The 144,179-nt window shown below is 34.7% G+C and overlaps 3 protein-coding genes across 3 annotated transcripts; all 3 read left to right on the top strand.

Annotated features, from left to right (window-relative positions):
- Positions 1-29,802: 29,802 nt before the first annotated feature.
- Positions 29,803-61,474, top strand: LOC148951612 (uncharacterized). The gene is made up of 4 exons (XM_089091163.1): positions 29,803-29,959; positions 56,590-58,063; positions 60,314-60,468; positions 61,278-61,474. Exons 1-4 carry the CDS (start codon positions 29,803-29,805, stop codon positions 61,472-61,474), a joined length of 1,983 nt encoding a protein of 660 aa, XP_088947289.1.
- A 993-nt stretch (positions 61,475-62,467) lies between these two features.
- LOC148951611 (uncharacterized) lies at positions 62,468-115,870 on the top strand. Its single transcript, XM_089090372.1, has 2 exons — positions 62,468-62,721; positions 115,140-115,870. Exons 1-2 carry the CDS (start codon positions 62,704-62,706, stop codon positions 115,839-115,841), a joined length of 720 nt encoding a protein of 239 aa, XP_088946498.1. The 5' UTR covers positions 62,468-62,703; the 3' UTR covers positions 115,842-115,870.
- A 10,868-nt stretch (positions 115,871-126,738) lies between these two features.
- Positions 126,739-135,075, top strand: LOC148951610 (uncharacterized). The gene is made up of 2 exons (XM_089090371.1): positions 126,739-126,814; positions 134,405-135,075. Exon 2 carries the CDS (start codon positions 134,405-134,407, stop codon positions 134,945-134,947), a length of 543 nt encoding a protein of 180 aa, XP_088946497.1. The 5' UTR covers positions 126,739-126,814; the 3' UTR covers positions 134,948-135,075.
- The last annotated feature ends 9,104 nt before the right edge of the window (positions 135,076-144,179 follow it).

The following is a 144,179-nucleotide window of genomic DNA, read 5'->3' as shown; positions in this document are numbered from 1 at the left end:
TACAGCTTTTTTGGATACCTCAACACCAAGAAATACCTTTCAAAAGGCATTTCAGAGCAAGTTCTTATCTTAATGTCCATTCTAAACCCATTTTCCAACTTGAAGCATCCTTACTTTTCACCCACAACTTTACTTTACAGCTTTTGGATACCTCAACACCAAGAAATACCTTTCAAAGGGCATTTCAGAGCAAGTTCTTTTCTTAATGTCCCTTCTAAACCCATTTTACAACTTAAAGCATCCATTCTTTTCACCCACAACTTTACTTTACAGCTTTTTGGATACCACAACACCAAGAAATACCTTTCAAAAAGCATTTCAGGGCAAGTTCCTTTTGATCTTAGAAATGAAGAGATTAACGGGGGAAAGGGTTTCCTAGTAATTTCAAATGTGACAGCGCAGGAATGCCAAAACAAAGGGAACACGCTGAAATTACGTTTAGGGGTTATTTAGGCAAAACCGTTTTAGAGATTTTAGGGAATTATTTCGGCGAAACAGTTAGAGACATTTTAAAAGATGATTTTAGAAGATGTTTTAGAAGAGGATTTGAGGGTGAAACTCTATGGTCGTTATAATACACAAGATGTATTTGAACAGTGTTGTGAGATCCTCTAACCCGTCCCCAAAGGGTTCCGATCCCCATACCCCAACCCCAAAGGAGGCCCCCGGTGCTCAAAGGTCCCCCGGGCTCCAAAAGGACCCCCGGCGCCCCAAAGGCCCCAGAGCCCCCATTTTTTAATATATTTTATGGCTTTATTATATCTTTTCAGAACAAGTTATTTTCTTAATGTCCATCCTAAACCCATTTTACAAGTTGAAGTACCCATCCTTTTCACCCACAACTTTACTATACTGCCTTTTGAATGCTCCAACACCAAGCAAAAATTTTCAAAGGCATTTCAGAGCCAACTCTTTTCATAATACCCACCCTAAACCCATTTTTCACATAAAACTACCCATCCTTTTTAAACAAAAATTTACATTACAGATTTTTGAATGCTCCAAAACCACGGGGTATTGTTCAAAGGGCATTTCAGAACCAGTTCTTGTCATAATGTCAACCCTAAACCCATTTCACAAGTTGAAGTTCCCATCCTTTTCCCCCCTAACACTAATTTACAGATTTTTGAAGTCACAACAAAAGTCACTACTTTTTAAATGGAATTTTAGACCAATTTCCTTTCTTAATATACATCGTAAACACGTTTTAAAATTTAAACTACCCCACCTTTAAACCCAAGTCTTTACTTTACAGCTTTTTGAATGCTCCAACACCAAGCAATACTTTTCAAGGGCATTTCAGAACCAGTTATTTTCTTAATGTTATTCCTAAACCCATTTTACAAGTTGAAGTACCTATCCTTTTCACCCACAACTTTACTTTACAGTTTTTTTGAATGCTCCAACACCAAGCAATACTTTTCAAAAGGCATTTCAGAACAATTTCTTTTCTTAATGTCATTCCTAAACCCATTTTACAAGTTGAAGTACCCATCCTTTTCACCCACAACTTTACTATACTGCCTTTTTGAATGCTCCAACACCAAGCAATACTTTTCAAAGGGCATTTCAGAACAAGTTATTTTCTTAATGTCATTCCTAAACCCATTTTACTAGTTGAAGTACCCATCCTTTTCACCCACAACTTTACTATACTGCTTTTTGAGTTCCCCAACACCAAGCAATACTTTTCAAATGGCATTTCACAATAAGTTCTTTTTTTTAATGTACCTCCTAAACCTATTTTACAAATTGAAGAACCCATCCATTTCACCACAACTTTACTTTACAGCTTTTTAGATACCTCAACACCAAGCAATACTTTTCAAAAGGCATTTCAGTGCAAGTTATTTTCTTAATGTCCATCCTAAACCCATTTTACAAGTTGAAGTACCCATCCTTTTTACCCACAACTTTACTATACTGCTTCTTGAGTGCACCAACACCCAGCAATACTTTTCAATGCATTTCACAATAAGTTCCTTTCTTAATGTCCCTCCTAAACTTATTTTACAAATTCAAGTACCCAACCATTTTAAACACAACTTTACTTTAAAGCTTCTTGAATGCTCCAACACCAAGCAATACTTTTCAAAAGGCATTTCAGAACAATTTCTTTTCTTAATGTTCTTCCTAAACCCATTTTACAAGATGAAGTACCCATCCTTTTCACCCACAACTTTACTATACTGCCTTTTTGAATGCTCCAACACCAAGCAATACTTTTCAAAGGACATTTCAGAACAAGTTATTTTCTTAATGTCCTTCCTAAACCAATTTTACAAGTTGAAGTATCCATCCTTTTCAACTACAACTTTACTTTACAGCTTTTTGAATGCCCCAACACCAAGCAATACTTTTCAAATGGCATTTCAGAACAAGTTCTTCTCCTAATGTCATTCCTAACCCCATTTTACAAGTTGAAGTATCCATCCGTTTCACCCTCAACTTTACTTTACAGCTTTTTGAATGCTCCAACACCAAGCAGTATTTTTCAAAGACTTTATTATATCTTTTCAGAACAAGCTCTTTACGTAATGTCCTTCCTAAACCAATTTTAAAGTTGTTCCTAAACCCATTTTACAAGTTGAAGTACTTATATTTTTCCCCACAACTTTACTTTATGACTTTTTTGCACACCCCAAGATCAAGCAATACTTTTCAAAAGGTATTATTATACCTTTTCAGAACAAGTTCTTTTCTTAATATGCTTCTTAAACTAATTTTACGAATTCTAAATTTTTCCATAGTAGATAGAAAAAGCTATATCATAGCTGTGAATATTTTCTCGAAAGATAAGCAGTTCTATTTCAGTTTTAAATTTTCTCAATGAAGTGAAGAAAAGTTCAAGTTCTCTTCTGAATTTTCTCAATGAAAAATAAATTAGTTTTTAATCAATTTTATTTTTCCAAATAATATAGAAATTTTCCACTTCGGTGCAGATTTTTCTCTAAGGTATGAAAAAATTTAAAATACTGTTCCACAGTTTTCATAGAAGATAGAAAATCTCAAGTTCTCATCTGAATTTTTATCAAAGAACACAATTCAATTCTAATTTCTCCAGAGAAAATAAAAATCTTCCACTTCAGTTCTTTATTTCACAAAGACATAAAGAAATTTAAAGTCCAATTCTAAATTTTTCGGTGGAAGATAGAAAAAGTAATACCATACTTGTGAATATTTTCCCGGAAGATAAAAAGTTCTAGTTCAATTATAATTTTCTCAACGAAGTGAAGAAAAGTTCAAGTTCTCTACTGAATTTTACCAAAGAACACAATTCAATTCTAATTTATCCAGAGAAAATAAAAATCTTCCACTTAAGTTCTTTATTTCACAAAGAAATAAAGAAATTTAAAGTTCAATTCTAAATTTTTCGATGGAAGATATAAAAATTAATACAATAATTGTGAATATTTTCCCTTAATATAAAAAGTTATAGTTAAATTTAAAATTTTATCAACGAAGTTAATAAAAGTTCAAGTTCTCTTCTGAATTGTACCATTGAACACAATTCAATTCTAATTTCACCAGAGAAAATAAAAATCTTCCACTTCAGTTCTATATTTCACAAAGACAAGAAGAAATTTAAAGTTCAATTCTAAATTTTTCAGTGGAAGATAGAAAAAGTAATACCATACTTGTGAATATTTTCCCAGGAGATAAAAAGTTCTAGTTCAATTTAAAATTTTCTCAACGAAGTGAAGAAATTCAAGTTCTCTTCTGAATTTTACCAAAGAGGAAAATTCAATTATAATTTCACCAGAGAAAATAAAATTCTTCCAATTCAGTTCTCTATTTCACAAAGACATAATGAAATTTAAAGTTCAATTCTAAATTTTTCTGTGTAAGATAGTAAAAGTAATACCATACTTGTGAATATTTTCCCAGGAGATGAAAAGTTCTAGTTCAATTTAAAATTTTCTCAACGAAGTGAAGAAAAATTCAAGTTCTCTTCTGAATTTTACCAAAGAACACAATTCAATTCTAATTTCACCAGAGAAAATAAAAATCTCCCACTTCAGTTCTTTATTTCACAAAGACATAAAGAAATTTAAAGTTCAATTCTAAATTTTTCTGTGGAAGATATAAAAATTAATAACATACTTGTGAATATTTTCCCGGAAGATAAAAAGTTCTAGTTCAATTTAAAATTTTCTCAACGAAGTGAAGAAAAGTTCAAGTTCTCTTCTGAACTTTACCAAAGAACACACTTCAATTCTAATTTCTCCAACGAAAACAAAAATCTTCCACTTCAGTTCTTTATTTCACAAAGACATAAAGAAATTTAAAGTTCAATTCTAAATTTTTCGGTGGGAGATAGAAAAAGTAATACCATACTTGTGAATATTTTCACGGAAGATAAAAATTTCTAGTTCAATTTAAAATTTTCTCAACGAAGTGAAGAAAAGTTCTTGTTCTCTACTGAATTTTACCAAAGAACACAATTCAATTCTAATTTCTCCAGAGAAAATAAAAATCTTCCACTTAAGTTCTTTATTTCAAAAAGACATAAAGAAATTTAAAGTTCAATTATAAATTTTTCGGTGGAATATAGAAAAAGTAATACCATACTAGTGAATATTTTCCCGGAAGATAAAAAGTTCTAGTTCAATTTAAAATTTTCTCAACGAAGTGAAGAAAAGTTCAATTTCTCTTCTTAATTTTACCAAAGAACACAATTCAATTCTAATTTCACCATAGAAAATAAAAATCTTCCACTTCAGTTCTTTATTTCACAAAGACATAAAGAAATTTAAAGTTCAATTCTAAATTTTTCGGTGGAAGATAGAAAAAGTAATATCATACTTGTGACTATTTTCATGGAAGATAAAAAGTTCTAGTTCAATTTCAAATTTTCTCAACGAAGTGAAGAAAAGTTCAAGTTCTCTTCTGAACTTTACCAAAGAACACACTTCAATTCTAATTTCTCCAGAGAAAATAAAAATCTTCCACTTCATTTTTAAGTTCCCCAAAGAAATAAAGAAATTTAAAGTTCTATTCTAAATTTTTAGATGGAAGATAGAGAAAGTAATACTATGATTGTGATTATTTTCCATGAAGATCAAAAGTTTCACTTTATTTATAATTTTTCTTAAATTCAGTTTTTCTTAAATGAGTGACTCGTTCTATTATTAAAGACAATCGTTCAGACTCGTTCATCTAACCTCCAAAACAATAGGTTAGGTTAGGTATAAATAAATATTAATAAATAAATAGAAACATTGCATTCCTGCGCTGTCACATTTGAAATTACTAGGAAACCCTTTCCCGCGTAAATCTCTTCATCTCTAAGATCAAAAGGAACTTGCTCTGAAATGCTTTTTGAAAGGTATTTCTTGGTTTTGGGTTATCAAAAAAGCTGTAAAGAAAAGTTGTGGGTGAAAAGTATGGATGCTTCAAGTTGGAAAATGGGCTAAGAAGGGACATTACGTAAGGAATTTGCTCTGAAATGTATTTTGAAAGGTATTTCTTGATGTTGGGATATCCGAAAAAGCTGTAAAGTTAAGTTGTGGGTGATAAAGATGGGAACTTCAAGTTGTAAAATGGGTTTAGAAGAGACTTTGCGTAAAGAAGTTTCTCGGAAATGCATCTTGAAAAGTATTTCTTGGTGTTTTAATATCCAAAAGTGTGAGAAATATAGTTGTGGGTTAAAACGAAGGATGCTTCAATTTGTAAAATGGGGTTAGAATGGGAATTAAGAATAGAAGTTGCTCTGAAATGTCATTGAAAAGTATTGCTTGATGTTGGAGCATTCAAAAAGCTGTAAAGTAAAGTTTTGGGTGAAAAGGATGGGTACTTCAACTTGTAAAATGGGTTTAGAAGGGACATTAAGAAAGGAACTTGCTCTGAAATGTCTTTTGAAAGGTATGTCTTGGTATTTAGGTATCCAAAAAGCTATAAAGTATAGTTGTGGATGAAAAGGATGGATGCTTCAAGTTAGAAAATGGGTTTAGAAGGGACATTGAGAAAAGAAGTTGCTCTGAAATGACCTTTGAAAGGTATTTCTTGGTGTTGAGGTATCCAAAAACCTGTAAAGTAAAGTTGTGGGTGAAAAGGATTGTTACTTCAAGTTGGAAAATGGGTTTAGAAGGGACATAAATAAAAGAACTTGCTCTGAAATGTCTTTTGAAATGTATTTCTTGGTGTTGATGTATACAAAAAAGCTGTAACGTAAAGTTGTGTGTGAAAAGGATGGGTACTTTAAGTTGGAAAATGGGTTTAGAATAAACATTAAGAAAAGAAGTTGCTCTGAAATGACTTTTGAAAACTATTGTCTGATGTTGGAGTATCGAAAAAGCTATAAAGTAAAATTTTGGTGAAAGGATTGGTACTTCATCTTGTTAAAAAGGGTTAAGGAATGACATTATGAAAGAAACTTGTTCTGAAAAGATATAATAAAGTGCACAAAAAAGTATTAAAAAAATGGGGAGGGGACTCTTTGGGGACCGGGGGAGGGCCTTGGGGGTCTGGGGGGCCCTTGAGGGCCGGGTGGTCCTTTGGGAGCCTGGGGGACCTTTGAGGACCGGGGGCTTCCTTCGGGGTTGGGGTGGGGTATGAGGACCCTTTGGGGTTGGGGTAGAGGACCTCACAACACTGTTCAAATGGAACTTGTGTAGTATAACGACCACAGAGTTTCACCCTCAAATACTTTTCTAAAATCAACTTTTAAAATCCTCTTTTAAAATGTCTCTAACTGTTCTCGCCGAAATAATTCCCTAAAATGTCTAAAACGGTTTCGCCCAAATAACCCCTAATCGTAATTTCAGCGTGTTCCTTTTGTTTTTTGGCATCTCTAGGCTGTCACATTTGAAATTACTAACAAACCTGATTCCCGTGTTAATCTATTCATCGCTAAGATGTTTCTTGGAGAATTGTTTCCATGGCAATGTTTATTAATATCTTTTGGAGTTCGACCAGTAGAATTGTCTCCGAGGCAAAGACATTAATGACTTGGATCTATTCCTGGAGAATTGTTTCTAGGCGAAAATTATAATGTCTGACAGATGATGTCATTGGTTGATTGATCTGTCATTGACCCACTTTGATTAGCCACGTGTTCTCCCTAAGGACTCTATGCCCATATTTGGACTCCCCCTTGTTTCAATAGGGGCCTTTCTACTACCATGCAGCTCGTCTCTGGGCTTACTCCGCTTTCAAAATTGTTCTTTCTTAAAAGCAAAAGTTTCTTTGAGAGACTGAAGAATAAACAATTCACCGATATACTTTAAAGTCTAAGCGTTGATAATTCATTTTGCAGAATTTCCATCTAATCGCGATTATTCTTTCAGCTGATGGCCATGGTCATGGACATCATCATCATCATGGAGCATCAAGCTCAAATGCATATTCTTCTGTAGGAAGCTTACACTTAACTAGTAGCTATGGTGGTGCTTCCCAAGGGTAAGTATCTCTTTTTTTGTTATGGTTTTGGATTTCCTGAAAAAGGCAAAAAAGTGAAAAAGAACATTAAATTAACAATAAAATAAATAAAGTTTTTCGACCTGGCCTAATGCTATTCAATTTATTTTCAAGTTTTGGTTCTTCATCTTGCTCTGTCTACTTCTTATTATCAGAACTGACTTAAATTATTTAACGAAAGGTTTTTGATTTTTAATATTATCATCAACTTTAACATACTAAAAAAGTAATTATTTTCTAATATTTCATTCGTCTTGTAGCCTAGTTTCTCTAGTGAGAAAAGTTAAACAAACAGTTTGGAGGGCATGATTTTCATTCTAAAATGTGTTACCAAAATTCTCGAAATTTAACTGATTAAAAAACAAGTCGACTATTTAGAAACAAAACGTGTTCTGAACACAATTTATATTATGAGTCTTACACAAAATAATTCGTACTTACACCTTCACCCCAATCTTGGCCGTATCTTGGAGCTTTCAAGTCACGGCAATGTACTTTCTGAAAATCATTTTGAATGAAACCATCAACATATCAGAACTGGTTTTGTAAGAAAGGAGAGAGTAAAGCAACATTAAAACTTAAAACGAACAGAAATTATTACGTATATGACAGGGATCAATCAAAAAAAAAATCTTAGAAAATCGTGTTTTCAGGTATGAATAGCCCTAAAATGGGCTCGTGATCCGTATTTATATTCCTGGTCTGAGTGATATTTATGTTGTTTTACCTTTTTATAAGGGAGTGAGACAGGGATCTACTGTTTCACCTGATTTTTCCAACAATGCAATAATAGAGCCACAATCGCAAATTGAATGTTCATGCATAGTTCGTGGTTTCAATCTAAGTCTAGTTTGTTGAGCCGATGATGTCTTTACGCCAAGTTGAACTCGTTTGGGCTGTCAAGACATATCAAGTATAATTTATGAATAAGACTAAAAACCCTACTTTAGTTTCAACTCAGCTAAGTCTGAGAATGTTCTTTGTAATTGGAATGATTTTACTGACGTAGCTATTAGACTTCGTGATATTACCGTTAAGCCAGTAACTTCGCTAACTTATTTGGACCTCCTTGTCGGAACTTCCGTGCAAACTACCCGCTCGCTCATAGTTAGCCACCTGAAAAAGTGAATTTCGGCGTCATATGGCAACATTGTGGCAAATAAACTCCGTTTTAGTCGTATAAATTTAACTAGGTTGTACAACGCAACTGCGCTGCCATATATTCTATATATTGCACCTTTCTGGAGAATGCTCCAGAAATCTGACATTCAGCAAATTCGGTCTTACTACTTTCGTTATGCGAAGTATCTGTTGAGATGACCTATATGGACGCGTAGCTCATATATTAGCATTCATTATAAAGTTACAGAACCATGTCAGGCAGTTAGAAAGCAGATTAAAAATTTTAACGCAAGGCTATCGCACGAGTGGTCGTCCCTCCTGCGGCAGTAGTGTCGATGTAGTGCTTTTAAATACTTGTTCTGTATTGTTTGTTTTTTTTTCTCTTTGTATTATGTTGTACTCCGTCTTTTTGCTTTTTTGTAGTGACGGGTTAAAAAATGAATACATAAATATGTCTTTTGTACTTTAAAGTTTTTTTTATATATTAGGCAAAAAAAATATTTTAGCAAAATTCATAATGAAAGACCCTCATTCAGAGAAGACAAGCCTATTCCTAATACTAATTAAAGAAATGTCCCAGTGAAACTGGTCCTGAAATGCACTTGTCTTTTACCTCACCTCGTTAGAAGGATTGTAATTTCAATTTATGAGCTGATTGAGTTTGAGTACTGTGTTTAGTATGGGGAGTTTTCGGCAAATATGGGATTGTAATCTTATTTTATTGTAAATCTTAATTATAAATTGTAAATCTTATTTTAAAATATGAAACGAAAAAAAACAATACAACTATTTCAGCCTTATAAGCTCGCTTAGTAGTTGACTGGAAAACTGGAGAGCACAAAAAGTGTAAACAGAAATTATTAAATGCTTTTAGCCAAAAAATCTGTTTTCTTAATTTGTATTTTAGCTGATTCATCTAATGACAAAACTCTTAGGGTCTGTGGTCTAAATGCAATGAGGGATCTCTACGATATCAAAGTTAAAAACAGCTGTCAAGCAGTTAAAATACAGGACAAGAGGAAATTGGGGCTTAACCTCCTAAAATATTAAGAAAATTTGAAGTATTTTAGCTTGAACACTCAAAAATCAAGAAACTGTAAATATTAATAAAATTGTTTTAGGTAGAAGGATACTGTCGGCAAGATAATTTAATTTCAAAAATCATTTTTGCTTAATCGACACATATCTAGGGCACTGGAGGTTCAATGTTCAAATCTTTTTGATAAATATTTTTTATTTGAAATTTGAATTTTTGTATGCGTTACTTTTACTTCTTTATTTAAGGGCTGAATACCCTCTGTGTAAACATACTAACACACTATTTTAGAGTACCTTAGTGGCTAATGGATGTTGATATCTTTTAATTCTGCCGTTAAAGACACTAACTTGATCCTCATTTTGGGGACAAATCTTTCAATGAAATTGATTGTCTCAGAAAATAATTATTTCAGCCAAAATATTAGATAAACAATTTTCTTTTCTAAGTAATTACCATCTTTTGCATTAAAACTTATGACTAGGCCTATTGCCTAAGGAGTAGTATGCTAATAGGCACCACTGAATACACATGCACTTTCACAAGCCTGAGGCATGAATATACAGTGTAGTTTAACCGGTACATTGGCTTGCCAGGGTCAAACACCTATTACTACGAACGATACTTGTCCTACCAGACGGGTTTTCTAATGTGGTACTGATTTTTTTGAGGTCAGTCGGTTAGAGAGAGTTGGCGGCTATAAGGCCATAGGGAATCCCGGTCCTACATTCAATCCTACATTCACGCCTACATGAATATACAGTGTAGTCTAACCGGTACATTGGCTTGCCAGGGTCAAACACCTATTACTACGAACGATACTGGTCCTAGCAGACGGGTTTCTGCAAAGTGTTATGGGCTTCCTTGAAAAAATACCAGTTTAAAAAAAAAAAATAAACATGTATCCATGATCTTTCTTCTGGCAAAGAAAAAAAAAACAAATTCCAATCAAAACTGGTCAAACGTGTTAATAAGCTGTAAGTTATAGCTATCTGATAACTCGTTCAGTATCACATATATTATTAGCGGTATCAATGGTATTTCATTTGTGTAAAGCTATCTCGATTTGCCAAAACTTTTATCGTTCGCGTAAAACTAACTCAATTTGCAAAAATGGTATTCCATTTGCGTAACTCTGCTCTGAATGTCCTTAATGAGGATGTAAATAATATAGAATGGCATTGTGACTTGACCTAGCTTTAGCTCTCCGATGTGGTCTGTATAATACACAAGTAACGTTTGAAAAGTATTGTCAATTTAAAATAGGATCTAACGTTCCCTTCGTTCCCCCATTTCTGAGGGCAGGGAGGGGAGGGGTCAATTTTGGAGGCCCGAAGGAGTTGTTAACTCAGGTAATTTGTTACTACTCTCAAGATCATAAAACAAGTCCTTCGGGGTTGACAGTTTTAGGGTTGTAAGTTTTACTCCAGGGGCATATGAGGTTTTTATGGAAGGGTGGTTCTACAAACTTCAGAGAAGGCTCCTTTAATTCGAAATTGAAAGTTCTAGTTCCTCTTTAAGAGTCAAAATTGATTGAGAGCAATTTTCGCCTCCCCCAATACCCTCTTTCTCCAAACGAATTTGATAAAAAAAATAGGAGTTCACGCTTAAAAAGTTCTATTAAGAGCTATTTTTATGGAAATGGTAAAAATTAGTTTACGAGTAGAAAAATGCTTCACTACAGATAAGGCTGTTGTGTTTTTCTGAACTTTCTGAGGGGGGGAGGGGGTAAGTATTTAGTTTAAGAAATTACTTTACGAGTAGAAAAATGCTTCACTACAGATAAGGCTATTGTGTTTTTTTTTCTGAACTTTCTGAGGGATGTGGGGGTAACTATTTAGTTTAAGAAATTAGTTTACGAGTAGAAAAATGCTTCACTACAGATAAGACTATTGTGTTTTTCTGAACATGTTTGTTTTTTTTCTGAATTTTCTGAGTGAGGTGGGGGTAAATTTTTAGTTTAATAATTAGTTTACGAGTAGAAAAATGCTTCACTACAGATAGGGCTATTGTGTTGTTTTTTTTTCTGAACTTTCTGAGGGAGGTGGGTGGGGGTAACTATTTAGTTTAAGAAATTAGTTTACGAGTAGAAAAATGCTTCACTACAGATAAGGCTATTGTGTTTTTCTGAACTTTCTGAGAGAGGTGAGGGCTAACTTTTTAGTTTAAAAATTAGTTTACGAGTAGAAGAATGCTTCACTACAGATAAGGCTATTGTGTTTTTCTGAACTTTCTGAGGGAGGAGGGGTAACTATTTAGTTTAAAAATTAGTATACGAATATAAAAATGCTTCACTACAGATAAGGCTATTGTGGTTAAGAAATTAGTTTACGAGTAGAAAAATGCTTCACGTATTTTTACGTGAAAGCAACTTCAACCGTGCCCAGCCCCCCCCCCCGCGATCAGAAATTAAATTATAAAAAAGTTTCTTCAACTGAAAGTAAGGACTACTACTACTACTAACAACTCATCGCAGCACCAAGCCGCCTGAGGCCAACACAGCTACGCACGCTCCTCCTCCACCCCAATCTATTCAAAGCCTCCCTTTTTACACCCGCCCACGAAGTTCCCATTTCCTTTAAATCTTTCTTTATGATGTCCTCCCAACCCAGACGGGGACGACCTGCTTTCCGTTTAGCCCTAGATGGTTGGCCGAAAAGAACAATCTTCGGCAATCTGTCATCCTTCATCCGAACAACATGCCCTAACCACCTCAACCTTTCTTTCATTATAGACCTAGAAAGCGGTATTGAACCACATTTTTCGTATAGCCTATTGTTTGAAATACGGTCAGTCAGCCGGGTACCCAGAACAATCCTTAAGCAATTTCTCTGGAAAACATCTAGCAAATCTTCATCCGCTTTTCGGAGCGTCCATGCTTCAGAGCCATATTTGACCACTGTCATCACTGTAGCTTCTAAGATTCTAATCTTGGTTTGCAGATTTATCTTCCTATTCTTCCAGACTTTTTATAACCGTGAAAAAATACCCTGAGCCTTGGCTATTCTATTTTTAACATCTTCACTACTCCCACCATCTTTACTAATAATACTACCAAGGTAAGTGAAACTGCCCACCTGATCAATCTTTTCATTACCCAACGTCACCTTTTCATCTTCACTTATTCCTAGCCTTAGTGACTTGGTCTTCCTAACATTAATTTTCAAACCAATACTAGCACCCTGAACTCGCAAAACCTCTAAAACTTCATTCATTTTGCTCACACTTTCATCTAGGATGCTTAAATCATCAGCATAATCCAAGTCCAGGAGACTTTTTCCTCCCCATTTGATTCCGTGGTCTCCCATTGCCTTTCCTGTGCTCCTTAAAACAAAGTCCATCAAAATAATCCATATAAAGGGGGATAGAACACAATCCTGCTTAACTCCTGATTTAATAAAAAACCAGCTGCTAACCTCATTTCCTACCTTAACCGCAGCAGTGTTATTCTCGTACATAGCACTAATCACTTTAATGTATTTGTCTGGTATACCATACAAGGATAAAACCTTTACTAAAGCTCCTCTATCAACAGAATCGAACGCTTGCTCATTATCTATAAAACTGAGGACCAAAGGTGTTTAAAAACTTAGGCACTTCTCAATTATTAACCTAAGAGTGAAAATTTGGTCAACACATCCTCTACCTTTTCTAAAACCGCACTGCTCTTCTCTTAAAACTTTGTCTACGGCATCTCTCAGTCTAAAAAGTATCATATTACTAAGCAATTTGCTACCTACAGAGACCAGACTAATGCCTCGATAATTACCACACTCACTTTTATCACCTTTCTTATAAAGTGGCTTAATTAAGGTTTTCCTAAAATCATTAGGTACTTCCCCTTTTTCAAAAATCATATTCATAATCTCCAATAACTTATTTCTAACCTCAGAGCCACCATATTTAAGAAACTCATTTACTACCCTATCAGCACCTGGTGCCTTATTATTCTTTAATCCTTTTAAAACTGTTTCTAATTCCTCCTCACAAAACAAATCTTCCTTCACATCCAAGGTATCACAAACTTTTTCATTTTCCTCTATATTTTTTCCTGCAACTCTATCTCGGTTAAGCAAATTCTCAAAATGTTCGGCCCATCTCGCTTTAGCTTTTGTCTTATCGCTAATTGCCACCCCATTCCTATCTTTAACTGGGACAATTCCGGAGTGACTATTACCTCTCAATTTGTTAACGTGCCAGTACAATATTTTACTATTATGCCGCCTAGCTGCATCTTCTAAATCCTCGGCAATTTTATCCATAGCCTCCACTTCACACCTCCTTAGTTCATATTTCAATGTTTTCTCCACTTTCTTTACATTTCTTTTGTTTTCATGCGATCTATCACTCAGATAATTCTTCTACAAGTCCTTTCTCCTTTCTATTAAACATAAAAGCTTTTTCACTAATATTCTTAGCAGCAGTTCTAGCTTTCTTCCCTAAGACACCTTCAGCAACTTCAGAAATTATTTTTCTAAATTTATTCCAACCATCTTCCACATTATCAAATTTTAAACTCTAAAGTTTAGTATTCAACTGTTCCTGGAGAGTTTCTCTCAAATTCTCATCCTGGAGTCTACCAACATCATAACTTCCCGGGAGGTAATTACCCTTCCGATTTTTCAGCTTTAAATTAACCCTTGACACTACTAAATTGTGATCTTTACTTTTAACATCAATAACAGCACTCCTAGATACCCTAGTATCTTGTATTGATCCTGCCAGTCTTCTATTTACTATAATATAATAAATAAGGTTTGCTGTCTTACCATCACGCGAATACAATGTTAGCTTATGAGCAATTTTATGACCAAAAACTGTATTGGTTATAACTAGATTGTTATACCTACAAAATTGCAAAAGTCTGTATCCATTACTGTTTTCTTTTCCTACACCAAATTTACCTAAGCTGGGATACCATCTATCCATATTTCTACCAACCTGGGCGTTAAAATCTCCCAGCAATAACATCATATTTCTACGTGGGACCTTGTCTATTTGATCCTGTAACTGTAAGTAGAATTCATCTGAGTCACTAGTATCTCCATCAGTCGGTTCTACAGGGGCGTATACTACTATAACTGATACCTTGAACTTTCTAGTCATAAAATGAGAAATTAGTGTTCTATTATTAATACCTTCCCAGCCTAAACAAGACTTAGCAGCTTCCTTATTCATCATGAGCCCTACTCCCTGTCTATGTAACCCATCCTTCCTGCCTGAGTAAACAAATTCTATATCACCTAATTTCATGCTTCCTACCCCTGGGATATGAGTTTCTGAAACTCCTAATAGATCTAGTTCGAATCGTCTGAATTCGTCAGTCAAAATGTCGATACGATAGTCATTTTTTAATGTCGTAACATTCCAAGTTCCAATTTGCATGTTCTTTAAATCATTGAAATTCTTTTGGCCCCAGGAAAAGCAATGATCCCGGATATGATTGCAGGACGGGGATCACATATCTTCTCAAGTCTACACCGAAGTGCTAAAGCCGGCTTAGAACCGGACAGAAAGAAGTCCCTGGGACCTTCATGAATGGAGGCTTTGTGCAATCCTGGACCCATCTTGGTCACAACATGGTTTTCAGCGCTTGGCGATGCTCTTCTATCAACAAGAGTCGAAATCCTGCACAGACAATCTCAACCCTATTACCTCCGACTCATTATATATTCATGCCTACAAATATTATGCTACTACGGGGAGGCAACCCGTAATAGATAAATTAGCTAGGAAGAGGTTTTTCAGCCCAAAGACGCCCATCAAAACATACCAATCCCAGAAGAATTGTCCATTAGTCAGAATCCCGTACGAATGCTGTGTTGTTTAAAACAAGTAAGGAGCAACATCAAAACTTAAAAACGGACAGAAAATAGATTTTTACATGAAAACAACTTCAACAGTGCCCAACCCCCCGCGATCAGAAATTAAATTATAAAAAAGTTTCTTCAACTGAAAGTAAGGAGCAACATCAAAACTTAAATACTGACAGAAAATAGATTTTGACGTGAAAAAAACTTCAACAGTGCCCAACCCCCCCGCGATCAGAAATTAAATTATAAAAAAAAAGTATCTTCAAGTGTTGGTAAGGAGCAACTTTAAAATTAAAAACGGACAGAAAATAGAGGCTGTTTCCAAAAGATTTAGGATTCATTTACAAGAAATGACTGAATAGTGTTTGACTGGCAGAAGGATGTATTCGCGAACTTAAAGAGGAGGGCGAGTTGCTAACGAAAAACCCGTTTGGATGACTTGAAATAATTTTTTTTTAGCAAGAAATAACTGAAAAGTGTTTTGGGGGAGATGGATTGATTGCCAGAAGGATGTATTAGCGAAGTTATAGTGGAGGGCGAGTTGCTAGCGAAAACCCAGTGAGGATGAGTTGAAATAAAAAATTTTAACAAGAAATGGCTGAAAAGTGTTTGGGGGGAGATTGGTTGATTGGCAGAAGTATGTATGGGCGAAGCTATAGTGGAAAGCTAGTTGCTAGCGAATAATCTAAGCTAATAATGGTTTTTGACCGTAAACTAGTTTTTTGTAAGAAAATTATGGAAAATACAATTCGTTGGTTCATAGGTGAAACTTAAGTCCAGGTATGGATCGAAAAATAAACTATTTCTGTAGAATCTGAGCTAATAAGGGTTTTTTGACCATAAACTCTAGTTTCCTGTAAGAAAATTATGCAAAATACAATTCTCTCGTTCAAATGTGAAACTTAGGTCCATTCTCTGGTTCAAATGTGGAAAAACCCGTGTGAATGAGTTGAAATAGAAATTTTTTAACAAGAAAAGGATGTATTAGCGAAGTTATAGTGGAGGGCGAGTTGCTAGCAAAAAACCCGTGTGGATGAGTTGAAATAAATTTTTTTTTTTAGCATGAAATGTCTGAAAAGTGTTTTGGGGGAGATGGGTCGATTGCCAGAAAGATATAATAGCATAGTTATAGTGGAGGGCGAGTTGCTAGCGAAAACCCCGTGCGGATGAAATGAAATAAAAAATTTTAACAAGAAATGGCTGAAAAGTGTTTTGGGGGGAGATGGGTTGATTGGCAGAAGGATGTATTAGCGAAGTTAAAGTGGAGGGCGAGTTGTGAGCGAAAGATCTAAGCTAATAAGGGTTTTTGACCGTAAACTCTAGTTTTTTGTAAGAAAATTATGGAAAATACAATTCGTTGGTTCATAGGTGAAACTTAAGTCCAGGTATGAATCGAAAAATAAACTATTTCTGTAATATCTGAGCTAATAAGGGTTTTTTGACCATAAACTCTAGTTTCCTGTAAGAAAATTATGCAAAATACAATTCTCTCGTTCAAATGTGAAACTTCGGTCCATTCTCTGGTTCAAATGTGGAAAAACCCGTGTGAATGAGTTGAAATAGAAATTTTTTAACAAGTAGTAACTGAAAAGGGTTTTGGGGGAGATGAGTTGATTGACAGAAGGATGTATTATCATAGTTATAGTTGAGATCAAGTTGATAGCGAAAAACCCGTGTGGATGAGTTGAAATAAAAAATTTTAACAAGAAATTGCTGAAAAGTGTTTTGGGGGAGATGGGTTGATTGGCAGAAGGATGTATTAGCGAAATTATAGTGGAGGGCAAATTGCTAGTGAAAAATCTAAGCTAATAAGGGTTTTTGACCGTAACCTCTAGTTTTTTGTAAGAAAATTATGGAAAATACAATTTGTTAATTCATAGGTGAAACTTAAGTCCAGGTAGGGATCGTAAAATAAACTATTTCTGTAGAATCTGAGCTAATAGGGGTTTTTGATCATAAACTCTAGTTTCCTGTAAGAAAATTATGGAAAATACAATTCTCTCGTTCAAATGTGAAACTTAGGTCAATTCTCTGGTTCAAATGTGAAACTTAAGTATACTCATAATAATGAGGACTGATGGTTCTAATTCAATATTTTTTTTTCATAAAAACAATCTATTTTTTTTAAACTTCGAAATTATTCAACTTTATTTTTTTTGTACGTATCTTAAAATGACAAAATATGCTTACGGCTCTAACAATTGTACTCTGTTATTGGTCAGAGACACAATGTGGCTTTCCCACTGGTATTCTTTTTTCTACTTAACAGCTACATTAATAACTTCCAAGATGATTGGACTGTATGACACAGCATTTATCAGTTTGAAAAAATCATCTTGTGGTGTTATATTTGAATGTGCATTTTTATTATTGTCTATGGAACTCGAAGAAATTGACTGTTATCATTGGATAATGAACTATAATATGTTTGAGTACGATAAAAGCTTGTTGAGTACTACATTACGTCGTATAAAGAGACTGGGATTCTACGATAGAGTGATTACACCACCTAATAATGCTGGTCAGGAACTGAGAAATGTTCAGGAGGAAGTCAGTGAAATTTGCAGCTTTTTCGGGGTTGAAGTGCTCTACGTAAAGGGCAATGTACCTACAGATAAAGTTTTAATTCAGAAGTGTGACCCTAGGATTCCACTTTTCAATCTAGAAGAGTTTAAGTGTCCTAAATTTGAAGGGGGTTATCACCGTCCTGAAGACGAGGTTAGGTTCTTCGCACAGTGGATAACTAAGAACATACCTGATCGTGATAAATCCATAAGACATGGTAAAAACTATTCTGTATCATGGGACCATCGTTTGTGGATGTTTAAGAGTGAACTCTAAGTACTATTTTTATGTAAACATTTGTTGTTGTTTTTTTTTCTAAAAAAAAATCTGTTAATACGTTTAAGCAATAAATATATTTAAGCTTAACCCGTCTTTATTCTTTAGAATAGTTCTATTGTAAGCAGGTAACAAACTCTTTCCTGAAGTCACCTCTTGGATACACAATGCAGAAAATTCATTTAAGAAACTATGAAAAAATTGTAATTAAGTAAGTAACAAATTCTTTCTTCAAGTCACCTCTTGCATACACAATACAGAAATTTCATTAAAGAAATTATGAAAAAATTGTAAGTAAGTAGCAAATTCTTTCTTGAACTCACCTGCTGGATAAACAAAGACATTTCGTTCAAGAAATTATGACAAAATTCTAAGTAAGTAACAAACTTTTTATTGTTTACACGATTTAAATACACGATGTAGAAATTTAATTAAAGAAATTATGAAAAAATTCTCAGTATGTAACAATTTCTTTCTTGAAATCAACTCTTGGATACACAATACGGAAATTTCATTCAAGAAATGATGAAAATATTTGTAAGTAAGTAACAAACTCTTTATTGATTTCACCTCTTGGATATACAGTACAGATACTTCATTCAAGAAATTATGAAAAAAATCGCAAGTAAGTAACAAACTCTTTATTGTTTTCACCTCTTGGATATACAATACGGAAATTTCATTCAATAAATTATGAAAAAATTGTAAGCAAGTAACAAACTCTTTCCTGAAGTCACCTCTTGGATACACAGTACAGAAAATTCATTAAAGAAATTATGAAAATATTTGTAAGTAAGTAACAAAATCTTTATTTATTTCAACTCTTGGATGAAAAAATTGTAAGCAAGTAACAAACTCTTTCCTGAAGTCACCTCTTGGATATGCAATACACAATATGGAATTATCATTTAAGAAATTATGAAAAAATTGTAAGCAAGTAACAAACTCTTTCCTGAAGTCACCTCTTGGATACACAATGCAGAAACTTCATTTAAGAAACTATGAAAAAATTGTAAGTAAGTAACAAATTCTTTCTTGAAGTCACCTTCTTGGATACACAATACAGAAATTTCATTAAAGAAATTATGAAAAAATTGTAACTAAGTAGCAAATTCTTTCTTGAATTCACCTGTTGGATAAACAAAAAGATATTTCGTTCAAGAAATTATGACAAAATTCTAAGTAAGTAACAAACTCTTTTTTGTTTTCACGAGTTAGATATACGATATAGAAATTTAATTCAAGAAATTATGAAAAAAATTCTTAGTAAGTAACAATTTCTTTCTTGAAGTCAACTCTTGGATATACAATACGGAAATTTCATTCAAGAAATTATGAAAATATTTGTAAGTAAGTAACAAACTCTTTTTGATTTCACCTCTTGGATATACAGTACAGATACTTCATTCAAGAAATTATGAAAAAACGCAAGTAAGTAACTTTTTTTTCTCTTTAGCACAAACAATTTTTACTTAGCTACACGATGTAGAAATTTAAATTCTAGAAATTATGAAAAAATTCTCAGTAAGTAACAATTTCATTCTTGAAGTCAACTCTTGGATACACAATACAGAAATTTCATTCAAGAAATTATGAAAATATTTGTAAGTAAGTAACAAGCTCTTTATTGATTTCACCTCTTGAATATACAGTACAGATACTTCATTCAAGAAAAGTGATTAAACACGTTTTGAAACTACATGCTATTTGCATGCCTTTCCGTGGCACCTTTCCAAACGAGCGGGGATTCCCCACTGGTTCCTACACACTGCAAAAAATTGAGCAGTACGAGAACTCAATGTTTCCAACGAAACTGGTTTTTTAGACAACACACCCACGGAGATGAAACACAAATAGAGAGGAGACATGCAGAGACACGACACACAAACAGAGTCATAGTGAGAGACATATCCAAAAGTTGGGTTGATCTAGGTTCACTTAGAGTGGCGCGCCACTCTAAGTGAACCTAGATCAACCCTACTTTTTGGATATCTCTCTCACTATGACTCTGTTTGTGTGTCGTGTCTGTGCGTGTCTCGTCTCTATGTGTGTGTCATCTCTGTGGGTGTGTTGTCTAAAAAACCAGTCTGGTTGAAAACGTGGATTTTTCGTACTGCTCACTTTTTGCACTGTGTAGGAAGCAGTGGGGAATCCCCGCTCGTTTGGAAAGGTACCAAGGAAAGGCATGCAAATAGCATGTAGTTTCAAAACGTGACTCTGTTTGTGTGTCGTGTCTGTGCGTGTCTCGTCTCTATGTGTGTGTCATCTCTGTGAGTGTGTTGTCTAAAAAAACAGTCTGGTTGAAAACGTGGAGTTTTCGTACTGCTCACTTTTTTGCAATGTGTAGGAACCAGTGGGGAATCCCCGCTTGTTTGGAAAGGTGCCAAGGAAAGGCATGCAAATAGCATGTAGTTTCAAAACGTGTTTAATCACGTTTCTTGAATGAAGTATCTCTACTGTATATTCAAGAGGTGAAATCAATAAAGAGCTTGTTAATTACTTACAAATATTTTCATAATTTCTTGAATGAAATTTCCGTATTGTGTATCCAAGAATTGACTTTAAGAAAGAAATTGTTACTTACTGAGAATTTTTTCATAATTTCTTGAATTAAATTTCTACATCGTGTAGCTAAGTGAAAATTGTTTGTGATAAAGAGAAAAAAAGTTACCTACTTGCGTTTTTTTCATAATTTCTTGAATGAAGTATCTGTACTGTATATCCAAGAGGTGAAATCAATAAAGAGTTTGTTACTTACTACAAATATTTTCATAATTTCTTGAATGAAATTTCCGTATTGTGTATCAAAGAGTTGACTTCAAGAAAGAAATTGTTACTTACTGAGAATTTTTTTCATAATTTCTTGAATTAAATTTCTAAATCGTATATCTAACTCGTGAAAACAATAAAGAGTTTGTTACTTACTTAGAATTTTGTCATAATTTCTTGAACGAAATATCTTTTTGTTTATCCAACAGGTGAATTCAAGAAAGAATTTGCTACTTAGTTACAATTTTTTCATAATTTCTTTAATGAAATTTCTGTATTGTGTATCCAAGAAGGTGACTTCAAGAAAGAATTTGTTACTTACTTACAATTTTTTCATAGTTTCTTAAATGAAGTTTCTGCATTGTGTATCCAAGAGGTGACTTCAGGAAAGAGTTTGTTACTTGCTTACAATTTTTTCATAATTTCTTAAATGATATTTCCATATTGTGTATTGCGTATCCAAGAGGTGACTTCAGGAAAGAGTTTGTTACTTGCTTAAAATTTTTTCATCCAAGAGTTGAAATCAATAAAGATTTTGTTACTTACTTACAAATATTTTCATAATTTCTTGAATGAATTTTCCGTATTGTGTATCCAAGAGGTGACTTCAAGAAAGAGTTTGTTTCTTACTTAAAATTTTTTCGTAGTTTTTGGAATGAAATTTCCGTATTTTTTATTCCAAGAGGTGGAAGCAATGAAGAATTTGTTACTTATTGCGATTTCTTCATAATTTCTTGATTGAAGTATCTGTACTGTATATCCTAGAGGTGAAATCAATAAAGAGTTTGTTACTTACTTACAAATATTTTCATAATTTATTGAATGAAATTTCCGTATTGTGTATCCAAGAGTTGACTTCAAGAAAGAAATTGTTACTTACTGACAATTTTTTCATAATTTCTTGAATTAAATTTCTAAATCGTGTATCTAAGTCGTGTAATCAATAAAGAGTTTGTTACTTACTTAGAATTTTGTCATAATTTCTTGAAGGAAATGTCTTTGTTTATACAGGAGGTGAGTTTAATAAAGAATTTGCTACTTACTTACAATTTTTTCATAATTTCTTTAATGAAATTACTGTATTGTGTATCCAAGAGGTGACTTCAAGAAAGAATTTGTTACTTACTTACTTACATTTTTTTCATAGTTTCTTAAATAAAGTTTCTGCATTGTGTATCCAATAGGTGACTTCAGGAAAGAGTTTGTTACCTGCTTACAATAGAACTATTCTAAAGAATAAAGACGGGTTAAGCTTAAATATATTTATTGCTTAAAATTATTAACAGATTTTTTTTGAGAAAAAAACACAACAACAAATGTTTACATAAAAATAGTACTAAGATTTCACTCTTAAACATCCACAAACGATGGTCCCATGATATAGAATAGTTTTTACCATGTCTTATGGATTTATCACGATCAGGTATGTTCTTAGGTATCCACTGTGCGAAGAACCTAACCTCGTCTTCAGGACGGTGATAACCTTCTTCAAATTTAGGACACTTAAACTCTTCAAGATTGAAAAGTGGAATCCTAGGGTCACACTTTTGAATTAAAACTTTATCTGTAGGTACATTGCCCTTTACGTAGAGCACTTCAACCCCGAAAAAGCTGCAAATTTCACTGACTTCCTCCTGAACATTTCTCAGTTCCTGACCAGCATTATTAGGTGGTGTAATCACTCTATCGTAGAATCCCAGTCTGTTTATATGACGGAATGTAGTACCCTACAAGCTTTTATCATACTCAAACATGTTATAGTTCACTATCCAATGATAACAGTCAATTTCTTCGAGTTCCATAGACAATAAAAAAAATGCACATTCAAATATAACACCACAAGATGATTTTTTCAAACTGATAAATTCTGTGTCATACAGTCCAATCATCTTGGAAGTTATTAATGTAGCTGTTAAGTAGAAAAAAGAATACCAGTGGGAAAGCCACATTGTGTCTCTGACCAATAACAGAGTACAATTGTTAGAGCCGTAAGCATATTTTGTCATTTTAAGATACGTACAAAAATAAAATAAAGTTGAATAATTTCGAAGTTTAAAAAAAAATAGATTGTTTTTATGAAAAAAAATATATTGAATTAGAACCATCAGTCCTCATTATTATGAGTATCCAAAACAGGACTTAAGTTTCAAATTTGAACCAGAGAATTGACTAAGTTTCACATTTGAACGAGAGAATTGTATTTTCCATAATTTTCTTACAGGAAACTAGAGTTTATGATCAAAAACCCCTATTAGCTCAGATTCTATAGAAATAGTTTATTTTACGATCCCTACCTGGACTTAAGTTTCACCTATGAATCAACAAATTGTATTTTTCATAATTTTCTTACAAAAAACTAGAGGTTACGGTCAAAAACCCTTATTAGCTTTGATTTTTCGCTAGCAATTTGCCCTCCACTATAACTTCGCCAATACATCCTTCTGCCAATCAACCCATCTCCCCCAAAACACTTTTCAGCCATTTCTTGTTAAAAATTTTTATTTCAACTCATCCACACGGGTTTTTCGCTAGCAACTTGGCCTCCACTACAACTATGCTAATACATCCTTCTGCGAATCAACCCATCTCCCCCAAAACACTTTTCAGTCATTTGTTGTTAACAAATTTTTATTTCAACTCATCCACTCGGGTTTCTCCACATTTGAACCAGAGAATGGACCTAACTTTTACATTTGAACGAGAGAACTATATTTTCTATAATTTTCTTGCAAGAAACAAGAGTTTATGGTAAAAAAACCCTTATTAGCTCAGATTCTACAGGAACAGTTTATTTTTCGATCCATGCATGGACTTAAGTTTCACCTATGAACCAACGAATTGTATTTTCCATAATTTTCTTACAAAAAACTAGAGTTTACGGTCAAAAAACCTTTTTAGCTTAGATTTTTCGCTAGTAACTCGCCCTCCACTTTAACTTCGCTAATACATACTTTTCCCAATCAACCCATCTCCCCCAAAACACTTTTCAGCCATTTCTTGTTAAAATTTTTTATTTCAACTCATCCACACGGGGTTTTCGCTAGCAACTCGCCCTCCACTATAACTTCGCTAATACATCCTTTTCTTGTTAAAAAATTTCTATTTCAACTCATTCACACGGGTTTTTCCACATTTGAACCAGAGAATGGACCTAAGTTTCACATTTGAACGAGAGAATTGTATTTTGCATAATTTTCTTACAGGAAACTAGAGTTTATGGTCAAAAAACCCTAATTAGCTCAGATTCTACAGAAATACTTTATTTTTCGATCCATACCTGGACTTAAGTTTCACCTTTGAACCAACGAATAGTATTTTCCATAATTTTCTTACAAAAAACTAGAGTTTACGGTCAAAAACCCTTATTAGCTTAGATTTTTCGCTAGCAACTCGCCCTCCACTTTAACTTCGCTAATACATCCTTCTGCCAATCAACCCATCTCCCCCAAAACACTTTTCAGCCATTTCTTGTTAGAAATTTTTATTTCAACTCATCCACATGGGGTTTTCGCTAGCAACTCGCCCTCCACTATAACTACGCTAATACATCCTTCTGGCAATCAACCCATCTCCCCCAAAACACTTTTCAGTCATTTCTTGTTAAAAAAAATTTATTTCAACTCATCCACATGGGTTTTTTGCTAGCAACTCGCCCTCCACTTTAACTTCGCTAATACATCCTTCTGCCAATCAACCCATCTCCCCCAAAACACTTTTCAGCCATTTCTTGTTAGAAATTTTTATTTCAACTCATCCACACGGGGTTTTCGCTAGCAACTCGCCCTCCACTATAACTTCGCTAATACATCCTTCTGCCAATCAAACACTTTTCAGTCATTTCTTGTTAATGAATCCTAAATCTTTTGGAAACAGCCTCTATTTTCTGTCCGTTTTTAAGTTTTGATGTTGCTCCTTACTTTCAGTTGAAGAAACTTTTTTTTATAATATAATTTCTGATCGCGGGGGGCTGGGCACTGTTGAAGTTGTTTTCACTAAAAAATCTATTTTCTGTCCGTTTTTAAGTTTTGATGTTGCTCCTTACTTTCAGTTGAAGAAACTTTTTTATAATTTAATTTCTGATCGCGGGGGGTTGGGCACTGTTGAAGCTGTTTTCACGTAAAAATCTATTTTCTGTCCGTTTTTAAGTTTTGATGTTGCTCCTTACTTTCAGTTGAAGAAACTTTTTTATAATTTTTTATAATTTAATTTCCGATCGTGGGGGGGGGCTGGGCACGGTTGAAGTTGTTTTCACGTAAAAATACGTGAAGCATTTTTCTACTCGTAAACTAATTTTTTAACCACAATAGTCTTATCTGTAGTGAAGCATTTTTATAATCGTAAACTAATTTTTAAACTAAATAGTTACCCCCTCCTCCCTCAGAAAGTTCAGAAAAACACAATAGCCTTATCTGTAGTGAAGCATTCTTCTACTCGTAAACTAATTTTTAAAATAAAAAGTTAGCCCCCACCTCTCTCAGAAAGTTCATAAAAACACAATAGGCTTATCTGTAGTGAAGCATTTTTCTACTCGTAAACTAATTTCTTAAACTAAATAGTTACCCCCACCCACCTCCCTCAGAAAGTTCAGAAAAAAAAACAACACAATAGCCCTATCTGTAGTGAAGCATTTTTCTGCTCGTAAACTAATTTTTAAACTAAATAGTTAACCCCAACTCCCTCAGAAATTTCAGAAAAAAAACAAACATATTCAGAAAAACACAATAGCCTTATCTGTAGTGAAGCATTTTTCTACTCGTAAACTAATTTCTTAAACTAAATAGTTACCCCCACCTCCCTCAGAAAGTTCAGAAAAAAAACACAATAGCCTTATCTGTAGTGAAGCATGTTTATACTCGTAAACTAATTTATTAAACTAAATAGTTACCCCCTCCCCCCCTCAGACAGTTCAGAAAAACACAAAAGCCTTATCTGTTGTGAAGCATTTTTCTACTCGTAAACTAATTTTTACCATTTCCATAAAAATAGCTCTTAATAGAACTTTTTAAGCGCGAACTCCTATTTTTTTATCAAATTCTTTTGGAGAAAGAGGGTATTGGGGGAGGCGACAATTGCTCTCAATCAATTTTGACTCTTAAAGAGGAACTAGAACTTTCAATTTCCAATTAAAAGAGCCTCCTCTAAAGTTTATACAGCCACCCTTCCATAAAAACCTCATATGCCCCTGGAGTAAAACTTACAACCCTAAAACTGTCAACCCCGAAGGCCTTGTTGTATGATCTTGAGAGTAGTAACAAATTACCTGAGTTAAAAACTCCTTCGGGCCTCCAAAAATAACCCCTCCCCTCCCTGCCCTGAGAAATGGGGGAACGAAGGGAACGTTAGATCCTATTTTAAATTGACAATACTTTTCAAACGTTACTTGTGTATTATACAGACCACATCGGAGAGCTAAAGCTAGGTCAAGTCACAATGCCATTCTATATTATTTACATCCTCATTAAGGACATTCAGAGCAGAGTTACGCAAATGGAATACCATTTTTGCAAATTGAGTTAGTTTTACGCGAACGATAAAAGTTTTGGCAAATCGAGATAGCTTTACACAAATGAAATACCATTGATACCGCTAATAATATATGTGATACTGAACGAGTTATCAGATAGCTATAACTTACAGCTCATTAACACGTTTGACCAGTTTTGATTGGAATTTGTTTTTTTTCTTTGCCAGAAGAAAGATCATGGATACATGTTTATTTATTTTTTTTTATTTTAAACTGGTATTTTTTCAAGGAAGCCCATAACACTTTGCAGAAACCCGTCTGCTAGGACCAGTATCGTTCGTAGTAATAGGTGTTTGACCCTGGCAAGCCAATGTACCGGTTAGACTACACTGTATATTCATGTAGGCGTGAATGTAGGATTGAATGTAGGACCGGGATTCCCTATGGCCTTATAGCCGCCAACTCTCTCTAACCGACTGACCTCAAAAAAAATGAGTACCACATTAGAAAACCCGTCTGGTAGGACAAGTATCGTTCGTAGTAATAGGTGATTGACCCTGGCAAGCCAATGTACCGGTTAAACTACACTGTATATTCATGCCTCAGGCTTGTGAAAGTGCATGTGTATTCAGTGGTGCCTATTTTCATACTACTCTAAGGTTAAGTTAATTTTAAAATGTCGATTGTTTTATCCGTTATTACTGGCATTTTTTGATGAAAGAATCAAATTATGCAATGTTAAGATTTAAAAAGGGAAGCTTTAAAAAGATTGGGATAGAGGAGGAGCGTGTGTAGAAGTGTTGGCTTAGGGTGGCTTGGTACTACAGTGAGTTGTTAGTAGTAGTAATATTTATAATGGAACTGCAAATTGCACTTAGTTTCTACATAATACAGTCCAACGTTCTGTGATACGGCTCCTGAAATATTACTTATACCCTCATGCCTAAAAGAAAAAATAAACTTAAAAAAGTCATTTAAGAATTCACCAGTATCTTTGAACTTGGCAAAGAAGAGGTTTTGCTTGGTCTGAAGCTTGCTAAGGGTAAAAATACAGCCCTTCCAAATATATAGGTCCCCTTTACTAAAAAAATCTTTGGCGCTTAAATATCAACCTCTCCGCCAACTTAAACCCCGATCAATAATCTTTTTTATCTTTTTTATAAAATTCTTTAAAACACGCTACGTTTTCATTTAAAAACCATTACTAAAAAAAAAACAAAAATAAAAAAATAAATAAACAGGTATAATTTGCACTCATTTTGTATTTTCATACGGTTGCAAATGTCTTTTAATTCATCTGCACCACGCTAGTGTTTTGTGTTTATCGACAACTTAAACTTTTTATGGTATTCTTAATTATTACCTAGAGGCTATTATTGCTGATTTCATGTGTAATTTCGTGCGTATTAATTCACTGGAACAAATTCTTAGACACATTGCATAAATATCTATACATAAGTCTTAAAATGTTTGTTAAAACAATAAGCTTTAACTCTTTGTTTGTTTATGGATCTAATTATTTTAGAGTTGTTAGTTGTAATGAATCTCAGTTCATTGAATGCTTTCATCCAAAAACACATTTGGTGTTTCAACTTAAATGAATATAATTGATATATTGATAATGGATCAACAACTAATTGACAATGGACTTAACAACATAAATATATTTGAATTATACATCTGTTGTGACGTAATAAATGAATTGCTATTAATGTAATTGTCTCCTCGGCTGGTGTTTGCTAATTTGTTCTAACAATTTAAATGGGGAGAACTAAGAAAAGACATATGGATCTAGAATCAACTCGTGAATCCACTGATAATGCGCCGATACATGAATCAATTCAAAGCCTCGCAACAAATATTCAACAAATATTATCAACTGTGACAAGCATTCAAGCAGAAATACAAGGACTGAGAAGGGAAATGTCAGAAATCAGAAGTGAGATATCATCCAAGACCCAAAATTTGGAAAGTTTCGAAAAATTTCATGAAGCTACACTAAGCTACAGAATGAAGTTATGGACCTCCAGCTCTCAGCGAACCAGTCCTATGATAACCCCAGCCTTGGACCCTTAAGAAATAAAGTACTGATATTAGAAAATGCTGACCGACGAAGTAACATGATAGCCTGGAACGTAAAGTGATTGACGAAAGAAGAGGGCGTGGAAAAATTGATGAACTAGTGCGGAAATTATATATTCAATGTGAATTCCTGGTCATTGAATTAAATGAAAAACTCACTAAAATCCAACTCCACAACTTTAAGGATAAGTTTCCGATTTTGTAACCAAACAAACTACTTCGCAATCGAGCTTTTAGGGGAAAAGCCTGCATGGATAATCGTTCGATGTTCTCTAAGGTGTATTTATCCGACGATGTGAGCAAGCCTGATAGAGAAATTCACTCATCCCTCCTGAAAAAGAAAAGTGAACTTAAATAGAAGGAATTTCAGGCTTGGATTCCTCCAGTAGCCCCACCAATCCTATGCTAAATCGACGAAGTTGGAGAGAAGAAAAAGATGAGCAAAACCAAATTGACTTTTTTTTTCTCAGGTCATTTAACATCACTTAGCTGATAAGTAAATATTTTATTCGTGATATATTGATTTTTTTTTCTTTTTTCTTTTTTTTTCCAATATAGTGTGATTTAACATTACAGGGGCTCGTAGCTGAATGACATGATATCTTCTGCGAGAATAAACCCATTTAGTGTGAGTTTTAGTGCTTTTCGTTTTTTGTGGGAGAGGCATAGGGGGAGGGGGGTCCTCCTTGGCGTACGGTCCATGCACGATAATGGTTAGTCAAGTTCATATGATCCCTGCATCTAGGCTGGAAGAATTTTAAAGAAATTCAGCCCTTTTTAGTAATTTATTCCAAAAGCCCCTAGTCCATGATAATAATGAAATTTTGAACTCTTTTTTATTCCCCCCCCCCAAATAAATATTTTTTTTCTCATGAAACAGTTCATAAGAACCCAAATATGAGGGGAATATCTTTTTGGAACTGTCGTGGATGGAGGAGCGGGCAAGGTCCAATTTAATTTTTTTCTTTATTTGAATTGGGTAAGGATATTCTTGGAGTTTGTGAAATATTTTTAGATGAAAATTCGGCAAATAAAATTAATATTAAGGATTTCCAATTTTTTCATTTAAGCAGAACTTGAAAAAAGCAAGGTGGCTTAGCAATACCAGTTAAAAATTATATTCCGGCATGGATGAAGGAAGAATTTCTATATCTGAATACTGAGATGATTTTTGAAAGCTGTGTTGTTGATTTTTTTTTTTACCAAATAATGAACAATTTTTAATTGCTGTAATTTATCGCCCTCCCTCATTTAGCATGGCAGACTTTATTGACAAATTTGAAAATATGTTAATTGTGATATCAAATCTTCGAATGTCATTTTTAATCCTTCGGGACTTCAATATGGACTTAATGGGATGTCTCCCATCAAGCCAGCAAGGAATTAACCGACACGTCCTTCAGTTTTTAGAATGTAACTTTTCTCACTGTATGAACCCAGTATGTTTTATTCCGACACGAATAACAAATTCTTCTTTTTTCTGATTGATAACATTTTTGCACCATATCCATGTGAGGCTACATTGGTGGCTATGGAAGATACATCTGATCATTGTATTTTAATATCTGATTTCAAAGCACACAAGATAGTCAATGAAGAAAATCCTATGAAGAGGAGAAATTTCTCACAAGTAAATATGAATGAACTGAAATCTAATCTTAGCGATGCAGATTGCAGTATACTTTATCAAATTTTGAATAAAAACTGGACCTTCACTGCCCATTTAAAACTACATATCGGAAAAGAACCTCAACCAAACAACCTTGGATAAGTATCACTTTTAAAATCTATCAAGGAAAAAAATCGACTGTATAAGATAAAAATGAAATACCCCTCAGCTCATAATATCTAATTCAAAAATTATTAGAATTTGCTGGTTAAAATTCTTAGAACAAGTGAACAAATTTATTATGAAAATTCATTTAAAAAATCTGGTTCACCTCAGACTACATGGAATTTAATCAAGAAAAACTTGTAAATAATACTAACACACCACACCCTGAAGTGATCAGAAATGAAAAGGGTTGCAGATTATTTTTGTAATTATTTTTCTCATAATAGTACTACTGTTGAACTGAATTCCCCTGAATTTCCGTTTTATTCATATAAAGACTATCTCTCGCCATCTGAAAATTCTAGCATGTTCCTAGCCCCTGTTACTTTCGTTGAGTTTCAGAAAGTAATTACGAATTTAAAAAGTGGCAATTCCCTAGGTCTAGATGGGCTCTCCACAAATATTCTGAAAGAACTTGCTTGTTTAATCCATGTTCCGTTGCTACACATTTTAGATGTATCTATATCATCAGGGATCTTTCCAGAAGTATGGAAATCTGCCTGAGTTATTCCAATTCATAAGAAAGGTGATAAGACAGATACAGACAACTATCGCCCAATAGCTATTCTTTCCCCAATATCAAAGGTTCTAGAAAAAATTATTCAAACAAGATTTGTTTCGTATTTTGATAAAAAGAATTTATTTACTAAGAATCAGTTTAGATTCAGATCGGGTCATTCTACTGAACAAGCTATTGCCGTGCTAATTTTAGAGATTAATGATTCACCAAATGATGATAATAATGTGTCTACTCTTTTCTATTATATAAAAAAGGCATTTGATACACTAAACCATGAAATTTTGCTGAGAAAATTAATAGCACAGGTATTAGAGGTAAAGCCCTAGATCTAATAAAATCTTACTTGCATGGTCGAAAAATTCAGTTAGAAATAAATGGGCACCTGTCAAGCCATATTGTTATTGATGATATTGGAGTCCCCCAGGAAATCAGTATTAGGACCATTACTGTTTTTGATTTATATAAATGACCTTCCAAGATGATACGGCGGTGGCAGTAAAAGCTAAAACCACATCTTTGTTGGTTGAGAAAATGGTGATAGCAATGAAATCAGTAGGAATGACAGTGCCAGCGCGGGACGAGATGGCTGCGGCCATCTACAATTGAGTCTAACGCTGACAGGTTATAATTTATTCAAGAATTATCAATCGAGTCTAATGAGGTCAAGGTCGATTTATTTGTTGTTGTTCGTCTAGGTGTAATGACTCTGGAGGAAGTTTGCACATGCGCACTAAGGGGAAGAGATGTATTGATCCACAAAGGGGGACAGATTTCTGAGAAATTGATTTGAATAATCGAGGGGAATGTATTGATCGACTCGAGGAGAATTTATTTGCTGTTTCTAAGGGGAATTATTGATCCATGAAAGGGGAATTTATTTGTTGTTTCTAAGGGGAATTATTGATTCACTAACGGAATTAGAAATGACATCACTTGTTTCCTAGGAATTATACGGGACTCTAAAGGGATATAAATTATATTTTTAAATATGGCTTCTCTGGTCATTAGGCTTATTGATAAATTCTGTAATGTTCTATCGAAACCATCGTAATTGGAAATGACATCACTTGTTTCCTAGGAATTATATGGGACTCTTAAAGATATAGAAATTCTATTTTTAAATATGGCTTCTCTGATATTTAGTGACAGAGATAAATTGATATTCTATTTTTTAAATATGACTTCTCTGATGTTTAGTGACAGAGATAAATTGATATTCTATCGAAAACATAATAGTTTAGCTAGGAACACCTATGAGATGAAGAGATCAACGAGGGAAATGGTTTCATGGGAATTTAAATGCGGCAGCGCAGGGATGCCAAAACAAAAGGAACACACAGAAATTACGTTTAGGGATTATTTGGGAAAAACCGTTTGAGACATTTTAGAAGATGATTTAGGCGAAACCGTTTGAGACATTTTAGAAGATTATTTAGGCGAAACCGTTTGAGACATTTTAGAAGATGATTTAGGTGAAACAGTTTGAGACATTTTAGAAGATGATTTTAGAAGATGATTTAGAAGATGATTTGAGGAAAAAAACTCTGTGGTTGTTATAATACACAAGTTCCATTTGAACAATGTTGTGAGGTCCCCTACTCCAACCCCAAAGGGCCCCCCTACCCCAACCCTAAAAGGTCCTATCCCCCCGGGCCCCCAAAGGCCCCCGGCACCCCCAAATGCCCCCAGGCTACAGAGCCCCCAAATGCCCCCCGGGTCCCCAAAGGCCTACCCGGCCCCCCAAAGGCCCCCGAGCCCCCTCCCTTCCTTCCTCCCTTTTTTGAATGTTTTTTAAGTTTTTTGGGACTTAATTTTTTACACTTAGAAATTGTCCAACATTTTTCCGGTTTTTTCTTGAACCCATTGGCATAGAGTTTTAGCCTAGAGTCTTAGCTTAGTTTCATTTAGAGTTGAAGTTTAGTTTAGTTATAGTTAAGAGTTTAAAGTTTTACCTTAGTGTCTTAGCTTAGAGTTTTAGTTAGAGTTCTAGTTTAGTTTTAGTTAAGAGTTTAGAGTTTTACCTTAGAGTCTTAGCTTAGAGTTTTAGTTAGAGTTGAAGCTTAGTTTAGTTATAGTTAAGAATTTAGAGTTTTAGCTTAGAGTCATGGCTTAGAGTTTTAGTTAAAGTTGTAGTCTCGTTAAGTTTTAGTTAAGAGTTTAGAGTTTTAGCCTAGAGTCATAGCTTAGAGATTTAGTTAGAGTTGAAGTTTAGTTTAGTTATAGTTAAGTGTTTAGAGTTTTATCCTAGAGTCTTAGCTTAGAGTTTTAGTTAGAGGTCTAGTTTAGTTTAGTTATAGTTAAGAGTTTAAAGTTTTACCTTAGAGTCTTAGTTTAGAGTTTTAGTTAGAGTTCTAGTTTAGTTATAGTTAAGATTTTAGAGTTTTAGCTTAGACTCATAGCTTAGAGTTTTAGTTAGAGTTGAAGTTTAGTTTAGTTATAGTTAAGAATTTAGAGTTTTAGCTTATAGTCATAGCTTAGAGTTTTTGTTAGAGTTCTAGTTTAGTTTAGTTTTAGTTAAGAGTTTAGAGTTAGTTTAGTTATAGTTAAGAGTTTAAAATTTTAGCTTAGACTCATAGCTTAGAGTATGAGTTAGAGTTGAAGTTTAGTTTAGTTTAGTTTTACTTTATAGTTTTAGCTTAGAGTCTTAGCTTAGAGTTTTAATTAGAGATCTTCTTTAGTTTAGTTTTAGTCAACAGTTTACAGTTTTAGCTTAGAGTCTTAGCTTAGAGTTTTAGGTAGATTTGAAGTTTAGTTTAGTTATAGTTAAGAGTTTTGGCTTAGAGTCTTAGCTTAGAGTTTTAGTTAGAGTTGAAGTTTAGTTTAGTTATAGTTAAGAGTTTAGAGTTTTAGCTTAGAGTTTTAGATTAGAGTTTAGTTAGAGCTGAAGTTTAGTTTAGCTATAGTTAAGATTTGTAGTTTTAGCTTAGAATCTTAGCTTAGAGTTTTAGTTAGAGTTGAAGCTTAGTTTAGTTACAGTTAAGGGTTTTACCTTAGAATCTTAGCTTAGAGTTTTAGTTAGAGTTCTAGTTTAGTTTAGTTTTAGTTAAGAGTTTTAACCTAGAGTCTTAGCTTAGATATTAGTTAGAGTTGAAGTTTAGTTTAGTTATAGTTAAGAGTTTGAAGTTTTAGCTTAGAGCCTTAGCTTAGAGTTGTTGTTGAAGTTGAAGTGTAGTTTAGTTATAGTTAAGAGTTTAGAGTTGTTAGCTTAGAGTCATAGCTTAGAGTTTTTGATAGAGTTGAAGTTTAATTTAGTTTTAGTTAATAGTTTAGATTTTGAGCTTGGAGTTTTAGCCTAAAGTTTTTGTTGAAGTTCTAGTTTAGTTTAGTTATAGTTTAGAGTTTTAGTTTAGAGTCTTAGCTTTGAGTTTTATTTAGAGTTGAAGTTTAGTTTAGTTATAGTTAAGAGTATAGAGTTTTTAGCTTAGAATCATAGCTTAGAGTTTTAGATAGAGTTGAAGTTTAGTTTAGTTTTAATTAAGAGTTAAGAGTTTTACATTAGAGTTTTAGCATAAAGTTTTAGTTAGAGTTTAAGTTTAGTTTATTTATAGTTAAGAGTTTGTAGTTTTAGCTTAGAGTCTTAGCTAAGAGTTTTAGTTAGAGTTGAAGCTTACTTTAATTACAGTTGAGGGTTTTACCTTAGAGTCTTAGCTTAGAGTTTTAGTTAGAGTTTAAGTTTAGTTTAGTTATAGTTAAGAGTTTAGCGTTTTAGCCTAGAGTCTTAGCTTAGAGTTTTAGTTAGAGTTCTAGTTTAGTTTAGTTTTAATTAAGAGTCTTAGCCTAGAGTCTTAGAGTTTAGTTAGAGTTGAAGTTCAGCTGAGTTATAGTTAAGAGTTTGGAGTTTTAGCTTAGAGTCTTAGCTTAGAGTTTTTGTTGAAGTTGAAGTTTAGTTTAGTTTTAGTTAAGAGTTTAGAGTTTTTAGCTTAGAGTCATAGCTTAGAGTTTTTGATAGAGCTGAAGTTTAGTTTAGTTTTAGTTAATAGTTTAGAAATTTAGCTTAGTCTTAGCATAAAGTTTTTGTTGAAGTTCTAGTTTAGTTTAGTTATAGTTAAGAGTTTTAGTTTAGAGTCTTAGCTTTGAGTTTTAGTTAGATTTGAAATTTAGTTTAGTTATAGTTAAGAGTATAGAGGTTTTAGCTTAGAGTCATAGCTTAGAGTTTTTGATAGAGTTGAAGTTTAGCTTAGTTTTAGTTAAGAGTTTATAGTTTTAGATTAGAGTTTTTGCATAAATTTTTAGTTAGAGTTGAAGTTTAGTTTAGTTATAGTTAAGAGTTTAGAGTTTTAGCTTAGAGTCTTAGCTTAGGGTTTTAGTTAGAGTTCTAGTTTAGTTTAGTTTTAGTTAACAGTTTTAGGCTAGAGATTTAGCAGGGAGTTTTAGCTTAGAGACATCACTTAGAGACTTCTTTGGAGTTGAAGCTTTGTTTAGGTAAGTTTTTGTTAAGAACAGATATCTTTAGCTTATAGTCTAGGCTGATTATTTTTGATAGATTACTTGTTCTGGTTAGCAATATTTAAGAGCTTAGAGTTTTGGCTTAGAGTCTTAGCATAGAGTTTTAGTCAGAGTTGAAGTTTACTTTAGATTTACTTAAGAGTTTAGAGTTTTAGCTTAGAGTCTTAGCTTAAAGTTTGAAGTTTAGTTATAGTTAAGAGTTTAGAGTTTTAGCTTGGAGTCTTAGCTTAGAGTTTTTGTTAGAGTTGTAGTTTAGTTTGGTCTAGTTACCTTAGAGTCTTAGCTTAGAGTTTTAGTTAGGGTTGAAGTTTAGTTTAGTTATAGTTAAGAGTTTAGAGTTTTACCTTAGAGTCTTAGCTTAGAGTTTTAGTTAGAGTTCTAGTTTAGTTTAGTTTTATTTAAGAGTTTAAAGTTTTATCTTGTAGTCTTATCTTAGAGTTTTAGTTAGAGTTCTCGTTTAGTTTAGTTTTAGTTAAGTGTTTGGAGTTTTACCTTGGATTCTTAGCTTAGAGTTTTAGTTAGAGGTCTAGTTTATTTTAGTTTCATTTAAGAGTTTAGAGTTTTACCTTAGAGTCACAGCTTAGAGTCTTAGTTAGAGTTGAAGTTTAGTTATAGTTAAGAGTTTAGAATTTTAGCTTGGAGTCATAGCTTATAGTTTGAGTTAGAGTTCTAGTTTAGTTTAGTTTTAGTTAAGAGTTTAGAGTTTTACCTTAGAGTCTTAGCTTAGAGTTTTAGTTAGAGTTCTAGTTTAGTTTTAGTTAAGAGTTTTAACTTAAAGTTTTAACCTAGATTCCTAGCTTAGAGTTTTAGTTAGAGTTGATTTTTAGTTTGATTATGGTTAAGATTTTAGAGTTTTAGCTTAGAGTCATAGCTTAGAGCTTTAGTTAGAGTTGTAGTTTAGTTTAGTTTAGCTTTAGCTTAGAGTTTAGCCTACAGTTGAATTTTAGTTTATGTATAGTTAAGAGTTTAGAATTTTAGGTTAGAGTCATAGCTTAGAGTTTTAGCTAGAGTTCTATTTTCGTTAAGTTTAGATAGGATTTTTAGCTTCGAGTTTTAGCCTAGAGTATTAACTTAAGAGTTTTAGTTAGAGTTGAAGTTTAGTTTAGTTATAGTTATAGTTAAGAGGTTAGAGTTTTAGCTTAGAGTCTTATCATAGTGTTTTAATTAGAGTTCTAGTTAAATTTAGTTTTTCTTAAGAGTTTTAGCTTAGAGTTTTAGCCTAGAGTCTTAGCTTAGAGATTTAGTTAGAGTTGAAGTTTAGTTTAGTCATAGTGAAGAGTTAATAACTTAAAGTTTTAGCTTAAAGTCTTATCTTAGAGTTTTAGATATAATTCCAGTTTATTTCTACTTAAGAGTTTTATCTTATAGTTTTAGCCTAGAGTCAAGGAGAAGGGACAATAGATATTGATGACAACACTAAACTAACATAACCACCAAATTCCACATTATTACATGAAAATACAAAAAACCATAGGTTAGATTAGGTTAGGTTAGGTTAGGTTAGAGGTTAGGTTTTTCCACGTTTAAGTTAGGTTAGGTTAGCTTATCATGAGCGCTCGTGATAAGCTAACCTAACCTAACTTTTACGCGGAAAAACCTAACCTCTATCCTAACCTAATCTAACATATGGTTTTGGTATTTCCATGTAATAATGGGGAATTTTGTGGTTATGTTAGTTTAGTGTCTAATCTATGACTAAACTAAACTTCAACTCTAACTAAAACTCTAAGCTAATACTCTAGGCTACAACTCTAAGCTAATACTCATAACTAAAAATAAACTAAACAAGAACTCTAACTAAAATTATAAGCTAAGACTCTAAGCAAAAACTATAAAATCTTAACAATAACTAAACTAATCTTTAACTCTAACTAAAACTCTAAGCTAAAACTCTTAACTAAACTAAACTAGAACTCAAGCTAAAACTCTAAGCTATGACTCTAAGCTAAAACTATTAACTCGTGACTATAAATAAACTAAAATTCAAATCTAGGCTAAAACTCTAAGTTAAAACTCTTAACTAAAACTAAACTAAACTATGACTCTAACTAAAACTCTAAGCTAAAACTCTAAACTCTTAACTATAATAAACTAAAATTCAACTCTAAGTGAAACTCTAAACTAGGAATCTAGTCTAAAACTCTAAGTTAAAACTCTTAACTAAAACTAAACTAAACTTGAACTCTCAACTAAATCTCTAAGCTAAGACTCTAAGCTAAAACTTTAAACTCTTAACTAAAACTAATCTAAACTACAATTCTCACTAAAACTCTCAGCTAAGATTCCAAGGTAAAACTCTAACTCTTAACTAAAACTAAACTAAAACTAGAACTCTAACAAAAACTCTAAGCCAAGACTCTAAGCTAAAACTCTAAACTCTTAACTAAAACTAAACTAAAATAAAACTCTAACTAAAACTTTAAGCTATGACTCCAAGCTAAAACTCTAAATTCTTAACTATAACTAAACTTCAACTCTAACTAAAACTCTAAGCTAAGATTCTAAGCTAAAAACTATAAGCTCTTAACTAGAACTAAACTAAACTAGAACTCTAAATAAAACTCTAAACTCTTAACTAAAACTAAACTAAATGAGAACTCTAACTAAAACTCTAAGCTAAGACTCCAAGATAAAACTCTTAACTAAAACTTAACGAAACTTCAACTCTAACTTTAACTCTAAGCTAAGACTCTAAGGTAAAAGTCTAAACTCTTAACTAAAACTAAACTAAACTAGAACTCTAACTAAACTAAACTGAACTAGAACTCTAACTAAACTTCAACTCTAACTAAAACTCTAAGCTAAGACTCTAGGCTAAAACTCTAAACTCTTAACTAAAACTAAACTTAACTAGAACTCTATCTAAAACTCTAAGCTAAGACTCTAAGGTAAAACTCTTAACTATAAGTAAACTAAACTTCAACCCTAACTAAAACTCTAAGCTAAGACTCTAAGGTAAAACTCTAAACTCTTAACTAAAACTAAACTAAACTAGGACTTTAACTAAAACTCTAAGCTAAGGCTCTAAGGTAAAACTCTAAACTCTTAACTAAAACTAAAATAAATTAGAACTCTAACTAAAACTCTAAGCTAAGACTTTAAGATAAAACTCTTAACTAAAACTTAACGAAACTTCAACTCTAACTTTAACTCTAAGCTAAGACTCTAAGTTAAAAGTCTAAACTCTTAACTAAAACTAAACTAAACTAGAACTCTGACAAAAACTCTAAGCTAAGACTCTAACTAAACTCTAACTAAACTTCAACTCTAACTAAAACTCTAAGCTAAGACTCTAGGCTAAAACTCTAAGCTAAGACTCTAGGCTAAAACTCTAAGCTAAGACTCTAGGATAAAACTCTTAACTAAAACTAAACTAAAGTAGAACTCTAACTAAAACTCTAAGCTAAGACTCTAAGCTAAAACTCTAAACTCTTAACTATAACTAAACTAATTTTTAACTCTAACTAAAACTTTAGATTAAAACTCTAAGGTAAAACTCCAAACTCTTAAGTAAAACTAATCTTAAGTAAAGAACTCTATCAAAAACTCTAATCTATGACTCTAAGCTAAAAAGTCTAAACTCTTAACTATAACTAAACTAAACTTCAACTCTAACTAAAACTCTAAGCTAAGACTCTAAACTAAAACTCTTAACTATAACTTAAACTAAACTAGAACTTCAACAAAAACTTTAGCCTAAGACTCTAAGCTAAAACTCTAAACTCTTAACTAAAAATAAACTTCAACTTCAACACAAACTCTAAGCTAAGACTCTAAGCTAAAACTCCAAACTTTTAACTATAACTAAACTAAACTTCAACTCTAACTAAAACTCTAAGCTAAGACTCTAAGGTAAAACCCTTAACTATAACTAAACTAAACTTCAACTCTAACTAAAACTATAAGCTAAGACTCTAAGCTAAAACTCCAAACTCTTAACTATAGCTAAACTATACTTCACTTCCAACTAAACTCTAAGCTAGGACTCTAGGCTAAAACTCTAAACTCTTAAGGATAACCAGGCTAAACTTCAACTCTATATAAAATTCTAAGCTAAGAATGAATGCTAAAACTCTAAACTCTTAACTATAACTAAAAAAAAGTAGAACTCAACTAAAACTCTAATTTAGGACTCTATACTAAAACTCTTAACTAAACTAAACTAAACTTCAACTCTAACTAAATCTCTAAGCTAAGACTCTAAGCTAAAACTATAAAGTAAAACTAAACTAAACTAAACTTCAACTCTAACTAAAACTCTAAGCTAGGACTCTAAGCTAAAACTCTAAACTATAACTAAACTAAACTTCAACTCTAACTAAAACTCTAAGCTAAGACTCTAAGCTAAAACTCTTAACTAAAACTAAACTAGAATTCTAACAAAAACTCTAAGCTAAGACTCTAGGGTAAAACTCTAAACTCTTAACTAAAACTAAATTAGAACTCTAACTAAAACTCTAAGCTAAAACTTTAGGCTAAAACTCAAAACTCTTAAGTATAACTAAACTAAACTTCAACTCTAACTAAAGCTCTAAGCCAAGACTCTAGGCTAAAACTCTAAACTCTTAAATAAAACTAAACTAGAACTCTAAAAAAAATTCTAAGCTAAGACTCTAGGCTAAAACTCTAAACTCTTAACTAAAACTAAACTAAACTAGAACTCTAACTAAAACTCTAAGCTAAGAATCTAAGCTAAAACTCTAAACTCTTAACTATAACTAAACTTAACTTCAAGTCTAACTAAAACTATAAGCTAAGACTCTAGGCTAAAAATCTAAACTATAAACTAAAACTAAACTAGACTATAAATATAAAAAAACTATAAGATAAGACTCTTGTCTAATACTCTAAACTCTTAACTAAAACTAAACGAAACTAGAACTCTAACTAAAACTCTAAGCTAAGAATCTAAGCTAAAACTCTAAACTCTTAACTATAACTAAACTAACCTTCAACTCTATGTAAAACTCTAAGCTAAAACTCTAACCTCTTAACTGTAACTAAACTAAACTTCAACTCTAACTAAAACTTTAGGCTAAAACTCTAAGGTAAAACTCTAAACTCTTAAGTAAAACTAAACTAAACTTCTACTCTATCAAAAACTCTAAGCTATAACTCTAAGCTAAAAACTCTAAACTCTTAACTATAACTAAACTAAACTTCAACTCTAACTAAAAGTCTAAGCTAAGACTCTAAACTAAAACTCTTAACTATAACTAAACAAAACTAGAAATTCAACAAAAACTTTAGGCTAAGACCCTAAGCTAAAACTTCAAACTCTTAACTAAAACTAAACTAAACTTCAACTCTATCAAAAACTCTAAGCTATGACTCTAAGCTAAAAAGTCTAAATTCTTAAAAAAAACTAAACTAAAATTAAGCTTCAACAAAGACTCTAAGCTATGACTCTAAGCTAAAACTCCAAAATCTTGACTAAAACTAAACTAAATTTCAACTCTAACTAAAATTCAAAGCTAAGACTCTAGGTTAAAAATCTTAACTAAAACTAAACTAAACTAGAACTCTAACTAAAAATCTATGCTAAGACTCTAGGCTAAAACGCTCAACTCTAAACTATAACTAAACTAAACTTCAACTCTAACTAAGACTGTATGAAAATAATATAAAGTAAAATCTTTAACTATAACTAAACTAAGCTTCAACTCTAACTTAAAATAATAGTAAAGACTCTAAGCTAAAATTCTAGCCTCGTAACTATTGATAAAGTAAACTTCGACTCTAACTAAACTAAGCTAAGACTCTAGGCTAAAACTCTCAACTCTTAACTATAGCTAAACTAAACTTCAACTCTAACTAAAACTCTAAGCTAGGACTCTAAGCTAAAACTCTAAACGCTTAACTAAAACTAAACTAAACTAGAACTCTAACAAAAACTCCAAGCTAAGACTCTAAGGTAAAACTCCAAACTATAAACTAAAGCTAAACTAAACTAGAACTCTAACTAAAAACTCTAAGCTAAGACTCTAAGGTTAAAGTTTAAACTCTTAACTATAACTAAACTTAACTTCAACCCTAACTAAAACTCTAAGCTAAGACTCTAAGCTAAAATTATAAAGTAAAACTAAACTAAACTTCAACTCTAACTAAAACTCTAAGCTAAGATTCTAAGCTAAAACTATAAACTCTTAACTATAACTAAACTAAACTTCAGCTCTAACTAAAACTCTAAGCTAAGACTCTAAGCTAAACTATAAACTCTTAACTATAACTGAACTAAACTTCAACTCTAAATAAAACTCTAAGCTAAGACTCTAAGCTAAAAATACAAACTCTTAAATAAAACTAAACTAAACTAGAACTCTAACAAAAACTCTAAGCTAAGACTCTAGGCTAAAACTCTTAACTAAAACTAAACTAAACTAGAACTCTAACTAAAACTCTAAGCTAAGACTCAATGCTAAAACTTTAAACTCTTAACTATAACTAAACTAAACTTCAACTCTAACTAAAACTCTAAGCTAAGACTCTAGGCTAAACCTCTAAACTCTTAAATAAAACTAAACTAAACTAGAACTCTAACAAAAACTCTAAGGTAAGACTCTAGGCTAAAACTCTAAACTCTTAACTAAAACTGAACTAATCTAGAACTCTAACTAAAACTCTAAGCTAAGGCTGTAGGCTAAAACTTTAAAATCTTAACTATAACTAAACTAAACTTCAGCTCTAACTAAACCTATAAGCTAAGACTCTAAGCTAAAACTCTAAACTCTTAATTAAAACTAAACTAAACTAGAACTCTAACAATAACTCTAAGCTAAGATTCTGGGCTAAAACTCTAAACTCTTAACTAAAACTAAACTAGAACTGTAACTAAAACTCTAAGCTAAGACTCTAAGGTAAAACTCTAAACTCTTAACTATAACTAAACTAAACTAGAACTCTAACTAAACTCTAAGCTAAGAGTCAAAGGTAAGGCTCTAAACTCTTGACTAAAACTAAACTAAACTTCAACTCTAACTAAAACTCTAAGCTAAGACTCTAAGCTACAACTCTAAACTCTTAACTAAAGCTAAACTAAACTAGAACTCTAACTAAAACTCTAAACTAAGACTCTAGGATAAACCTCTAAACTCTTAAATAAAACTAAACTAAACTAGAACTCTAACAAAAACTCTAAGGTAAGACTCTAGGCTAAAACTCTAAACTCTTAACTAAAACTAAACTAAACTAGAACTCTAACAAAAACTCCAAGCTATGACTCTAAGCTAAAAAGTCTAAACTCTTAACTAAAACTAAACTAAAATTAAACTTCAACAAAAACTCTAAGCTAAGACACTAAGCTAAAACTCCAAACTCTTAACTATAAATAAACTAAACTTCAACTCTAAATAAAACTCTAAACTCTTAACTAAAACTAAACTAAACTAGAACTCTAACAAAAACTCTAAGCTAAGACTCTATTCTAAAACTGTACTATTAACTAAACTAAACTAAAACTATAACTAAAACTCTAAGCTAATACTCTAAGCTAAAACTCTAAACTCTTAACTACAACTAAACTAAATTTCAACTCTAACTAAAACTCTAAGCTAAGACTCTAAGGTAGAACTCTAAACTCTTAACTAAAACTAGAACTCTAACGAAAACTCTAAGTTAAGAATCTAAGTTAAAACTCTAAGCTCTTAACTATTACTAAACTAAACTTCAATTTTAGCTAAAACTCTAAGCTAAGACTCTAAGCTAAAGCTCTAAACTCTTAACTAAAACTAAACTAAACTAGAACTTCAACAAAAACTCTAAGCTAAGACTCTAAGCTAAAAATTCTAAACTCTGAACTAAAACTAAACTAAACTAGAACTCTAACATAAAATCTAAGCTGACACTCTAAGCTAAAACTCTAAACTCTTAACTAAAACTAAAGTAACTTCAACTCTAACTAAAACTCTAAGGTAAAACTCCAAACTCTTAACTAAATCTAAACTAAACTAGAACTCTAACAAAAACTCAAAGCTAAGACTCTAAGATAAAACTATAAAGTAAAACTAAACTAAACTTCAACTCCAACTAAAACTCTAATTTAAGACTCTAAGGTAAAACATCAAACTCTTAACTAAAACTAAACTAAACTAGAACTCTAACTAAAACTCTAAGCTAAGACTCTAAGCTAAAACTATAAAGTAAAACTAAACTAAACTTCAAATCTAACTAAAACTCTAAGCTATGAGTGTAAGATAAAACTCTAAACTCTTAACTATATATAAACTAAACTAGAACTCTAACTAAACTCTAAGCTAATACTCTAAGGTAAAACTCTAAACTCTTAACTAAAACTAAACTAAACTAGAACTCTAACAAAAACTCTAAGCTAAGACTCTAAGCTAAAAACTCTAAACTCTTAACTATAAATAAACTAAATTTCAACTCAAACTAAAGCTCAAAGCTAAGACTCTAGGCTAAAACTCTAAACTCTTAACTAAAACTTAACTAAACTACTACTTTAACTAAGAGTCTAAGCTAAGACTCTAGGCTAAAACTCTAAATTCTTAACTATAACTAAACTAAACTTCAACTCTAACTAAAACTCTAAGCTATGAGTCTAAGCTAAAACTCTAAACTCTTAACTATAGCTAAAATAAACTTGAACTCTAACTAAAACTCTAAGATAAGACTCTAAGCTAAGACTCTACACTCTTAACTATAAATAAAATAAACTAGAACTTTAACAAAACTCTAAGCTAAGACTTTAAGCTAAAACTCTAAACTCTTAACTATTAATAAACTAAACTTCAACTCTAACTAAAACTCTAAGCTAAGACTCTAGGCTAAAACTCTAAAATCTTAACTATAACTAAACTAAACTTCAACTCTAACTAAACCTCTAAGCTATGAGTCTAATCTAAAACTCTAAACTCTTAACTATAGCTAAAATAAACTAGAACTCTAACTAAAACTCTAAGCTAAGATTCTAGGCTAAGACTCTACACTCTTAATTCTAACTAAACAAAACTAGAATTCTAACAGAAACTCTGATCTGAGACTCTAAGCTAAAAACTCCAAACTCTTAACTATAATTAAACTAGAATTCAAAGCTAACTTGTGCTATAATCTAAAGCTCTAGAGTAAGGCTCGAAACTCTTAACTGAAAATTAACGAAACTACAACTTTAACTAAAACTCTAAGCTATGAATCCAGGCTAAAACTCTAAACTCTTAACTATAACTAAACTAAACTTCAACTCTAACTAAAACTCTAAGCTAAGGCTCTAAACTAAAACTCTTAACTATAACTAAACTAAACTAGAACTTCAAAAAAAACTTTAGGCTAAGACTCTAAGCTAAAACTCTAAACTCTTAACTAAAACTAAACTAAATTTTAACTTCAACACAAACTCTAAGCTAAGACTCAAAGCTAAAACTCCAATCTCTTAACTATAACTAAACTAAACTTCAACTCTATGCTAAGACTCTAGGTTAAAACTCTTAACTAAAACTAAACTAAACCAGAACTCTAACTAAAACTCTAAGCTTAGAGTATAGGCTAAACTCTAAACTCTAAACTATGACTAAGCTAAACTTCAACTCTAACTAAAACTCTAAACTAAGACATCTAAGGTAAAACCCTTAACTATAACTAAACTAAGCTTTAACTCTAACTAAAAATCTAAGCTAAGACTCTAAGCTAAAAAGTCTAAACTCTTAACTAAAACTAAACTAAAATTAAACTTCAACAAAAACTCTAAGCTAAGACACTAAGATAAAACTCCAAACTCTTAACTATAAATAAACTAAACTTCAACTCTAAATAAAACTCTAAATTCTTAACTAAAACTAAAATAAACTAGAACTCTAACAAAAACTCTAAGCTAAGACTCTAGGCTAAAACTAAACTATTAACTAAACTAAATTAAAACTCTAACTAAAACTCTAAGCTAAGACTCTAAGCTAAAACTCTAAACTCTTAACAATAACTAAACTAAACTTCAACTCTAACTAAAACTCTAAGCTAAGACTCTAGGATAAAACTCTAAAATATTAAATATAATTAAACTAAACTTCAACTCTAACAAAAACTCTAAGCTAAGACTAGGCTAAAACTCTAAACTCATAAATAAAACTAAACTAAACTAGAACTCTAACAAAAACTCTAAGCTAAGACTCTAGGCTAAAACTAAACTCTTAACTAAAACTAAACTAAACTAGAACTCTAACTAAAACTCTAAGCTAAAACTCTAAGCTAAACCTCTAAACTCTTAACTATAACTGAACTAAACAAGAACTCTAACTAAATTCTAAGCTAAGACTCTAAGGTAAAACTCTAAACTCTTAACTAAAACTAAACTAAACTAGAGCTCTATCTAAAACTCTAAGCTATGACTCTAAGGTAAAACTCTTAACTCTAAACTAAAAATAAACTAGAACTCTGACAAAATTCTAAGCTACTACTCTAAGCTAAAACTCTAAACTCTTAACTATAACTAAACTTCAACTCGACAAAAACTCTAAGCTAATAAGCTATGCTAATACTCTAAACTCTTAACTACAACTAAACTAAATTTCAACTCTAACTAAAACTCTAAGCTAAGACTCTAAGGTAGAACTCTAAACTCTTAACTAAAACTAGAACTCTAACGAAAACTCTAAGTTAAGAATCTAAGTTAAAACTCTAAGCTCTTAACTATTACTAAACTAAACTTCAACTTTAGCTAAAACTCTAAGCTAAGACTCTAAGATTAGCTTTAAACTCTTAACTAAAACTAAACTAAACTAGAACTTCAACAAAAACTCTAAGCTAAGACTCTAAGATAAAAATTCTAAACTCTGAACTAAAACTAAACTAAACTAGAACTCTAACATAAAATCTAAGCTGACACTCTAAGCTAAAACTCTAAACTCTTAACTAAAACTAAAGTAACTTCAACTCTAACTAAAACTCTAAGGTAAAACTCCAAACTCTTAACTAAATCTAAACTAAACTAGAATTCTAACAAAAACTCAAAGCTAAGACTCTAAGCTAAAACTATAAAGTAAAACTAAACTAAACTTCAACTCCAACTAAAACTCTAATTTAAGACTCTAAGGTAAAACATCAAACTCTTAACTAAAACTAAACTAAACTAGAACTCTAACTAAAACTCTAAGCTAAGACTCTAAGCTAAAACTATAAAGTAAAACTAAACTAAGCTTCAACTCTAACTAAAACTCTAAGCTATGACTCCAAGCTAAATCTCTAAACTCTTAACTATAAATAAACTAAACAGGAACTCTAACTAAACTCTAATCTAAGACTCTAAGGTAAAAGTCTAAACTCTTAACTATAAAAAAACTAAACTTGAACTCTAATAAAAACTCTAAGCTAGGACTCTAAGCTAACAACCCTAAACACTTAAATATAACTAAACTAAACTTCAACTCAAACTAAAGCTCAAAGCTAATACTCTAGGCTAAAACTCTAAAATCTTAACTAAAACTTAACTAAACTACTACTTTAACTAAGAGTATAAGCTAATACTCTAGGCTAAAACTCTAAATTCTTAACTATAACTAAACTAAACTTCAACTCTAACTAAAACTCTAAGCTATGAGTCTAAGCTAAAACTCTAAACTCTTAACTATAGCTAAAATAAACTAGAACTCTAACTAAAACTCTAAGCTAAGACTCTAAGGTAAGACTTTACACTCTTAACTATAACTAAACTAAACTAGAACTCTAACAAAAACTCTAATATAAGACTCTAGGCTAAAACTGTCAACTCTTAACGATAACTAAACTAAACTTCAACTTTAACTAAAGCTCAACTCTAAGACTCTAGGCTACTATAATTCTTAACTATAGCTAAACTAAACTTCATCTCTATCTAAAACTCTAAGCTATGAGTCTAAGCTAAAACTCTAAACTCTTAACTATAGCTAAAATAAACTAGAACTCTAACTAAAACCCTAAGCTAAGACTCTAAGGTAAAACTTTAAACTCTTAACTATAACTAAACTAAACTAGAACTCTATCTTATACTCTAAGCTAAGACTCTAAGCTAAAAACTCTAAACTCTTAACTATAACTAAACTAAACTTCAACTCTAACTAAAGCTCTAAGCTAAGACTCTAGGCTAAAACTCTAAACTCTTAACTAAAACTTAACTAAACTATAAATTTAACTAAAACTCTAAGCTATGACTCTAAGCTAAAACTCTAAATTCTTAACTATAACTAAACTAAACTTCAACTCTAACTAAAACTCTAAGCTAAGGCTCTAAACTAAAACTCTTAACTATAACTAAACTAAACTAGAACTTCAAAAAAACTTTAGGCTAAGACTCTAAGCTAAAACTCTAAACTCTTAACTAAAACTAAACTAAATTTTAACTTCAACACAAACTCTAAGCTAAGACTCAAAGCTAAAACTCCAAACTCTTAACTATAACTAAACTAAACTTCAACTCTATGATAAGACTCTAGGTTAAAACTCTTAACTAAAACTAAACTAAACCAGAACTCTAACTAAAACTCTAAGCTAAGAGTCTAGGCTATAACTCTAAACTCTTAACTATAACTAAACTAAACTTCAACTCTAACTAAAACTCTAAGCTAAGACTCTAAGGTAAAACCCTTAACTATAACTAAACTAAACTTCAACTCTAACTTAAACTCTAAGCTAAGACTCTAAGCTAAAAAGTCTAAACTCTTAACTAAAACTAAACTAAAATTAAACTTCAACAAAAACTCTAAGATAAGACACTAAGATAAAACTCCAAACTCTTAACTATAAATAAACTAAACTTCAACTCTAAATAAAACTCTAAACTCTTAACTAAAACTAAACTAAACTAGAACTCTAAAAAAACTCTAAGCTAAGACTCTAGGCTAAAACTAAACTCTTAACTAAACTACACTAAAACTCTAACTAAAACTCTAAGCTAAGACTCTAAGCTAAAACTCTAAACTCTTAACTATAACTAAACTAAACTTCAACTCTAAATAAAACTCTAATCTAAGACTCTAATATAAAAATATAAACTATTAAATATAATTAAACTAAACTTCAAACTCTAAAAAAAACTCTAAGCTAAGACTAGGCTAAAACTCTAAACTCATAAATAAAACTAAACTAAACTAGAACTCTAACAAAAACTCTAAGCTAAGACTCTAGGCTAAAACTAAACTCTTAACTAAAACTAAACTAAAATAGAACTCTAACTAAAACTATAAGCTAAGACTCTAAGCTAAAGCTCTAAACTCTTAACTATAACTAAACTAAACTAGAACTCTAATTACACTCTAAGCGTGTAAGTTTTTGTGTGTGTGTAAGTTTTTTTGTGTGTGTAAGTTTTTGTGTGTGTGTAAGTTTTTGTGTGTGTGAAAGTTTTTGTGGGTGTGTAAGTTTGTGTGTGTGTGTAAGTGTTTTTGTGTGTGTTAGTTTTTGTGTGTGTGTAAGTTTGTTTGTGTGTGTCTATTTTTTTGTGTGTGTAAGTTTTTGTGTGTGTGTAAGTTTTATGTGTGTGTGTAAGTTTTTTTGTGTGTGTTAGTTTTTTTGTGTTTGTAAGTTTTTGTGTGTGTGTTAGTTTTTGTTTTTGTGTTATTTTTTGTGTGTGTGTTATTTTTTGTGTGTGTGTAATTTTTTTTTTTTTTGTAATTTTTTTTGTTTTTTTAAGTTTTTTTTGTGTGTTTTATTTTTTGTGTTTGTGTAAGTTTTTGTGTTTGTGCAAGTTTTTGTGTGTGTGTAAGTTTTTGTGTGTGTGTAAGTTTTTGTGTGTGTGTAAGTATTTGTGTTTGTGTAAGTTTTTGTGTGTGTGTATTTTTTTGTGTGTGTGTATGTTTTTGTGTGTGTGTAAGTTTTTTTGTGTGTGTAAGTTTTTTTGTGTGTGTAAGTTTTTGTGTGTGTGTAAGTTTTTGTGTGTGTGTAATTTTTTGAGTGTGTGTAAGTTTTTGGGTGTGTGTGTTAGTTTGTGTGTGTGTAAGTTTTTGTGTGTTTGTCAGTTTTTGTGTGTTTGTAAGTTTTTGTGTGTGTGTAAGTTTTTGTGCGTGTGTAAGTTTGTGTGTTTGTAAGTTTGTGTGTGTGTGTATGTTTTTGTGTGTGTGTAAGTTTTTGTGTGTGTGTAAGTTTTTGTGTGTGTGTGTAAGTTTTTGTGTGTGCGTGTAATTTTTTGTGTGTTTTTAATTTTTTTTGTTTGTTTTATTTTGTTTGTGTGTGTTAGTTTTTGTGTGTGTGTGTAAGTTTTTGAGTGTGTGTAAGTTTCTGTGTTCGTTTAAGTTTTTGTGTGTGTGTAAGTATTTGTGTGAGTGTAAGTTTTTGTGTGTATCTAATTTTGTGTGTGTTTTATTTTTTTTGTGTGTTTTTTTGTTTTTGTGTGTGTGTTTGTTTTTTTGTTTGTGTAATTTTTTGGTTGTGTGTAAGTTTTTGTTTGTGTGTTAGTTTTTGTGTGTGTGTAAGTTTTTTTGTGTGTGTGTGTTAGTTTTTGTGTGTGTGTGTGAGTTTGTGTGTGTGTATGTTTGTGTGTGTATGTGTTTGTGTGTGTGTTATTTTTTTTGTGTGTGTAAGTTTTTGTGTGTGTGTGTGTGTGTGTGTGTAAGTTTTTGTGTGTGTGTGTAAGTGTGTGTGTATGTAAGTTTTTGTGTGTGTGTAAGTTTCTGTGTGAGTGTCAGTTTTTGTGTGTTTGTTAGTTTTTGTTTTTGCGTAAGTTTTTGTGTGTGTGTAAGTTTTTTTTTGTGTGTAAGTTTTTTTGTGTGTGTTAGTTTTTGTGTATGTGTAAGTTTTTGTGTGTGTGTAAGTTTTTGTGTGTGTGCGTAAGTTTTTTTTGTGTGTGTAAGTTTTTGTGTGTGTGTGTAAGTTTTTGTGTGTGTAAGTTTTTGTGTGTGTAAGCTTTTTTGTGTGTATTAGTTTTTATATGTGTGTTAGTTTGTGTGTGTGTGTGTATGATTGTGTGTGTTTTTAAGTTTTGTTTTTGTGTTAGTTTTTGTGTGTGTGTAAGTTTTTGTTTGTGTGTTAGTTTCTTTGTGTATGTAAGTTTTTGTGTGTGTGTAAATTTTTGTTTGTGTTTAAGGTTTTGTGTTTGTGTGTTAGTTTCTGTGTGTGTGTAAGTTTTTGAGTGTGTGTAAGTCTTTGTGTGTGTGTGTAATTTTTTGTGTGTGTGTAAGTTTTTGTGTGTGTGTATGATTTTGTGTGTGTGTGTTATTTTTTTTGTGTGTGTAATTTTGTTTGGCTGTGTGAGTTTTTTTTTGTGCGTAATTTTTTGTGAGTGTGTTAGTTTTGTGTGTGTGTAGGTTTTGTGTGTGTGTATGTTTTTGTGTGTGTTTTAGTTTTTTTGTGTGCGTCTGTTTTTGTTTGTTTGTAATTTTTTTTGTGTGTGTCAGTTGTGTTTGGGTGTGTGTGTGTAAGTTTTTGTGTGTGTAATTTTTTTTGTGTGTGTAAGTTTTTGTGTGTGTAAGTTTTTGTATGTGTGTGTAAGTTTTTGGGTGTGTGTAAGCTTTTGTGTGTGTGTAAGTTTTTGTGTGTGTTTAAGCTTTTGGGGGTGATTTAGTTTTTGTGTGTGTTTAATTTTTTTTGTTTGTGTAAGTTTTTGTGTGTGTGTGTAATTTTTTGTGGGTGTGTAATTTTTTGTGTGTTTGTATTTTTTTGTGTGTGTTTAAGCTTTTTTATTTTTTTTAGTGTTTTTGTGTGTGTTTTTTGGTTTGTGTGTGTTATATTGTGTTTTTGGTTTATTGTGGGTTAGTTTTTAAATTTTTGTGTGTGTGTAATTTTTTTTGTGTTCGTAAGATTTTTTTTTTGTTTAATTGTTTGTGTGTGTGTAAGTTTTTGTGTGTGTGTAAGTTTTTGTGGTTGTGTAAGTTTTTGTGTGTGTGTAAGTTTTTGTGTGTGTGGGTAAGGAGGAGCCAGGTCAGCGATTAAACTGTTGGAACAACAGAAGAATTTGGTTTCTACGTCATCGTTGCGAAGACAATGGCTACTGTGATTATAAGCCCACTGATTTTTACTTGGCCGTGACGGAATGTGATTCGCCACTCGAGGACACTGTTTGTGACATTGCTTCAAATAAGCAAATTGAAACATGCGAATTCAACAAAATGAATGAGCATAGTATCATTGACTATACAAAGAGATATGATGAGAGTGAAGTTACACTCTACTGTAGAAAATGTGACCCTGACATTGCAGCACATCAGGATCAGTATACTGTGAATTCAGATAATCTACCTGCATTAGTCGTTATCGAAAAATACCTATGCGTAGTAGAAGATGAAATCTAAAAAGTAGAAAAGTTGTTTTTTATCATGCATATACATTATTTTTATTAATAAAAAATTTCACATACATTTTTAGAACATTTTATTCGTAGGGCACTAAAATCAATATTATACACGCTTGTAAGTATATTTTCCACTAGAAGTATATTTTCCACTAGTAAGTATATTTTCCACTAGAAAGTCGTTCAATCGAGGAAAGTCAAAGTAAATTTTGAGAAACTGCTTGTAGGTATAGCAACGTCTTCTGAACATGAAAAAAGAGTAGTACATGAAAGCCGCATGTCTTAGTCGTTAAATCCTGTACTCTCCTTTGATTTTGAATAATAGTTTTCCCACTGCTCTCAATAAAGTTGCTGATGTGTGGAAAGTAGAATTTATATGATAGGCCAAGAGGATCAAAAAATTCAATATTCTTCGCTGCTTGAAAGATGCATAGCCAATGGCCTGTCTTCAAAGTCGATGGACTGCTATTAACAATGATTAGGGTATTGTTAACACTTGGAATTTTTTCAATGAAGTCCGATGGTATGCCATAGGACTTGTACTGGGACATGTAGGGATCCATATTAAATACGCTGATTATTTCGTTGGTGTTCATGGTGCTAGGCCTAGTAGAACACTGCCGTCGGGTGTGATTTCCCAATAGGTTTCAAATTGACTCAATGATATTACCGTGATACTCTCAGTTAAAGCATCGGCAAATGTGCACTCTAAGCGTACATTCCCTGTTCGTACTATGCTCATATCCTGGGTCCCCGACAGGTCCAAAACAATTAAACCATGATTTTTTGAAAACGTTGAATCGGTTATTCCATTTTCGAATAGTTGGGAGTCTTGCTCTAGGGATTGTATGGTCAACTCATGCTGAGTTCGATAGGATGTTTTGTCAAATGATAGAGTGTAAAGTGGAATACCATTCACTTTGCACACGAGGCTAGATAGACCAAAAAAAATTAAAATCATGGGGGGGTGCAGTCCAGGATCCAACGGCACTGCCACTCTTCACAAAGACCAAATCAAGTTTTGATGGAAATTAACCATTGATAGGTGATGAATCGGTATAACTACAAGAGCCAGTGGCAATATGACGTTGATTGGTGATCACATAGGGGACAAGAAGTTTAATGTTGTTGCCATTGGCTCTTAGCTTTTCCACTGCCAATGCAACTGAGCTCATAACGTGTTGCTTTCGGACATGAAGAATTGTCGATGTGATAATGATATTTGTATCGGGTGCTGCAGGAAGTGTTTTTCTCAGGATGAAATTCGATGGGTCTAGTTGCAACTTTATGTCAATCTTGACATTGGGGGGTAACCTTTGGGATGTATTGTACATATCGAGATGGGGTTTTCCCTCTAAATACCAGTCCTTGCTCATAGCATCAACTAGCTCGACGCTAGCATCAATACCTGAATAATATTACTAACCCATTGATTGTCATATCAACACCTTACAATACTTTTGTGTCATCATCGTAAATTGTTTGCAGCTTGAATAGTTGGATAAATTATTTCTAGTGCTCACCAATGTTCCATTAATAAATATTTGTTTATTATAAATTATTTGTTATTTGTTTGAATATAAATTATTTGTTTGAACAAGTTGTGTAGAATACAGTTTTCGTAGGAGAGACCATCGGCAGCAGTTGGAATTGTATTATCTGACGTTTTCTTCACCGCAAAATTTAAATCAATAAATTTTGATGACAAATCAATGAAATAGTCTTCATTGGAAAATAATTGAAAGTTTATATTTTCCGAGAGGGGTTGCTGGGGGTGAAATTGTTCATAGTAGCCATACTTGACACTGACATCAACATTTTCATCATTGAACCGATTCTTGAAGAACTGATTGATGGATGTGATTCCTTGTGGGGGAGAATTGTCATCTTAAGAGAAAAAATCCTTCTTTGATCTAACAGTCTTTTTCTTTTTCTTCTTATTGGTCTTCGTTGTTTTATTCCTCAAAGTCCTTGTTGATGTCCTTCGCTTCCCACCTGGGTAGGGACTGATGAGTGAATTACCCGCACGCATCCTTTTCAATCTCTTTACATTTTCCTGTGCTTTTAATTACTCGCCAAAGGCTGTTGCTGAAGATCTAGTATTTTCTTTGACACTCTCATTGAATTATTTACTCGACCCCCAGTCCTATAGTATTGAGGTAAAGCAATTTGATGCAGCAGGTACAAGATATTTTCTGGCAAGGGGTAGTGCAAAACGAAATAGCCTAGCAAACCAGATACCAAGACCATAGCCAGACATTGTAATACGCCCCTTGTAGTAGTCCAATCCATGACCTATTTGACGTGGACTCAGAGAACCAACATAGCAATTGATATCAGGTCAGACAAATGGAATTCTTCTATTGTTCATTTTAGGTGGTGGTGCTGTCGCCGATGAGGGGTCGAAAATGACATGTAATCACGGCTAAACCTTTTTTTATTGCTAGAGGGTCACCCAATTCACTTGTTAGTGTTAACTGTTCCAAATACGAAGTGTTTACAGGAACATACTGAAGATGCTTTAAATTATAGTGATGAACATGCTCATGAGTTGTTTTTCGTTCAAGAAGATCTTAGACAGTTTGGTAATCTCAAATCCACGTCAACCTCTCATTACCTGATCCATCTTGTTGATACCATGGGTAAGTTTTTTGAAAAACCTAACACTTGGCTTAATCTGATTTCTATTGATCTTCAAAAAGCTTTCGATTTGATTAACCACAATTTACTCATAGATTAACTTATAAATCAATTCCAAATTGAAACTTTCCTTGTTAAGCTCGTTGCCTCTTTTCTCTCTAATAGATCTCAAGCAGTTAAATATCTAAATTGTTTCTCAGATCATCTCCCCATATTTAATGGCATTCCTCAGGGGACTATTCTAGGCCCTCTCCTTTTTTCTCTTATGATTAACAGCTATTCATTTCTTTATGACAATAGGTGGAAATTTGTCGATGACTTGACAGTTTTAGAGATATGTCATAAAAACATCTTTAGCAACCCAATGGGCATACTCCAAGATATTGCCTGTGAGGCCTCTTCCCTTGACATGACACTTAACCCTTCTAAATCCGCAATAGTCTCAGTAAGTTTCCTTAAATCCCCTCCCCTTTTTCTTGCTCCTATTCCACCTGAAACTTCTGTCACATCTCTTAAACTCCTTGGTGTTACAATTTCTTCAAATTTGAAATGGGATGCCCATATAAATAATAACCTACGACAAGCAAACTCCTCACTTTCCCTCCTTAAACTTTTAAACAAATTCAGTTACCCCCATTCACATTTACTACAAGTATACATTTCTTTTGTGCGTACAATATTAGAGTAAGCTTGTCCTGTGTGGCACGCTGGCCTCTCAAATGAAGAAAACACAAAAAATTGAAAATGTCAAAGAGAGAGCTCTAAGAATTATTTTTAAAGAGGGCAAGATACCGTATTTGCATTTGTTAAATATTTCAAACCTAGAGACCCTCGAGAGACGAAGAAATAATTTGTGCCTCCGTTTTGGTAAGTTGGCACTTTTGAACCCCCGTACTGCGAACCTTTTCCCTGAATACCATGTACCTGATAGAAATCGTCCTCCACGAACTGTCTCCCAGCCTATCCCCACCTTATCTCCCATTCTTTGTACTACCTTGCGGTATAAGAAATCTTTTATCCCTTTTTTTACTGATATAATAAATAGTGGTTAATTTGTACATAAATTTTGTCTTTTCTCTTATATAATAAAAGAAACAGCTCGTTTTTCTTTATACTTTTTTTTTTGTTCCCTATCCCCTTTTTATGTTGTTTTTTAAACATTTGTTAATGTGTATATTATTTATTTTTTCAGTTTTAGCAGTTTTTATCTTTTTTAACTAGTTGCCATTTTGCAGTTTTTAATATAAGTAACAAAGGAATCATATAGCATTCCGATATTTAATTATTTATTTATTTTTATTTTTTTGCATTGGTTGCCAATTTTTTAGTTGTTGTGCTTTTGTTATGATTTTCTTGCTTGTTTTTTTTATGGACTTCAAAATTCGAATTCGGCCCTTCAGGGCTTGTGATAGTAATTTCTCGAAATAAATATCTTCTTCTTCTCCTGCCCATCACGTCCGCTCCAATAAGTATCGCCTTCCTCCAATTAAACCAGAAAGAGCTAGATTCTCAATCAGATACCAGATTCCTCATATTGTAAATAAACCTAATTTAGTAAAAATTTTCCCAAGTTTCAAGAGCCGATTTTCTTTTAAAAAAACATATTTCAAAAATAGTTCTTTGTCTGGATGTTGGGATTGATGAATAATAGATATTTGTATGAATTTTGTTGTGGTGTTCTCGCACTGGGGTGGCCTCCTCTGTTATCTCCTACCTTGTATTTTTTTTTTTTTTTGACATCCCGTAATTGTTATTTTGGCAATTTTCTTATATATGCTTGTTTCGTTGTCATACAATGTAATATTTAAAGATATAGCAACAAATCCAGAAGAAATACTCTCATGCAAGCACTAATTATTTTGTAATTTCACATCACTGATATATAGATCGATTTAACGATAAACCTTAGTCCAAATGATAATGCTATGCTTCAAAAAGTATAACCAATGCAGAAAAATGGTTTTGATTAATTTTTCTTCGAAGGTATTTATTTTCTATATTTATATTATATCTATATTTTTCTATATTATTTTCTATATTTAGAACATTTTACAGGACTTATAAAAGGTAGATTCTTCTGAAATAAAAATTTTCGTTTAAATGGGCCGTCCTTTTTTTTGTTTATTAAAAACTGTGTTTGTTTTTTCTCTCCCCATTAATCCCCATAAACTTTAAATCTCGTTCTGGTGAAATATTAAAAATTCCAAGAAGGTTGTAAGCCACGATAGCAAACATAATTTTGTAAAAAGACATACATTTATTTTTGTCTCCCCAGTATTTCGGCATATTGCTAAAACTGTGGTCAACATTTATAGTTTGAATTTTTATAGCAAACATTTCACAATTAAACAGAACAAGGTAACATATATCTAAGCACAATTATATTATAAGTTTTAAAATTTTAGATTTTTTTAGTGATTATGGAACATCTGCTACTTTACCTGCAGCCACATCTTATAACGCTCCAGCAGCACCTGCATCTTATAGTGCACCTGCTCCAGCTGCTACAACGTATGCTGCTCCTCCTGTTTCATCTTATTCCGCTCCTACGGCACAATCCTATGATGCACCAGCAGCTTCAGCAGCAGCATCTTATTCCACACAATCAGTTTCAGCTGCTACTTCTTATGCTGAGCCAGCCACTGATTCTTATTCTGCTCCTGAAGTTCAGTCTTACTCTGCACCTGCTCCACAGAAGTTCTACTCTGTGCCTGCTCTACAGCAGTCTCACACTGAATTTGCTCCTCACCAGTCTTATTATGCACCTGCTCCACAGCAATACTATTCTGAGAATGCTCCACAGCAATCTTATTCCGCACCTGCAGTCAAACAGTCTTATTCTGCACCTTATCCACAGCAATCCTATTCTGAACCCGCTGCTCAACAATTTTACTCAGCATCTGCAGCATCACCGGCCTATCCGATGCCATTAGCAGCTCCAGCATACTCTGCACCAGCTCCTGTTGCTGCTCCAAATTATTCAGCACCTGCTCCACAACATTCTTATTCTTCATCTGCTCCGCCACCATCTTATTCCACGCATGCTGCTAAGCAATCCTACTCAGCACCTGCAGCAGCTCCATCCTATTCAGCACCGGTAGCTGCTTCAGCTTACTCTGCACCAGCTCCTGTTGCAGCTCCGGTTTATTCAGCAGCTGCTCCACAAAAATCTTATTCTGCACCTATTGCTCAGCAATCTTACTCAACACCCACAGGACCTTCATCCTATTCAGCCCCAGCAGCAGCCCCACTATACTCCGCACAAGTTCAGGTAACTGCTCCATCATATTCAGCATCTGCACCAACATATTCAGCACCAGCTCCAACATATCCTGCTCCTGCTGGCCAAAAATCTTACTCAGCACCCGTTGCAGCTTTATTCTATTCAGCACCAGCGGCAGCTCCAGCATACTCTGCGCCAGCTCCTGTTGAAGCTTCAGCTTATTCAGCACCGGCTCCAAAGCAGTCTTATTCTGCATATGCCCCCGAACAATCTTATTCTGCACCTGCTGCTCAACAATCTTATTCAGAACCTGCAGTAGCTCAATCTCATTTTGGTCCAGCATACTCCGCACCAGCTCTAGTCGCTGCTCCATCTTATTCGGCACCTGCTCCAGCTGCTGCACCAGCCTACTCTGCACCTATATCGACATATTCTGCCCCAACTCCAGCATATTCTATACCTGCTCCAGCATATTCTGCACCTCCTCAGTCTTATTCTTCGCATGCTCCAGCCCCAGCTCATCCAACTCCAGCTTATCATGTGCCGGCCCCAGCTTATCATGTTCCAGCCCCAGATTATCATGTTCCAGCCCCAGCTTATCATGCTCCTGCCCCAATACACCCTTCTCCACCTTCATATGGAGTTCCCTCTTCAGGGTAAGTGTCTCATTACTTCCAATTAAATTGATTTCCGTTAGAATACTGCAACAATAAGGTAATTGAAAAATTTAGCTGTTTGTATTGCTTCCAAGCTAAAATCTACTATGTACGAGAACTATCAACTAACTCCCTAATAGAAAAGAAACGTCTCAAAATGTCAACTGCAAACTAGATTGTACATTATTCACATTAATAAGTAGATTGACTGGAGTAATTAAATTCGGGGTTTACACAACCTACCTATATTTTTTTTTTCTTTTTTTTTAAAGAGAAGGAAAAATAAATCTTAGTCTTGGCTTTTTTCTGTTATTAACTATCAATCAATTTTATAAGAAAGTGTTTTTAAGAATTCCAAAATACAGCTGAATAATTTTCAGATCTAAAGCCCCAATTTTATAGTTACTTTTGGAAGCGTGGTAAAAGGACACAGTGTGTAATAATACAGCCAGGTAATTCTAGCGATCGTTGAAAACAAATAAGATACAGAGAAATGGTTATAACTACGGAAAGCAATGAGCTCAAAAACAGTCGTTAGTAAATCTCAGCTGGCAGTAAATCTCACAATTCAAATTATCACGCCACTTAAACTTTTCCTGCTAACCTCGACAATGAATGTTTCTTTTTTTTTGAAAAAACAGTCATATCTTCTGAAAATCTTCGAATAGAAAATTCAAATGAATTCTAAAGATAACTTTAGATAACATTAGCAATCAATAGTAGCCGTTACAATCTCGAACCATCCTTATCAAAATTCACATTGTTTTGTCGTACAGTGTCAAAACTCAGCGTTTGATTTTTAGAGAAGCGGGGGGGGGGGGGGTATAAAACAACTTCAGAATCAATGTTAAAAAAATATGTATTTATGAACATGAGAAATTATAAAGGAAACTAAAGGTTTTATCTATGTCCGAGAGGGGTATTTATTTGGGGTGAAAAGACCCTTCCCCCCTCAATTCACTCTCATGGTGTTGTTTGTTGATAAGTATTTCAGCTAATTTTTCATCGTATAAAATTTAAATCCTTATAATCACAAAAAAATTTTCACTACTAATCTTCAGGATGTATTTCAACCGCACACTTTAATTGCTTCCAACAGTTTTCAAACTGACATTAAAAATGTTCAAATGCTCGACAACTTGTTCAGAGAAAACTCTTAGTAAAGATTTTGAACACTCCATAATCTAGTTAATATCAGCTGATGTTTCTGTTGTAATATCAGGTTGTCTTTTTCTTAGGCAGTTAATGATAGTGAAAATAAACAAGCAGAATAAAATAATTTCGGTTGTAGGATACATTCACTTACAGGAAAAGTGGTGACGTATCAATAGTTCGTGGTAACGAACAGTAAGTTAGGAGCGACGCGGCTCAAAAGTAATCAAAACTCTGAAAAATAGAGATTTTGATACCGATAGATATGTCAAAAGATTTGGCTTTTTATTCTGATTCCGAATATATAAGTTTCATTATGTTTAGTGTTACACATCGAACGCTACGAGCCCGATAAAATTTTAAGTTTTAAGGATGCTCCTTACTTTCAGTTGAAAAAACTTGTTTTTTTTTGTATTTAAATATTAGGATAAGACTGATTTTTTTGTAGTTACGCAGCAGAGGGTTTTATAGGGTCCCCACATAGACCATTCAAAAGAGCAGAAAAATCATGCTTAATAGTAGAAGATCTCTTAAATCCTTTCTCAAGCCACGAGTTGTTGTAAATAATGTTTCAATATCTTGCACTTTGAAATCTTACTTAAACGGGCCTAAGTTAAAATTAGTCAATCTTAACTTATACTAAATTTAAACTGTACAGAGAATTTAGCTTCAGTTTAGTACCATACTTCACAATTATCAATTTTGAAAAGATTTAAGTGTGATAACCCTCAGTGGTGATTTTATTTTTGAAAAGAGGTTATATTTTATTCATAGGTTATGAGGTTATCGAGGTTTACTCCAAAATTTACTCTCTTCATCTTTAAAAGATATTTAGTAAGTCTAGGAATGGTTTTGTACAGTCTTTAAACGAGTGCATTAAGTCGATGCTTGTAAAACCAGAACCGTTTCATCTTGTATCTGCATTAATGTTTATTTTTTTCGGTCTTTTATTATGCAGAAATCGGGAAAACGAATTGTATATGTTAGTGGTTAATTACGAAACCAAGAGAAAAAATGTATTGTCGGCTCTAAATTTTAAAGTTTTTACCTTATGATAAAAATCGTCACCCTTAACTTACTATTTTCACTTTTGTATAGTTATGGCACCCCAAAGAAACTTAAGTCTTCATATGGTGTCCCAAAGAATGGATACAAGGCTCCAGAGAAAGGATACGGTGCACCCCAGTCAACATACGGTGCTCCAGTTTCAACATCATATGGTGCACCTCAATTACCCCCCGTTGTTGGATACGGTAGATAAGCAGTCAATGCGGATAAGAAATTTTGTTCTAGGTGCCTTGCCAACCTATTGTGGTTATAAATATGTTTTTTTACTTATAATTAAATCGTTATTTTTGATAATTTTTTTTATTTTGATTGATGTTGTTTCCTTTGCACAGAAACTAAGAGGCGAGGGCAGTAATACACAAGCTAGCAAAAGAGCCTGGTGGGATCCATTTCCAAAAAATAGGATGGGAGGATTTTAATTTTTGTCAAAACCTAGAGAGGGTTTGTTGTTGTTTTTAATGTTTTCAATGCAAATACCGGAATTTTATTTTCCAAGAAAATACCAAAAAAGGGAGTTTTTTGTGAAATCTAGGAGGGAAAAAAATTTAGGGGGAACATGCCCCAAGTCATTCTTTCCAAATTGACGCTAATGAAAGAGCCTGTTGGACGGCAAGCATGAACAAAACACCGTGGCTTACTTCGAGGACTTTAGAGGATTAGATTACGCATTTTATTGTTCTAAAGGAAAATATTTCACCACTTTTCCCCCAACACAAGATTCGAAATCTTCTTACAGCCCTCTACACCCCGATCCCAACCATAAAAATCTCTTTAATTTTCAGTTCAATAACTCAGCCAAAAATGATGGATCTTTTTGTGCATTGGTACCTCCTCTTACTCCCACTTTCCCCCCAAAACAAATTTTCCTAGACGTTTGTGTTGATCCACAAGCCATGACACAAAACAGAATAGACTCAAAAACATACGTATAATATTCCTAGAAATTTAACGAAACCCACTTGTAGTACAATGAGAAATTGCTTCTCTGCTTCAGATACCCGTTGCCTTCCAGATACCCGTCCCAAAAACAATTCTTCCAGAGTTGAGAAGTCTTGCGATTGGATGGGAGTTACCGACGTATTTAATGACGAAGGTAGATTTGTTCAAGAAAATACCTTTGTTGACCTTAACCCTTGCATGAATGTGCTAATAGTTCAATTTTGGTTTGTAACATTCCGTTTCAGATTGTAATGACAATGTTAGGTGCAGAATGTATTCTTAATGTGGGAAAATCCTATGTTGAACGCTCATGATGGTAACGTAATCAGCAACATCCTGGTCCGACAAAATTTCCAATTATTCCTTTAGTTGATTAAATAAAAAAAACTTTTAGTTGATTAAATAAATTTTTAACCAGAATTGTATGGTCTAGAGGATATATCCGTGGGGAGGAGTGATTTTTCCGTGAGAGTGGGGCCAGATTTCCTGGGATTATTTAAAAAAGATCAGAAATTAAATAAAAAAAAGTTTTTCAACTGAAAGTAAAGAACAACATTGAAACTTAAAACGAATATAAATTCTTACATATACGAGGGGGGTCAACCCTCCTAAACAATCACTCTTTATGCTATTTTTTTTTACTCCTTTTAAAACAGCTTGTTATTGCTTTAATTAAATGAACCTTGTGATTCACGAGTCAATTTTGAAGAATTGGGAAAAAATTCAAACTTTAGCGTAAAGAGCGAGGTGTCGAGGAAGGTGCAGCCCCCCTCACGTGCGTAATAATTTATGTTCGTTGATATTGCTCCAAATTTTTAGTTGAAAAACCTTGTTTTTTTATTTAATTAAGATATAGAGAGAATAACCTAGAAGACAAATAGCATGCTTCATTAAATCCTATACACCTTTGTACTACCCTTGATATGCGTCTACAAATCCTCGCAACTACTCTCACTACCAAATACATCTTAACTATAATAGTGGTATGCTATCTATCTGTACTAGTATGCCCATAAGGGATACGAGGGGGGACTTGCCAACCCCTCGTATCCTTTTAATACGTCCCAATACACCCAAAACATTATATCAGCTTCCGGTGATAAGAGCATTTCTTGGAAACATTGCATGCCAAGTTTATTTTCTCGGTGAAACAATATAACAAATACCACGACAGTCTGTACCATTGCATTACTTTAGTCACAGACGTTTAGTAACCAAAGTCACAGACGGTCCTATTAACTACAATTACAGATAACGACATGATTTCTTTTCCAACGACAATTTTGTAGCATTTAAGCAGTTTTTCCATTAATTTTATGGACTTTATATCTGATGTAGGAATCGGAAGTGAGACCCGAGATTTCCTATGGTAAAATCAGCATCATTCAGGAATGTGCATACCACACTGATTTGAGATCCTTGCAGGATAGACATATTCTTTTGATGGTCAATGAAACCTTTTTCGATCTCCAAAAATTATAATGGCTACCACCGGCCAGGTATACCTTTTGTAATGTAATGGTCCTGAGCATATTAGTTTTCTATCACCGAGCTTGCAACAGGAGTTGGGGTTCCCATGTTCCCCTCCAGGGCCCCAATACCCCCTCTCTCTCATTATTTTTTTCAACTTGTAATGTTTTATTCTTTTAGCTTAGAATTTTTTTCTAACCACAATGCCTCGTACACTAAGAGGTGAAACTGAAACCAGTTTCAGTTTTTCGATATTTTTCATGGGCCAGAGTTGTTTTCTTAATGACTTTCTATTATCATGAGAAAGAAGGACTATTAAATTCCTAGCTGTTTACACTAAGAGGTGAAATAAACACCAGGGGAGTTTCTTTTCAGATTTTTCATAGGTCACAGTTTATTTTTCTTAACGACATTCTAATCCGGGTTGCAGCGGTAGCTAGCAACCTAGTAAAAGATGATCACGTCCAATGTTAAGAAATATAATAACCCATAACTCCTAAAAATAGAGTCAGACCAAAACAAAAATTACTCCTTTAGAATCGCCTTGTCCGAAACCCCTTTATAGGAAACTTTCTGTCCCTTGGCTTGAACAGCAAGGGAAATATATTGGCTTGAAAATCAAGAAAAGTGGCAGCTACTACAGCATTATGCCTAAACGGCATCTTTTTTTTCCACAGATAGCTTGACACTGGAACATCGTAGAGAGTTGTTCAATGGCTCATTTTAAAGGAAATTAATGGGGTTAAGAACTTTTTGTAATTAAAAATAATTGTTTTTAAAATAGAATCAATTTTTTACGAAAAACTGGATATTTCATGTTAAATATTTATCAATGACGTCATAATCGTAGGTTGTAGCCAGGTCGTCTCTTACAATTCCAATTACGAAAAAGCCATAGGCTTTTTCCTGTTTGTAATTTTTTCATCAAACAAAGAACATCTATATTAGACAACAATCAGCTTAAGTTCATCCCATTTTTGTCTTTCTGTCTGTTTTGTCTGAATCATTACAGTAAGGAACGAACTTCATCCCTTAGTAACTAGAATAAGATTACAATTTAACACTCAAACAAGTAATTTGTTTGGTATTCTTTCAGAGTTGGAACTTCTACCTAATAAAACTTTCGACTTTTAGCTTTCTCGGACAATTCCACTCTGTTCAGCTGGCATTACAATTTCTTCACTCCTAATTGCATTGTAAATTGTAGTAAGCATTTCTTGGTCAAAGTTTTCACCACAATTGACACCTCTTAAATTTCATTAACTAAAAAAAACAAGTTTGTTTTAACTGAAAGTAAGGAGCGACATTAAACTTAAAACGAACAGAAATTGTTCCGCATATGAAAGGGACTGACCCCTCCTCAATGCCTCGCTCTTTACGCTAAAGTTTTTTATTGTTTTAAAAAATCAAGTTGTGAGACTGAGTCAAACTTTAGCGTATATTTAATTTCTGATCGTTTTTTAAATAATGCTGGGAAATACCCTGGGTCCCTTCCCCCAAGGAAATATCATCCATGGAAGGATCCTTCCCCTTAATCCCTACTCTGCCCCCGACCCTCCACTTAAAAAAAAATTCCTCCTGAAAACACCTGCATACTTCCCAATAACCAATACTATATGTAAACAATGGGCAAAGTTCATAACTTGCAGCCCTTTCTCCCGGGAGCTGTGGGGGATTAAGTCATCTTCAAAGACATATTAATTACGTTTATAACAATGTTATACAAAAAGGCTATCTCAAAACTTTTAATGGCTTAAATCGGGAAAAAATGAGCGTGGGAAGCGATCAAGTGGCCCTCCAATTTTTTTGGTTACTTAAAAAAGAGCATAAGAATTTTTAATTTCCATTTGGATGAGTCGTCTGACGATAATTTAGGACTACTGGATCGATACGGCCACCCCTGGAAAAAAAAAAACAAAAACAAACAACAAATAAAAACGCATCCGTGATCTTTCTTCTGGCAAAAAATACAAAATTCCCAATTTTTTCATATAGGAGCTTGAAACCTCTATAGTAGGGTTCTATGATACGCTGAATCTGATAATATGATTTTCATTAAAATTCTATGACTATTAAGGGTTGTTTCCCCCCTTTTTCAAAAATAAGGCAAATTTTCTCGGGCTCGTAACTTTTGATGGGTAAGACTAAACTTGATGAAACTTATATATTTGAAATCACCATAAAAATCTGATTCTTCTAATGTATCTATTCGTATCAGAATTCCGTTTCTTAGAGTTTCGGTTACTATTGAGCCGGGTCGCTCCTTACTTAAAGTTCGTTACCATGAACTGTTTGATATGAAGTCAGTCTCCGTCATGGGGACATTATGTTTCTTAGCAGTCTTATTATGTTGATCTGTGTTCAGCATGATAACTGCGTAGGCTAGAGTAAACGCTGCATCACTGCTCGAGAATGGTTCTCCAGTCGACTTATGCCAATGGTCTGCAAATTCTTTAATTAGCTTAAGAATAAGTGGCGCTTCTCCAGGAAGACGAAATTATTCAAGGCATGCTCGCAAAGCTAAATATATACTCTTATTCGAAAAATCGAAAGACTTTGCAAAGGCATTAAATATTTCCAAGTTTTCAAGATTGCTCAAATATTCACCAATCATTTTCTTGTCCAGCCGGGAATTATCCCGAAGAAACATAGCGACCTCAGTAGAATCTAATATGTGTACAATAGCCCTTCTTCTTGCAAAAACTGAATGCCTTTGGTCGGTTTCTCGTTGAATTTTTCAGCACCAGACATTAAAATTAGTTTTTTATGTTTGGCTGCTAGCAGTTGTTCCTGGGTAGGTTCTTGACAAGACGCATCCTTGCTACTTTTAATCAAAGTTTTTTGTCTATTATCTCAGCTTTGGCCTCATTTTCAACCTTGCCGGTGTACATCTTTCGTCACAACCAACCTCATCTTCGATGATTTCTTCTGCAGTAAGTATATATATATTTATATATATATATATATATATATATATATATATATATATATATATATATATATATATATATATATATATATATATATATATATATATATATATATATATATATATATATATATATATATATATATATATATATATATATATATATATATATATATATATATATATATATATATATATATATATATATGCATATATATTATATATATATATATATATATATATATATATACATATGGCATTGCATATATTTATATATATATATATATATATATATATATATATATATATATATATATATATATATATATATATATATATATATATATATATATATATATATATATATATATATATATATATATATATATATATATATATATATATATATATATATATATATATATATATATATATATATATATATATATATATATATATATATATATATATATATATATATATTTATATATATAAATATATGCAATGCCTCGATCTTTACTCTAAACTATTTTTTTCTAGTTTTTTAATGAAGGACAGTTTTTTTTATTTTAGATTTTAACAAAGGATTACAACAATTCAAAAGCCTTCAAAAAGAAAACCTTTTTTAACCCAACCAGTTACATAATGTCAGTAGGAAGGCCCAAAAAACGAAAATTTGCAATTATCTCAAATGATGATTCTCTATCTGCGTGTAACTCCTGTCTAATATACACTACACTACTAAAACCACCTCCTCAGAAACTCCTATATAGGAAACTTACAGTCTCTTGACTTGAAAAACATCCGGATTGCAGCTGTAGCTTGCAACCTATTAAGAGGCGATCACGTCCAATACCAAGTAAGTTTGAACAATTTTTAACTTAATGGCTATCTCAAAATTTTTATCGGACGCATTTGGGGGAAAAGGAGCATGGAGGGGGACTAGTTGCCCACCAATCTCTTTTGACTCTCAAGAACTGAACTTCAAATTTCAATTTCCAATCAATTGAGCCCTCTGAAGTTTTTACGAGCATCCCCTCCATAAGAACCATATATTCCCCCAGGGCATAACTTACAACGCCTGCCATCGGGCTCTGGGGGGCTGTGTCGACCCGGAGTTTTCTTTATATGGTCTTAGAACTATTTTTCAAAAAGACTATCTCAAAGTTCTTATTGGATAGGTTTGATGATCAACGGGCTAGATGCCCTCCAATCTATTTTGACTCTTAAAAAGTGAACTAGAACTTTCAATTTCCAATCAAATTAGCCCAATTTGAAGTTTATACGAGCATCCCTTCCATAAGAACCATATATAACCCCAAGAGCATAACTTACAACGCCTGTCACCAGGGCCTGGGGTGTTGTGTCGACACCGTATTTGTTTTTTATATGGTCTTTGAATTATTTTTACAAAATGGCTATCTCAAAATTTTCATAGGATACATTTGCGAAAAAAGGGTTTGGAGGAGCTGGTTACCCTCCAATATCTTTTGACGCTTAAGAGTCATTTAGAAATTTCAATTTCTAATCAAATGAGCCCTCTTTGAATTTTATACGAGCGTTCCTTTCATAAGAACCATATATACCCTCAGGGCATAACTTGTAACCCTTGCCCTGAAGACTGTGGAGAAAGTGTCCTGCTCAAAAATATAATTTCCAGAGCTTTCAATTATGTTCAACAAAATGGTTACCTCAAAGTTTTTATTGGATGTGTTTGGGGAAACGGTGGGCGTGGAAGGGGTGTTAATTGCCTTCCAATTACTTTCGACTATTAAAAAGGGCACTATTCATTTAAATTTCAATCCGAATGAGCCCTTTTTGAAGTTTCTACGACAATACTTTCTATAAGAACATTATATGCCCCCAGGGTACAACTTACAACCCTTGGCCTGTGGGTTGTGAGGGGGGGTTGTCATCCCCAAAGTCCTAATTTCCAGAATTTTCAGCTACGTTGAACAAAATGGTTATCTCAAAATTTTGATTGAATGTGTTTCGGAAAGACGTGAGCGTGAGAGAGAGGTTAGTTGCCCTCTCATCACTTTCGACTATTAAAAGAGCCCTAGCCCTTTGAATTTCCATTCGAATGAGTCCTTTTTGAAGTTTCTACGACAAAGCATTCAATAAAAACCTTATGTGCCCCAGGGCATAACTTACAACCCGTGCCCTGAAGGTTGTGGGGGGAGTGTCCTCTTCAAAAACAAAATTTAAATCTGAAAATCAACTACGTAAAACAAAATGGCTATCTCAAAATTTTGATTGGATATGTTTAACGAAATGGTGGGCGTAGAAGGGGTGTTACTTGCCTTCCAATGACTTTTGACCCTTGAAAAAGGTACTAGAACTCTCAATTTCCAATCGAATGAGCCCCCTTGGAAGTTTATACGACGACCCCTTCCATTTGAAGTGCCTCTGGGAAAAAAATAAATAATAATAAATAATAAAACATTGGAGTTGTATGGCCTTTACTATATTTAACGCTATAGCGTTGCCTCTGATAATTGTTAAGTGTGTAAGTTTTTGTTTTGTTTTATAGTTTTGATTTACTCTACTTCTTTTTGTTCATAGTGGGCAATAAATAAATTATGATTATTATTATGTGTCCAGTGTATCAAAATAGCACATCTGTAACAGTGACGTAATTTAGTCAAAATCATGGTGGGGGGAGAGGCAAAGTTGGAGCCAATTTTCCCAAAGTGAAAATGACGGTGAAAAATGAAAAATGAGCCATATAGTACCATAAGGTAAAGATATCATAGGCAGCGCGCTAGCCCTGCCTAAGTAAAGAACGATGTGGGCACAATGTGTTTTTTCTCCGCCCGGGCACTTCGTATCGCTTAGGAGTTGTCGTAGAAACTTCGAAAAGGGCTCATTCAATTGGAAATTGGAGTGGCTACTCGTGGCTAGTGCCCTTTTTAATAGTCGAAAGTGATTGAAGGGCAACTAGCCCCCCCCCCACGCCCATCATTTTCCCCAAAACATCCAATCACAATTATGAGATAAGCTATTTGTTCAGCGTAGTTAATTTACAGATGGAAAATATGTTTTTTAGGAGGAAACTCACCAACAGCCCAGGGGGCAAGGGTTTTAAGTTATGCCCTGGGGGCGTATAAGGTTTTTATAGAAGGTATTGTCGTGGAAACTTCAAAACAGGCTCATTCGATTGGAGATTCAAATTATGTTTTTGCGGAAGAAACTCCCCCATAACCCTCGGGGCAAAGGTTTTAAGTTATGCCCTGGGGGGCATATAAGGTTTTTATAGAAGGCTTTGTCGTAGAAATTTCAAAAAAGGCTCATTCGATTGGAAATTCAAAGGGCTAGTGCCCGTTTTAATAGTCGAAAGTGATTGGAGGGCAACTAGCCCCCCCCCCTCCCATCCCCGCGCCCATCAGTCCCCGAAACACATTCAATAAAAATTTTGAGATAGCCATTTTGTCCAGCGTAGTTGATTGCCAGATAGAAAATATGTTTTTGATGAGGACACTTCCCTACAACCCTCGGGGCAAGGGTTTTAAGTTATGCCCTGGGGGTAAATAAGGTTTTTATAGAAGGCGTTGTTGTAGAAACTTCAAGAAAGGCTCATTCGATTGGAAATTCAAAGGGCTAGTACCCTTTTATAATAGTCGAAAGTGATTGGAGGGCAACTAGCCCCCCCCCCACGCCCCTTATTCCCCCAAGCACATCCAATCAAAATTTTGAGATAGCCATTTTGTTCAGTATACTTCATTTCCAGATAGAAAATATGTTTTCGAGGGGGACACTCCCCCACAACCCTCAGGGCAAGGGTTTTAAGTCATACCCTGGGGGCATATGAGGTTTTTATAGAACGCGTTGTCGTAGAAACTTCAAAACAGGCTCATTCGATTGGAACTTCAAAGCACTAGTACCCTTTTTAATAGTCGCAAGTAATTTGAGGGCAACTAGCCCCATCCCCCACGCCCATCATTACCCCAAACACATCCAATCAAATATTTGAGATAGCCAAAAGCTTTTCAAAGAAAAGTAAATAAACTCCGTTAAACAAAAAATAAGCAAAAATAAAGTAAAATAATCTACCAAGCGTGAAACTACCACAAATCAGTATCGATAAATAAATGAAACCCAAAACGAACAGAAATTACAATAAATAACCGAGTCAAACTCAAAACGAGCAGAAATTAACATAAATTTGGCTCAAAACCTCTAAGCTTTCCCAAGGCCAGAACATAATTTGCACTTTACTGAAAAAATATAAATTTTTTTACTTTTATAACTTTAATAAATAGAATAATATTAAGATTTTGATTAGTAAATATCAGTAAATGTATATTAAACTGACAATGCACATTCATTTGTATTTTTTTTTAGTATAGTGCAAATTATGTTCTGGCCTTGGGAAGGAATAGGGATTTTGAGCCGAACTTATGTTAATTTCTGCTCGTTTTGAGTTTGACTCGGTTAATTATTGTAATTTCTGTTCGTTTTGGGTTTCATTTATTTATCAATGCTGATTTGTGGTAGTTTCACGCTTGGTAGATTATTTGATTTTAGTTTTGCTCATTTTTTGTTTAATGGAGCTCTTTACTTTTCTTCGAAAAAATTATTTTGTGGAAAAAGTGTTTTTAATTAATACTAAAGAAAACTGACCCGTTCTATGGATGCTTGAATTATGCCGGCGCATCTTAGCTTTGACAATATTTTTGAAGAAAATGAATTTTACCTGGGGAGGGAGGGGGCAAACTGGGGTCGGGCTGGGACAGTTGCCACTTCTACCCCAATGCAAATTACGCCTCTGATCTGCAACATCTTGGCAATAGTTGGGGATTGAGCTGAAACTTTTGACTCATGGTGAGGTAGAGAGGTCAATCACTGTTCCTTTTTATTCTCTTATTATTTAAAAACAATATCAATTTTGTATATATTTTCGTTTTTATTGTAGATGGAATTAAGATTTCTAGTAAGCATTTCTGGAGGACAAGGGGATTATGCATTTCAAGTGGACAAGAAAATAATGTGAAAAAAAAATAAGAGTTCAAAAACAGTTTTGTGTTCTCTTGGTTCGTCGAAATAAGAATCGACAATTTTACTTGAAAGCTTGAACCACACATCCATAAGCTCTTGGGTCAACGAATCCCCTATGCAGGGGTACCAAAGAGGGATCCCCTCCTTAGACCTTAAAATGGTAAATTTCTTGGTATTGTGATTAAATACATCTTTTTTTAGTATTTTCACTGAAAAAATCTTTTCTAATAATAAAATTGCCCCATCCGGATTCCAAAAATACAGTTTGGCCCCTCCCTCTACACTTTCGAGAATTGGCACCACTGCCAGAAACAATTTGAAAAAAACTGCTTCTTCCAAATAATGCACCTAAATGCTCTTAATTATTCAAAGCCCAAAGACTTTAAATATATAACAACATGGTCTTGTATATCGTCTCTCCGTTCAGCTTTAATCGGGCTTTCACAAGTGTCTTGGCATTTGCTACTCTGTTTTTTGTTTTTTTTTTGCTTAAGAAAAAATATGAATTAGCTGGATTACCTATCGAAAAGGATATTGGGATGAAGATAGACTCAATTACTTCTGTACTTGGTTTGTATAACTTTTTTACTTACTTGAACCAAGGATTAATCTGGAATTTTCCTCGGATTGCTTTAGTATTTGATGCAATCCTAGGCGGGCTGCCCAACGTGCACGTTTCTTCAATTCTATCAGAGATTTTTAGGGTGAAGGTCTTCCACGGCATTTTTCAGCCATCTGGCTGTCGTTCTTTCATGACCAGGAGTCAAAAAATTAAAATAGCCAACTGGCTTTTGTCACAATGGCTAAAAAGGGGGGTTAAAGACTCTCAATGCAAAACATTTTGATTACTTTAAAGTTTCTATGGCAGTGCCATATTTTCGTCAGTGCTGCCACACAAGACCATAAAAAAAGATTAGCAAAACCAATTACTGAAATTTAACAATGCTTTTCGTCCGCAAAAATTCAAATACTAACAATCAGTGGACCACTACATCTACAAAAGAAAGCTAAACTTTTTTGAGTTATTTGGTATATTGTGCTTTAGCCTTTTTCTTGCTGATCACCCTTGTTTCTTTTGTTTAAATATGGTGCCATCTATTACGAAACACCACATAACTGCATATGGAGCATTTTTCATAAAAATTTTGATTCTATATTGCCACTCATGTTTTAAAACATATATTACTGTGGAAGTTTGAAGCGTTTGAACATATTTTCTATGGCCATTTTTATTTTATTAATGAAAACTCAAAAATGTTATTCAAAATGTATGATGGACCAATTGCACCCTCCCCCCGAACAGTTGGCACCCCTACCCCAAACGTAAATGAAAATAAAAGTACCAAAAATATACAAATAGTTCATTGCGTAAAACAACATTACGCGCTTTTAACATAAAGAATGGTATTCGTAATACATGTGACACAAAAAATGTACACGTTTTCAGATTTTGCAGGAAAAAACACGAGATGTTCCATATTTAAGGCTCCCTAAATCCAAATCTGGCATTTTTTCGTAATTTCATCGGCATTTTCTCTTATAGTTTCACTCCCCCACCAAAACAAACATTTGAGTATGAGAATTTCTAACAATTATTATTTCTTAAAAGAATAAAAAAAAATTCAGCACTTTACGTCTTGGGCCAGTGGAAGTGGAATTCTAATAATAAATAATGCAGGTACCCTTCTGACATATTATTATTAATTTTTTTTAATAGATGGAGGGGGGAGCTAAAAACCTTCATTATTTAATACAGTTGCTGTATGTCTGAAAGGTCAAATATAGGAAAAAAAACTGGAATTACTGAAAAAACGGAAGCTAGAAGCTATTACTCATACCATACACATAGACAGGTACGCAAAGTTGTAGAGGAGGGTTTTAGGGTCCAAGTCCCTTCATCCCAAAAATATAAAATTGTAGTTTTTCACACTTTCCAATTAATATGTACCTTTCAGTTTTGTCCCCTGAAACAAACTGCTTCGTCCAAGTTTTTAGCCAAATTAACTTTAAGAGGAATTTTCTTTCTGTGCCCTTTGAAACATCAACTGAGGTAGCATAGGCAAGATAAACCACGACAAAACACTAAAAAAAACCTAAGTCATACGTTTCATGCGAAAAACTTCCAAACGCACTTTAAAACATCAACTGAGGTAGCACAGACAAGATAAACCACGACACAAAACTACGAAAATATCCTAAGTCATACGATTCAAACGAAAAACTTCCAAAATGCTGATTGAAGGATCAACTGAGTTAGCACAAACAAGATAAACCGCGATACAACACCACATAAGATGTCCTCTGTCATACATTTCAAACGAAAAACTTCCAGAATGCACTTTGAAACATCAACTGAGGTAGCACAGACAAGATAAACTGTGATACGACACTACAAAAATATCCGAAGTCTTACGTTTCAAACGAAAAACTTCCAAAATGCAGATTGAAGGATCAACCGAGATAGCCCAGACAAGATAAACCATGACGCAACACTACAAAAATATCCTAAGCCATACGTTTCTAACGAAAAACTTCAAAAATGCACTTTGAAACATCAACTGAGGTAGCCCAGACAAGATAAACTACGACACAAGACTACGTCATACTTTTAAAACGAAAAACTTCCATAATGCACTTTGAAACATTAGCTGAGGTAGCACAGACAATATAAACCGGAACACGACATTACAAAAATATTCAAAGTCATACGTTTCAAACGAAAAACTTCCAAAATGTTCTTTGAAGTATCAACTGAGGTAGCACAGACAAGATAAACCACGATCAACCCTAGGAATCCAGACCAAAACATAGAAATCAATACGAAACTGTAGATATTAAGGCCATCCTCGTTAAATCTGAATATATTCATAAGAATCTAGACCAAACTGTAGAAATCATGGGTCGATTCTAGAAACCCAGACATATGCATAGAAATCAATACCAAACTGTAGAAATCATGGTCAATCTAAAAGAAAAATCATGGCCAATACATAGAAACCCCAATGAATTCATAAAAACCATAACCAAAACATAGAAATCCATACAAATCCATTAAAATCAGGATCAACCCTAAAAACCCAGACCAGACCGATGGCACCGAGACAAAACTATAGAAATCATGACCGATCCATACAAATCCAGATAAATGCCATAGAAATCATAACGAATGCATAGAATTTCAAGAGAATTCATAGAGATCATACCAATGCACAGAAATCCAGACGAATTCATAAAAAAAATCAGGGCCAACTCTAGAAATCCAGACCAAACTATAGAAATCATTATTGGTACTTATAAATCCTGAAAAATCCCATAGAAATCATATCCAATGCACAGAAATTCATGGAAATTCATAGAAATCATGAACAATGCATAGAAATCCAGATGAATTTATAAATATCAGGGGCCAACCCTTAAGATCCAGACCAAATCATAGGAATCTAGACCAAATTAAAATCAAGACCAAGCAATTGCAATCAAAACCAAACTGTAGAAATCCAGGCCAAATCATAGAAACCAAGATCAAACCATAGAAATAAGGACCAGACTGTAGAAATCAAGACCAACCTATAAAAATTCTATCCAATACATTGAAATCCCTACGAATTCACAAAAATCATAACCAATACATAGAAATGTGGGAATACTTAATCATAGGCAGCGCAATAGCGCTGCCAAAGTAATTAGCGATGTTGGCACAATGTATTATTTATTTTTTTGTTTTTTGTTTTTTTGTTTTCCATACCAGGGCACTTCGTATCGAAGGAGTTGTCGTAAAAACTTCGAAACGGGCTGATTCGATTAGAAATTGGAGTGGCTATTGCCCTTTTTAATAGTCAAAAGTACTTGGAGGACCAATAGCCCCCCCCCACGCCCATCATTCCCCTAAACATATCCAATCAAAATTTTGATAAAGCCATTTTGTGCAGCGTAGTTAATATCCAGATAGAAAATATATTTTTGAGGAGGACACTCCCCCACAACCCTCAGGGCAAGGGTTTTAAGTTTTGCGCAGGGGGCATATAAGAATGATGTTGGCAAAATGATATTTTTTCCCTTTAGAGCAGGGCACTTCGTATCGAAGAGGTCGTCGTAGAAACTTCGAAAAGGGCTCATTCAATTGGAAATTGGAGTGGCTTGTGCTCTTTTTAATAGTTGAAATTGATTGGAAGGCAACTATTTTCGACTGGAAATTCAAAGTAATAGTGGCCCTTTTAATAGTCAAAAGTGATTGGAGGGCAAATAACCCCCCTCTCACGCCCACCTTTTCCCCAAACACACCGAATAAAAATTTTGAGATAGCCATTCTATTTAACGTAGTTTGAAGTTCTGGAAATTAGATCTTTGAGGATGACAAACAAACCCCCCCCAGCCAAAGCCCTCAGGGCAAGAGTTGTAAGTTAGGCCCGGGGGGCATATAAGGTTTTTAGAGAACGCGTTGTCGTAAAAACTTCAAAAAGGGCTCATTCGATTGAAAATTGAAATTGCTAGTGTCCTTTTCAATAGTCGAAAGTGATTGGAAGGCAACTAACACCCCTTCCACGCCCACTATTTCCCCAAACAAATCCAATCAAAATTTTTAGATAGCCATTTTGTTGCACGCAGTTTAAAGTTCAAGAAATTATTCCTTTGAGCAGGGCACTCTCCCCACAGTGTTCAGGGCAAGGGTTATAAGTTATATCCTGGGGGTAAATAAGTTTTTGTTGAAATCTTTGTCGTAGAAACATGAAAAAGGTTCATTTGATTGGAAATTCAAAGGTCTAGTGCCCTTTTTAACAGTCGAAAGTGATTTAAGGGCAACTAACTCCCCTCTCATGCCCACTTTTTCCCCAAACACATCCAATCAAAATTTTGAAATAGCCATTTTGTTTAACGTAGCTGAAAGTTCTGGAAATTAGGTCTTTAAGGATGACAGCCCTCCTCCCAGTCCTTAGTGCAAGGGTTGTAAGTTGTGCCCTGGGGCATATAAGGTTTTTATAAAAAGTGATGTTCTAGAAACTTCAAAAAAGGCTAATTCAATTGAAAATTGAAAGTGCTAGTGTCCTTTTTAATAGTCGAAAGTGATTGAAGGGCAACTAACCCCCCCTCTCACACCCACCATTTCCCCAAACATATCCAATCAAAATTTTGGGATATCCGTTTTGTTCAATGTAGTTGAAAGTTCTGGAAATTAGGTCTTTTAGGATGATAATCCCCTCAAAGCCCTCAGTACAAGGGTTTAAAGTTATGCGCCGGGGACATATAAGGTTTATATAGAAAGTTGTTGTAGATATTTCAAAAAGGACTCATCTGATTGGAAATTGAAAGGGCTAGTGCCCTTTTTAATAGTCGAAAGTAAGTGGAGAGTAATTAACCCCCGCTCTTACGCCCACCATTTCCCCAAACACATTCATTCAAAGTTAAGAGATAGACATTTTGTTCAACGTAGTTGAAAGTTCAGGAAATTATGTTTTTGAGGAAAAAAAGCCCCCCAGAGCCCCCAGGGCAAAGGTTGCTAGTTATGCCATAGGAGCATATCAGGTTTTTATTGAAAGCGTTGTCGTAGAAACTTTAAAAGGGCTCATTTGATTGGAAATTGAAAGGGCTAGTGCCTATTTTATAAGGTTTTTCAGATAGCGTTGTCGTAAAAACTCCAAAAGGAGTTCATTCAATTGAAAATTGAGAGCGCTAGTTCCCTTTTTTATAGTCGAAAAAGATTGGAGGGTAAATAACCCCCCTTTCATGCCCCCCATTCCCCCCATCCCCTCCACTCAAAATTTTCAGATTGCCAGTTTGTTCTGGAAATTAGGCCTTTGAGGATGACAAATCCCCCCCAGTCCTCTGGGCAAGGGTGGCAAGTTATACCCTTGGGGCATATCAGATTTTTATTGAAAGCGCTGTCGTAGAAACTTCAAAAGGGCTAGAGTACCCCTTAACTCCTAAACATAGAGTATGATCGTAATACAAAGTATACTATTAGAATCACCTTGTCCGAAACCCTTATGTAGGAAACTTACAGCTTCTTTGCTTGAATAACAAAGAAAACTATAATAAAGAACGAACACTAGCTTATATTAACTGGAATAATATAATGACAAAAGACAAGCCGAGGCAAAAGCACAAGTTTTTGTCCCACCTCCGAATAAATTAAAAGAAACAAAGGTGGTCATCAATGTCCACCATACCTTTGAAAATCAAAAACCTGGATCAAAAATCAAAAACCAATTTTATTACAAGCATTTTATTTTGTAGTTATTATTGAAAGTAAACATTAAAATTATGGTAAAATTTTGAACTGATGAGCTTTCAGCAATTAATATCCTTATACATCAAATATTCAGTTTAATTTATTAGCTCTTTCTAAAGTTGTTCAAGTCAAATATAGTTTCACTACAAACAAGAGTTTGGATACTGCCCCCTTCATTAACTGTAAATTAAAACAAAATCCTACTTCGTCATTGGCGCTTAACTGAAAACGGATTATGCTACAAATATTTTCTTTTCCAGTTCTTACAGCATTGAAAATAAAAATAAAATTACAGTGAAATAAATTATTGGACTGATGGATCTTTCAACGATTAATATCATTATACATCAAATATTCAATTTGATGTTGTTTATACTTTCCAAGACTGTCCAAGACGCATATAGTTTCCAGCAAGTGCCAATGACGCAGTAGGGCATAGACTTTTACAGTGTGAGAAGGAGGCGATACCCAAACTCTTGTTTGAAGTAATTTTTGTTCGTTTCAGGCTTGATTTGCATATTCAGTTTCAGTTTCACTCGTTTTAAGATCTTTTTGCCTCTAGGGAAAAAATTAGAGTGTGGGGGTGGTTAGCTAACCTCCGATCACTTTTGACTCTTAAAAAGTGAATTATAACTTTCAATTTCCAATCAAATGAGCCCTCTATGAAGTTTATACGAGCGTCCCTTCCATAACAACCAAATATGCCACCAGGGCACAAATTACAACTCCTACCCCTGGGCCCTGGGGGGGGGGCTGTGTCAACACTGGAGTTTTTGTAATCTGAACTTTGAACTATGTTTAGCAAAAAGTGAACTGAACTTTCATTTTCCAATCAAATGAGCCTCTCTGAAGTTTATACGAGCATCCCTTCCATGACAACTATATATGCCCCGAGGACAACACTTACAACGCCTACCCCCGGGCCTTGGGAGGTTGTGTTGACACCGGAGTTTTTGTTATCTAACTTTCGAACAATTTTGAAAAAACTGGCTATCTCAAAATTTGGAGCGGATGGGTTTGGGGAAAAAAGGGCGTGTGGGGGAGGCTAGCTGTCCTTAACTCTCTTGACTCTTAAAAAGTGAACTAGAACTTTCAATTTCCAATCAAATGAGCCCTCTATGAAGTTTATACGAGCAGCCCTTTCATAAGAACCAAACATGCCTTTAGGAATAACTTAGAACGCCTTCCCCTGGGCCCTGGGGGGTTGTATTGACACCGGATTTTTTCTTATTCGACCTTTGAACTATTTTTAACATAATGTCTATCTCACAATTTTCATCAGATGGGTTTGGAAAAAGAAGACATGGGGGGAGGGGGGACTAGGTGCCCTCAGATCTCTTGTGCTTATTAAAAAGTGGGCTTTAACTTACAATTTCCAATTAAATGAGCCTTCTCTGAAGTTTATACGAGCATCCCTTTCATAAGAACTACATATGTCCCAGATCATAATTTACAGCGCCTGCCCCCGGCCCCTGGGGGGTTGTGTTGACGCCTGAGTTTTTAATATCTGATGTTTGAACAATTTTTAACTTAATGGCTATCTCAAAATTTTTATCGGATGTATTTGGGGGAAAAGGAGGGGGGGGGGCTAGTTGCCCTCCAATATCTTTTGACTCTCAAAAACTGAACTAGAACTTTCAATTTCCAATCAAATGAACCCTCTTAAGTTTTTACGAGCATCCCTTCCATAAGAACCATATATTCCCCCATGGCATAACTTACAACGCCTGCCCTCGGGCCCTGGGGGGCTGTGTCGACCCGGAGTTTTCTTTATATGGTCTTAGAACTATTTTTCAAAAACGACTATCTCAAAGTTCTTATTGGATAGGTTTGATGATCAACGGGCTAGATTCCCTCCAATCTATTTTGACTCTTAAAAAGTGAACTAGAACTTTCAATTTCCAATCAAATTAGCCCAATTTGAAGTTTATACGAGCATCCCTTCCATATGAACCATATATACCCCCAGAGCATAACTTACAACGCCTGTCCCCAGGTCCTGGGGGTTGTGTTGACACCGGAGTTTTTGTTATATGATCCTTGAACTATTTTTAACAAAATAGCTATCTCAAAATTTTTGTCGGATGCATCTGGGAAAAAAGGGTTTGGAGGAGCTGGTTATCCTCCAATATCTTTTGACGCTTAAGAGTCATTTAGAAATTTCAATTTCTAATCAAATGAGCCCTCTTTGAATTTTATACGAGCGTTCCTTTCATAAGAACCATATATACCCTCAGGGCATAACTTGTAACCCTTGCCCTGAAGACTGTGGAGAAAGTGTCCTGCTCAAAAATATAATTTCCAGAGCTTTCAACTATGTTCAACAAAATGGTTACCTCAAAGTTTTTATTGGATGTGTTTGGGGAAACGGTGGGCGTGGAAGGGGTGTTAATTGCCTTCCAATTACTTTCGACTATTAAAAAGGGCACTATTCATTTAAATTTCAATCCGAATGAGCCCTTTTTGAAGTTTCTACGACAATACTTTCTATAAGAACATTATATGCCCCCAGGGTACAACTTACAACCCTTGGCCTGAGGGTTTTGAGGGGGGGGGGTTGTCAACCCCAAAGTCCTAATTTCCAGAATTTTCAGCTACGTTGAACAAAATGGTTATCTCAAAATTTTGATTGAATGTGTTTCGGAAAGACGTGAGCGTGAGAGAGAGGTTAGTTGCCCTCTCATCACTTTCGACTATTAAAAGAGCCCTAGCCCTTTGAATTTCCATTCGAATGAGTCCTTTTTGAAGTTTCTACGACAAAGCATTCAATAAAAACCTTATGTGCCCCAGGGCATAACTTACAACCCGTGCCCTGAAGGTTGTGGGGGGAGTGTCCTCTTCAAAAACAAAATTTAAATCTGAAAATCAACTACGTAAAACAAAATGGCTATCTCAAAATTTTGATTGGATATGTTTAACGAAATGGTGGGCGTAGAAGGGGTGTTACTTGCCTTCCAATGACTTTTGACCCTTGAAAAAGGTACTAGAACTCTCAATTTCCAATCGAATGAGCCCCCTTGGAAGTTTATACGACGACCCCTTCCATTTGAAGTGCCTCTGGGAAAAAAATAAATAATAATAAATAATAAAACATTGGAGTTGTATGGCCTTTACTATAGGCAACGCTATAGCGTTGCCTCTGATAATTGTTAAGTGTGTAAGTTTTCTTTTTTGTTTTATAGTTTTGATTTACTCTACTTCTTTTTGTTCATAGTGGGCAATAAATAAATTATGATTATTATTATGTATCCAGTGTATCAAAATAGCACATCTGTAACAGTGACGTAATTTAGTCAAAATCCTGGGGGGAGGAGGGCAAAGTTGAAGCCAATTCTCCCAAAGTGAAAATGACGGTGAAAAATGAAAAATGAGCCCTATAGTACCATAAGGTAAAGATATCATAGGCAGCGCGCTAGCCCTGCCTAAGTAAAGAACGATGTGGGCACAATGTGTTTTTTCTCCGCCCGGGCACTTTGTCGCGAAGGAGTTGTCGTAGAAACTTCGAAAAGGGCTCATTCAATTGGAAATTGGAGTGGCTACTCGTGGCTAGTGCCCTTTTTAATAGTCGAAAGGGATTGAAGGGCAACTAGCCCCCCCCCACGCCCATCAGTCCCCCAAACACATCCAATCAAAATTTTGAGAAAAGCTATTTGTTCAGCGTAGTTGATTTCCAGATAGAAAATTTGTTTTTGAGGAGGACACTCCCCCACAACCCTCAGGGCAAGGGTTTTAAGTTATGCCCTGGGGGCATATAAGGTTTTTATAGAAGGTATTGTCGTGGAAACTTCAAAACAGGCTCATTCGATTGGAGATTCAAATTATGTTTTTGCGGACGAAACTCCCCCAAAACCCTTGGGGCAAAGGTTGTAAGTTATGCCCTGGGGGCATACAAGCTTATTATATAAGGCTTTGTCGTATAAATTTCTAAAAAAGTTCATTTTATTTGAAATTCATAGGGCTAGTGCCCTTTTCAACAGTCGAAAGGGATTGGAGGACCACTAGCCCCCCCCCATCCCCCCGCCCATTATTACCCCAAACACATTCAATCAAAATTTTGAGATAGCCATTTTGTCCAGCGTAGTTGATTCCCAGATAGAAAATATGTTTTTGATGAGGACACTTCCCTACAACCCTCGGGGCAAGGGTTTTAAGTTATGCCCTGGGGGTAAATAAGGTTTTTATAGAAGGCGTTGTTGTAGAAACTTCAAGAAAGGCTCATTCGATTGGAAATTCAAAGGGCTAGTACCCTTTTATAATAGTCGAAAGTGATTGGAGGGCAACTAGCCCCCCCCACGCCCATCCTTCCCCCAAACACATCCAATCAAAATTTTGAGATAGCCATTTTGTTCAGTATACTTGATTTCCAAATAGAAAATATGTTTTCGAGGGGGACACTCCCCCACAACTCTCAGGGCAAGGGTTTTAAGTCATACCCTGGGGGCATATGAGGTTTTTATAGAACGCGTTGTCGTAGAAACTTCAAAACAGGCTCATTCGATTGGAACTTCAAAGCACTAGTACCCTTTTTAATAGTCGAAAGTAATTTGAGGGCAACTAGCCCCATCCCCCACGCCCATCATTACCCCAAACACATCCAATCAAATATTTGAGATAGCCATTTTGTTTAGCGTAGTTGATTTCCACAAAGAAAATTTGTTTTTGAGGAGGACACTCCCTCACAACCCTCAGGGCAAGGGTTTTAAGTTATGCCCTGTGGGCATATAAGGTTTTTATAGAAGGCGTTGTCATAGAAACTTCAAAACAGGCTTATTTGATTGAAAATTCAACGGGATAGCACCCTTTTTAATAGTCGAAAGTGATTTTAGTGCAACTAGCCCCCCCTCATGCCCTTCATTCCCACAAACACATCCAATCAAAATTTTGAGATAGTCATTTTGTTCAGCGTAGTTGATTTTCTGATAGAAAATATGTTTTTGAGGAGGACACTCCCCACAACCCTCGGGGAAAGGGTTTTAAGTTATGCCCTGAGAGGATATAAGGTTGTTAAAGAAGGTATTGTCGTAAAAACTTCAGTAAAAGTTGATTCGACAGAAATTCAAAGGGCTACTACTCTTTTTAATAGCCAAAAGTGATTGCAGGGCAACTATCCCCCCCACACCCCTCATTCCCCCAAACACATCCAATAAAAATTTTCAGATAGCCATTTTGTTCAGGGTAGTTGAATTCCAGATAGAAAACATATTTTTAAGGAGGACACTCACCCACAACCCTCAGGGCAAGGATTATAAGTTATGCCTTGGGGGCATATAAGGTTTTTATTGAAATCTTTGTTGTAGAAACTTGAAAAAGGGCTCATTCGATTTGAAATTCAAAGGACTAGTACCATTTTTAATAGTCAAAAGTGATTTGGGAGCAACTAACCCCCCTCTCTCGCCCACCTTTTCCCAAAACACATACAATCAAAATTTTTTGATAGCCATTTTATGCATTGTAGTTAAAAGTTTTGGAAATTAGGTCTTTAAGGATGGCAACCCCTCCCCCCACAGCCCTCAGGGCAGGGGTTTTAAGTTATGCCCTGGGGGTATATAAAGTTTTTATTTAAAGCGTTGTCGTAGAAACTTCAAAAGAGCTCATTAAATTGGAAATTCAAAGGGCTAGTGCCTTTTTTAATAGTTGAAAGTGATTGGATAGAGACTAACGCCCCTCTCACGCCCACCATTTTCCCAAACACATGCAATCAAAATTTTGAGATATCCATTTTGTTCAACGTAGTTTAAAGTTCTGGAAATTAGGTCTTTTAGGATGATAACCCCCTCAGAGCCCTCAGTGCAAGGCTTGTAAGTTATGCCCTGGGGACATATAAGGTTTATATAGAAAGTTGTTGTATATGATTTATAGAATAGATTTTAGTCTTCCTCAAATCCAATTTTTATATGTTTAAAAACTAAATGTTGACTTAAGATTTAATCAAAATGCACTGTGATAATGCTAATTCCCAATAAGGCATCTCAGAAGTATCCCAAGAACGACTGAGGGTATTATGTTCAAACGTTCGGGGCTTCTTCTGCTCTTAAAATTTAACCAAATCCATGTAGCGTAAGTATATCCAAGCTATCAAAGAAAGTAAACAGATTTCTTTGCAAATGGTATCAAGTTTTCCAGTACAGGTCAACTAGAGGAGTTATGAAACTAAATTAAACAGTACTATTTGTGTTCAGATTTTTAAAAGGGTGTATGCTGTTAAAAATTGCTGAAAATTTTTCTCCGGCATACAAATAGCAAGCCAAAATGAAAAGTCTTAAAAAACGAAAAGATTCAAAGTATCGTTTTCTTTTTCCTTGAAAAACTATGTCAATATAAAGCGAACAAAAATTAGTTTAAAAAACTTTTTCCACAAAATAATTTTTTCAAAGAAAAGTAAAGAACTCCATTAAACAAAAAATGAGCAAAACTAAAATCAAATAACCTACCAAGCGTGAAACTACCACAAATCAGCATTGGTAAATAAATAAAACCGAAAACGAACAGAAATTACAATAAATAACCGAGTCAAACTCAAAACGAGCAGAAATTAACATAAGTTGGGCTCAAAACCCCTATGCCTTCCCAAGGCCAGAATATAATTTGCACTTTACTGAAAAAAATATAAATGTTTTTACTTTTATAACTTTAATAATTGAATAATATTAAGATTTTGATTACTAAATATCAGTAAATGTATATTAAACTGACGTTTAATAATACTGACCCGTTTTGGGTTTCATTTATTTATCGATACTGATTTGTGGTAGTTTCACACTTGGTAGATTATTTTACTTTATTTTTGCTCATTTTTTGTTTAACGGAGTTCTTTACTTTTCTTTGAAAAACCTAGCTACCAATTGGTCCAAGGCAGTGGTGTAGCCACCAGTCTCTTCGGAGGCGTGGGTTCAAATCTTACCGCTGGTATACCATTATGATTTATGGACAGAAATATAAAGTCTTAAAAACTATAAAGTCTTAAGAAACGAAAAGATTTAAAGTATTGTTTACTTTTTCCCCGAAAAGACTATGTCAATATAAAACGAACAGAAATTAATTAAAAAAACTTTTTCCACAAAATAAGTTTTTCAAAGAAAAGTAAAGAACTCCATTAAACAAAAAATGAGCAAAAATAAAATCAAATAATCTACCAAGCGTGAAACTACCACAAATCAGTATCGATAAATAAATGAAACCCAAAACGAACAAAAACTACAATAAATAACCAAGTCAAACTAAAACCAAGCAGAAATTAACATAAGTAGGGCTAAAAACTCCTATGGCGTCCCAAGGCCATAACGAAAATTGCACTTTACTGAAAAAAATACAAATGTTTTTACTTTTATAAATTTAAATATCGAATTATATTACGATTTTGATTAGTAAATATAAGTATATGTATATTAAACTGACAATGCACATTCATTTGTATTTTTTTTAATATAGTGCAAATTATGTTCTGGCCTTGGGAAGGCATAGGGGTTTTGAGCCCAACTTATAATAATTTCTGCTCGTTTTGAGTTTGACTCGGTTAATTATTGTAATTTCTGTTCGTTTTGGGTTTCATTTATTTATCAATGCTGATTTGTGGTAGTTTCACGCTTGGTAGATTATTTGATTTTAGTTTTGCTCATTTTTTGTTTAATGGAGCTCTTTACTTTTCTTCGAAAAAAATTTTTTGTGGAAAAAGTGTTTTTAATTAATACTAAAGAAAACTGACCCGTTCTATGGATGCTTGAATTATGCCGGCGTATCTTAGCTTTGACAATATTTTTAAAGAAAATGAATTTTACCTGGGGAGGGAGGGGGCAAACTGGAGTCGGGCTGGGACAGTTGCCACTTCTACCCCAATGCAAATTACGCCTCTGATCTGCAACATCTTGGCAGTAGTTGGGGATTGAGCTGAAACTTTTGACTCATGGTGAAGTAGAGAGGTCAATCACTGTTTCCTTTTATTGTCTTATTGATAAAAAAAAATACCCATTTTGTATATATTTTCGTTTCTATTGTAGATGGAATTAAGACTTCTAGTAAGCATTTCTGGAGGACAAGGGGATTATGCATTTCAAGTGGACAAGAAAATAATGTGAAAAAAAAATAAGAGTTCAAAAACAGTTTTGTGTTCTCTTGGTTCGTCGAAATAAGAATCGACAATTTTACTTGAAAGCTTGAACCACACATCCATAAGCTCTTGGGTCAACGAATCCCCTATGCAGGGGTACCAAAGAGGGATCCCCTCCTTAGACCTTAAAATGGTAAATTTCTTGGTATTGTGATTAAATACATCTTTTTTTAGTATTTTCACTGAAAAAATCTTTTCTAATAATAAAATTGCCCCATCCGGATTCCAAAAATACAGTTTGGCCCCTCCCTCTACACTTTCGAGAATTGGCACCACTGCCAGAAACAATTTGAAAAAAACTGCTTCTTCCAAATAATGCACCTAAATGCTCTTAATCATTCAAAGCCCAAAGACTTTAAATATATAACAACATGGTCTTGTATATCGTCTCTCCGTTCAGCTTTAATCGGGCTTTCACAAGTGTCTTGGCATTTGCTACTCTGTTTTTTTGTTTTTTTTTGCTTAAAAAAAAATATGAATTAGCTGGATTACCTATCGAAAAGGATATTGGGATGAAGATCAACTCAATTACTTCTGTACTTGGTTTGTATCACTTTTTTCCTTACTTGAACCAAGGATTTAGCTGGAATTTTCCTCGGATTGCTTTAGTATTTGATGCAATCCTAGGCGGGCTGCCCAACGTGCACGTTTCTTCGATTCTATCAGAGATTTTTAGGGTGAAGGTCTTCCACGGCATTTTTCAGCCATCTGGCTCTCGTTCTTTCATGAGCAGGAGTCAAACAATTAAAATAGCCAACTGGCTTTTGTCACAATAGCTAAAAAGGGGGGTTAAAGACTCTCAATGCAAAACATTTTGATTACTTTTAAAGTTTCTATGGCAGTGCCATATTTTCGTCAGTGCTGCCACACAAGACCATAAAAAAAGATTAGCAAAACCAATTACTGAAATTTAACAATGCTTTTCGTCCGCAAAAAATCAAATACTAACAATCAGTGGACCACTACATCTTCAAAAGAAAGCTAAACTTTCTTGAGTTATTTGGTATATTGTGCTTTAGCCTTTTTCTTGCTGATCACCCTCGTTTCTTTTGTTTAAATATGGTGCCATCTATTACGAAACACCACATAACTGCATATGGAGCATTTTTCATAAAAATTTTGATTCTATATTGCCACTCATGTTTTAAAACATATATTACTGTGGAAGTTTGAAGCGTTTGAACATATTTTCTATGGCCATTTTTATTTTATTAATGAAAACTCAAAAATGTTATTCAAAATGTATGATGGACCAATTGCACCCTCCCCCCGAACAGTTGGCACCCCTACCCCAAGCGTAAATGAAAATAAAAGTACCAAAAATATACAAATAGTTAATTGCGTAAAACAACATTACGCGCTTTTAACATAAAGAATGGTATTCGTAATACATGTGACACAAAAAATGTACACGTTTTCAGATTTTGCAGGAAAAAACACGAGATGTTCCATATTTAAGGCTCCCTACATCCAAATCTGGCATTTTTTCGTAATTTCATCGGCATTTTCTCTTATAGTTTCACTCCCCCACCAAAACAAACATTTGAGTATGAGAATTTCTAACAATTATTATTTCTTAAAAGAATAAAAAAAAAATTCAGCACATTACGTCTTGGGCCAGTGGAAGTGGAATTCTAATAATAAATAAATGCAGGTACCTTTCTTACATATTATTATTAATTTTTTTTAATAGATGGAGGGGGGAGCTAAAAACCTTCATTATTTAATACAGTTGCTGTATGTCTGAAAGGTCAAATATAGGAAAAAAAACTGGAATTACTGAAAAAACGGAAGCTAGAAGCTATTACTCATACCATACACATAGACAGGTACGCAAAGTTGTAGAGGAGGGTTTTAGGGTCCAAGTCCCTTCATCCCAAAAATATAAAATTGTAGTTTTTCACACTTTCCAATTAATATGTACCTTTCAGTTTTGTCCCCTGAAACAAACTGCTTCGTCCAAGTTTTTAGCCAAATTAACTTTAAGAGGAATTTTCTTTCTGTGCCCTTTGAAACATCAACTGAGGTAGCATAGGCAAGATAAACCACGACAAAACACTAAAAAAAACCTAAGTCATACGTTTCATGCGAAAAACTTCCAAACGCACTTTAAAACATCAACTGAGGTAGCACAGACAAGATAAACCACGACACAACACTACGAAAATATTTTAAGTCATACGATTCAAACGAAAAACTTCCAAAATGCTGATTGAAGGATCAACTGAGTTAGCAAAAACAAGATAAACCGCGACACAACACTACAAAAATTTCCTAAGTCTTACGTTTCAAACGAAACACTTCCAGAATGCACTTTGAAACATTAACTGAGGTAGCACAGACAAGATAAACTGTGATACGACACTACAAAAATATCCGAAGTCTTACGTTTCAAACGAAAAACTTCCAAAATGCAGATTGAAGGATCAACCGAGATAGCCCAGACAAGATAAACCATGACGCAACACTACAAAAATATCCTAAGCCATACATTTCAATCGAAAAACTTCGAAAATGCACCTTGAAATGTCAACTGAGGTAGCCCAGACAAGATAAACCACGATACAAGACTACGTCATACGTTTAAAACGAAAAACTTCCATAATGCACTTTGAAACATTAGCTGAGGTAGCACAGACAATATAAACCGGAACACGACATTACAAAAATATTCAAAGTCATACGTTTCAAACGAAAAAATTCCATAATGTTCTTCGAAACATCAACTGAGGTAGCACAGACAAGATAAACCACGATCAACCCTAGGAATCCAGACCAAAACATAGAAATCAATACCAAACTGTAGATATTAAGGCCATCCTCGTTAAATCTGAATATATTCATAAGAATCTAGACCAAACTGTAGAAATCATGGGTCGATTCTAGAAACCCAGACATAAGCATAGAAATCAATACCAAACTGTAGAAATCAAGGCCAACCTAAAAGAAAAATCAGGACAAATACATAGAAATCCCGATGAATTCATAAAAACCATAACCAATACATAGAAATCCATACAAATCCATTAAAATCAGGATCAACCCTAAAAACCCAGACCAGACCGACGGCACCGAGACAAAACTATAGAAATCATGACCGATCCATACAAATCCAGATAAATGCCATAGAAATCATAACGAATGCATAGAATTTCAAGAGAATTCATAGAGATCATACCAATGCACAGAAATCCAGACGAATTCATAAAATCAGGGCCAACTCTAGAAATCCAGACCAAACTATAGAAATCATTATCGGTACTTATAAATCCTGAAAAATCCCATAGAAATCATATCCAATGCACAGAAATTCAGGGAAATTCATAGAAATCATGAACAATGCATAGAAATCCAGATTAATTTATAAATATCAGGGGCCAACCCTTAAGATCCAGACCAAATCATAGGAATCTAGACCAAATTAAAATCAAGACCAAGCAATTGCAATCAAAACCAAACTGTAGAAATCCCGACCAAACCATAGAAATCAAGACCAAACCGTAGAAATCAGGACCAGACTGTAGAAATCAAGGCCAACCTATAAAAATCCTGACCAATACATAGAAATCCCTACAAATTCATAAAAATCTTAACTAATACATAGAAATGTGGGAATACTTAATCATAGGCAGCGCAATAGCGCTGCCTAAGTAAATAGCGATGTTGGCACAATGTATTATTTATTTTTTTGTTTTTTGTTTTTTTGCTTTCCATAGCAGGGCACTTCGTATCGAAGCAGTTGTCGTAGAAACTTCGAAAAGGGCTGATTCGATTGGAAATTGGAGTGGCTATTGCCCTTTTTAATAGTCAAAAGTAATTGGAGGACAACTAGCCCCCCCCCCACGCCCATCATTCCCCTAAACATATCCAATCAAAATTTTGATAAAGCCATTTTGTGCAGCGTAGTTAATTTCCAGATAGAAAATATATTTTTGAGGAGGACACTCCCCCACAACCCTCAGGGCAAGGGTTTTAAGTTTTGCGCAGGGGGCATATAAGAATGATGTTGGCAAAATGATATTTTTTCCCTTTAGAGCAGGGCACTTCATATCGAAGAGGTTGTCGTAGAAACTTCGAAAAGGGCTCATTCAATTGGAAATTGGAGTGGCTTGTGCCCTTTTTAATAGTTGAAATTGATTGGAAGGCAACTAACACCCCTTCCATGCCCAAGATTTCCCGAAACACATCCAATCAAAATTTTGAGATAGCCGTTTTGTTCAGCGTAGTTGATTTTCAGATAAAAATTATGTTTTTGAGGAGGACACTCCCCAACAGCCTTCAGGGCAAGGGTTGTAAGTTATAGCCTGGGGACATATAAGGTTTTTATAGAAAACGTTGTCGTAAAAACTTCAAAAAAGGTTCTTTCGACTGGAAATTCAAAGTAATAGTGGCCCTTTTAATAGTCAAAAGTGATTGGAGGGCAAATAACCCCCCTCTCACGCCCACCTTTTCCCCAAACACACCGAATAAAAATTTTGAGATAGCCATTCTATTTAACGGAGTTTGAAGTTCTGGAACTTAGATCTTTGAGGCTGACAAACACCCCCCCCCCAGCCAAAGCCCTGAGGGCAAGGGTTGTAAGTTATGCCCTAGGGGCATATAAGGTTTTTATAGAAAGCGTTGTCAAACTTCAACAAGGGCTCATTCGATTGAAAATTGAAATTGCTAGTGCCCTTTTTAATAGTCGAAAGTGATTGGAAGGCAACTAACACCCCTTCCACGCCCACTATTTCCCCAAACAGATCCAATCAAAATTTTTAGATAGCCATTTTGTTGCACGCAGTTTAAAGTTCAAGAAATTATTCCTTTGAGCAGGGCACTCTCCCCACAGTGTTCAGGGCAAGGGTTATAAGTTATGCCCTGGGGGTAAATAAGTTTTTGTTGAAATCTTTGTCGTAGAAACATGAAAAAGGTTCATTTGATTGGAAATTCAAAGGTCTAGTGCCCTTTTTAACAGTCGAAAGTGATTTAAGGGCAACTAACTCCCCTCTCATGCCCACTTTTTCCCCAAACACATCCAATCAAAATTTTGAAATAGCCATTTTGTTTAACGTAGTTGAAAGTTCTGGAAATTAGGTCTTTAAGGATGACAGCCCTCCTCCCAGTCCTTAGTGCAAGGGTTGTAAGTTGTGCCCTGGGGCATATAAGGTTTTTATAAAAAGTGATGTTCTAGAAACTTCAAAAAAGGCTAATTCAATTGAAAATTGAAAGGGCTAGTTTCCTTTTTAATAGTAGAAAGTGATTGAATGGCAACTAACTGTCACACCCACCATTTCCCCAAACATGTCCAATCAAAATTTTGAGATATAGGTTTTGTTCAATGTAGTTGAAAGTTCTGGAAATTAGGTCTTTTAGGATGATAATCCCCTCAAAGCCCTCAGTACAAGGGTTTAAAGTTATGCGCCGGGGACATATAAGGTTTATATAGAAAGTTGTTGTAGATATTTCAAAAAGGACTCATCTGATTGGAAATTGAAAGGGCTAGTGCCCTTTTTAATAGTCGAAAGTAAGTGGAGAGTAATTAACCCCCGCTCTTACGCCCACCATTTCCCAAAACACACTCATTCAAAGTTAAGAGATAGACATTTTGTTCAACGTAGTTGAAAGTTCAGGAAATTATGTCTTTGAGGAAAAAAAGCCCCCCAGAGCCCCCAGGGCAAAGGTTGCTAGTTCTGCCATAGGAGCATATCAGGTTTTTATTGAAAGCGTTGTCGTAGAAACTTTAAAAGGGCTCATTTGATTGGAAATTGAAAGGGCTAGTGCCTATTTTATAAGGTTTTTCAGATAGCGTTGTCGTAAAAACTCCAAAAGGAGTTCATTCAATTGAAAATTGAGAGCGCTAGTTCCCTTTTTTATAGTCGAAAAAGATTGGAGGGTAAATAACCCCCCTTTCATGCCCCCCATTCCCCCAAACACCTCCAATCAAAATTTTCAGATTGCCATTTTGTTCTGGAAATTAGGCCTTTGAGGATGACAAATCCCCCCCAGTCCTCTGGGCAAGGGTGGCAAGTTATACCCTTGGGGCATATCAGATTTTTATTGAAAGCGCTGTCGTAGAAACTTCAAAAGGGCTCATTTAATTGGAAATTGAAAGGGCTAGTGCCTTTTTTAATTGGTGAAAGTGTTTGGAGAGCAACTAACCCCCCTCTCACGCCCACCCTATCCCCAAGCACATCGAATCAAAATTTTAAGATAGCCATTTTACTGAACGTAGTTGAAAGTTCTGGAAATTAGGTCATTGAGGATGATAACCCCCCTCACAGTCCTTAGGGTAGGGTTGTAATTTATGCCGTGGGGGAATATAAAGTATTTATAGACAGCTTTGTCTTAGAAACTCAAAAAGGACTCATTCGATTGGAAATCAAAAGGCCTAGTGCCCTTTTTAATAGTCTAAATTGATTGGAAGGCTTGAAATTTCTATAGTAAAGATCGATGTGGGTACATAATTTTTTTTTTTTTTTTTGGTTTAGACCAGGGCACTTCGTATCGAAGGAGTTTTAGTAGGAAATTCGAAAAGGGCTCATTCGACTGAAAATACAAAGGGCTGATTCCCTATTAAACAGCCGAAAGCGATTGGAAATCAACTAATCCCCCTCCCACGCCCATTCTCCCATTTGCCTATTATGTTTAAAACTAAATGTTGCCTTAAGATTAAATCAAAATTCACTCTGTTAATGCTATTTCCCAATAAGGCATCTTAGCAATATCCCAAGAACGACTGAGGGTAAGTAGAGTAGTACATTCCATTTCTAGCCGATTATGTTCCTTCCTGTGCTATTTGGGGAGCTTACGTTCCATGGCACCTTTCAAGAGCATTTACTTATGGATTCTAGCCGATTATGTTCCTTCCTGTGCTATTTGGGGAGATTACGTTCCATGGTACCTTTCCAGAGCATGTATCTATGGTCAAGGTTGTATAAGAGAATTAGACTGTTTTTTTTTTTTTTTTTTTTTTTTTTTTTTTTTTTTTGCTATTGATATCAATTGCACATGGAGTTACACAAGAACCCTTCAAGAAAACTCACGTCTGAGGCACTACAGTATCACATGGACATTGCAAAAAGCTGGCAAGGTATAATCTGGTCTAACATGTTTTGAGAGTATGGTCGAAATTATATAACGCAACCAGACTGGTTTTTTTTGTTTTTTTTAAATCGAAAACTAGAGATTGTCAAATTGCGTATTTAGGAATGGTTTTTTAGGGATAGCTGTTTATAACTCATGTGTTATTCACAATTCCATTTCTTTGAAGTCTGTGCTATCAAGAGCGGTTTCTGATTTGTTTAAGACAATTGCCTTTAGCCAACAATAGTTTGATATGAATGTCTCGGTAGATAGGATTTGCGAATTTGATCCTATTCAATTCAATTCAAACTTTTTATTTCCTCCGAATACGAAGAGTAAAAAAAGAAATAAATAAAAATAATAACCGCTAATCAACAGGCCATAAAATTATCTTAAACTATATAACAACAAATACACATCGAATACTTCGATGTGTACCGTATAATACACAAGTGGTGTTTGAACAGTGTTGTCAATTTAAAATAGAGTTTAACGAGGGCTTGTTAACTCAGGCAATTTGTTATAAATTTGGGACAACATAAATCTATCAAAATGGTTGATGATGATAGAATGACATTGCGAGTTGACCTAGCTCTAACTCTACAGATTTTTTATTCGTCCTTGAGATTTTCTATAAAATGCTCATACCTTACAATTAAATTTTCATAATGGTTTAACATACACAGGAATGGAATTATCTTGAGGGGGAATTTTCCATGGAAGAGGGGAAGGGTATTTTTACGTGAAAACAACTTCAACCGTGGCCCGCTCCCCGCGATCAATCAATCAATCAATCAATCAATCAATTTATTAATACAAAAAAAACAAAACAATTACAAACTTAAAATTAATACACGCCCAAGAAGCTCAGCTTGTAAAGAGCCAACAAAACAAATAAGAAACTATTATAAAAAAAAAAATGTATGAGAGACACTTATGAAAATAGGAGAATTAACTGGAAACTTCACAAATAACTGAAAAAAAAATATATAAACAAGGAAGAGATTGGAAATTAAGATTAAATATAAAAAAAAATCACAGAAATATATTGAATGAAAAAAAAGACATGTAAATTTGGATGGAATGCAAAAAAAAAGGGGGAAAATACTATACTGGAAATACCCAGTGAGAAAGTGCCTCTGCAGAAAGAGATAGAGAGACATCAGGAGGGATGGAGTTCCATAGTAAAATAGATTGATAAACAGGAGACCTCTGACCTGCTGTCGATGATCGCTTAGGTAAAATGAACCTGCGATAAGAGTTACGTAAAAAAGAAGAGTACCTACCTGAGCCTTACAGAAAGAAAAACTGCTGCAGAGATGGTGGAAGTGTACCTAGAAAAGCAGAATGTGCTAAATAAAGGTAACTTTTACCCACAATACGATCCAGTGGAGCTATTCCAGTATCATTATAAAGATCAGAGGAAGGGTAAAAACGAGGTAGAAGAAAAGAAGACTTCACTGCCCTATTTTAGGCTCTTTGAAGTGAGCAGCGAAGAGATTTATTGGTACTACCCCAGACAGAACAGCAATAGGAAAGGTAAGGAAAAATAAAAGCATAATAAACAGAAAGCATAACATCTGGGGGAAGAAATGAGTTAACCCTGTATAACATTGAAGATTTGCGGAGGACAAGGGAACGGCTATGAGTTACATGGGGATTAAAAGAAAGAAAACAGTCAAGATACACACCAAGAAATTTCACTATAGTAGCTTGCGGTATAATATCATTCCCATAAGTCAGGATGGTTGGTTCCCTTGCGTCTCTCATACGATAAGGAGTTCTAAAGTGTACAATGGCACTTTTTTGGCTGTTGAGAGTCATACCATTTGACCAGCACCAATCAGAAATTAAATTATAAATAAGAATTGGTTTATTATGCTGATTACAAAGATTTAGGATTCATTAACTTTAGTGTTGCCAATCAAAAGCTATGAGCTTGAGAAAATTTCCTGATTATTGAAAAATGGGGAAACACCCTCCAAACGTCGACAGGAATGGAATTGTCTTGGGAGAGGGGAAATTTTCCATGGAAAAGGGGAAGGGTATTTTTACGTGAAAACAACTTCAACCGTGGCCCACCCCAACGATCAGAAATTTAATTATAAAAAGTTTCTTCAACTGAAAGTAAGGAGCAACATCAAAACTTAAACGGACAGAAATAGAGGCTTTTTTGCACAGGAGGGTTTTTTTACGTATCTTAAAATGAAATGAAATTAAGTAAGTAACAATTCCTTTCTTGAATTCGCTTCCTTGACTGGACACAATACAGATATTTAATTCAAGAAAATATGAAAAAATTGCAAGTACGTAGCAAACTCTTTCTTGAAGTCACATCTTGTATACAAAAAGCAGAAATTTCCTTCAATAAATAAAGAAAAAATTGTAAGTAAGGGTTCAGTTGTAATCAATAGGCTCATCAAAAGAATTGGTCTCTTATGCTGATCCCAAAGATTTAGGATTCATTAACTTTAGTATTGCCAGTCAAAAGCTATGAGCTTGAGAAAATTGCCTGATTATCGAAAAATGGGGAAACACCCTCCAAAAGTCGACAGGAATGTATTTGTCTTGGGGGAGGGGGGATTTTCAATGGAAAAGGGGAGGGTATTTTTACGTGAAAACAACTTCAACCGTGGCCCACTCCCATAGGGACGAAAAACACACAGAGACGACACACACAAAATGACGACTTATACAAAGAGACGACACACGCACAGAGACGACAAACACACAGAGACAACACATAGAGAGACGACACACACACAGAGACGACACACATACAAAGATGACACACACAAAGAGACGACACATACAGAGACGACACACACAGACAGATAAGACACACGCACAGAGACGACACACACCCACATAGGGACGACAAACACACACAGACGACACCCACACAAAAAGACGACTTACACTTAGAAACGACACACGCTCAGAGACGACACACAGAGAGACTACACACAGAGAGACGCACACACACACAGAGACGACACACGCACAAAGACGCACACATACAGAGACGACACACACAGAGATACGAAAGACACATAGAGACGACACACGCACAGAGACGACACACACACACACACAGATACGAAACACACATAGAGACAACACACACACAAAGACAACAAACACAGAGAAAACACACGCACAGAGACGACACACGCACAGAGACGACACACACACAGATACGAAAGACACATAGAGACGACACACGCACAGAGACGACACACACACACATAGACAACAAGCACAGAGAAAACACACACACAGAGACAACACCCACACACAGATACGACACACACACACAGAGACGACACACACACAGTTACGACTTACACATAGAGACTACACACACACAGAGACGACAAACACACATAGACGACACACATACAGGGACTAAACGCACACAGAGAGAGACGACAAACACACAGAGACCACACACTCACAGAGACGACACACACACAGAGACGACACACACACAGAGACGACACACGCACAGAGACGACACACACTGAGACGACTCACACACAGAGAGGACAAACACACAGAGACGACAGACACACAGAGACGACTCACACACAGAGAGGACAAACACACAGAAAAGAGACACACACACACAGACGACACACACATAGAGACAACACAGACACAGAGACAACAGACACACAGAGACGAAACACACACAGAGACGGCACAAACACAGAGGTGACACACACACACAGAGACGACAAACACACAGAGACAACACACACACAGAGACGACACACACACATACGAAACATACAAAGAGACGACACACGCACAGAGACGACACATACATAGAGCCGACTCACACAGAGGGAGGACAAACACACAGAGACGACAGACACAAAGAGACGACTCACACACAGAGAGTAAACACACACAGACACGAAAGACACACACAGATACGATACACACATATAGACAACACAGACACATAAACCACACATACACAGATACTAAACACACACACAGAGACGACACAAACACAGAGTCGACACACACGCACACAGAGACGACAAACATACAGAGAAGACACAAAAACAGAGACGACACACCCAAAGAGATGACACACACATAGAGACGACACACGCACGGACACGACACACAAACAGAGTCATAGTGAGAGAGATATCCGAAAAGTTGGGTTGATCTAGGTTCACTTAGAGTGGCGCGCCACTCTAAGTGAACCTAGATCAACCCAACTTTTTGGATATCTATATGTGTCTTTCGTATCTGTGTGTGTGTCGTCTCTGTGCGTGTGTCGTCTCTGTGCGTGTGTTGTCTCTGTGTTTGTTGTCTTTGTGTGTGTGTCTTCTCTCTCTGTGTGTGTCGTCTCTGTGTGTTTGTCGTCTGTGTGTGTGTGTGTGTTGTCCCTCTATGTGTGTCGTCTCTGTGTGTTTGTCGTCTCTGTGTATGTGTCGTCTCTATGTGTAAGTCTTCACTTTGTGTGTGTTGTATCTGTGTGTGTGTCGTATCTGTGTGTGTGTCGTCTGTCTGGGGGTGTCATCTCTGTTTGTGTGTCTTCTCTGTATGTTTGTCGTCTCTGTGTGCGTGTGTGTCGCCTCTGTGTATGTGTCGTTTCTGTGTGTGTGTTTCGTCTCTGTGTGTGTGTCGTCTCTGTGTCTGTGTTGTCTCTATGTGTGTGTATCGTCTCTCTGTGTGTGTGTCGTCTCTGTGTGTTTGTCGTCCCTATGTGTGTGTGTGTAGTCTCTGTCCATGTGTCTTCTCTCTCTGTGAGTGTCCTCTCTGTGTGTGTCGTCTCTGTGTGTGTGTCGTCTCTGTGCGTGGGTCGGATATGTGTGTATATGTGTCTTCTCTGTGTGTTTCGTCTCTGTGTGTTTGTCATTTCTGTGCGTGTGTCGTCTCTATGTGTAAGTCGTCACTGTGTGTGTGTCGTCTGTGTGTGTTTTTCGTCCCTATGGGAGTGGGCCACGGTTGAAGTTGTTTTCACGTAAAAATAACCTTCCCCTTTTCCATTGAAAATTCCCCCCCTCCCCCAAGACAACTACAATCCTATTGACTTTTGGAGGGTGTTTCCCCATTTTTCGATAATCAGGCAATTTTCTCAAGCTCATAGCTTTTGATTGGCAATACTAAAGTTAATGAATCCTAAATCTTTGTAATCAGCATAAGAAACCAATTCTTTTGATGAGCCTATTGATTACAACTGAACCCTTACTTACAATTTTTTCATAATTTCTTGAATGAAATTTCTGCATTGTGTATACAAGAGGTGACTTCAAGAAAGAGTTTGTTACTTACTTGCATTTTTTTCCTAATTTCTTGAATTAAATATCTGTATTGTGTCCAGTCCAGGAAGAGAATTCAAGAAAGCAATTGTTACTTACTTAATTTCATGTCATTTTAAGATACGTAAAAAAACCTCCTGTGCAAAAAAGCCTCTATTTCTGCCCGTTTAAGTTTTGATGTTAGTCCTTACTTTCAGTTGAAGAAACTTTTTATAATTTAATTTCTGATCGCGGGGGGCGGGCCACGGTTGAAGTTGTTTTCACGTAAAAACACCCTTCCCCTTTTCCATGGAAAATTTCCCCTCCCCCAAGACAATTCCATTCCTGTCGACTTTTGGAGGGTGTTTCCCCATTTTTCGATAATCAGGCAATTTTCTCAAGCTCATAGCTTTTGATTGGCAATACTAAAGTTAATGAATCCTAAATCTTTGGAATCAGCATTAGAAACCAATTCTTTTGATGAGCCTATTGATTACAACTGAACCCTTACTTAAAGTTTTTTCATAATTTCTTGAATGAAATTTCTACATTGTGTATACAAGAGGTGACTTCAAGAAAGAGTTTGTTACGTACTTGCAATTTTTTCATAATTACTTGAATTAAATATCTGTATTGTGTCCAGTCCAGGAAGCGAATTCAAGAAAGCAATTGTTACTTACTTAATTTCATGTCATTTTAATATACGAAAAAAAAACCTCCTGTGCAAAAAAGCCTCTATTTCTGCCCGTTTAAGTTTTGATGTTGCTCCTTGCTTTCAGTTGAAGAAACTTTTTATAATTTAATTTCTGATCGCGAGGAGCGGGCCACGGTTGAAGTTGTTTTCACGTAAAAATACCCTTCCCCTTTTCCATGGAAAATTCCCCCCAAGACAATTCCATTCCTTTGTATGTTAAACCATTATGAAAATTTAATTGTAAGGTATGAGCATTTTATACAAAATCTCAAGAACGAATAAAAAATCTGTAGAGGTAGAACTAGGTCAACTCGCAATGTCATTCTATCATCATTAACCATTTTCATAGATTTATGTTGTCCCAAATTTATAACAAATTGTCTGACTTAAGAAGCCCTCGTTAAACTCTATTTAAAATTGACAAAACTGTTCAAATATTACTTGTGAATTATACGGTATACTTCGAAGTATTCACAAATGCTAAACCCTTTTTTTCCAGCTTAACAGGATCAAATTCGCAAATCCTATCTACCGACACATTAATATCAAACTATTGTTGGCTAAAGGCAATTGTCTAAAACAAATCAGAAACCGCTCTTGGTAGCAGAGACTTCAAGGAAATGGAACTGTGGATAACACATGGGTGATAGACAGCTTTCCCTACAAAACCATTCCTAAATACGCAATTTGACAATCTCTAGTTTTCGATTAAAAAAAACAAACAAAAACAAAAAACCAGTCTGGTTGAGTTATATAACTTCAACCATACTCTCAAAACATGTTAGACCACATTATACCTTGCCAGCTTTTTGCAATGTCCATGTGATACAGTAGTGCCTCAGACGTGGGTTTTCTTGTAGGGTTCTTGGGTAATTTCATGTGCAATTGATATCAATAGCAAAAAAAGAAAAAAAAAACCCAGGCTGGTTGAGTTATATAATTTCGACCATACTCTCAAAACATGTTAGACCAGATTATACCTTGCCAGCTTTTTGCAATGTCCATGTGATACTGTAGTGCCTCAGACGTGAGTTTTCTTGAAGGGTTCTTGTGTAATTCCATGTGCAATTGATATCAATAGCAAAAAAAAAAAAAAAACAGTCTAATTCTCTTATACAACCTTGACCATAGATACATGCTCTGGAAAGGTGCCATGGAACGTAATCTCCCCAAATAGCACAGGAAGGAACATAATCGGCTAGAATCCATAAGTACATGCTCTTGAAAGGTGCCATGGAACGTAATCTCCCCAAATAGCACAGGAAGGAACATAATCGGCTAGAAATGGAATGTACTACTCTACTCTTATGAATGAAGATGGGAGTGTCAGAGGGAGCCAAAGGACCAGTAATAGTGTGGCTCAGGTTGGGTATTGTTATTGTGTATTAGGGTGGGTTTGGTTGCTTGGACTAACATGTTCTAGAGCTTAAGTTAAGGCAGGAAATTTTAAAAGAATTTTCTATCGAGGGGGACTGAAATTTAAAATGCAGTCAAAGGAATGGTGCATTTTCATTAAAAGTTCTCAATTGGACCTAATAACAAGCCTTCGCCCCTCCTCCCTAGAATTGCTTGCTAACACCCATACCCTTCTTTAATTCATGGTTGTTTTTTTTTGCTTATATTCTATCCCTTATAGGCTTTTTTCACGTTTTCTTTTTGTTTTTTTGTTTGTCGTGTTTTTTAACTACTTTTTTCTCCGTTTAAATTAATAAAACTTTTATTTACCAAAGTCTGTGTCTTTTTAGATTTTATGTTTAGGACGAATCTTCAACACGTAATCGTGTACATATTTTAAGCATCTTGTAGTCCCTTCTCGCCTTTATTGCTAAATGACTAGGTTATATAAACAAAAAGTAGAACAACAGGGATATTTTTTTTTATACAAGACATTGGAACGCAACTTCAAATGAATATTTCGACCCTATATCCAAGGGCCGTCCTTAGCAAAACAAATGAAGAATAAAACAATATAAAAGAAACTCACATTAAAATTCAATCGTTAAAACGGAAAAAAATTTAAAGAACAGCCCTAGCATTATTACTTCAAGCAAGTAATGATGCTAGGGCTGTTTTTTAATTTTTTCTTGGTTTTAACGATTGAATTTTAATGTGAGTTTCTTTTATATTGTCATTTTCTTCATTTGTTTTGCTGAAGACGGCCCTTGGATATAATGTTAAATATTCATTTGAAGTTGCGCTCCACTGTCTTGCATAAAAAAATTCCCTATTGTTCTACTACTTGTTTATGATGGAAAAATAGTGTGGTCTTCGTCGCTATTTACGACCAGGTGATAGCACATTTCTAGTAATTGATTTCTCACCTCTGCTTTTTAGTTGTTGCAGCCTTAGGAAACACGTAATCATCATGCTAGTATGCACGAAAAAGAATGTATTCCCTAGAATATGTTACCTGAAACAGAATATTGAGATTATATTCCTGGTCCTCTCGGGTAGAGCACAGCTCTGTTGGAAGGGAATGACCTTTTGAGTCCTAATGAGGACAAAAATATCATTAGAATATAATAGTCCTTTGAGAAAAATGCATAGAAAGAAAAATCAAATCTCGAAAAGTATTATGTAGCAACCCACTTGTGTGCCCTGCTCAATTAAAGGGGGGGGTCCCCCTCGGCTTCTGAAGAAACAGATCACGTTAGAATGCGTCATCCATAAACATTACGCATTATATTATAATTAAAGAAAGGCCATTATACGTCTTAAAAAAATGTCTTAGAAAACGTCTAGTGATGTCATGAAACATCTTGAAATTTTATGTAAAGAAATTTCTTGAAATATCTTGGAAAGAAATGTCTTGATAAAATCCATCTGCCTGGCGTTGTCATTACGGAAGACCCACGCGTGCGCTGTCATTATATAATACTCACGTGTGCATTATGTAACATATATGCCGTCGTTAAGTCATTCCCAATAAATCCACGTATGATTACATCACCCTCAATAAATCTATCAAGTTCCGCATGACCCTCCACCCCCATTACGAAGCAACCGAATGCAAACATTCCCTAACATCTGCCTCTCTTAGTTTCCCCCCTTTTACATTGACGTAACTCATGCTGACAATTTAAAACAGGGCTGTGGTCGTATTGCAGTGGTGTTTCTTCCAAAATGTAAAACATTGACGTAACACCGGCATCTATTAGCCCCCCCTCCTGTGACGTAACTAAGACCTGCCGCCTCCCATGGAAACAGGGATGCGTTTGAAACAGGACATGTTCTTGGAAACAGAGCATGTTGTAGAAACAGGCTGTGGAATCCTGGGAGGCTTGACTTACTTGACTTAAGACTCCTGCCACGTTGGGGGTGGCGTGGAGAGCATCGTAACTCTGCTCCTCCAGGCTGACCGGTCTACTGCTATTAGTGGGGCCTCTTCGAAAGCGATGTTAGATATCTCAAGAAATTTGTTGAGGCTATCCTTCCACCTTGTCTGAGGTGTGCCCCTCGGGCGAGACCAGCCATTATCTTTAGCGTCAAAATCCTAGACTATTCGGGCTGGGGTTATCGTCAGCATACGCAGGAGGTGTCCGAACCATCTGAGAGTACGGTGCGCTATTTGGACGGAGAATGGCACTTGGGAGGTGAGTGTGAGCAACCTTGCGTTGCTTACAAAATCGTCCCATCGAAGTCCGAGAATCCGACGGAGATGTTTCGTCTGGCAGACGTCTATCATTCTGAGGATTGATGATTTGAGAGGCCAGGTTTCCGCGGCATAGAGGAGGACCGAGCTTACGGATGCATTGTAAATTCGCATCTTCTTGCGCCTAGATATATGAGGCATTTTCCAGAGATTGTTGAGCATTCCGACGATAGACGAGGCGTTTGAAACTCGGCTTCACACCTCTTCCTCTATAGAGCCTTCATTAGACAGCACGGAGCCAAGATAAGTGAAGTTTTTACAACTTCAACAGGAGCTGCGCAAACAATTATGGTCTCAGGGAGTAAGACTCGGCTTGGGGGATCAGTTGCCATTATCTTCGCTTTAAGCAAGTTTATTTTTAGCACCCCTTTTGCTAGCTCATCCCGCAGGACTTCCATAGTGCCTGTCAACTGGTCAATCGATACAGAAACGAGACCAAGATCATCTGCAAAGTCAGCGTCCGTCAGAACGTGATCTCCAAACTGCAGACCAAATGGCAGGTGATTTGTTGTTCGTGTCATGACATGGTCTATCACGCAATTGAACAGTTCCAGGGCGGCGGCACACCCTTGTCGTACACCGGTTTCGGTGTCAAATGTCGTGCTCCGTTGACTTGGACGCAACCCACGGTCTCTTCGTAAAGCTTTCAAACAACTTGCAGTATTTGTCTGGTAGACCAGTTGATCGAAGTATCAGCCAGAGCGAGTTGCGATCCACTGAGTCAAACGCAGCCTTGAAGTCCACAAAGGCTACATATGCTTTCCTCCTTAATTCCTTCGTCTTCTCAATTAACTGGCATATGGTAAAGATTTGTTCGACAGTGGATCTCCCGGGCATAAGCCCCGCCGGCTGGACTCTCCTCTTTCATCTGAGGATACTCGTGCATCTATCCAGCAGGGTCATAGCAAAGAGATTTCCAAGCACTGAAAGTAGCGTTATGCCTCTGTAGTTCAAACAGATGCTCTAGCTCTCCTGTCTCTTCCATAAGGGCAGGATTATACAAGCTCGCCAGTCCTTCGGGATCTATTCTGTGCGCCAAACCACAGAAAACATCATGTGGAGCCAAAGTAGCATCGCCGGTCGGGCATACTTCAGCAGCTCAGCAGGTCTTCCACATACGCCTGCCACTTTGTTGTTCTTCAAACGTATTACTGCTGTGTAGATTTCTGATGACGTGAAAGGAGTTTCTGTGTCAATTGTCAGCAGTTCCTGGGTGCTGGTGGCTAGGCTGATGAATTCCTGGTCAGTCTGCGTTACGGCTCCGGTGTTGAGGAGGCCCGAGAAGTGGTCTTTCCATCGACTGACCTGGGCAGCTTCGTCACTGAGTGACTGACCATCCACAGAGACAGCACATGCAACCGAAGGGGCTATGTCTCCTGTTAGATCACGGAGATGCTTATAGAGACTGCCAACGTCACCTTTCTTAGCTGCACCCTCTAGCTAATGTGCCTTCTTTCCGCAAACAGTTTCTTGTCTCGCTGTATCAGTTTGTTGCGGACCCCATTAAGGCTTCTATAGGTTGGCATGTCACCGAGTAACCTCGCCTTGCGTCTCTGCTCTATGACGTCAAGCGTATCCGACTGAATCCTGGGAGGGCATGCGGTAGAAATCCTGGGAGGGCATGCAGTATAACCTTAAATACCTATGCTACTGGTATAAATTAAATCAAATTGAATATTTGATATATAATGATATTAATTGTTGAAAGATCCATCAGTTCAAGATTTTATATCACTAATTTTATATTCATTTTCAATGCTGCAAGAACTGGAAAAGAAAATATTTATAATGCAATTCGTTTTCAGTGAAGCACCAATGACACAGTAGGCTTTAGGTTTCTACAGTTAAGGAAAGGGGCAGTATTCAAACTTTTGTTTGCAGTGAAACCATATTCGTCTTGAACAATTTTAGAAGGAACTAATAAATTAAACTGAATATTAGGTGTATAATGAAATTAATTGTTGAAAGCTCATCAGTTCAAAATTTTACTGTATTTTTAATATCTATTTTCAATATTAAGTGCAAAATTAAATATTTGTAATACAATTCGTTTTCAGCAAAGGGCACATGACACAGTAGGTTTTAGACTTTTAAAGTGAGAGAAGGAGGCGATACCCAAACTCTTGTTTGTAGTGATTTTTGTTCCTTTCAAGCTTGATTTGCATAGTCAATTTAAGTTTCACTCATTTTAAAACTTAATTATTCATTTACATTATTATCTATTGTATGTTTGTTTGCATTGATTGTTTATTTAATTTCTGTTCCTTTTGGGTTTCATTTATGCTTCAATAGCTAAATATTTTTGTTCGTTTTAAGCTTGATTTGCAAATTTAATTTAAGTATTACTCGCTTTAAGATTTATTTAGCCTACTCATTTATATTATTACTTGCTGTATGTTTATTTTTTGCTGTTCGTTATGGGTTGCATTTCTGTTCAATCTGGGTTTCATTTATTCATTAATCGTAATTTCTGGTCGTTTTGAGCTTGAGTTTTAAGAGGCATTTGGATCTGCTGATCTTAAGTTTAAAATGGCCTTTACTTTTCTTTGAAAAACTTATTTTTCGGGAAGTTTCTTTTAATTAATTAAATTGAAATGACAAGTTCTTTTTTCAAGTGAAAGTAAGGAGTAGCATTAAAACTTAAAACGAACAGAGCTTATTACCTATATAAGGCGGTTTCCTCCTTATAAATACCTCGCTCGTTACGCTAAAGTTTGAACTTTCTCCCAATTCTTTAAGAACGACTCTTGAAAAATGATGTTTGTTTAATCGGAACAATAAGAAGCTTTTTCTTAAATACTAAAAAACTTTAGTGTAAAGAGTGAGGTGTTGAGGAGCAGCCTCCCTCAAACACGTAATAATTTCTGTTGGTTTTAAGTTTTAATGTTTGTCCTTACTTTCAGTTAAAAAAACTTGTTTTTTTTAAATTTAATTACAAATTATGAGCATTCACGGTAGATATATCTTTTGCTCTGTTTTACTTAAGATCTATCGGTAGTTTTTATGACACTTATTTTAACTCTTTATCAACTTTCTATATTTTTGTTTGCTTTCAAGTTTTGAGCATCGTTAAAGAATCCTAAGCAAGGGCAAGGCACATGAAGGCGTCATAACATCGAACCGTCAGGAGCAGTGCAAAATCCGTCAGAACCTCGAACCGTCATAACATCGAAATTATTAAAACTTCAGTTTTTTGGGGTTTAGGGGGGGAAATTAGTTATGGGGCTTAGGGGAAAGTATATACTTATTACTATTATATAAATCTATAATTTTATTATGTTATGACGGTTCGAGGTTCTGACGGTTGGATGTTATGACGTTTCGTGTTTGTGATGGTTCGCCGAAATGGTAGCACCCCATTTTTAACCCTCCTCCATCAAAGTGGGTGAGATAGAAGCCACCATAATAGTAAGACCCCTGGCTTGCGTCGTAACTCACACTTTTAAGGTACATTACCGAGATCAAAAACACCAAGGGAAACAATTTTAAGATATTGAAGGCCAAGGAGTCGTTAACTCCCCCTCCCCAAATTCCCTTGTTAGAACAGGGTTATTTTGCATGGACTGATGTGCGGTATTTTACTTGTACCAGCCAAAGGCTCTGGCTATGACAAAGCCATTTTTAGTCTTTTGAATTTTAAATAAAAAAAAAACTCAAAATAGAAACCTGAATAAGGGCAGCGTTGCATCGGGTTGAGTTATTCAAATCCATCCTATTGATCGTGGAGTTGCAAGAAAGCTCAGCTATACGGGGTATAGTATTACGAGGGTTCAGTAAAACGCGGGTTAAATTGCACGTGGGTTCAGTTTCACAGGGTTTATCTACACGAAAGTTCAGTTGCAATGGAACTACTGTGGCTACTACCATTCTGCAGCTACTGGCGACTACTTCTGCTTGCAACTACTTTCAGGATACGTTGAGCAAATTCAAAAAACGCTCTGTCAAATTGACTGTCAAAAGTACGTACCAGAAACATCTCCAACAATACCAGAATTTTGTAGGGGAATGCAAAGCTTCCATAAGCTCAGTAAAATATTTTTGGGGGTAATATCTTTTTCGATAACATTAATGAGAAATATGTCTTTACTCATGTTTACACTGTCGCTTTTTGGGCGGAATCTTGTCCGTTTTGTCACGGCCCTTGTTGGCAGGGTCATATTCAAAACCCCTAGCCCCCCCCCAGGATGCATCCTTGTAGGTCCCATAGGGCATTCTATTTTAAAAACACCTAGGTTAATCGCTGAAATGACATTTGTAGGTCATCCCCACCTCTACTGCCCCGTCTGTCTAGCCGAAATTGAGCTCTTCTTGGTCTTCCTATCATTCCCTGGGAGATTAGACTCTAAATTTAAGATGACATGCGACAGAATCCATGCGAGGGTGCTTGGTTACCTCCTCATTCAACCTCCCACTCCGTATGCTAAAGTTCAACTATTCTTTAATGGAAGTAATACACCATTTCGAATTTTTTTTTTCTTTGAATACATAGAGAATGAGTGTTTTCTATCTAATTTTGTGTATTCCATTGGGTATTACTTAAATTGTAATTTAAAAACTTAGTTTTATATCCCACTGGTGCCCCCCCCCCCCCTTCCCAGAAGTCTTGCACCCACCCTAGGCAAATTTCTGCGTACGTGACGATTTACATGATAGTATTTAGTAATTGTTACTTCCTTCAGCAGATAACAATTCATTTTCCTGAATTATTGTAAAATCAATATTGAAATGACCTCTGATGGTAAGCTATTGTGTCAGATTTATTTAGTTTATGCTTAGTTGTCATACTTAACCTATAAACACGTTAATATTTAAAATAAGAAATTTTAAATTAAGTTTATATATTTTAAATCATTTCAAAAACAGAATAATAAGTTGTTTCTTTTTTTTGAATTTTTAGTATTTGAAAATAAGTTGAAATTCAGTGAAGGTTCTTGTTATACCTATTTATATAAGTAAGTAACTTTGAACAGATCGTATACTGGCGATTACTTAGGTTTCTCTGTTGCTTGACTAGTTTTATAGTTAAAAAAAAAATTGAAAAGAAATACCAGAGGGATATATATTTAGGTAGTGCACATTAAGTAAGGTAGATACGTAATTCAAAAATAAATCCACCAAAAAATAAGTGAATTACTTGCTAATGACAGCGTGAGAGATTAAAGAAATATTTTTTTTAGATTTTAGGGAGTAAATACCCCCCCCCCCCAAAAAAAAAAAACATTTGTAAAGCTTATCTTAGACTCTACACCCCCCACCCTCTTTGCCACTTTGCATAGGTGCCTTTGTGTATTATATTAATATTAGTTTCTACTATATCTACGGTTCTTTAGATCCTCCATCTTATGGAAAATTATTATCTATTGCCCTCCTAGAAGCCAAATTAATCAAATTCATTCTTTATGTTCCGGCAAATGTGTTCCAAGAACTAAAAAAAAAGATTGGAAAATAACAATGAAAAAATATTAATTGCACAAGAATGAAAAACAGCTTGTGCACAGAAAGAAAATTACCTTTTAAAAGTTAATTTGGCTAAACACTTGGATCCAGCAGTTTGTTTCAAGGGGCAAAACTGAAAGGGGCAAATTAATTGGAAAGTGAAAAACTACAATTTTATAATTTTGGGGTGAAGGGACTTTGACCCTAAAATCCTCCTGTACGTCCTTGCGTACCTGTCTATATGTATGATATTAGTAATAGCTTCTAGCTTCCGTTTTTTTTTTCAGTAATTCCAGTTTTATTTCCTATCTTTGGCCTTTCAGACACCTTTAAGGAACTGTGTTAAATAATAAGGATCACTTCCGCTGGCCTAAGACGTAACGTGCTGAAATGTTTTTTTTATTATTTTAAGAAATGTTATTTGTTGGAAATTCTCGTACCCAGATGTTTGTTTTGGTGGGGGAGGGAAAATATAAGAAACAATGCCGATGAAATTGAGAAATAATACCTGAATTGGATTTAGGGAGCTTTAAATATGGAACATCTCGTGTTTTTTTCCCTGCTAAATCTGAAAACGTGTGCATTTGTTGTGTTACATATATTACGAATACCATGCTTTATGTTAAAAGTGGCAATGTTGTCTTACGCAATGAACTATTTGTATATTTTTGATACTTTTATTCATAATACATAGAAGTTCATATAGGGATAAAATCCTTTTAATATACAGTGTTTCACAAACGGTGACAGAAATTCTCAAAAAAATACCATATATTTCGGTCATATATGCAGTGAGTGGCGGATTTAAAAGGATTTGAGAAACACCGTAATTGTGTATTATGCGCCACTCACTCCAGTTTACGCTGTGTAAAATTCGAGAACACGCCGGTTTTTTCGTTAGTTTCTTCCCCCCATATAGACATGATTTACTCTTTACTGAAAACAATATACGTTTTAAATGTTTTCACTTTTTTGACTTTAACAAATAAAGAAGTATTAAGACTAAAAGGAATCAGAATGTGTATATCAAACTGACAATACACGGTTTTTATTCTTTTTTTTTATAAGTAAAGTGCTTATTATTTTCTTGTCTGATGAAGACATGGGTTTTGTCAGCCATACTCCTTTAAATTTTTGCTCGTTTTGAGTTTGACTAGGGTATCTATTGTAATTTCTGTTAGTTTTGGGTTTCATTTATTTGTTAAATAGAATAGATTGGGATGGAGGAGGAGCGTGCGTAGCTGTGTTGGCATCAGGCGGCTTGGTGCTGCGGTGGGTTGTTACTAGTAGTATTAGTAGTATTTATTTGTTAAGGGTGATTTGTGGTAGTTTTGCACTTGGAAGATAAGACAAACCAACTCGTAGAATGTGACAACGCTTTCGTCCGTAAAAACTTAAACATTGTAAAATTTGTTGGCTTTCAAAAGGACAGCCAAACCTTCTTAAACTTTTTTGTGCCATATGTTTTAGCCTAATTTTGACTAATGATTATTCGCCTATATATTTTTTTAATTTGGCACCCGCTACTGCCAAAAATTGCAGAAGTTCATATGGAAATTTTTTCAACACAAATGGATTTGTATTTTTTTTCTAAGTTTTTAAGATACTTCTGGTGTGCAAATTCCTCTTTTTCCCGTTCCGTTTCAACGAAACTAAAAAATAACTAAAATAAAAGTTTCAAATTTAGGAACCTTATTTTCCACAGGAGGGAGGTATTTCCCGCAATGGTATTTTCCAAGGAGGGGTATTTTCTGGGGGTATTACTTTCCGTGTGTGGGGGTTTTTCCGGGTTGGGGTATTTTCCGGGTGCTAACCCCCCCCCCCCCCCATTCACTATATTCATTTATGTTATTTCACTGTGTTCATGGCCGTATATTTGGCTTTATAATACACTTATCTATCTATATATCTAATATGCAGAATAATTGTATCAAACACATTTTGCATGCAGACCCGCTATACTTTACCCCCCTCTTAATGTGCAAATCTATAGCCCGAATTTGTTTCTAAAGTAACGAAGAAACTAACAAAAAAACGGTGTGTTTGGGGGGTATTTTCCGCCGGCTGGTAAACGCCTAGAACCATGCTAACTTTTTTACTACGGTACTGAGTTTCACTAAAACTACAGAGTTTTACTACTGTTGACGGTCACTGCATGTATGGCCGAAATATCTGGTATTTTTTGTGAATTTCTGTCACTGTTTGTGAAACACTGTCTATTAAAAGAATTTTTTACCCCTATTTGAACTTCTATTTATCGCCATGGAAAGGCAGTGTGGTCTCCGAAATTATCCACTTTTATTTTCATTTATATTTGGGACAGGGGTGCCAATTCTTTGGGGGGAGGGGCAATTGGTCCATCTTAGATTTTGAAACAAAATTTTGAGTTTTCATTAATAAGATAAAAGGTGACCATAGATTTAGAAAATTGCTGTTTTTGTATCTTCATTAAAGAAACTGGACACAAAGTGTTTTTCCTCCTATATTTTCCTGAATTGGCGCCGTTGATTCATGACTAGTCCTTTTAAAAAATTTCTATATTTCTGAAGACGAAACAAAAGTAACCTCCCTCCCCCTAGATTTCAAAAGCACCTGTTTTGTACTCGCATTAAACAAAAATCTTTGTCCCTCCCCCTGCATTTTTGTAGATTTCCACCAATTACTCATGAGCAGCAAGCAGCTGTTGTGAACAGCTATCTATGCAAAACAAAATTAGCTTTGTGATAGGGTCGCTAATTTGCAAAGAAAGCAAAACAGTTTCAGATTACTATGGCCTTATTTCTAACTTATGACCGGCAAGGGCTATCGGTTTCCTGGTCGCTATAGCCAAAAATGTTATACTATAATGGGGTATCAAATGTTAAACTATGGGGGGGGGGGCTGAGACGGATATCTGTGCATCATCGATAGGGATAAACAGTAATTTTTCAGTAGATTAACTAGTTGGTTATTCTACTAAAAATGTAACATTTTTCAAAATTAATTTAAAAAAATAAAAATTCAGAGGGAAGTAAAGAGCGAAGTTGAAACTTAAAGCGAACAAAATTATTACTTCGCAGCCCATCTGACATATATTAATAAAACTATTACAAATAAACCAAATAATTATGTTTCGCTAGGCTTTTAGGATTATACAAAACTAGCGCTTTACTGAAAACACAAAATAATATAGGAGTTTTGGTACAGTAAAAGCGAACCAATTAAGGTCACTTTTTATAGAAACAAAATATTATCAATCCCTTTTAGGATCAGTCCATTTAGGATAAACGCAACAATCCATTTTAGGGTTTAACTTTTTTTTTTTACGTTTAATTTGGTATCACTTCTGCACAATGGCTCAGTTCAATGACTGGCTCTCGTTTTGGTTCTGAAAAGGGCAATCTGTCATGATTATTTTGTACACAAGTTCGAAGTAAGGCCATCTTGATAGTATAGAAATAATCGGATTTCCAGAGTTCATATTATGTCTTATTTGATCTCCATTTCGATTGATACTAAAGCATATTTCTTACAATTTAAGACTATATATTACCCACTATTGGTATTATAGCTGGTGAGAGCAAAATGCTGCTTGATAAATCAATCTAATATATCTGTATTCTGTTCAATTACTTCGAGGTTATTAAAAAATATTTAGTTTTACGCTTATGTTTTTCAGAAAATTTAATTGTATTCTGAAAATTACCAATGTCACAACTGGTGCAAGACTATGGGAAGCTTTATAGATTCGTTTAGTGTTGTCAGGCTACATACTCACTTTTGACTCTTAAATCAATAATCCTGTTTTTCATACTTCACTTTTGTGTTTTGAGTAAAGCGCTAGTTTTGTATAATCCTAAAAGCATTAGGAAACATAATTAGTTGGTTTATTTGTAGTAGCTTTATTAAAAATATCTTAGATAGGCTGTGAAGTAATAATTTTTGTTCGTTTTAAGTTTCAACTTCGCTCTTTACTTCCCTTGGAAAAACATTGTTCTTTTTTTAAATTAATCTTTGTTCGTTTTTTGATTAAAATTTAATCCAGAAACAACGTTGCCATTGTCTTTTTATTTATACGGAATAATGTATGTTCGTTTTAAGTTTCAATGGAGTTCTCAAATTTCAGTTTATAGTTTATTTTAATGTAGTTTTTAATTATAACCAATCTAGGGGAGATAAGACACCTATTGAAAATACTGAAAACAGCCTTGACAGCCACGAAAAACTTACAGTATAAAACATGACGTTCATCATCCATACTTCACAAAACAATACATGTTTTTCAGGAACGTTTTGTTTTTCAATGAACAAAAAACGGTTTTTACTCGGCCGACTTCCCCTGAAAAAGCCATAATGAAGACATGGTTTTGTAAATCGCCTACTGACTAGCAGAAACTAGGAGGCTACTGTAACAAAAGAGAACGGTTTAAGGACTCATTTAACAGCTTATATTTATACCTAATCGCTTTTTATAAATTTGACTTGATAGCACATTCCCATAAAGTGCACTTTCGGTTCTTTCCCCCCTTTTTTTAATGAAAAAGTATCTTTTCCAATGAAATGACCCAAAAAAGGTGTTTTTAAAAACCTAGGCAGGAACAAAAAACTAAGGGGGCAAGAACGTCCCTTCCCTTCAATTACCGCCCTTAGAACTATCACACACGCTTCATCGCAGAGTGAAATTTAAAGGTTCTATTCAAAAATGTTCATCATTTAATCTCAATTTTTGGTAGATTTCAGTTGAAAAGAATTTAGTTTTAGTTAAATTTTTTCGCCGTTATCTTTTACTTTTAAAATGAATAGGTGATTTATAAAACTTACTAAGAGGGTCTGAAGGAAAAGTATATGTGAGGGATATAATAAACCTCCAGTTAAGGGCTTTGGACCATAATTATTGCAATGGTACCGTTTTATGCTTCCAAACTCTTCCAATTAAGAAGTGGTACCAAAAGTGCCGTTTTTAGTGCTATATGGCACTTTTTGATTGTAAAATTGATAAACAGCACGTAGATATGAGTAATAGGTTTAAAATGAGCTATTAAACATCTCTCTATGATGTTTTGGTTGCACGCTAGGCCTGGTGAAAAAAAGAAGAAAAAAAAATGGGAGACAGATCAGTGGTACCGATGAAAATAGGGATTTCCCTTTTTGTTCAAAGAAGGGGACTGTAATTTACCTGTATAAGGTTTTCGACCTTGCTGATTCCAATGGTACACTTCTTATTTTGATCTGACGACATTTTCAAGGGGTTTAATTGCCATAAATTTCTTTTTGCAATGAACTTTTTGCTTTACAGAAACTAACAAGAAATGTATTTAAAAAAAGCAATTGTAAAAGATAAAAGATAATTTTTATACATAAATTTCTGCGTATTCATTTTGCAGACAAGAAAGCTCAACTTATTTCAAAGTAAAACTATATTTCCTTATACCTTAAAGCACGTTGATATGAGAAATAGCTTTTGAATGAGTCATTAAGAATCTCTTTATGATGTTCTGGTAGCCCGCTAGACCTGTTGAAAAAAAAAAAAAAACGGGAGACAAATCAGTGCTAACGATGCAAAAAATGTATTTCCTTGTTGTTCAGGGAGGGGAACTGTAACTTCCCTGTATAAGGTTTTGACCATGTTGATTCCAATGGTACACTTGTCATTTGGATCTGACGCCATTTTCGAGGGGTGTGAGGCTTTTTTTTCGAAACCACCTTAAAATTCTTTTCACGATAAACTTTTACTTTTAAGACGAATCGAAATAATAGTTAACGTTCCTGAGTCAGTGTCAGATAGGAATTTGTTTTCACTAGGCAGTTTTTTTCAGGACGCTTTTTTTAACTTTTGGTAATTATGGGCTGTGGTTTGCACTTTAAAAGGTTGCAGCTACCGCTGCAGCCATGATACCTTGCCGGGACATGCTTTAAAAAATAAGCCTAGAAAATGACTGAAAAAAAACACCAACAGCGGATCGCAATATTCGCGATACGATACATGCGATACCAATACGTGCGATACAGATACGCGGGATATCGATACTCCTGATACCACATACAGCCCTTCCCCAGGGACTATGGAGGGCTAATGGCTATCTCAAAATTTTATAGGACTAGTTGTGGGAGAGGCTGTTTGCAGGGAGGGGGGGCTATTTGCCCTCCAATATTTTTGGTCACTTAAAAAGGGCACTTAAAAATTTCATTCCCTTTCGAATGATCTATTGCACACCTCTCTATGATGCTCTGACCACCCCTATCCCTTCTAGAAAAAAGAAAGAAAAAAGGGAGACAGATCAGTGCTACCCATGCAAAAAAGTCATTTTCCTTGGTGTTCAAGGTGGGGGACTGTAATTATCCTACAAAAGGTTTTGGACCATGCTGATTCCAATGGTGCACTTTTTATTTCGATTTGACGCCATTTTCAAGAGGTTTCAGGCTCTTTTCTAAATGACCATAAATTTCTTCTCGCAATAAATTTTTACTTTTGATTGACCGAAACAATAGTTATCATTCCTGATTCAGCGTCTGATGGCAATTTTTTCTCACAAGACAGTTTTTTTAAAACAAGCTTTTCAACTTTTCATTACTATGGGCTGTGGTTCACTTTTTACTAGGTTGCAGCTGCCTCTGCAACCATGACACAAGGATTGTACTTGACGGCCACAATCAGTAGGAGTGTATGCGTAGAATATCAAACTTTGTATTTATAGCAATATGTTGGAGTCTTGCTGCTTCCACAACTCATCACAGCCCAAATACCGCCTATGGCAAGTGGTACCAATGCATTAAAATGAAGGGAAAGGGATACAAGGATTTGTTTTTGGCGGGGGCATTTTTATTTTCAATTTTCTCAAACAAAATGCCAAAAGTAAGTATTTTCCTACATCTGGAAAGGGCAAGGCCCGTCTGCCCTCCCAATTGGTGCCCCTACCTGAGGCTAATAGTGCCACACACACTTCTTCCCTAGCTCAATCTATTCAGAGTTTTGTTCTTTACTCTCTCCCATGAATTTATTGTTTCCTATCATTACTTATGACCCTTTCCCAACCGAGCGGCCTGTCTTTTGGTCCAAGATTGATTACCAAAATATGAATCTTACACCCTAAATAATGTTAATCAGTGCATCAATGGCTAAATTACCAAAGAAAGCTTTAGATGGCACGGTCACGTTTTAAGGATGACAGGTTGCCAAAGATTGTATACAGTTTTGTTGGCCTTGGGTGGCTTGGTGCTCCTATAAGTTACCAGTTGCGGTAGTAATACAGCTGTTAGCATAAGTAGTGCTTTATCCTGTTTAAATCAGAGAGGCACAAGGGCACCAGCACCTCCCCATCGCTTAACAACTACCAAATACTAGCTAGAATGCTGAAAAACTGTATCAGAATTTGCTTCAAAAACCAAATTCTCTAGGGCCAACTCTGGTACAATTCTTCAACGTTGGCGAAACCTTTAAAGACTTTTAGTTTTCATTTGACAAAACCTAAGAAAAACAAAATACAGTTTTGATTTTAAGTCTATGCATTATGTTTCCAGAAAAAATTTCTGTTCTTTACAGGACCCCTCCCTCATTCTATGAACTTGTCTAACCTCGGGCTAGCCCATTATTTACAGTGTATGTGCTAATTGTATTGCTGTTGGCTTAAAACAAAATCTGGTTGAAGGGCAAATTCTATTCCGTTAATTTTTAGATTTAGCCAAATATTTGTATATTGACTTGTATTTATGAAATATTATATTTACTATATGACTTGCTTCTAAAAATACTTTTTTAATCTTCTTGTTTCGTTTTCTTTTGTTTTATTCCCTGAAGAGCTATTGTTTTCATTTTCTGTTATTTATCTTTCATTTTTTTTTTCTTCATGTACGGTTGGAACATCATTTTGATTATGTAAGCTAGACATCTTTGTTATATCTTTCTTCTATGAATTCTAACCACCAAAGACCTGTTTTCTTAGCTCTTATTATTATTTTTCTTTTGACTTTGGCTATGGTCGGTCAGTTGGGTCTCTGGTATTTAATACTAAAAAGTTATCCTTATATTATCTTGCGTATACACTGGCATACACTGGACTTAAACATCGGAACTTTTTTCTTTAAAATTAACATTTTTTTTAGAAAATGGCCTCTCTTGATGGTTACCAGCCTCCAGTAGCTCTTACTTCAGTCCCAGCGATGAGTAATTTCGAAATAACTGCTGCAGCACCAGCTCCAGATACAGCTATAAACTACGTTCCCGTAATTACATTTCCTAGTCCAGCTCCCCCAGAACAAGATGAAGAGCTCCCAGGATTTCTACCAAAATTCATTCCTCTTCCTGCCGGTTTGAAGAAACCTTTAAAACCGATAATAAAACCTATTGTTGTTGTCGTGGTTGTTGTAGTTGTCGTCGTTGCAGTTATTGTGTCAGTTGTTGTAGCTCTTATTGTGGGACTGATGAATAAGAAAATATGCAAAAGCAAGAAAAAGTATTATCCTCCTCGCTACTACGGACGGTATGGATACAAAGATGAAGGATATAAACACAAAGAAGCATATGATAAAATGGAAAAATATGATGGAAAAGATTACCGCCGCAGAAGAGGATTGTCTGTTCCAGAAGAGGACGGTTTAGGTTCAATAATATCGTCTGTTTTTGGAAACTTCGCTTTGAATGGTTGTTCAAGACGATTTGGATGTGAAATGGCAAACGTTCTGAGAATGGTTCCTGGAGCTCGGGACGTTTTTATACAAGTGACTGACCTATTACCAAATGCCTTGGGATCAACAATTGAACATGGATTCAGTGGCAGCTGTCATCAATTTGATTGCCAATTATAGTTTTAGTCTATTATTTTTACATTAATAAATAAAAGTTAAGATAATTCTTTGTTTCTTAGCTCTAATAAAGCAGCTAGAATAACATTGCCGTATAGGTATACAGGAGGGGGAGGGATAACAGACTTTCTCTGAGGTATATTCATGTCAATATAAATATTTGTTTCTTCTTTCATGTCAAAATTGGTGTTTGAAAGGGCGTTACGTGTGCAGAAACTTGTAGTAATATACAGAGATGTCAAGGGAGTCTAGGATCAGCAGTCCTCCACATGGACCTGCTGGTCCATTTGGATTATTCATTGTCAAAAGATTCATGTTTCCAGACAAGCAGAATTTTGAAGCAATTTAGACCCTTCAAATTGTTGTAGTAATTTAGTACCTTAACTTCTAACCTGACTTTTTTTCTTTGGCGGAACGAATTTGTTTAAGCCTCAGATTTCTCCTCTTAGAAATTCTCTGAAACATAACGAAATGCGTATACCTTGAACAATTTCACCTCTCCTTTTATGAAACTTATAAATTTGGCGTGGCGATAAAAGAATTCCTCTGCCATACACAATTTTTTCCAAGTAGACACAAGTCTAATTTGAAAGGGGTAATAAAAAAGTAAAGTAATTAACTGAAAATTTGGGAAATGACGAAGGAATATTGGAAAGTAGGGGCATTCTTTGTGGATGCATCTTTGCCAAGAGTTAAAAATCTAGCAAGATGATTGTTTTTGTACAAAAATACTACCTTTAACGTGATCCAAAAACTCGTTTTTATCAATGGAACTAGAAAAGGAAACGGTATTAGTTTGCTAGGAGATATCTTATGGCTATTGACCATCCTCAACAATGTGCACGATGGGGAAGTGGTAGATTCAAGAAAAATTAATCACGAAATTAATAAACTAATGCAAAAAATGGTAGAAACCTTGAGACTTTGGAAGAAAGCCTTGAGATACCCTATTACATGTGTGCCTGAGCCTCACTTAATTCGATATGGGGAAATAAATGCTAATTGAGGTCCAGACGTAGAACAAGTTTCTCGAGAGGTCTTAGTAATTTTACCTTTAACAATTGTGCTGTTCATTAAAAATAAAATCTTGCCTTTTTTGCATGCAACTGTGGTGGAGAAAAAGACTGACCACCATTTTTTAACTAGCATTTTCAGATTTTGGCTGCCATCCTTTAATGGAAAAAAAATTAAGAAAAGATTGAAAATCTCTTCAAACACCCATTCACAGTATATAAGTTTTAAAAATGAGTAGCTCAAATTCAAATTTTTAGGAAAAATGCTCCATATGTATTTATGTGGTTTTTGGTAATAGATGGCACCACATTTAAACGAAAGAAACGGAGGGTGATCCACCAGAAAAAGGCCAAGGGACAAGATACCAAATAACTCAAGAAAGTGTAGCTTGTTTATGAAGATGTAGTTGTCCACGGATTGTTAATATTGGAATTTTCGCGAACGAAAAGCATTGTCAAATTTGAGTAATTAGTTTGCTGATCTATTTTCATGGTCCTGTGTGGCAGCAATGACAAAAATCTGGCACTGCCATAGAAACTTCATAACTTTAAAGTAATCAAGAGAGTCTTTAAAAGCCCCTTTTAGCCATTGTGACAAAAGCCAGATGGCTATTTTAATTGTTTGACTCCTGCTCATAAAAGAATGACAGCCAGATGGCTGAACACTGCCGTGGAACACCTTGACCCTGAAAAACTCTGATAGAATCGAAGAGACGTGTACGGTGGGCAGCCCGCCTAGGAATGCATCAAATACCAAAGCAATCCGAATCCTTTGTTCAGGTAAGGCAAACCAAAAAGTGATACAAAACAAGTACATGAATAATTGTGTCGATCTTCATCCCAATATCCTTTTGGATGTGTAACCTAGCTAATTTGTATTATTTTTTTTCAAGCAACAAGAAAAAAAAAACAGAGTAGCAAATTCTATGTCACTTGTGAAAGCCTGATTAAAGCTGAATGGAGAGATGATATACAAGGCCATGTTTTTATACATTTAAAGTCTTTGGGTTTTGAATGATTAAAAACACTTGAAGTCAAGTAACCTTGAACGAAACCAATTCACGAAAATGAAGAGGGGAGGGGAAAACTATATTTTCCAAAATCTGGGTGGGGGCAATTTTATTATTAGAACTTCTTTCAATGAAAACACTAAAAAAGAGGTTTTTAATCACAAAACCAAGAAAATTACCCTTTTAAATCTAAGGGCACCCCTGCATAAGGGTTTCGTTGACCCAAGAGCTTATGGACGTGTTGTTAAAGTCCTATTGTCGACTCTTTTTTGGACGAACCACCAGAAGAAAAAATATTTTTGAACTCTTATCTTTTCCACAGAATAATTTCTGTGTCACAGAATAATTTTCCAAGTCAATAATTGAAATATTATGCCCCCTTCCCATAACTTTTTCTTAAAATCTCATAAGATATTCTCAGGAAATTGCAGACCCACTGCTTTCATCACCTGGAAACACATAATATCTTTTGATTTATCTTGCTACCTAACCTTAAATAGATTTATAGTGCAAAAACGAGTAGATAGAATGAAAAGAAGGCATTTTGAGCTTCCAGTGACCATCTATCCAAGTCAAAACTTGGGTTCACTTGGACCCCTAACACTCCCCGTAATAAGTGTTAACTGTCTGTAACACTAAAACTCGAAACCCCATTTCACCACATACTATTTTTGAATGTGCCTTGCTCTTTAGACGTAAAATAATCAAAGTCCTATGGGGGATTCTAGTGAATAAATTTTTAGATGGATAGGGATGCCCCCTGACATAAAATTTGAAGTTCTCTCGCCCCTCCTGCTACCCAGATTAGCTAAGAACTTGAACAATGTCCCGCAAGATATAGGAGATATGCTATTTTGATAGCCTGGGTATGTTTAGCGTCTTTAGATTTAACTCTGCAGCCTTTCCCTATCCACAATTTAAGCCCTACTGGACCTTGCAACATCATCCTCCCAAAAGTTTCAATTTGAATACGTGGCGTCTTTTGATTTACCTTGCTACTTGCCTGTGCATAGATTATAAATACCATAGGAGATTATAGTGTAAATCCATTTTGTGGATCAGAGTTAATATATTTTAAAACTTTTCGCTGCTCTATGGCTGCTCTTACATTGGAAGTGGCTTTCCCAGTGGTACTCCATGGTAGGTTATCGAGACTATCTAGTTTATTGCGTGTGTTAGGTCACTAATTTTTTACCATTGGATGGATAAACACCTACACCATATTTTTTTTAAAAGACGTGAAAATGAATTATTCGAAGAAAGTGAGTGCAAATGATAAAGTCATTGTTGCCTTGAATGCTGACAAAGAGATATGTTTGAACTATGGAACAAGTAGTAGTGGAGATCTTATTGGGAACGTGTGCCTAAGTTGTCATGACAGTGAGGAGTTAAATTCCTTTGGAGTAGTGAAGAAACCTCATTATTCAAAATGCGAATATGTGAAAATATTATTCCCAGATAAGTTAATGCTAGAAGAAAATGCCAACTTAAAAATAATGGTTGATAAAGAGGGACCGCCTCCAGCTACTAGTTCTAGTAATATGTTACACGTTGACAGATCTTATTATTATCTCTCCGGTGTTAGCATTCGAATGAGATCAGAAAGGAAAAGAAGGTCCTACTGCTGCACCAACATTATAAATCATATCTTGTATACGTGCCAGAACTGTTGCCTCTGTAAAAATAATGTGATAATAGACAGTGAAATTGCCGGTAAAATAAAAAGAGCATTAGCAGACAATATCACTAATGAAAATAATGATACATTGATTGGAATATGATGCACAAGTGAGCATTATTATTACTATTGATCATATAGTCAATGAATCAAATAATACCTAGGATGTAACGTGTATTGAATCAGTAGGTGACATACCAGTAGAAATTGTATATGACTCAAAATGGATGAATGATTATTCTAGGGGTTATGAACTAAGAGAAGCGAGTACCTCTAATATCAAGAGAGACAGAGAACTCGATAAATTATTTTATGGAACAGATTCAGAATGTTCAATGTTGTTCAATGATGTTAATAATGTAAAATAATGTCTGTAACATATTTTTATGTTGTTACTACATGTTGTTACTTCAATAAAAAGATTTTATGCATTACTTCGTTATATTTCTATTATCTTAGGAAACGTTAGCGTGTTAAGCGCTTAGATTGTTTATTAAAAAGTTGGAGAATTTTTATTTTCTTTGAAAAAAAATTAGAATTGAACTATAACTTTTTCTTTTCTCTAAGAAAGTTCAGAAGAGAACTTTAAAATTTCTTTGTGTTTTTGTGAAATTAAGAACTGAAGTGGAAGATTTTTATTTTTCTCTGGAGAAATTAGAATTGAGCTGTAAGTTCTTTAATAAAATTCAGACTTGAGTTAACTTTTCATGATCAAAGTATAACTTTTTCTATCTTCTATGAAAAACTTAGAACAGTAATTTAAATTTTTCCATCTCTTTGAGAAAAATCTGAACTGAAGGGGAAAATTTTTATTTTTCTTGAAAAATAGAATTGATCTGTAACTTATTTCTTTTCATAGGGATAATTAGGAAAAGAACTTGAACTTTTCTTCACATCAATGAGAAAATTAGAAATAAAATGAAGCTTTTTATCTTCCTGGAAAATATTCACAATCATAGAATAACTTTTCATATCTTCAACGCTAAAATTTAGAACGTTATTTTAAATTTTGTTATGTCTTAGGGAAAAATCTCAGAATCAGAGTGGAGCTCCTTATCTTCATAGTGAAATATTCACGATCAATGTGTAACTTTTTCTATCTTCTACAAACAATTTGGAGGAGAATTTTAAATTTATATCTTTGGGGAAACATCTGAACTGAAGTGGAACCTTTTTATATTATTAGGAAAAATAGAATTGATCAATAACTAATTTCTTTTTCATTGAGAAAATTCAGAAGAGAGCTTGAACTTTTCTTCACTTCGTTGAGAAAATCTCAAATTAAAGTAGAACTTTTTATCTTCCGGGAAAATATTCACAACTAAGGTATAGCTTTTCTATCTTCTATGGAAGAAAATTAGAATAGAACTTTAAATTTCTTTTGTGTCTTTGCGAAATAAAGAATTGAAGTGGAAGATTTTTATTTTCTCTGGAGAAATTAGAATTGGAGTGTTTTCTTTGGTAAAATTCAGAAAAGAACATGAACTTTTCTATGTCCTAATAGAAATTTGAAACAGTATTTTAAGTTTTTTCATCTCTTTGAGAAAAATCTGAACTGAAGTGGAACCTTTTTATATTATTTGGAAAAAATAGAATTGATCAATAACTAATTTATTTTTTCATTGAGAAAATTCAGACTAGAACTTGAACTTTTCTTCACTTCGTTGAGAAAATTTAAAATTGAAGTAGAACTTTTTATCTTCCGGGAAAATATTCACAACTATGGAATAGTTTTTTCTATCTTCTACGGAAAAAGTTTAAATACAACTTTAAATTTCCTTGTGACTTTGTGAAATTATGAACTGAAGTGGAAGATTTTTATTTTCTCTGGAGAAATTAGAATTGAACTGTAAGTTCTTTAATAAAATTCAGAAGATAACTTGAACTTTCTATCATCTATGAAAAATTTGAAACAGTATTTTAAATTTTTTCATCTCTTTGAGAAAAATCTGAACTGAAGTGGAACCTTGCATGATATTTGGTTTTCAAAAAAGTTGTAAAGTAAAGTTGTGGTGAAAAGGATAGGTACTTCAACTTGTAAAATGGGTTTAGGAGAGACATTAAGAAAAGAACTTGTTCTGAAATGCCTTTTGAAAAGTATTGCTTGGTGTTGGGGCATTCAAAAAGCTGTAAAGTATAGTTCTGGGTGAAAAAGATGGGTACTTCAACTTTTAAAATGGGTTTAGGAGGGAACATTAAGAAAAAGAGTTGTAAATTAAAGTTGTGGTGAAAAAGATGGGTACTTCAACTTGTAAAATGGATTTAGGAGGGACATTAAGAAAAGAACTTGTTGTGAAATGCCTTTTGAAAAGTATTGCTTGGTGTTGGGGCATTCAAAAAGCTGTAAAGTAAAGTTGTGGGTGAAAAGGATGGGTACTTCAACTTGTAAAATGGGTTTAGGAAGGACATTAAGAGAAGAACTTGTTCTGAAATGCCTTTTGAAAAGTATTGCTTGGTGTTGGGGCATTCAGAAAGCTGTAAAGTAACGTTGTGGGTGAAAAGGAAGGGTACTTCAACTTGTAAAATGGGTTTAGGATGGACATTAAGAAAAGAACTTCTTCTGAAATGCCTTTTGAAAAGTATTGCTTGGTGTTGGAGCATTCAAAAAGCTTTAAAGTAAGTTGTGTGAAAAGGATGTTTACTTCAACTTGTAACATGGGTTTAGGATGGACTTTATGAAAAGGGCTTGGTGTGAAATGTCTTTTGAAAAGTATTGCTTGGTCTTGGGGCATTCAAAAAGCTGTAAAATAAAGTGGCGAGTGAAAATATTGGGAACTTAAACTTGTAAAATGGGTTTAGGAAGGACATTAAGAAAATAACTTGTTCTGAAATGCCTTTTGAAAAGTATTGCTTGGTGTTCACCAGTAAACTTCAACTTGTAAAATGGGTTTAGGATGGATATTAAGAAAAGAACTTGTTGTGAAATGCCTTTTGAAAAGTATTGCTTGGTGTTGGGGCATTTAAACAGCTGTAAAGTAAAGTTTTGGGTGAAAAGGATGGGTACTTCAACTTGTAAAATGGGTTTAGGAAGGACATTAAGAATAGAAATAGTTCTGAAATGCCTTTTGAAAAGTATTGCTTGGGGTTGGAGCATTCAAAAAGCTGTAAAGTAAAGTTGTGGGTGAAAAGGAAGGGTACTTCAGCTTGTAAAATGGGTTTAGGAGAGTCACTAAGAAAATAATTTGTTCTGAAATGCCTTTGAAAAGTCTTGCTTGGTGTTGGGGCATTAAAAAAGCTGTAAAGTAAAGTTGTTGGTGAAAAGGATGGGTACTTCACGTTGTAAAATGTGTTTAGGATGGACATTATGAAAAGAACTTGTGCTGAAATGCCATTTGAAAAGTATTGCTTTGTGTTGGGCATTCAAAAAGGTAGTAAAGTAAAGTTATGGATTAAAAGGATGGGTACTTCAACTTGTAAAATGGGTTTAGGAAGGTCACTAAGAAAAGAAATTGTTCTGAAATGCCCTTTGAAAAGTATTGCTTGGTGTTGGAGCATTCAAAAATCTGTAAAGTAAAGTTGTGGGTAAAAAGGATGGATACTTCAATTTGTAAAATCGGTATAGGAGGGACATTCAGAAAATAACTTGTTGTGAAATGCCTTTTGAAAAGTATTGCTTGGTGTTGGGGCATTCAAAACTGTAAAGTAAGGGTGTGGGTAAAAAGGATGGGTACTTCAACTTGTAAAACGGGTTTAGGAAGGACATTAAGAAAATAACTTGTTCTGAAATGCCTTTTGAAAAGTATTTCTGGGTGTTGAAGCCTTCAAAAAAGCAGTATAGTAAAGTTTTGGGTGAAAAGGATGGGTACTTCAATTTGTAAAATGGGTTTAGGAGGGACATTAAGAAAAGAACTGGTCCTGAAATGCCTTTGAAAGGTATTGCTTGGTGTTGGAGCCTTCAAAAATGCAGTATAGTAAAGTTGTGGATGAAAAGGATGGGTACTTCAACTTGTAAAGTGGGTTTAGGAAGGACATTAATAACAGAACTTGTTCTGAAATGCCTTTTGAAAAGTATTGCTTGATGTTGGAGCATTCAAAAAGCTGTAAAGTAAAGTTGTGGGTGAAAAGGAAGGGTACTTAAACTTGTAAAATGGGTTTAGGAGGGTCACTAAGAAAAGAACTTGTTCTGAAATGTCTTTTGAAAAGTATTGCTTAGTGTTGGGGCATTCAAAAAGCTGTAAAGTAAAGTTGTGGGTGAAAAAGATGGGTACTTCAATTTGTAAAATGGGCTTAGGAGGGACATTAAGAAAAGAAGTTGTTCTGAAATGCCTTTTGAAAAGTATTGCTTGGTTTTGGGGCATTCAAAAGCTGTATAGTAAAGGTGTGGGTGAAAGGGATAGGTACTTCAACTTGTAAAATGGGTTTAGGATGGACATTAAGAAAAGAACATGTTCTTAAAAGATATAATAAAGTCTTTTGAAATGTGGGGGCCCTTCTATGTCTCAAGTGCGCAAAAAAGTATTAAAAAATGGGTTAGGGGCCCGGGGACTTTGGGGTTGGGGTAGGAGGGGTCCTCTGGGGTAGGGGACCTCAAAACGCTGTTCAGATCGAACTTGTGTATTATAACGACCACAGAGTTTCACCCCAGATCATCTTCTAAAATCATCTTCTAAAATACCTCAAACGGTTCCGCCCAAATCATCTTCTAAAATGTCTCAAAATGGTTTCGCCAAAATAATCCCTAAACGTAATTTCTGCGTGTTCCTTTTGTTTTGGCATCCCTGCGCTTTCATATTTGAAATTCCTAGGAAACCATTTCCCACGTTAATCTCTTCATCTCTAAGATCAAAATATCTCATCCCCACCGTTAATGCGCATGTGCAAACTTTGCCCGGAGACAATTCTACTGGACGAACACCAACTAATCAATTGACCTTGAAAGCGCATGTGCAAACTTCCCCGGAGTTAATTCTCCTGGATGAACACCAACAAATAAATTTCTCGGAAATTCTCTCCCCTTCGATTACGCAATCAATTTCTTGGAAACTGTCAGCATTAGACTAAATTGTAGATGGCAGCAGGGGTGAGGGGTGGGATCAATTGGGTCATTCCTACTTATCACTTCGCTCTTTACTTCCCTCGGAAAAACTTGCGTTTTTTTTTATTAATCCTTAACAAATACCACCAACCAAAACAAGTTTCAAGAGTCTAGGAGCCAGGATGAAAAATAGTGCTTATTTAAATTTGTTCTGATCTTTTGCCCTTGAGCAAGTTTGAGGGTGGTTTCAAGTATTTCTGATTGTGCTGATTTTAAATAGTTTGGGAATGAACTTTTTTGATTGGACAATCCCTCTCAAAATTAAATGTATGGATACAATACAATCGAGATTTTAATTCTAACGGAACTTCTTGTTCCTTAATGCTCAGGGATCGGCACTCTTATCTAAGGGCAATTAGTGTTGTGGTGAGGGAAGTATCTCCAGCGTTTTTATTGGAAGGGCAAAAGGGGTTACCATCCGGAGAGTCAAGGGGCATGGGCTATATAATAATTTTTTCTCCGAATTATCGGGGGACTGCCCACCCCGGAAATGACGCCACTGATTGTGGTGTCATTTACGGAACCTGCAGGACTTTATAAATATGCTGAATATTTTACTTAGTTTCTAGTAAATATTCAAACTCGGCAAATAGAAATTTAATCTAAATTTGAGGATGACATTTTTAGGGTTATCCTAAAATGACTTTAAATTTAAGGACTTAAGTGGACTAAGGGAACTACTCGTTCTTCTCTGGCCTTAACAAAATGGACTACGATTTTGCCAAATTGTGCCAAAATGTCTGCTATTGAGTTTACCTTGGCAAGGATAAACGGACTAAAGAATTGTGAATTTGAGCACAATAGTACTAGTAACACTAATAGTATGCCCATATTGCTTTTTGGTCAGTCTAATATCCCTCTCATCATGCCCTGGGAGTATCAACTAAATACTTTAGGCCGTTCCTAAGATATTATTGATACGTTCTTTGGACAACCTATATGCAAACAGCGTGCTTCAATTTAGTTCAACTTCTTCCTCAACATTTTCACCTTAATATCCTTGGCTTTAGAAATAAACACCATAGAAACTGTTTTTGTAATAGCAGTAGTAGCCGTGGGAGTCATAGTAGTAGTAGCGTGAACATATTTCCTTTTGGTTAATTGATCATCCCCCTCATCTTTCGCTGAAAGTTCCAACTTAGTTACTCTAATTCATTCCTGAGATACATCCTTTTGAAAACCTGCAAGCACATAGTGTTTTGATTTAGTTCAACATTCCCTGAATACTTCACCTAAATGGTATTGGCATTTTCGGACACAAAAGGTCAAACACCCCTCCCCCTTTCAACTATGCGAAATAAGACGGCTAGCTCAAAATTTTGATCGGAAGTGTTCGACCAAAACAGCTACGTGGGAGAGGTCTGGTTGCCCTTGAGTCACTTTGACTCTTAAAAACGGCACTAGAACTTTCAATTTTCTATCGAACGAGCTTCTTCCAAAGTTTCTACGAAGTGTCTTGGTGAGACAAAAAAGATTAATATATTGTGCCCACGCCGCTCTTTATATAGGCAGCAGTATTGCGCTGCCTATGATCAAACCCTAGAGGGGGGAAATACTCTTTACTTTTTGTTCATATATTTTTGATGCAACCGTTTGCGAATATCTAAAATCTTTGATTTAGACAATTTCATCCTGTCAATCGATTTCTTCTGAGAAATTATCTTTTTCAGTTTTCATTCATCCACATAAACAGGGAGGGATGTTTTTACGCTAGAGCTGGTACACATGACCAACCTCCTGGGGAAATTGTTGCACACACTCTAAGGGCTGGACATACGTGCAGTCATGTCTGTCTAAGTGGAAATTCGGGCTCTACCTAGTATGACCTCATATGACGGTCAAGTCACAGGTCAACATCCTAACGCTAATTGACATTCTAAAAAGCAGTAAGTCCCTTTCTAAACGGAATATAACTCTTTTTGTGTAATCACTAATGTTTCAAATACACATTATGGGCTCTCAGGTGAAACTATGAATATGTTTATTCGGAACCACAAAATAGGTCAAATGTAAAAATAGACCACTATTAATTGTCTTGATTTGCATTAATCAATTCTTCTATGAAAATATATAGCAAACTCTTCTAAATCATGCTGAGTAGATAAATAAAATTTAAATAATTATTTGTGATTCCGGATATTGCAGTAGTAAATTAACTTTCCAAGGGAGATCTACCCTGCCAGTTGTTAGTGAACCGCTTTGATAGTTGCACATAACCAGCTTTATAAACTTAGAAGTTGGTAAGTCTTGACTTAGTTTCTTCTTATATAAAATACACGGGGCGTAGATTGGGGACGGGGAGAGGGGCTTCGAACCTGTACGGAAGGTTTTCCGAATAATACCCGCAGTTTCTAGAACTTGAAACCTTAAAAATTGTGGTCGAGCAAAGGTATAAAACTCAAAACACTTTTTTTTGCCTTATTTGAACAGAAGATCTATTTTGCAAGGTATAAGTTTTATACCAGAAAGATTGTAAAAGGTCACCATAGGTCATTGCTCTTTTGAGATAAAAGAGTGGGAATAGGTACCTCAAAACACTTTTCCAGAAGGTCATTAAGGCTCTGGGTCCATTCTTGGGAACTTCGGTCACTCAACTTCTTTCCAAGATCAACAAAAGCCCTTAAACTAGAATTTTACCTTAATTTCATATTGGAAATTGTGCAGCAAATTTTTTTAAAATATCACCATTTTAATAAGAAAAAGGGGCATCCCCCATAGAAGTAAATGTGTTTTTTAGGGGGATTTTTCTAGTAGAGGGGGCCGGGAGGTATGTGGGAGTTTATTTCCCGGGAATAATTTTTCATGGGGGAAGAGAATTCTCCATGGAGGGAGAGCCAGATTTCCCTGCATTATTTAAAAACAATCAAATTAAATAAAAAAAACAAGTTTTTTCCATTGAAAGTAAGGAGCAACATTAAAACTTAAAACTAACAGAAATTTTCACGTATAAGAGGGAAATCACCTTCTTCTCAATAACTCGCTCTTTACGTTAAAGGCTTATCCAAAACTTTTAAAAGAGCTTATTATTCTACTTTAACGGCGTTTGTGATTCAGGATTCATTCTTAAATAACTGGAACAAAAAATCAAACTTAAGCGCAAAGAGCAAGGTATTGAGGAGAGGATGACCCCCTTATATACGTGATAATTTCTGTTCGCTTTAAGTTTTAATTTAGTTCCTTACTTCCAGTTAAAAAAAAACTTGTTTTTCATTTAATATCAACAAAACACGACACTTTGATCATTCCACAGCTGAGATTCCACTCTATCCATCTGCTGATTTACATTTATGAAATCCGGTGCACATGGTTTTTTAGATTGAAAACACGTTAGAAATTTTTGGAAAATGACAATTTTCGTATTTGTCAAGCGAATATACTAGATCCTTTTCCAAAAACGTATCTAAGTAATATTGCAATTCTGGCTCAGTGCGATCTGAGACTAACAAATCCAGAGAAATTAGTGTTTGGTGCTTTAGTGTAAGTTACAGCCGCATGCCTGTCGTAAAATCTCTTGTTTTGGAAGGAAAATTAAATAAAAAAACAAATTTTTTTAACTGAAAGTAAGGAGCGACATTAAAACTTAAAACGAACAGAAATTATTCCGTATATGAAAGGGGCTGTCCCCTCTGCAACGCCTCGCGCTTTTCGCTAAAGTTTTTTTTTTTTTTTAAAAAATATAGTTGTTTTTAAGTAAAACTTTAGCGTAAAGAGTGAGGCATGGAGGAGGGGACAACCCCTTTCATATACGGAATAATTTCTGTTCGTTTTAAGTTTTAATGTCGCTCCTTACTTCCAGTTAAAAAAAACTTATTTTTTTTTATTTAATTTTTGAACGTTTTTGAATAAATGCAGGTTTTGATCTTGGCTCACAGTACATGAATAATTAAAACAAAATTTTCATATTAATTTACTTTTATTTGGCTAAATGGCTTTCTCGAAACTTGTTTAAATTTATTTATGAACGTTTTTATTAGTAATAAATATACGTAACTTACGAATTAACTTATGTAGCGAACTTCTATATTCATATATTTTTAATACGTATATTAGGGGGTTCACCCCTAGTCAATACCTCGCTCTTTACGCGAAAGTTCGAATTTTCGTTCAAATTCTTTAAAAATGACTGCTTAATCACAAAGGCCGTTAATTAGAATAAATACATGTTATGAAAGTACTAAAAAATCTATGGCTTAAAGTGTAAGGTATTGACTAGGGGGTGAACCCAATCATATATGTAATATTTTCTGTTCGTTTAAAGTTTTGATGTTGTTGCTGTTGCAGTTGAAAAACTTGTTTTTTTATATTTAATTTCTGATCTTTTTTTAAATAATGCTGGGAAGTTCGGCGTTCCCTTCATAGCAATGTCCCTTCCCCGTGAAAACTTCCTTCATGGAAAGATCCTCCTACATAACCTCCCCCCCCACTACCAGGAAAAATCTCCCCTGAAAACGTCTGTACTGTATAGCCTACTTCCCAATAACCAATACTATATGTTAACATTGGGTAAAGTTCATAACTTTCAGCCCTCCTCCCGGGAACTTTGGGGGATTAAGTCATCCTAAAAGACATACTGATAACATTTTCAAACATGCTGAAAAAAATGGCTATCTCAAAATTTTGATCAGGTGACTTTGGGAAAAAATGAGCCTGGGAGGAGGCCTAGTTGCCCTCCATTTTTTTAGTCACTTAAAAAGGGCACTAGAACTTTTAATTTCCATTCCAATGAGCCCTCCCACGATATTCTAGGACCACTGGGTCTATACGATCACCCCTGGGAAAAAAAATCCAAATAAACACGCATCCGTGATCTTTCTTCTGGCAAAAAATGCAAAATTCCACATTTTTGTAGATAGGAACTTGAAACCTCTACAGTAGGGTTCTCTGATACGCAGAATATGATGGTGTGATTTTCATTAAGGTTCTATAACTTTTAGGGGGTCTTTCTCCCTTTTTTCGAAAATCAGCCAAATTTTCTCAGGCGCGCAACTTTTGATGGGTAGGATTAAACTTGATGAAACTTATATATTTGAAATCAGCATTAAAATCCAATTCTTTTGATGTATCTATTTGTATCAAAATACCGTTTTCTAGAGTTTCGGTTACCATTGAGCCGGGTCACAATAACCAATACTAGGCTATATGTTAACATTGGGTAAAGTTCATAACTTTCAGCCCTCCTCCCGGGGACTTCGTGGGATTAAGTCATCCTAAAAGACATAGTTATCACATTTTCGACCATGGTGAAAAAAATGGCTATCTCAAAATTTTGATCAGTTGACTTTGGGAAAAAAAATGAGCGTGGGAGGGGGCCTAGTTGCCCTCCATTTTTTTGGTCACTTAAAAATGGCACTAGAACTTTTAATTTCCGTTCCAATGAGCCCTCCCACGATATTCTAGGACCACTGGGTCAATACGATCACCCCTGGGGAAAAGAAAAAAACAAAAAAAAGCAAATAAACACGCATCCGTGATCTTTCTTTCTGGCAAAAAATTAAAAATTCCACATTTTTGTAGATAGGAGCTTGAAACCTCTACAGTAGGGTTCTCTGATACGCTGAATATGAGGGTGGCATTTTCATTAAGGTTCTATAATTTTTAGGGGGTCTTTCCCCCTTTTTTCGAAAATCAGCCAAATTTTCTCAGGCGCGTAACTTTTGATATGTAAGATTAAACTTGATGAAACTTATATATTTGAAATTAGAATTAAAATGCGATTCTTTTGATGTATTTATTGGTATCAAAATTCCGTTTTTAGAGTTTCGGTTACCATTGAGCCGGGTCGCTCCTTACTTACAGTTCGTTACCACGAACTGTTTGATATACTTTAATCTACGGTGCTTTAATCACTGTCTTAAGAAAATTCCTTATTCCCATAGCTCCTTCGTTGTGTGATGGAAAGGTAGTGTGCCCTTTGTTGTCACCACTGTTGATAAACTTAGACAGTATAATCAAACTCAATAATATTTGGCTACTACAGTCTTGGTGCGTATAAAAAGCTCCCATCAACGGTCCAGTATATACTTATCACACTGAATAATGGTGCGAGTTGGTATTATTCATAATTGAGAAAGCAGAAAGAAATGTGGTTCGGCGAAGTGGTTCGCTACTGTCCCATCTCACAGGCATGACTTAACTGAATGTCCTATCCATGATTTCTAAAAGGAGGGTTTTGGTTAAATTTTAGCAAATACAGACATTTCTAGTGCTAACTTCTAATCATCCTTGCAACAGAGAAATAGCCAGAATTCCAAAAATAGTGGGAGAGGGATCCACAAGTGGCGGGACTATTTGAAATTTGCCACAAAACGTTATACCACAAAAGGGGCAACCTAATCGTTTTACACAGATTATCCATTAGGTTTCACAATAGTCTGTGGTTTTAGATAGTAATACTGGGCCATGCAGCTTCAAAACTGTTTTCTTCTTGGTAAGGAAAAATATTCCCTTGAATTTTTCCTCTTTTATACTCTTTTTTTGGGCTATAAGAATTACCTTCGAAATTTGATGTAAGACCTTTGCTTTTCTTCTAGTAACTGCTGGAACAGCCCTATCCAATAAAATACCAAACGTCTGTTAAGAACTGTTTTTCGTGAAATCCTTAGTCAGTTTTCAGAAAATTGAAGGACATAAAAAAATGTATTTGTATTATAAGAAGAATATTAAGTAATGCTTGTTGTTATTATTGTTGTAAATATTCTGCCACGAATTTGCAAATTACGTAAAACTTCTCTTCAGAAAGCTTTTTTATGACTCATTAACTTAACCCTCACGATTCTTTTCATTTTCTTTCCAGTTTCAGGCTACGTGCGAGTTTGGTATAAAAATTGGAATATTTCAGAATTGTGTTAAGAGTATTTAAAATTATTTACTCCTTCAAGTAGCCAAGTTTATTGTCAGTTGCTAATCAAACTTTTTTTCTCCAGGGCATGTTTGGAGTCAGAGGGAGGGGTATGGCCCTTTACTAAATCCATCAATGGCCTTGCTTGTATAATATGCTGTGGCTTAATTATCGTGCACATTTCTAGGATTTTCTTTTTTGGAAAAAGGGAGGGGGTTGAGTTTTTTGGTTTTTTTTTATTTGATTCTCTACATTCAGTTCTCGTTTTAGCTATCTTGGGATAATTAGATCTGTTTTGTAAGAAAATTGTCTTTGATTAGGATTTAAACGGTAGCTAACAAAATTTTATAATGCCTATTTCTGCCCCTTTCTTCTCCACCTTTAGAGCTAGCACCGTTATTTGGCATTTCAAGGACTTGCAACAATTCTCAGTTTGAAGGACTGGAATCCTCTTGGATTTTCCCAAGGTGCACAAAAAGAATTAAATTTTGTGGCTAACGCTATGAAAGATCCTCATGGCCTCGGGAGAAAACTGTACAATTGGCGCAATTGTTTTCTTGCGTATTGATAAATATAGTGTTTCCACTACTTGTTTAATGTTCTCCGGATCAGTTGCATATCGGTCCAGCTTTGTCTAATGGTTGAGATAGGGAATGATTAGGCCCGTTTTTTAGCACTAAGATCTTACATCTAATATCTTTCTGCAAAGATTATCGTTTTTTAACTCATCTTTGTTCTAAGATCTTACAGCTCACTGATGTTAGCAAAAAGTGTGAAGACCGCCACTGTTCTGCCATATAAAACAATGATGAGAGAAGTTTTATGATCTACTCATCATTGTTCTCAGACCACTGATCAGAGCAGAATGATGAAAGATGTTTGCATAAAGACGACCAAAGATGTAAGATCTTAGTTCAAAGATTTCACTTTTAAGCGTTTTCTGACAAATGATGTAAGATCATAGCACATTGATCAGTGAAAAAACGGCAGTGAAAAAAAGCACATTGATCAGTGAAAAAACGGCTTTATTATGTTGTCTAAATTTATGTACAGTGGTTGTCACATACGAAAGTTCAGCTAAGACTTAGCGAAGAAATTTTGTTTGCCATATTTTGCCCCAATTAATCCATAATGTTGTAAAAGGTAAATTTGCAGGTTACACAATAAATTAGCTAGGATGAAAGTGAAAACATCATTTGATGCCTTTTTTGATACTCTTTTATAATTCAATAATCGCTTCTGTCGCAAATAGCATCTTAAGCACTTAAAGGGGCCCCAAAGGTATTTCATTTTTTTAACCACACAAAGAAGTTATCAACAGCAATTAAGTTATTGAAAAGTTGTTAAAAACATCACTAGTTTATAAATAAGTTGTTCAAGAGTAATATATTCCAAAAATACTTAGTTATAACAATCCAAACCTCATTTATTGGGCAACACAAATATAAACCGTTTTGCTAGCGTTTCAAGTTTTTCAAATGCCGTCGACAAAAATAGCGCTGCCTTTTGCAATTCGAAACTTTGCCGCCGACAATTCAGGGTATATATTTGCACATTAGGGAGGTGGAGTGGGTAAACTTCATGGTAACTTTACAGTGGACCATATAATTTAGCTAGGATGAAAGTGAAAACATTATTTGAAGGTTTTTTTTCATGCTCTTTCACAATTCATATAAAAATACCTTCGGGCCCCTTTAAGGACTCAAGATGCAATTTGCGACATAAGCGATTATTGAATTATGAATGAGCATAAAAAAGGCATCAAATGATGTATTCACTTTCATCCTAGCTAAATTATTGTGCCAGATGCAAATTTAACGTAAAATCAATCCATGGTAAAAATTTCCCTCAGAAAATTCTTTAAAAAAATAAAACTCCTTGATTCTTATATGGTGGGAATGCAGTGGGGGCATCGTCGTAACTTGCAAAGGGATCCTAAAGCTTGAGTATTGATCAGTACTGAAAAGAGAAATCTATCTATCTTGGTTCTAAAGTCTTGCCACGGGCAAAATTTCTAATATCACTAGGCCTACTTAGAAAGCAGCAAAGGGAAAGCTTGAATTTCTTTGAAAATGGGGCCAGGAAGCTGTCTCACGGCAACCAAAGTTAGAGTCTACTTAGGTTTTATAATCCAGGTCTTATAATGGGCTTTTTCGCCCATCGCCTTTTTTGCCACATTATCAACAGGCCTTCGAATTTGTCAATTCATTGTTTTTTTTTGGTTCCCATAGTTTGCTCATTGTTCCTTTCGCCAACAGGCCTTTTTCGCCAATTAATCCAGTTCATAATGGCCTAAGAATCCAGTTCTTTTGTGTAAATCTCTTCAGGAAATCCTTTTGGGAAATTGAATAAATTTTGAAATAAATCAATAATTGTTATATCAACTTCACAAGGGAAATTAATATCTTTACATGAAAAGTAGAGATCATAGAATGAAAACAAGTCCATTTTCTAGAGGTAATTTCAGTAATTTAGTATTAATATAGGTGTGAGCCCTAGACAGGAACGCAAGTAGAAGATGACTTCTCGGGGACAAGGCCCCAATCGTAGTTTATTGCAAAGTTCTTGGCACTTCTTGCTCAATTTGTCAAATTTAGCTTGTTTTTTCTTTATTACACCCCCCCCCAGTAAATAAGTTTCCTACATACGTGTCTGACACTAGAGGCTCATGACTCGCAAAAAATCATAATATTAATATTTTCCCCTAAGTTATCTATTAGTTTCATATTACTTACATATCTTGTGCTATTCATATTAGCTTGAACCTCCTCCCCCCAAGAATCGAGAATTCGTTTGTTTTGGATTCGACAAAATTTACCAAAACAGGAAAAAATGTGTAAATTGTAAGGAAACTACAGTAATAGATTGAAAAATCAATGCTTTCGCAAATACGGTGCGTGCTCCTCATCCGTATTTTGTTCGTCATGATATTTAGTACAACGAAAACATGTAAGACTAGGCCTACGACTTAATTTTTATTCTTTATTTGTAGATGATGGAGACATTTCTTGGAGCGGGTCTTGGAGCTACACCATCCCAAAATGGCATTTCACCCTTACCAGCTCCTGTAAATGAAGGAAAAATCCTCGATAATCAAATAAGCCATTTCCCTCTCTTAACATTCCAAAATCCACCAAAATTCACTGACGAAGAAAAAGATTTGATTCGCCGAGGCGGTGGAATTTTACCTATACCTGGTATCTTAAAGCCATATAAATCAGTGTTTATACCACTAGTTATTGTGGCATCAGCAGTGGTGGTCCTCGTCATCGTTATTATTGCGGGTGTGGCAGCTGCATTTGCATCTGACCTTACCATGGACTGTTGCGATGGACCAAAACTTCTGTTTTTGGAAGACCAAGTAATTCAGAATTACATTGACAAGTACAAAAGGCAAGTAGATTCTAAACCTGTGAATAATATAAATTGGACGTCCATGGTTCCAGACTTAACTTTGGGTGATGTAGATGCTGTCGAAAATGGTGCGAATTCCAATTATCCTGTGGGCGAAAACAATACACAACTAACTCAATAAACTTCGGCCTTGCTAAAGTATAGAATTGGTCGCAACATAGCCTCTTCGACTCAGCTACAATTTATATTGAACTTCTCTTTGAAGATAAACCAAAATCATTAATTTATCTGGACCAGATAATGGATGGATTTCGCAAGGACTGTGAAAATATTGTAAAGAAAATAGTGTAAACTTCTGTGAAAATGTTTTTCCTTTTAAAGTTCATATAAATAATGTCATGTCTGTGGTAAACTCCTTGTTCATTCCACTTTGTATTGAGCGTTTGAATAAATTATTATAATTATAGGCATGTACTTGAGGCAGATGTACACAGGTGCACTCCTTAGGGCTCGGAACCCCCCACATCTTAAATTTTCAGGAATTTCTGGGAAACTCCTGTCAAATTAGCAAATAAAACTCGTTTTTATTGACCGCCCCCCCCCTGAAAAAATCCTCCGTATGTGCTTCTAGGAGTCCTGGACTCACAAGAAATGTCGTGATTTTAAGGTGATTTTTTGTGCTTTTTGTATTAGTTTCCAAACTACCCCCTCCCACTAAAGAATAAGGAATATAGGCCGACATTTATTTTGGGTTAGGCAGTTTTCGTCAAGACAAAAAAAAACAGCGAATTGCGAGAAAACTATACTTTCCCGAATATAGTGCTCACCCCATATAAAATCTTCATATGTATCTGGTTCGTTGTTAATTAAAAAAAAACACAGTTTTTCTGAGGCAAGTAGAGCGAAGTTGAAACATAAAACAACCAAAAATTAAAGCTTCAAATTTGGTATTATTTCTGCAAAATGGCCTCAGTCCAATGATTGGATCACGTTTTGGTTCTGATTAAATAAAAAAAACAATTTTTTTAAACTGAAAGTAAGGAGCGATATTAAAACTTAAACGAACAGAACTTATTCCGTATATGAAAGGGGCTGTCCCCTCCTCAACGCTTCGCTCTTTGCGCTAAAGTTTTTTATTGTTTAAAAAAAAAAAAGTTATGAGACAGAGTCAAACTTTAGCGTAAAGAGCGAGGCGTTAAGGAGGGGACAGCCCCTTTCATATACGGAATAATTTCTGTTCGTTTTAAGTTTTAATATCGCTCCTTACTTTCAGTTTAAAAAACTTGTTTTTTTTATTTAATTTCTGATCGTTTTTTAGTTAATGCAGCTTTTATTTTGAATTGAATAAGTAAACAAAATTTGCGTAAAATTTTACTTTTCTTTTGCTAAATGGATGTCTCTAAATTTGGTTATGACGTAATTTACAAATCAACTTACGTAACTAACTTCTATATTCGTATATTTTTCTTCTGGCAAAAAATACAAAGTAGCAGATTTTTGCAGATATGAGCTTGAAACCTAAGTAATAGAGTTTTCTGATACGCTGAATCTGACGGTTTGATTTTCATTAAAATTCTTTCACTTGTAGGGGATGTTTTCCCCCTCTTTAAAAAATCGGGTAAATTTTCTCAGGCTCGTAGCCTTTGATGAGTAATACTAATCTTAATAAAATTTATATATTTAGAATCAGCATTATTAACCCATTCTTTTGATGCATTTATTGACATCAAAATTCCGTTTTTAAAAGTTTCGATCACTATTGAGCCGTATCGCTTGTTTTTTTATTGTTTTTTTTTATTTCGTATATGTTAGCCTATTATGTATATGAGGGGGTTCTCCCCTTAGTAAATACCACGCTCTTTACGTTAAAAGTTAAAAAAAAAATTTAATTCACAAACCCCTGAATCAAAAAGACCGTTTAGTTAGAATAGATAGCTCTTTTGAAAGCACTAAAGAAAACTGTAGCGTAAAGAGCGAGGTATTGACTTGGGGGAGAACCCCCTCATATACGTTATAATTTCTGTTCGTTTTAAGTTCTAATGTTGCTTCTTATTTTCAGTAGAAAAAAACTTGTTTTTTTAATTTAATTTCTGATCGTTTTTTAAATAATGCTTGGAAATCCGGCGCCCCCTACATAGAAATGTCCCCTACGCCAAAAAAACATCCTCCATGGAAAGATTCTTCCGAGTAACCCCTTCCTCCAGCCCCACCCTCCAGAAAAAAATCCTTCCTGAAAATGTCTGTATACTTCCCAATAACCAATAAATAATGCTGGCAAGTCCGGCACCCCCTTCATGGCAATTTCCGTTCCCCCATGAAAACTTCATTCATGGACAGATCCTCTAACGTAAACCCCGACCCCCCCCCCACTACCAGAAAAAACCCTCCTGAAAACGTCTGTATACTTCCCAATAACCAATACTATATGTTAACATTGGGTATAAGTTCATAACTTTTAGCCCTCCCCCGGGGACTTCGGGGGATTAAGTCATCCTAAAAGACATAGTTATCATATTTTCGACCATGATGAACAAAATGGCTATCTCAAAATCTTGATCGGGTGACTTTGGGAAAAAAATTAGCGTGGGAGGGAGCCTAGTTGCCCTCCAATATTTTTGGTCACTTATAAAAGGTACTAGAATTTTGAGTTCCTTTCCAATGGGCCCTCTCGCGATATTCTAGGACCACTGGGTCAATACAATCACCGCTGGGGAAAAAAAAACAAATAAACACGCTTCCATGATCTTTCTTCTGGCAAAAAATACAAAATTCCACATTTTTGCAGATAGGAGCTTGAAACCTCTACAGTATGGTTCTCTGATACGCTGATATGATGGTGTGATCTTCATTAAGGTTCTATAACTTTTAGGGGGTCTTTCCCCCTTTTTTTGAAAATCTGCCAAATTTTAGCAGGCGCGTAACTTTTGATGGGTAGCACTAAACTTGATGAAAGCTATATATTTGAAATCAGCATTGAAATCTGATTCTTTTGATGTATCTATTGGTATCAAAAACCCGTTTTCTAGGATTTCGGTTACCATTGAACCGGGTCGCTCCTTACTTACAGTTCGTTACCACGAACTGTTTGAAAAGAACATTTCATGATTAGTTTATAGACAAGTCCGAAGGGAAGTCATTTTGATAATATTAGCACTACAGACTGACCTTAGAATTTGTACCATAACTAGAAATTCAAGGTCGTTTAGAGAGAAGTAACCAGAATTCCGAAGTTCATATTATGGTTTATTTGTACTTCATTTCGAGTAATACTAAAGCAGGTTTATCCAATTTAAAATTTTACATTACTCACTATGGGATTGGGCCATGGAAGGCCCACGGTCAGCTCCCATAAGTTCTGGAATAAAATATCGTTAATATATATATATATATATATATATATATATATATATATATATATATATATATATATATATATATATATATATATAGCCATGGAGGGCTAGGTGTTAGGTCCCATAAGTTCTGGAATCAAATATTTTTTTTTTTGGGGGGGGGGTCTTACCAAGGAGAGTCAGGGTTCAGCTCCCATAAGTTTTAAAAAAAATATCGTTAATAATTTTTATTTGGGGATGTCAGGCCATAGAGGGCCAGGGGTCAGCTCCCATAAGTTTTGATATAAAATGTCGTCAATATTTTTTTTGGCGGGCGGTGGTCGGGCCAAGGAAGGCCAGGGGTCTCCTCAAAAAACTTTTGGAATATAATTTTATTAAGTGTTTTTTTTTTTGGGGGGGGGGTCCAGGTTATAGAGGCCAGGGGCCAACCTCATAAGTTCAAAATAAAATATCGTCAATAGTTTTGTTTTTGGATGGGGAGGGTTTGAAATAGGGTGATGAAGGAGGCCCCATGATGGATTCTCACAGAACTAGAAAAGTCAGAGTTGAGATTTTTATTGCTTATCAACTAAAGGAAAGTCTTAGGGAATGGTGACTCCCACGCCACATTATATAGATGTCAGAATATGATTAGAATATATTCAACCTTTCACAAGTCGATCGACCCAGCTTCACTTCTTGGCTGTGGTCGCTATAATACACAGGTATCAAATGTGGAGTGTAGGCAATATAAAATATTGCTTAGTATTTGAGTATGCATAAAGTTGAACATAATAAAGTCGTAGAAGCCAAGAAAAGAATTTTAATATAGAAATCCAGAACAATCCTTAGATATCCAGTACAATCCTTAGAAATAAAGTAGTGAGGTGGTCATGGATTTGAGCCACCAAAAAACCCAACCATCAAGGGACCCAATACCCCCTCCCCCCACCTTTTTGGCCCCTCTCTCCATTTTTTTCATACTTTTTTGAAGTTTATTTTTTTACTTTTATTTTTCATATTTTTTTAAACAGAAATTTTTCAACTTTTTTTTACATGTCTTAAACTGACATGACATATACTTCAAAAAAATTCACGTTTAATATTTTCGAAACAAAAAATGAGAATGATATAGAAATGCTGGTCGTTTTCTTACTATTAGAAAAATAATATTCGTAGTAACACTTTTTTAATGAACTTTTTTGCACTTGGAAATTATTCAACTTCTTTTATGTGGCTGTACCAGTGGTACTCTATGGCTGCTTATCAACATTACATAGTTTATAATATATTTTCAATCAATATTTTTTTGTGCATTGGAAAGATAAGCACTTGCATCACATTAAAAAGAGTGAAGATGGCATTCTTTTGTCCTGATATTGATTGCTATTTTGCTACTCTTGATCAAAGACCAAAGGCTCATGGAATGGACTATTACAAAAGTCATTCATCAGTAAAGGAATATTGTCTTGGCAATTAGTTTGTAAAGATGTGGGAACGTCTTAGTAGAGACCTTGTTACTACAACCAAGACATTTGCCAACTTTTTTTGCATATCTGTATATTGACATGTACACAAACATATAGAATTATGTTTGTAGTAGCAATTTTTTTCTGACTTCGAATTTTTTGGAATTGAAAAATTATTCAACTTTTTTTGTTTTTTATTTATGCGACTGTATTACTGGTACTCTATGGCTACTCGTCAACAATAAATAGTTTATTATATATTTTCAATAAGTAGTTTTGTACATTGGAAGGGTAAACACTTGAATCATATTAAAAAAAATGAAGATGGCATTCGTTTGTTGTGATATTGATTGCTATGTAGCTACTCCTGGTCCAAGACCAAAAGATCATGGAATGGACTTTTACAAAGGTCATTCATCAATAACGGGCTATGGTGTTGGCAGTTGGTTTGCAAAGATGTGGGAACGCCTTAGTGGAGACCTTATTGTTAAAACCAGGATATTTTGAACTTTTTTATATGTCTTAAAATGACATGAAATATGCTTAAAACAGAAAAAAAATTCACATTTAATATTTTTGAGATATTAAATGAAAATGATATAGATATGTTTCTCGTGATTTTTATTATTAGAAAAATAATGTTTGTAGTACTACTTTTCTTTTTTTCTGACTTGGAATTTCTTGGACTTTTTTATTATTATTAAAAAAGTCATATCATCGCTTAAAATATATATATGACTTTATTAATTTCAACTTTACGTATACCCAATACTAAGCAATACTTTTCAAACCACATTATTCCAAAATTTCCCTCATATGAGCTGTTGTATCATCGCTAAAAATATATAAGATTTTATTAATTACGACGTTATACATACCCAAGTACTAAATAATACTTTTCATAAGGCATTATTCTATCATTTTCTACATAGGCCTGTCGTATCACCACTTAAAATATATATGACTTTATAAATTTCGAGTTTTTACATACCCCAATACTAAACAATGCTTTTCAAAAGGCATTATACTATCATTTTCTTCATAGGCCTGTCGTGTCATCACTTAAAATATATATGACTTTATTAATTTGAACTTTATGTATACCTAATACTAAGCTATGCTTTCCAAAAGGCTTTGTTCTTTGATTTCCCTCATATGAGCTGTCGTATCATCACTCAAAATATATACGATTTGATTAATATTAACTTTATATATACCCCATTAGTAAACAATACCTTTCAAAAAGGAATTGGTCTATCATTTCCGTCACAGTGCTATTGTATCGTCTCTTAAAATGTATATGACTTTATTAATGCTAAATTTGTGCATACACTAATACTAAGTAATACTTTTCAAAAAGGCTTTATTTTATTCTTTCCCTTACATTACTTTTTTAACATTGCTTGAAATATATATGACTTTATTAATGTCAACTTATGTATAACCTAATACAAAGCAATACTTGATAAATTCCCACTTGATATATCTCTAGCTCTAAAAAGAATTCCCTTCATCTCTCTCAAACTGTGGTAAAAGCCCTGTTAATATATATCGGATTCTAGTATACCCCCTATGAGCCTGCTAATATTATCTATGTCTCTGAAAATTCCTTTTCTTACATCATTGACTTTTTAATTAACATTCTAAACGTTTGACTTGCTAGCGAACCCTAAAAATAATTGGGAGCATAACAAAGTAATGCATAAAATATTTCTATTAAAATTGCGACCTGTAGAATATTAACATAAAAATATGTTTCATACATTATTATACATTATTAATATCAAGGAACAACTTTGGACATTTTAAATCTGTTTCATAAAATAATTCATAATGTTCTCTCTTGATAGTTTAGCTATTGTCTTCTCTTAGTTCGTAACCAGGAAAATCATCATTAATCCATTTTGAGTCATTTACAATGTTTACTGTGGCTATAGGTTCCCTATGCGTTTCATCATTGGTATTAGTGGCTTCATTTACTATATGTGTTTGTATATGATCAATGGTAGTAATAATATTGACATGCGCTTTATTTTCCATCAATTCATCTATATATTCATTAATGATATTGTCTGCCAATGCCCTTTTTATTTTACCAGTAATTTCACTGTCAATTTTTGCATTATTTTTACACAGGTAACAGTTCTGGCACGTTGACAAGATATGGTTAGCGGCATTAGTGCATCAGTAGGCCTTTCTTTTTCTCTTTGCTTTCATTTGAATGCTAATACCAGAACGGTTATGATAAGTTTTATAAGCTGGTAGCATGTTACCACTAAAACTAACATGAAGCCGTGCCTCTTCTTCGCCATTTATTCTTGTATTTGCATTCTCCTTGAGCACTATCATCTCTAGAAATGATAATCTTATGTATCCACCATTAACAATGTCGAATGGTTTCAGTAGTCCAAAGAAACCTAAACTCTCTCTGTCATGACAACGCACGCATACATTCCCAATAAGAACTCCATTTTCGCTTATCTCAGAGTTCAAGTATTTATCCTTGTCAGCATTCAACGCAACGATTATTTTATCATGTGCAGACGCTTTCTTCGAATATTTAATTTTCACCGTTTTTAAAAATATTATGCATGTGTTTATCCTTTTTTTGTACGAAAATCACTGATTTAATACATACAACAAACTAGGTATTGTCAATTACCAGCCATAGAGTACCACTTGGACAGTCGAGTAGTGCTTATGAACAACCATAGAGTACAATTGATGTCAGAAAAAAAAGAAAAGTGTTGCTAGAAACATTATTTTTCTAATAGTAAAGATCGCGACTAACATATCTATATCATTCTTATATTGTATTTCAAAAATATTAAGTATGAATTTTTTTTTGTTTTATACATATTTCATTTCATTTTAAGACATTTATAAAAAAAGTTGAAAAATATCCTGGTTGTAGTAACAAGGTCTTCACTAAGGTTTTCCCACATCTTTGTAAACCAACTGCCAAGACCTTAGCCCGTTATTGATGATTGACCTTTGTAATTTTCCATTCCACGAGCTTTTGGTCTCTGACCAAGAGTGGCGACATAGCAATCAATATCAGGACAAACGAATGTCATCTTCATTTTTTTTAATATGAAGCAAGTTTTAATCGTTCCAATGTACGAAAATACTGTTTGAAAATATATAATAAATTATGTAGTGTCGATGAGTAGTCATAGATACCACTAATACAGTCGCATAAATAAAAAAATAATAAAAAAAAGTTGAATAATTTTCCAAGTCCAAAAAATTCCAAGTAAAAAAAAGTGCTACTACAAACATTACTTTTCTAATAGTAAACATCACGATTAACATATCTATATTATTCTCGTTTTTTATTTCGAAAATATTAAATGTGAAAATTTTTTTCTTAAGTAAATTTCATGTCATTTTAAGGCACGTAAAAAATGTTGGAAAAATGTGTGTTTAAAAAATATAAAAAATAAAAGTTAAAATAATTAAACTTCAAACAAAAGTATGATAAATGGGGGGAGGAGCCAACAGGTTAGGGGGAGAGGATTTTGGGGTCATTGGTGGTTCAAATTCATAACCACCTCACAACTTGATTTCAAAGGATTGTACGGGATTTCTAAGGATTGTTCTGGATTTCTATATTAGAGTTCTTTTTTTAGCGCCTACGACTTTATTAGTTTCGACTTTATGCATACTCTAATACTAAACAATATTTTATATTGCTTACATTCCTCATTAGGTACTTGTGTATTATAGCGACCACAGCCAAGAAGTGAAGCTAGGTCAATCGACTTTTGAAAGGTTGAATACATTCTAGTCATATTCTGACATTTATATTATGCGGCATGGGAGTCACCATTCCCTCGGACTTACCTTTAGTTCATAAATAATTAAAATTTCAACCCTTTGAGTGTACTTAAATCAAATGACTTCTGAAGGTTGAATATATCTTGACGTGTTTGCTCAGGTATTTTTTATACAAATGAGATACCTTTCTGTATTACAGAATAAATTATGTAATTTCTGTATAAAAACATAACTGTTTCTGGTCGTTTTATACGATCTAGTTCAATATTGCATACAGCTTTTGGTCCGATTGAAACTGATCAAGTTCAGTCGCACTAGGTGTCACACTACTAATAATCTAATGAACTGTGTCCGAATACGTCGTGAAAATTTCCCCCAGAGCCCCGGGAAAGTGTTGTTAGTTATCCAAAGGTGCATATAAGATTTTTATGGACGGGTTGAGCGCATAAACATTATAGGAGGCTTATCTGATTGGAAATTGAAAGTTCTAGCTCCTTTTTAGGAGTCAAAAGGGATCAAAGGGCAACTACTCCTCCCCATCACTCTTTTTTCCAAAACTACGTCTGATCAAAAGTTTAAAATAGCCATTTTGCTCAAAATTGCCCAAAGATCATATAACAAAGCCTCCGGGGTTGACTTAGCCCCACAGAATCCGGAGGTATGGGTTGTAAGTTATTACCCGGGAGTATATTTGGTTTTTATGGAAGAGGTGGTCACATAAATAGTTGAGGAGGCTCATTTGATTAGAAATTGAAAGTTTTAGATCCCCAATTTAAGAGTCAAAAGTGATCAGAGAGCAACCACCGCCCCCCCCCCCCTACGCTTTCTTTTC

The sequence above is a fragment of the Artemia sp. Qi Xiang Cuo genome, chromosome 6 (genome assembly GCF_049724085.1).
Source record: "Artemia sp. Qi Xiang Cuo chromosome 6, ASM4972408v1, whole genome shotgun sequence".
NCBI classification, from domain to species: domain Eukaryota; kingdom Metazoa; phylum Arthropoda; class Branchiopoda; order Anostraca; family Artemiidae; genus Artemia; species Artemia sp. Qi Xiang Cuo.
Note: the sequence above shows the minus strand (reverse complement) of the source record. Positions and strands in the feature narration are given on the sequence as shown.

Bases quoted from the DNA above. Each gene is read 5' to 3' on its own strand.
- LOC148951612 (XM_089091163.1), top strand. From the start codon at position 29,803: ATGGCAGACTTTATTGACAAATTTGAAAATATGTTAATTGTGATATCA. The intron at 58,064-60,313 runs GTAAGTGTCTCA...ACTTTTGTATAG, and splicing joins TATGGAGTTCCCTCTTCAGG to TTATGGCACCCCAAAGAAAC. The intron at 60,469-61,277 runs GTAGATAAGCAG...TCTCTGCTTCAG, and splicing joins ACCCCCCGTTGTTGGATACG to ATACCCGTTGCCTTCCAGAT.
- LOC148951610 (XM_089090371.1), top strand. From the start codon at position 134,405: ATGATGGAGACATTTCTTGGAGCGGGTCTTGGAGCTACACCATCCCAA.